General features: G+C 41.6%; 1 protein-coding gene and 1 long non-coding RNA gene across 2 annotated transcripts; both read right to left on the bottom strand.

Annotated features, from left to right (window-relative positions):
- Positions 1-32,662: 32,662 nt before the first annotated feature.
- Positions 32,663-137,843, bottom strand: ENTHD1 (ENTH domain containing 1). Its single transcript, XM_057486346.1, has 6 exons — positions 137,495-137,843; positions 121,788-122,030; positions 91,407-91,525; positions 78,363-78,483; positions 42,012-42,407; positions 32,663-33,368 (listed from the first exon to the last, which is right to left on the bottom strand). Exons 1-6 carry the CDS (start codon positions 137,841-137,843, stop codon positions 32,764-32,766), a joined length of 1,833 nt encoding a protein of 610 aa, XP_057342329.1. The 3' UTR covers positions 32,663-32,763.
- On the bottom strand, positions 60,772-63,758 carry LOC130678932 (uncharacterized). Its single transcript, XR_008991887.1, has 3 exons — positions 63,637-63,758; positions 62,380-62,580; positions 60,772-60,977 (listed from the first exon to the last, which is right to left on the bottom strand). It is a non-coding gene; the product is annotated as an uncharacterized LOC130678932 (long non-coding RNA).
- Positions 137,844-144,179: the final 6,336 nt, after the last annotated feature.

Genomic DNA, 144,179 nt, shown 5'->3' with positions numbered 1-144,179 from the left:
GCTCAGTTTCAGAGCCCGTGAGTGCCAGGAAGGCAGTGGAGTGCCAGGAAGGAAGGGATGACTGGGTGGGGGTGGGTCCTTCCACCGGGGTGGTCAGGGAAGGCCTCACAGGGGAGGAGTCATGTGAGCAAAGCCCTGGAGGAGAGGAGACAGCCATGCAAAGGCGTCATCACCCCTCAGGGAGTATGCACAGTTAAATTTGAATTTCAGATAACCTGCAAATAATATTTTAGTCTAAGGTGTCCCATGCAATATTTACACTAAAAGGTTATCTGTTGTTTATGTGAAATTCAAATTCTTATTTGCTACATCTGCAAGCCTATCAGAGAGCGGAGGCGACTTGCCCAGCGGCAGAGGTGGGCCCACCCCAGCCCATGTGCCCTGGCATGCCTGCCCTGGTCCTCCTGGAAGGCGGCTCATGGTCTCCCTGCAAGTGCTGCCCCTGCAGTTCATTCTCACTCTGTGTCGGGTCTGGGAGGGACCAACAGGAAACACCGCCCGATCCCCCTCTGCCCGCCTGCCCTGTTCCGGGCTCCCTGGGGCTTCCAGGCCCTGAGCGCTCAGGGCCCCACCCGCTGACCAGCAGGACCTCCCGGCTGGCAGCCCCCCTCCTCCTCCCTTCCCTGGGCTCCTTGTTCTGCACCCCTCGAGGCCCAGCTTGGGTGTCACCACATTGAGAAACCTCGCAACTCGAGGTTGTCTCCACACTCTGCGGACTCTCAGCTCCCTGCTTTAAAAAAAAAAAACAACTAGTCACATAACACATACTATAAAATTACCATTTTTAAGTGAACACGTCAGTGGCATTGACATCCATAGTGCTGTGCGACCATCACCACCATCCATCTCCAGAACTTTTCATCTTTCCAAACTGAAACTCTGTCCCCATTAGGCACTAATGCCCCCTCTTGCCTCCCCCAACCCTTGGCATCTCCCACTCTACTTTATGTCTCTGTGAACTTGACTACCCTGGGTACTACATGTAAGTAGAATCATATGGCATTTGTCCTTCTATGACTGGTTTACTTCACTTACATGATGTCCTCAGGTTCATCCATGTTGTAGCACATGTCAGAACTTCCTCCCTTTTTAAGGCCGAATGATGTTTTGTTGTATGGATTGGCCACACTTTATTGACCTGTTGGTGGACACCTGGGTCATTTCCGCCTTTGGCTATTATGAGTAATGCTGCTATGAACATGGTGTGCGAGTATCTGTTCAAGCCCCTGCTCACAGTTTTTCAGGTATATACCTAGGAGTAGAATTGCTGGATTGCATGATAATTCCACATTACATTTTTTGAGGAACATCTGCACTGTTTTGCACAGCGGCTGCACCATTGTAAGTTCCCACGCAGCTCCCCACATGTGTGTGAGGCTCGGTTAAGACCTGGATACATTGTTTCTATGTGTTCCAGCCTCCTGTTCTTGACCTCCTCTCTTCTTAGCACACGCTTGCCTCCTTGCCCGGGGACTGGTGTATGGCTTTCCCTGAGTGGTGCTGCAGACATACTGACTTCTATTTCCAAAAGCCCAAAGGGGAACTTGGAGAGTTTGCGGGGAGGGAGGAGAGAGCTCACAGCAAGGACAGAGGGGCAGGTGAGGCAAGCCTGGCCCTTCACCAGAGCAGGCACTCAGTAGGTGCAGTGGCCCTGGGGCAGGGAGGCTGTGCACTCTTGGCCTGTCCTCCCTTAGAGGCTGGCCTCTTCTCTTCTGGGTCTGTGGATCATATGCCCAACCTATGGTTTCTGGATGTCTCAGTCCCACGTGGTGGGGCCCCACACGGGAAGTGACTCGGCGTAGAGGTGGCCAAGCCCCATGGCCCCCAGCTGTGCAGGGCCGCACCTCTATCTTCTTCACAAGGAAGGAGGCTGCTCAGTTGTCTACATCCCTGGCCTGAGAGGAAAGCCTCCCAGCCCCTGCTTCCGAAGGAATCAGGTGGGCACAGGAACACTTCCCGGAGTGCACCAGGCCCCGTAAACATGCACTCAAAGCCCATTAGGAGCAGGAAGAGGGGGCTGCAGAGAGCACAGTCCATGACACTAGTGCCTCCGGGCCCGGTGCCTGTGCTGTGGCCCCACCCGAAGTCCCCACCACTTGGGTCACCTCTGACCACTCCCCTCACAGCCCCGGGGGGAGCGGGGTAATGTTAGCTGTTACAAGTCCCATGATCCCACAAGCTTCTCTTGGGGGAACCGAGAGAGGCATAAGGGGCTTAGGAGTGAGGGCTGGGCACGGAGGGGTTGGATGCTGGCTGAGCACTTTCAAGGCGCCCAGGCTTCTTGGCCCTCACCCTCATGTCAGCCTGGGGAAGTGGCGGGGGAACCCAGAGGCTCAGAGAGGGCGGGTGGCCTGCCCAGGGCCAGGGCTTGGCAACATCAGGACGGCAGCCCTGACAGCCAACTCCAGGGTCTGGGTTCTTCCTCTTTGGCTCCAGATGCAGCCACGGATGCGGCCATGACCCTCAGCCCCGGGCTGGGGCTTCCTCTTCCCTCTGGGGTTTATGTCCTACATAATGTGGGGCAGGAGATGATGGGAGTTTAAGTGACACTTTGTTTCCCAGGAACCTGGCCTTCTGGGTAGCTGTGGAGCGAATGCTAAGCAGGCTTAACCCAATATCTATCCCTTTCCCCAGGCAGGTTTGCAGTTGTGCAGAGCTCTGCTCTGCCCCCTTCCCACAGAGCCCTTCCTGGAAAGAGGCCAGGCTGGGCTGCCCCTGGCCTCCACACCAACCATTCCCGAAATTCCCTCGGGCATGGGGACTGTTCAGACATTTTACTTTGGGTGGGTGGTGGTCAGGCCCAGGGTGGGTGTGGGGGGCACAACATTCCAGAATGAACTGCAGAATTCTCAGCCTTTGTTCAAGGCTTCTCCCAAACTGGGTGGAACCCTTCTCTTCAGCATCATCGCTCCCTCCCCCGACAGCTGCCGGGGGCTCTGACTGCTCCCCAGGCCTGCTGTGGACTGCCACACTTCTGTGCCTTTGCCCACGGTGTCATCCCTATGTGAACGGTGGCCCCGCCACCACCTTTCTGTCCACAGGTGTTGAAACCCCAAAGACCCAGCTCACGAGACCCCTTCCCTGCCCCTCTGGGAGGAATCAGCCGTGCCTTCCCGGCTCCCTCCCATGTCCCTCTGTCTCTCTGCTCCAGGGGAAGTCAGGGCTGGCTTGTGTATGACTCCAATCCCCCAGGAGACAGACCCCGAGCCGAAAGGCAGGAGTTGCCCCTCAGAGTTCGGTTCCCAGGAAGCTCTCAAGACTGGTTTAGTCCGGGAGGCCGGGTAGCTGCTGGGAGCAGTGACTACTGGAGGCAGGCTGGGAAAGCAGGCAGGATTTGATTTCTGTGTAAGTCTTGAGGCAGAATTCCTTATTCCCTGGAAAACCTTACTTTTGCTCTTAAAGGCGTCCAACTGATGGGATGAGGCCCACCCACATTATGGAGGGTAATCTCCTTTACTCTAAGTCATCTGATTGTAAGTTAATCACATCCACAAAGTACCTCCCAGCAACATCTAGACCAGAGTTTTACCACTGGGACCCCCACAACCCAGCCAAGCTGACACATTCAGTGACGCCGTACCTGAGTCCCAATCCAGTAGCAGCCCGTTCACTGCACTGGTGTTCCTGTCTGCCCGAAGGCTACGGCCTCGTCTCAGCAGCTCTGAGGAGCTCAGGAGGCTGTGCAGCGGGGGGCCCCTCCTCGTCCCTGCAGGCTCTGACGCACTGAAGGTGCCTGTCCTTTGTCCTGCTGTGTCACTGTGTACCCTGTCCTGGGAATGTCACCAGCTGCCAGATGGTGGCCCTTGTTCCTGGGAGATTCTCTTTAGTGGTTTGAGGTTTGCACAGTGGGAGGCCCAGGGACTCCAGTAACCAGGCAGTGTGTCATCAGTGGAGGCGAGGTTTTCCAGCACCTGGCAGGCTGCAAAGTTCTGCCAACTCTGGGCCACATGCTGGGGCCCCTCCCTGCGGGGCGGGCTGGGCTGTGCCCAGGGTCCCACTTGCTTGAACCCAGGGGGAGGCCTTCCTGGTTCTGTTTCCAGTGCACTGGACTGCGTGGTCCTGAACCAGGCCCTGGGGCTGCAGTCAGAATGGGCTGTTGCCTGAGTCAGCGCAGACCCCGTCCTTGGCCGCACTACAGCCATCACTTTCCTGCTCCTGGGGTCACCCGTGTCTGTGTCCTCAATACTGAGGAGCCCGAGAGCAGGGCCATGGCTGAGTGGCCTGGGGACTTGGTGGCCAGTGCAGGGTCTGGCTCAGGATGCTGACAAGGCAAGGATGGGAAAGGGGGATCTTCCCAGACCATCATCCCATTTGCAAAGCCAGGGGGCCTCTCAGGCTTTGTGACTGAGATCCTGCTGCCCGGAAGCCAGGTCAGGTAATCCCTGAAGTCCCTGAGCCCTGTGAAGATTCTGTGTGTAATACTAAACTGTGCAGTAATTAAAAGAGGGACTTTAGTTCTGGCAACATGGTGGACCGGTGGACCAGTTAAGTAACTCCAGCTGCTACGGCCCATAAACCCCTGTCTCAGTGGCTTTTAACCTGCTCATGTAATGGCTGAAATAGTAGGCAGTTCGGCGAGCAGTGATCAGGGATGCAGGGGCTTCCACCTTCCCCCTGCAGATCGTGTGGGACGGTTTCATGGGCCTGACCTGGAAAAGGTCCCACTGGACAGAACACAGTCGCCTGACAATGTTTAGCTGCAGGGGGCAGGGGCAGGGCTGGGGATGTGGTCTATCTAGCTGAGCCCCAAAGGAGGAGGGCACTTCGTGAGAAGTGAGCACTGCTGTGCCACAGTCAGATCTTCCGCATGGATGTATGGACTTGTACATAAGGTGGGGAGGCAGGGGCTATGGGGGGCACTCTCCTGCTACAAAGCACCTAAAAATGCAGCATTAGCTACCACAAACTTCTTTATTCAGTGCATAGTTAAGTTTGCGAGGAAGTAAGGGAAATTCCTGGGAGTCAGGGATGATGAGAGAGCTGACACCAGAATTAGAAGCAGATACTGACCTCCAGATGTCCTGAGCCATTTGCCTAGAATCTTAGGCTTAACTGCAGTGCAGGGAACAAGACATTATTATATCTTGAGCTCATAAACCATTGGGAGTAGGAGTGGGACCTTCAAAGATGCACCCTCAGCATAAGGGTGTCCCATCAAGAACAACCTTCTGGCAAAGAAACATGACAAGGTCGCTCATTCGTCCTGGCCTCTGCAGTCGGTGAGGATAAAAAGCTTCCTTTTGAGAGTTTTAGGCTGAGCTTCACTCAGGATTGGGGTCCAAATTTGTAAGCTGAGTGGTCCAGAAAACCCTAAGCCAAGAGAGTGACCTTAAGAGGTATCGGGTTGGTAGACCCGGGCACACTGAGGGGCGCGCTTTCCTCTTGGGGCTCCTTCTGGATCCCCACAGCAAACAGGAGGCTCACAATCTCAAACTGCAGGACACTGGAGAGAATGATCCATGGTGAGTCAGCCAGCAGAAGCTGCACATGCAAAGCTAGGTCAAAAGATTTCAGGCGTGCGATCAGAACTAGAATAAAAATAAGTCACTTAGAAACATTTAAAGAAAGAAGAATTGAAAACAGGGACAAGGAGAAACAGATTACAAACGTGTTCAGAGAGAGATGAGAAAGAGCCAAGTAGAACTTCTGGAAATGAAAATGTAATAATTGAAACACGAAACTCAACGGATGAGTTGAACAGCAAATAGACCCAGTTCAGGAGGAATCAGTGAACTAGAGGAGACGGGGCGACTGCCAGAATTCTCAATGCAGGGCAGCGGAAAAAGGTACCGAAAATACGGAACAGAGGCTAAGAGACAAGAAGGTCAGGGCACGAAGAAATGACTCATATCTCCTTGTGTTCCAAAAGGAGACTAGAGAACAGGAGAAAGTCATCATTCAGAAAGGTAATGGCTAAGAGTTTTCCAGAACTGATAAAAGATGTGAATTTCAGTTCAGAGAGCACAATAAGTCCCAAGCAATGGATTTTTAAAAAAAACCCCAAATCCTCCTTTATTGGGCCATCACAGTGATGCAGGATAGCAAAGAGCAGGTTTTACATGAAGCTGGGGAGAAGAGACAAAAATGAGTGACCCGTGAATGGCAGTCTGATGGAGGCAACCTCCTCGACAGCAACCTTCGAGCTGGGAGCCTGGAAAGCACCGTCATCAAATCCTAACCCAGGCAGTGACGTGACTGTCCACCTAGGTCTGTATCAAGTGAAAAGCCTCCCGGAGCAAGATGAAGACGAAGCCAAGAGAGAAGCTCGCACGGCCCCTCATGAGACCACTTCTAAAGGCAAGTGATTCCTTGGGGGGTGAAGGTCCCAAAGGCAAGGACAGAGAACAAAGACATGGCATTGACTCTATAGAGCAATTCTAATAATGTCTAATTTGGGGGGATAAAGCAAATAAAAGACCAGCAGGATTCTGGGACTTCCCACGATGATTATTTTGATGTTTTTTTGAGAAATGCTCAATAGCGAATTCTTTTAGAAATGTGTTCTGCCTCGCCTATACCCCAAGTGCACACTGCCAACCTGCACCGGGACAGGAGCCTCGGAAGTGCTTTCAGGCCCCAAATTCCTGGCCAAAGGAGAGAGTTGCCAGGATATTGGTTCCCTCCATGGGGACCTTCTGACGCCCCAGCCCAGTGGTTCTTGCCGGAATTACTTGGAGCGCTTGCTACAATCCAGGGGCTGGGCCCACCCATGAGTGGCTGATGCATCGAGAAGCTGCATTTCTAACAGGTTCGCAGGTGCTGCCAGTCCCAGATCACAGTTTAAGGACCACTGCTTGAGCCTAACGGACCCCAAGTCTCTCCAGGCTGTTGCAGGATTAATATCCCACCTCCAGGAAGCCTTCCAGCATGCAGTCTCATTGGGCACTCACGGATGGTGCTTTCATCACTACCTGCTCAGAGCAGAGCAGATGCTGACTCAAGCTGAGTGACCGACTTTATGAACAGGGTACACGCTGGCCGTGGGGCTGTGGGTGGGGGTGAAAGTCAAAGATACCTATGGGCCCTCTCCCTAGCAAGAAATCACTGACACACACACACCTTACACACATACCACACACACACACACACACACACTTCTTCTCTTCACCAGAGTTACCACATCTCCTCTACCTCTTAGCAAGCCTTCTTGAGTACCCACTGTGTGCTGGGCCTGGTGCTCGACTCTGGTGGGTTCTACTGCCCCTTGCTTGGGACAAGTACAGCTCCCCAGGGGCTGTAGCCTAGGGGTTTTTCCTAAATTCAGGGCCATTGGTCTTGGGATGTGTCTAACTCCCCCCCCTTCTCCAGACCCCAGTGCACTTTCTCCATCCACTGTCAGCACTGAAGGCCATGTTCCCTGGGGACCGGCTTAGGATCCTGAAAAAGTCCTCCTGTTCCTCCTCTCCACTAAAGCTGTCAGTTGCCTGGCAGGGGGATTAAGTGGAACGCCACAGGCAATTGATCCCAACAAGCTTAAGACGTCCACGTTCCAGGAGAAGGCCCTGCTGACAGGAGAGGCAGCTGCCAGGCTGCTGGCAGGACTCCTGCGGGAGCAGCTGCAGCCTGCACCCCACCAAGGGGCAGAGGGATGGTGCCGGGCATGTGAAGGAGGATGAGCTCCCTCCCGGAGGGGCTGGAGCTCAGGTGCTGCCCGCAGAGGTGGCCAGAGGATTCAGAGGCCAGGGGTGGGTCAGTGGGGGCAGCTGGGGCTACCCAGGTGGCTGATTTATGAGGCCAGATTAAGAAGACTGATGGCCTGTCCCTTAGCCAAGAAATGAGTTCTGCCGCAAACCTCTGAAGGACACGACTGTGGGGGAGGAGAAGCTCTGTACAGAGGTTCAGGAGAACAACGAGGGGTAATGGGTTGAAACAGCCGAATATGGGGAGAGCTCTCCTGCCTGTGGAATCTGTTGGGGCTGGAAGCCAGCTCTGGCAGGAAGAGATGGGCCTGCTTTCTTGAATCATGGGGAATTGACTGGACTGGGCATGGGAGGCACCTGTGGGAGCACCAGCCCTGGGGAGGTAATCGCGTTCAGCCCTGGACCCTTCCCCGAAGCCACAGTTGGCTGTGCTCTCCTGTCTCTGGGCTGGAGCCGACTCGCATCTGTCCCTGAGCAGCTCAGGCACCAGGGGGCTGCCTGGGGCTGCCACAGCTACGAGGGGTGGGGTCCCAGAGAGTGACAATCGTCTGATGGCAATGCTGCAGTGTATCTTGGCCCTCTGCTGTCCTCAGAGGGCAGGCGTTTGTTCCCGGTGACTGTCCCTTGACTGCGGGGGCTGGGCGGGTACCAGCACCCACTGAGGGGGCACCTCACACAGCCGGTCATACAGGACAGGTGTTCAAACAGCAAGCAGGTTAATTCCAGAGCCCAGCTGTTTGGGGTCCCTGAAGTAAACTGTGATGAGAGGTTGACTGATAGGGGTAGCACCAGAATGCGAGCCTTGCCACACTGCCATGTCCTTGAAAGCATTTCCCGGTATCTCTGGGACAGTTCCAGAGCCTGGGGAAGCGTGCTGCACCTGGGAACTCACAGCTCTCCTGAGTGAGCAGTTCAGATTTTCCTAAACTAAGGACCAGGCTTCACAGTTACTCAGGTCCCCATGCGGCAGATGCTGCCCCCACGCAGGGTCACACGCAGAGTAATGGTGGCATGCTAAGGTGACTCAGTCTCTGACTCAGTGCCCAGCCCTGTGGCACCAGCCTTGCTGGTCAGGGAGCCTTCTGAGGAGGTGCAGGAGCCGGGGAGCGTGGCTGCAGGGCCGTGCGGGGCCTCCTCCCACCTGCCAGCTTCCAGCTCCACTTTACCAGGCCTCTTGGGCCTTTGCCAGCTTTGCTTGGTCCTCATGAAGCCCCAGGAAGCAGGAATGTTCTCCTCATTTTGCAAATGAGAAGGCCCAGAGCAGAGGTGAGGCGGCTGCTAAGGGCAGGTACAAACCCTGATTTCCACCTGGCCCGAGGTCGCGCGTCCTGCTCTGTCCTTAGCTGTGAGATGTTGAGCCAGTTGCTTCACTGCTCCCAGCCTCCCCCAGAAAAGGGCAGGACCGGCTCTCACTTCTATGAGTGCCCCGGAAGCTACAGCTCAGTGGAAGGCTCCATCCAGTCTGGCCCTTTGGAGGCGCTCACGTATGCCCCCTGCCTTGTGGGGCCCGCACGGGCGGATTCTCTGAGTCCTGCTGAGGCCACAGGGCTGTCAAACAAGGATGTCCTCTCCATGCAAAATGAATGTCTGGGTTGGTCCTTATGGGCCCCATGCCCTGTCACAACTTGCTTTGATCTCTGTCTCCTTGGGCTGTCTGATATTTGTTTGGGGGATTTCTATTCACCCATGAAACTTGGTGCTCAACAGACAGGGAGCAAGAAAGCAGTGCAGGCGTCATCTCCAGCCCCGAGCGGCCCCCACAGGACACCGCCTCACCGCAGCCCTGCGTCCCTGGCGCAGCTCTGGCTCCCCAGGTTTCTGAGCGCATCTGGGGCTCGGCCGATGAGCTCGCTAAGGCCCCTGCCCTGCCCCCATAGATTTATACCCAGACTAGGCTTTGGGGAAAGTAATAAAAAATGGGGAAGAAGAGCCCAACCTGTCCAAACAAGAATTCTCATTAGTGTGAAAGATGGACCAGGACCTAGGTCCGTAATGAAGAGGATGGATTTGTCCTGATTAAGTTGTCTGGGACTTGGCAACAGCACTGCAGCCTCCGTTCTGACCTTCACAGAGGTCCTCAAATTCACTAGGCTCACACCTGAAGTGGGTCTGCCCGACTTGGGGAGGTTGCAAGACCCCTGCTAGTCTCAGCCATCCAAGTGCAGCCTCCAGGACAGGAGGGGAGAGTGCTGGGTGGAGGGGCTGTGGCTGCTGCAGGGCCTGCAGCTGGCATTGGACTTGACTTTTCTCCAGAACTCAGCATCCTGGCAAGTGAAGGGCCATCATCACCCTCCCTAATGAGTAACCCTGAGAATTCTCAGTAAGGTGGGGCCCACTATGTGCCCTTTCCCTCAGCCTGATCATCCAGAGAGACCCACTATGCGCCCCACCCAACAGCCTGATCATCCAGTGGGAGAAGCCGACTGCCCCGCTGAGCAGCTGATGCATCCAGGATGCGCTTCCTGCCTGCGGGGGCACTGAGGCAATTGTTCCAGCCGCCCAGGGGCTGGTGGTGGGCGGTCCTGGCGTCCAGACGTGCCCTGTGGTTTTAATTGGAGGTGTGAGCATCTCTACCTGGGTCCTCTGGAGTTAGACCATGTTAAACAAAGAGTCATTTCTCAGCTCAGATGTGTCTTCTTCCTGAAGAAAGGTCTTGAATTGCCTAATAAACAAGGTACAAAAGCAGCTCAGGTGGTTCCAAGTGCAGCTTCGGCGGTGACACCAGCTACATAAAAATGATAAGGGCCATTTATCTTCTGTCTCTGGAACATGAAAGCACATTCTTCAGACTGTGACTATAATATGTTAATGGAATTTCTGTTACCTGGAGCTGACAAGCCTCACCCAGCCTTCTAGAAGCAAGGCCTCTGGGGACACCCTGTAGCCATCATTAGAGAAGGGTCGATGTGCTCTTAAATTAATGACCTGGTTTAATAGCCTTGGGGGCCTCTCCCTCCCCGAGCTCTGCTCTGCTAGGTTGGCAGCCTGCCTCCCCCAAGCCTCCTGCCCTGACTCATTGCTGCTCCATTGCCACCTGCAGGCGGGAGCCCACCTCGGTGCTGGGACCTGCCCAGGCCTCCAGTTCTCTGTGCTCAGGCCCTGACCCAGAGGCAACTGAGCATCAGGCTCTGGGAACTTCGCCTCCTCAGGGTCTCCGGCATCCTTGTTCTGCCGTCAGGACCACTGTCCTGAGTCCCCTGGTCGTCTCCTCCTGGGACCCCTAGGGTCTCCCCCTTGCTCACCCTCCACACTGACACCACAGCCTCCTCATTTAGCACAAATGGATCTGTCCCCACCAATTTCTCACCTTCGGTGCCTCCCAGGGCTTTCAGAATAAGGCTCTGGCTGCCTAACGTCAGCTGCCCTCTGCCCACTCTTCCAGCCTTCTCTCCATTCCCCATCCCCACGCTAGCCTGCCTCATCCCCCATGTCTCAGGTTGTGTCCCTTAGCTTATGTGGGTCCCTTAGTCTGAATTCCCTCCCCTTCCCAGCTCCCTGGGCTTTGCCGGATGAGTGCCTACTGGTTTTCTAAGTGTTGGGGTATTTCCTCCTCCACGAGGCCCTCCTGGAGCTGTGAAACCTCAGCCCTCTCAGCACACACTGTCATTGCATTTTGGATCTGTCTGTCCCCAGTGTCCCATCTCCCCAGGAACACTGGCTCTGCCTAAACCCCAGCCCACAGGGCTCCCTGACCCTGTCACACCCAGGGCCCCCGCTGTGGGATGGAAGTTGACTTCCACCTAGATGGAGCTCCCAGACCAGGGTGGGGTGTCTGCCTGGCACTAGCTGAGGCCCTGAAGGGCTCCCAGGGACCTGTCGGCTGCCTCCCTCTGGAGACCAGTAGCCCCGAGGGAATGAAGGCGCAGGGCTCTCTGCTCCAGGGGTAAGAGGTCTGAGCCTCTCCTCCCAGATCCCACTGTTATTGCTGTTCCCTATCACTGGAGAGGGCCACCCAGCTCTCAGAGACCCTGTCCCCTCTGCTTGACCACCCGAGTCACATCATTTTGGTTTTCATGGTGTGCTCTCATCGGGAGGCCTGGAGGCCTCTGGGGAGAGCCCGAGGGGCGCCGGAACACAGAGCCATTTGGAAACCCCTCAAGCCCTCGGGCAAGTGGGTCTCAGATTCTGGGAGCCCGTGAGGGGGTGACGACAAGGCCCAGAGGTGCCCGTGAGCACAGGAGCCACGTGAGTGCCTTGAATGCTCCCGTCTTCCCGGAAGTGTCCCTGCACTTGTCATGGTGAGGGGCAGGAGCAGGGCTGTGAAATGTCACATTGGGAGAAAACGTTTTTGTTTTCTAACTTAGTAAGTCTTAGCTGTAGTGTGCCCCTCCAAGACGCAGCTGCCCTTCTCAAGACGCGGTTCCCTGTTCCACAAACAACCACATGGCTTGCAAAGCGAGGCTGCCCTCCTGTCTTGTCTCCTCACCCCCCATGGCCTCAGTAGGGACTGCAGGGCAGCGGTGGAGGCACCCACAGCCCCGGGGCCTCTTGGGTCTGGCGCTGCCGGGCTCCACCGGCCCAGGGACTCTCGGGCCTTCCCAGGGCAACACCTTGCTGCACAGCCCGGGCCTCTCAGGAGAGCGCCTCTGTCCTGCTACACGCGGTCTGTGTTCCTGGGCTTCTCAGAAACGCCATGCGTGCAATTCCAACCTTTGCACTGATAAGACACAGAGGGATGTGGGCTGCACCTAAGTCCGGGGTTGTACCTGGGCTTCCAGGACACTTAATACCAGTGGGCGGGGACACAGGCTGCCTGTCAATAACATCAGTGTCAGAAGCAGCTGCAGCACCATGGTTATCAAAGAGTTGCAGCCAAGACCCGAGTTGAAAGCCTGATTGTCATTTCTTGGCAAATGACGGACCCTCTTGGCCGCAGCATCCTGATTTCAAAGGGGCAAGGGTCGTAGTGTTTCTCATAGCCTCTGGATGATGCTTTGGCACAGTGCCCAGCACAGTGAGGGCTCTTAAAGGTGACGGTCAGCACTCACTGTGTGCTGAGGATACAGACAGGGACAGCCTGGCTTCTGTCTGTCAGAAGCCAGGGGCATCTTCCAGGATTTAATTGCAGGGCAGGAGAGCACCTCTCCTGGCATCTCTTTGGGGGCATTTGCACTCTGCGCCTGCCCCTCTCTGCATGCCAGCTCCACGCTCCATGTGGCAGGCCATGCTGCTTCAGCTTTCCTATGACTCCACCTCATGAGGGACTTTAGACTGTCTCCCAGCCATCCCAGAGACCAGCGCCATCTGCCTGTCATCTCAGCATCTCCAGATTCCCAGGATGGGAATCACATTAGCCCTGGTCCAGTCAGGGGTGGACAGGGCTGGTCTCCTAGGAAGGAAAGAGCACTCCCTCTGCCACCAGGGGTAGAAGGACACCCCTTTAGAAGGTGTGTACGTGCATCTTGATTTAGACAAAAAAAAATGTGAAGACTGTTCATCAGCTGCCTGGGGCCCAGAGGAGGGACAGAGGCCCTGCAGAGGTGTGTGTGTGTGTGTGTGTGTGTGTGTGTGTGTGCATGCGCTCATGTGTAGCCCCAGGAAATGTCACAGAAGAGGAGGGTTTAATCCAAGACCACAAGCTTCAGAAGGCTGCTGACTCCCCAGCACCAACCCAAGGCCTGGCTGGAGAAGATAATGAATGAATGAAATAATGAGTGGATGATTGCCTGTCCAAACATCTGTGGGCTTGGCTGTGAGGCCTGCATTGGTGTTTATGGGAAGGGGGAAGTGGACCCAGCAGGACCTGAATGGGGCACCCAGCAGGCTGCAGGCTGACCCTGAAGGGAGCAGAGAGCCAGCAGGTGATATCCACGGAGGCCCAGCAATTCCACCTCCAGGAATTTATTCCATAGAATAACTTTTACAAATACACTAAAATATTTACTACAGCATGGAAGCAACCCAAATTTCCATCCAAATGGGATTGAAACACTACACCACAGAACATTTATACAGTGGAATTCCAGGACCATCAGACAGAATAAGGTCAGTGCATGTGCCTAAAGGAACTGCAGGGTGTATTGTGAAATGAGAAACAGCACGTTGCAGGGCTGGGGCATGGTGGGTGTGACCCCCAGGGGTGTAGGTATGTTGTGGCAAAGAGGTTAGGAAGCTGGGGAGTCTTCCTTATTGTAAACCCTTTTGATTTTACTCTTTTTATTTGTTTCAGTTTAAAAATGGAAATAACAACAACTAAAACTTTGCACTTCTGGAAGGAAGGAGCAGGTTGCTTGCTAATAATGTGATAAACCTTAAAAAAATTGTCTTCAAATATAAAGGCAGGTGAGCTAGGTCTAGGTCAGGGTCCAGGCTGACTCTGGGGCAGGTGGGGGTGGCCCCCACAGGTGGGTCCAGGAGGGGTCGGCAGCAGGCATCAAGCAACACGAGCACCAGGCTCAGTGCAGGGGCTGGGGGAGGGCAGGAGGCAGGCCGGCTGTGTGGAAGACCAGCGGGCACTGAGCCACCGTGGTCTAGCTGGGCCCGGGGAGCACAGACCAGCGCTGCAGCAGGAATAACGGCATGAAGGCGAGCAGTCAGAACAGAATCACATAAAGACAGTGGCGGCGGCCCATTGGGTGCCTTATGCCGTGCAAGGCCTTTCTCCTCCTTCTTGGCTGCCCAAGTGGCCATGGTGTGACTACAGGGCCCCAGGATCACTGAAGCAAGCTGTGTGTGGGCCAGGCCAGTGGCACAGGGTGGGGTAGCTCAGGGCAGTACTTCTGGAAGCTCCGGCCCAATAACCATGCCCTCTTTTTTTTTTTGAGAGGGCATCTCTCATATTTATTGATCAAATGGTTGTTAACAACAATAAAATTCTGTATAGGGGACTCAATGCACAATCATTAATCAACCCCAAGCCTAATTCTCAACATTCTCCAATCTTCTGAAGCATAACGAACAAGTTCTTACATGGTGAACAAGTTCTTACATAGTGAATAAGTTCTTACATGGTGAACAGTGCAAGGGCAGTCATATCACAGAAACTTTCTAACCATGCCCTTTCAACAAGTCCTTTTCTGCCTACTCATGTGGGAGTCAGTTCCTATGTCCACTGCCAAGCGCTGCACCTAGTACTGTGACTGTTACTGGCTTGTCCCTGGGTATTGTCCTAACCTCCCTTGTCCCAGCCTGGCACGGAGATTTGCACCTTTTAGTCCTTGACAAATGCCTGGGCTTGGTTGGTTGGTTGTTGGTTTTCTACAAACATTACTAAGGATCACAGAGCCCTTCCACACACAGGTCCCATTTACACTCATGTTTTGTTGCACAGCCACTGTCCCTACTAACAGTCTTTACTGTACATTTTGTGTACAAGGACAGTGGAATCTTACCGAGGTTTGTGGGAGAAAGTTATCCCCTCTGGTCAGAGGGCAAAGGAGAGCCCGTCTCCCCTGAATGAAAAGGATGTTTCTAAAGGCAAATGATCTGTGTGTCCCAGAAAAGTAGGACTCAGGAGGTGGTCTTTCTTGAGTCTGCACTTTAGGTAAGTGCATGCTTCTAAGAGGTGTGCAGGGTGCTAGGAAGGGGGCGGGAGTCTCCTAGGAGACACACACACACACCAGAGCTGTTCCTTTTTCACTGAGTATATAGGATTACACTAAGTAGGCCTGTGTGACTCTTTGAGATGGGACAAATACTCCTCTCTTGTGGAGACTGGATGGGAAAGGCCTGGCAGGGACCCTGGCCCACCACAGGTGCTCAGCCAACTATGGCCACTGTCCCTGCACTGGCCTGGGCCTGGTGTGGCTCTGCTCCAGCCTTGACACCTTCTCATGTGGGGGCTTTAAATGCAAATCAGAGATGTTTTCCCCATGATCATTATGATCTTCTCCTTTAAAGTGACTGAGGGATCGGACTCAGTGGTTCACAGCAGGGAGAATGGGATGGGCGTGGGGTTTTTTTCTTCCTCTTTCTCAAAGCATTTTTTGAAATGAGCCTGTTACTACCCTGACTTTGTGTGAGCCCCTGCTGGAATCCTCTGATTAATGGATATAGGTGGGGAGCAAAATAAAATGGAAAAGTAAACAGCCTGAGCAAAAAGTAAGTTCTGTTTCAACATTTGGACCAGCGCATCATAGGATGGAGGTCAAAGGAGGCCAGGGCTCTGGGAGGCCCTGGGTCTGAGTCCTGCTCCTCCTTTGGGGAGAAGTGTTTAGCTTCTCAGAGATTTGGTTCCTCACACATGAGGTGGGATATTCATATTTATCTACAAACCTTGTTAGGGGATCAAAATAATGTGTGAGCTATCCGTACAATGGAATAGTATTCAGCCTTTAAAAAGGAAATTCTGACACAGGCTACAATGTGGATGCACCTTGAGGACATTAAGCTCAGTGAAATTAGCCAGTTACCAAAGGACAAGCACTTCGTGATTCCATTTACAGGAGGTCCCTGGAGTCACCAAAATTGTAATAGCAGAAAGCAGAAGGGTGGGTGTCTGGACCTGGGTCGGGGGAAGGGGAGTTAGTGGGCACAGATTCACTCTGGGGAGATGAAAAAGTTCTGGATTCAGATGGTGGTGGTGACTACACTGAAATATGAATGTATGTAATGCCGCTGAGCTGTACACTTAAAAATGGCTAAAGTGGTACATTTTATGTTATGTATATTTACCACCCATACAAAAAATGTATGACAGCCACTCAGGAATGGAAATAAAGGGATGGAAGCATACAACTAATTTCCAAGGGGAGAAAAGGGATGCATATTTAGCTTTCCTTTATACAAATGATAAGTAATAAAGGGAAATGATTACAAGGAATGTTGCCAGTCCACAAGGCTGTTTTTTATAGCCTTGGTCAGTGTCCTTCACTTTGCAGAAAAGCTTATATTGCTTGTAACATTTTTAAAGGTCAGAATCATGTGGAATGTCAGGCCACTGCCAAAATACATGATAATAGCAAATTTAAAAATTAATTGCAGGGCCTTTCCTGCTGACACCTGGTGCCACCTTAGCGGGTGTGGAGCTGAGAGGGGCCGCTCAGAGGTGCCACTGTTCCCAGGAAGCCTTTGACTGCTTCTATTCTCAGGAGCAGCTCAGCTCTGCTTTATGCCATTGTCCCCGGACAACAATGCGTTTTGAAATGGAAAATGTTCTAATTGGACACAAAGGAGACACCTTCCGGATTCTGAGCCCAGATGGGAAACCAAACTCCATTTAGCTGAGGGCAGAAGGAAGAGCAATTCTGCGAGTGTGTCTGGGGAAGCTGAATCATCTTCAGAGTTTCAAAGCTACACGAGCACCTTAGGGATCCAGCATAAAGGCAGGGAGAGTGCAGGGCCGAGGGGCCAGAATGCTCTGGAGCGCCGATTACGGCCAACTGCTTTCCACGTCACCTAACCTAAGTTCTCCCAACCACCCTGTGGGTCGTTATCATTGTCTGTTTTCCAGATGAGCAGAGCGATACTTACAGAGGCTACGATAGCTTGCCCAAGGTCATCAGCTCTAACAGGCAAGCCTGGCTGGAGTTAATCCTTGTGCTGCTTGCTGGTAAGGGACAGAAGACCTAGGTTCCATTCCAAGCTTATATTTGGGAGGCCTTAGGTAAATGTGTCTTTATTTGCTCATTTTGAAAATGGGGATCATTTCTGTATCAGTGATTAGGGCTAGATTCTGCTGCAGTGCCATCGGCGCATACCAACCGACACAGACTCAGGCTGCGTGTCCCTTGCCAGCTAGCTGGGGACTCCGCTCCATGTCTCCTCCCTCTGAGGCCCAGGGCATTTCATGGCAGGGAACATGTGACATGCAACATAAAGGCTCCAGCCACATTTTAAGTGACATGCCACACCAACCTCCAGAGGGTGGGAAGCACAGCTCTGCCTTGTGCTGGGGAGGTGGGGCACAAGCATATTTGGTGACCACGGTATTTCCCCTGCTTGCTTCACTAGGTTGTTGTCAGGACAGAGAGAGGGAATTGTATAGGATGCACTTTGTAAAACATCAAGTCCTTTAGAGATGTTAAGTTACCCATGTAAAATATAAACATAAATCACAAATGTAAAATACTAATGTATTATCATTGTTGTCGCTGATATTAATAATCCTTCTTGTCTTTCACACCATCCAAGAATCAGCCATGAACATCAACTGACAGTTGTGGGAGGCGTTCTCTTCTCGTCAGGACAGAAGACACAGAGCAGACCCTGGCACTGTGACCGCGTTCGCTACATCTGACTTGAAGTGTGCTGTCATTAGATTTTTTTTCCTCCTCTGCTGAAGTTTCTATCATTATCCAATCCCAAAGCCACAGAAGCATCAGAATTTTAATAGACTTGGGCCTCGGAGCTTGACAGCAAAACATTGTGATGCACAGCTACTGATGGAAAGTGCTGGGTCTTTACATTGGGACATGAATACTGGGTTTTAAACCATTCTGTGGGGCCTCAGGGCCCTTCAGGGGCAACTGAGAAGGTCCTGGGAAACATACGGTGGTGGGGTGCCCATTTAATTGGCTCTATTTTGCTGTCTCTGGCCCTGTCCCAAAGTTACCCATAGGTTGGATATCAAGGCTTTAGAAAAAACTCATCTCGAAAATTTCTCACAAACTCTGTAAGTTTCCAAATGTCTGTCCTTGAGGTTTACATTTGCAGGTGTGTTCACTCCCTCTCTGCACATTCCCATTCCTGCAGCAACTCAGCAACTCTTTCTTTTCCCTCCTCCTTTCTAGCTGATGACACCTTACATTTCTCATTGTTCTCCTCTAAGCCCTCTGCCTACCACCCCCCACACCCCCCACATGCCCAGGCTCACACCAACACACTCATGCACACACACACATGCATGCACACACACACACACAGCCCCCTAGGTTCTTTTTTTTATACTTCTCCATAACACGTGTAGTGCAATGTAGTTGCAAGAACCCACCTTTGGCATCAGGCCACATTTCATTCCCATCTCTGCCTCTTACTGGCTGTGTGTTCTTGGACAATTCCTTATACCTCTCTGAGTCTAATTTCCTCACCACAGCCTGCAGGAGGCAAGGCCTAGCTGCCAGAGCCTTTTGTGTGATGACGATGGATTTCAACCTTTCTGCCCTCCCTCTCCCTGTGCTGGCCCCTGGCTTAAGGCCTCCTCCCCACTCCCCACTTTCCTGTGTGCTCTCTGCCCTAGCAACTCACCACGCAGGCCTGGCTTGGTCCAGCACTGGGAGGGCCTCCCTCCCCAGAGTCTCAAACCTTCAGCAGCCAGGCATCACCCTTCTCCACCCAGCCCCGAGAGGGGGCAGAGGCAATGAGCTGGAGCTTGGGGTTGGGTGGAGCCGGGGTGGTGGTAGGGGAGCTGGGGGTGCAGGAGCTTCGACCGATGAGCAGCCTGGGAGCAATGTGGGGTAAGAGGGGAAAAAGGGGCCCCAAGTCCAGCTGAGGATACAGGCCACATCAGTTTGCAGGGATGCAAAGGTAAAATTGGGGGTTCCTTTTTCTTACTTTGGCTGTTTTGGCTGCCCACCTGTGACTCCATTCAGAGGCTGGGTGGTGTGGGCCCACGTCTCAGAGTTACTCCCCGGTTGGTGTTGGTCTGCTGTGCGCAGCTCCTCCCTGCAGAGGCCCGTCCACGGCTGCATGTGGCACTCGGCCAGCCCTAGTTCTCTCCCAGGATCGTCTGCTGGACGTGGTCACTTTCATAGCTGGGACACAGCTCTGTGTGGCCATTGCTCAGGAATGTGCCAGGCTCACCTTCGCTGTCTCTGACATACCCCTCCAGGTCCACGCTGCTCAGTCACCCTGAACACTCCCAGCCTCTTTGTGTCATTGGGAATCTGGACTTGGGGCATTTGGCCGACTGTGCAGGCTCTGCAGGGTGCCATTTCTGCCTTGTGGGCCTGTGTCTCCCTCATCTGCCCCAGCCTAGCCCCCAATAGCCCCCCACTTTGAGACCTCTGGCAGGAGGGGCTATGCCCTTTCCCCACCCAAGATTCAGGCTCTTTCTAATGAGACCTACTGGGCCCTGGCCCCCCCCACCTGAACTCCTACATCTCAGCTCATCCTTTCACCGTCTCTAGGAGAGCAGATGCTGAAGAGGCCCCCGGCCGGGGGGACACCCTGGGACCAGGAGGTGGGCTGGCACCCTCACCAGCCTGGTTCCTGAGCAGATGACTCCTTCCTGGGTGGTACAAATCCCTTCAGTCTGGCTCAGAAGGGCCCAGGGGGCATCTTCTCCGTGGGCCCTTTGACCCAGAGGTGGCTGAGGGGTGTGCTCTGAAGTGAGCCCAGACAGGGAATCGCCCACAGTGGCAACCCCACCCCTGCCCCCTGCCCAGGAATCCCCGGGTCAGGCCTCCCACTGAGTTTGCCATCCTAGCTTACAGGAGGCTGGCCTGGCCCCAGCGTCCTCCACACCGGCACTGAGCGCTGTCTCTTTACAGAATCCAGGTGTCCTCAGACTTCCTGGGTCTTTAAACACTAGGATCTTACAGACCATGGCAGGAAAGATTCTCACACTGTGAGTGGCATCAGGGTGTGGAAGGAACCATCGAGTCTCATCTCCTATTTCTGACTATTCTGAGGTATGAGTTTACTGTGTTACTTAAATCACTCTCTCCCTTCTGCAAGCAGGTATAGTTGAAGGATGCACATGGAGACAGATGTGCAGGCTACGTGACCCAGGCCCCCACAGTGGACTCCCCCTGAAACCCAAGCTCGGAGGCAGAGCTGACAGCAATCAGTGTACAATGGATGGATTCATTTCAGCTCATTCCTGATTTGGGGAGAGCTTATTTATAATAATGAAGTACATTTCTAGGTCGTCAGAAAGCAGCCACCATGAAATGTAATATAAAATCAGCTGTAATTTTGGGAATTATAACATGCTGTGGAGCAATGCTGTGAGGTGAGAAGTTTTAGGGCCAGTGAGGAATCGAGGAGGATCAGGAAGAATGGGAGCTTCTGCAGCCTCCTCAGGATGGAAGCTCCGTCTCTGGTGTGGCTACAGTCCCAACCTGATGGTGACTCTTTCTTTCTTGACTGACGTTTCCTAGACTCCTGTTATGCCCCAGGCACTGTACCAGGTTCTGTTGACCCTGAAAGCAAGAGACTAGAAACGAGGTGGGGGTCTCTGCCTCCTCTCCAGATTCCTTGTATGTGGGTGTGCCCTGTGCTCAGGACACTGTGTCCTGGTTGACCTTCTTTCTGTTCCTTAAACAGTCAACCTGTCTCTGCCTCAGGGCCTTTGTACATGCTAGCCTTTTTCTGCCCAGAAGACTGGTTCCTTGTGTCTTTTCATGACCAGCTCCTCTTTTTCCTGTGAGTCTCAGCTCAAAGTTACCTCTTAGCAGGGATCTTTCCTGATTAGTCTCACTCACTCTCCACACTGTTTTATTTTCTTTACAGTTCTTACCACTCTTGGAAATTTTTATTTAGTTGTTTATTGTCTGGGCTGCACTAACTGGAACGTAAGGTCCCTGAGAACAGGAATCTTGCTTGCCTTATTCAACACTAGTTCCTAAAAGCCATCCTAGAATGGTCCTGGCACATAGTAGGTGCTCAGTAAATAGTCATCAATCAATAAAGCTCCACAAATATCTCTTGAGCACCTACTGTATGCCAGGCACCATGCTGGGCATTACAAAATTGTAAGTAAATTGGCAGTTTACTGAGCTGCCTACACACCACGTTTCATTTAACCTCTACAAGCACCTCATTAAGAAGAAATTGCTGCTATTTCCATATTGTAAACCAGAAAATGGAGACCATAAATGCAGATAAGCTGCTGTGGTAGATTATATTATCATTGCCAGTTACTTGCTGCCTCGACAGGAAAGGGCTCCTACTTCCCGCCCCTGTGAAGGAGGCTTGGCCATGTCGCTCACAAGGGAAGTAACCTTTGCCAGAAGTTAAAAAAGCCACCATGTGGTTCCACCATTGTTCTTCCCCCTCTGCCCTGACACGTGTCCCAGGGGGAATGTTTAACCTGAGAATTGACCGTGGTGCCCCCAAGCCACTGAGAATCGGGGTTGCCACCACAGCATAACTTAGTGGGAGCTGATCAACCACATGGGCCATAAGGATTCTGTGAAGGGAAAGCTTCTGGGGGAGGACACACCCATGGTACTTGAGATACCCTGGAGAAGAGATGGGGTGATGCCAGGCAACAGTGATTTACTCATGTTACAAGTGTTGTGGCCACACGGGTTCCCCTTTCTGGGTCAGAATCCCAGGGCTGCTGGTGTGTGCTATTTGGCACCCCCATCCCCCCAGGTATACAGTCGAGCCCCAACCTGCCTCTCCAGCCTCGTCTCCCCACTGCTTTTCTCTCTGGGTTCCCATTCTTTCCTGTCCCATTCCCTGCGCACCACAGGGTCTGCATCCAGGAAAATCAGCTCATCTTCCCAAGCCTCAGTTTCCCTGTCTGTGAGAGTGTGGATAATATTAGAGACCACTGGAGTTATTTTAAGGATGAAATGAGTTACCATGGGAATGTGCCTAGCCCTCCACAGATGCTTGCTGACTAGTGAGGGAATAAACAAAGGAACAGAGAAAGACTTGAGGTCCTGGGCCAAAGAACCAGACTGACTTATAAAAGTCTGTTTTGGTTTGGGTTATTACAAATCAGACTCCTCAGGCTTGGGCATCTCTGCAAAAGCTGATAAAGCAAGCACTTCTGAACAAAAACCGAGGTGGTGGTGACCCGGGTGAGGGGGAGCCCTCCCACAGATGTCCTTTAGCTGCAGGCTTCAGCCTCACCTGCCTGCAGCGACGACGGAGCAGCCTGGAACAGCAAGGTGCATGCTCTGGTGCCCCTTGCTCTGCTGAACGCTGCTCCTCAGGATACAGGGCAATTGATTTCTGTGCGGCAGACACAAAGGCCCACGCAACGTGGGACCTGGAGAGACACTGTGATAGTCAGTCCATGCCAGGAATGGCGTTTGGCCTGTGTCCTTTTCAAAGAAGGCAACCCACCAGTTGGCTTGGTATCCCTCGGTGGATTCTGAAAACCCAGGCACTGAAAAATGCTTCTCCTTGTCAACTAATTGAGCCACAAATTCAGCTCAGGGAGCACACATTTGTTGCAGAATTGCCTATAGAACAATGTCAGGGCCTTTGTACATGCTATCCTCTTTCTGCCCAGGAGACCCAGGAGACCAGGTCCACCAAAAATCTCAGGACTGTGTGAGATAAATGAGAAAATAGAGATGGGAAAGGGAGCTAATATTTATTGAACATCTCATATGTGTAAAACACCTTGTAGACATGTTTTCACTTAACCAGGCCAAGTGGGTGCTATTAATTTATGACATAGGGGAAAGAGAAGAGGCTCGGGAAGGCGTGGTAGCAGGCCTGGGGCTGCGGGGCCCAGAAGGCAGAGGCTGGGCTCACGTCAGCACTGCCTGATCCCTAAAGCTTGTCTGCCGTGCTGTGCCTCCCGCGCCCCACGCAGATGGCCTGTTAATCTGAGTGGCTGACAGCTCACTCGCGGAGGGCTGCCCTGGGGTTACCTGCTGCCTTCTCTTGGGATTCAGGCCTGGATGGAGCCAGGTGAGTGCCTCAGGCACGGCCTATTTTTATTGAAATACGTGTTCACATGTGAGGGGAGGACAGACTGCCTTCTTGTGGGAAAATGAAACTGCATGGGCTGCATTGTGTCCCTAAAAAATATACGTGGAGTCCTCACCCCTTAGTACCACAATGTGACCTAGTTTGGAAATAGGGCCTTTACACAGGTAATCAAGTTAAAATGAGGTCATTAGCATGGGCCCTAATCCAAGATGACGGGTGTCCTTATAAAACAGGGAGCAGTGAGGGCACGGGCACAGACACGCACAGTGTGAAGACCAGCAGGGAGCGGCCCTGGGAGGGGGGCTGGAGCGAGGCGCCCTGGGACCGAGTCTCCCTCACGCCCTCGAAGGAACCAACGGGGCTGCCACTTGGGCTTCTGGCTTCCCAAACCGTGAGACAATACATTTCTATTTTAAGCGACGAGGTCGCGGCTCTTGGTTCTGGCTGCCTCAGGAGGCTGATCTAGGGGCCGGGGTGGTGGCGGCAGCGTCCCCTCCCGGGCGGGAGCATTCGGCCCCAGCCGCGGCTTGGACAGGCCACTTCTCGGCGAGACCAAAGCCCTGCCGGGATCGCTCTGTCGGGGGGCTCTGGGGACCTCGTCGGCTCCAGCAGGGTGCCCCCCGGAAGCCGCCCCCTCGCGAAGGGGCTGCGGTGAAGACGCTGCCCACATCTCATCTGTTCCCAGGGCTGCGCTGCCGCCCCAGGCGAGCTGGCAACGCGGGAGGAGCCGCAGGAAGCACATGCTTGCTCCTAACTCCAACCTACCACCAGGATTATTTTTAAATTCTTTAAAATTTTGGAATTTTAGTGAATTAATCAATTGGTTATTAATATTCAAGCATCTCTAGTTTTTTTATTTTTCCACATGGTAAAGATGATGGGCTAAGAAGCTGGCAAATACTGCTTAGTTCTAATGCTAAATAGCAGAGTTTTGCTGCAAACCCCAGCTGATAGTCACTGAAATTCACCCTTTTAACGATCGTCATTTAGGTGTCTAGACAAAAGCAGAGAGAAAACCACTCTCTCCTCCACTATGTTCATATCAAGAATATGAGGTGTGCTGGCCTTTGGGTAATATTGTTTCCAATAACTTTGGCTTTTTCGGGGGAGAAGCAGAGACTTATGAGCCAGATGAAAACACTAGTGTCCACATATTAGAGATGATGAAATATGTTAATGGCTTACACAAAGCTAATCTAGAAGATTAAGACTATAGAAGACAATTTTAAGGGCAGACACTCAATATTGAGTATTTGCCAGCTCATTAGAATTCCAGCACTTCCCTGTGTTAGGAGAGGGGCTGAAGGTGGCCAGGCTAGTGGGAGAGGATGCTTGTAGCATCAGAAGGCTGGGCAGACACCGCTGCTCTGCTGCTCAGAACTGTGTGACCTTGAGCCAGTGACTCAGCCTCTCTGAGGCCCCCACTCCTCATCAGCCTTGCTCTCTGAAGAGCCATGAGACTAAACAGGGGTGTGTTCAAGCTCTTGCCAACTGTAAAGTGCCACACATGTTAGGAAGCACGAGGCCAAGGGAATTTGAACAGACTGAGCAGCAGAAACCCTCTGGGACAAATAACCAGAAAGCACAGCAAATGCTTGTGTTGAGTTTTCCTCCTGTAGCTTCTGAAAGTATTTAGAAGAGGAAAACTACAGGTCTCAGGTGAGGCTTTGTCAGTCTACCCTGCCCACACAGCAGATGAAGGAACCTTTGGACCTTCTGATCCTAAGCCGCATGCCACTGCTGTCCCTAAGGGGACCCGTGGCTGCTCACCGTGGTTAACGCAGCCCTCCCCTGAGACTGAGCAGCAGCAGCGAGGAGGCGGAGTCAGCAGGGCCACACCCGCAGCGGTTCCCAGCAAACAAGCAAGGGGCTCAGCAAAGGAGTGGGCGCACAGAAGGCCACCTCCAGGCCTGTCCCCTCTGCAGCTTTTGTGGGTCTCTGGGCCTCAGAGGCTTCTGTTTATTTGGGGGCACCAACACGGATCTCCATGGATGGGCTGGAAGGTGCTGCTTGGGTGTCTTCTGTAAGGGCCTCTTGCCTCAGAAACATTGTTTTGGGTTCAGGTTTTCTGACAGCCCCTGGGACAGGGTCTCTTCCCACCTCCAATAAGTGCACCTGCTGGGCCTTCCTGCAGGCCACTCTGTGCTGCCCCCTCCGCCGCTTTCAGCCTTAGATCAGCTTCTCAGCTATGTCCCATCCTGTCCCTTCTCCAGAGGCTTTCAAATTGCCAGCCAACGCTGCCCACTGTGGGTCTGATACTGATTCACCGCTCTGCCCTTGTGAAGTGACAGCCCTGGGCCTGACTGTCCCCAACTTTCAGCAGTGCTGGCCTCCTGCGTTAGCTGCATACCCGTGTTCCTCCCTTTCACTAGTTCTCCATCTCTGGAATTTGGGCTTTTCAAGCTGTGTATATATTCTCACATTTGGCTTAATCTAGCGTGTTATTGTTTCTGGTTCAGGCCTTTCTCTATTGTTTTTGGGGACTGGCAGGATATAGGTGGGACAGGTTGAGGGCTAATAAAAACCAGCTCTTCTTGGGGTGGGTGGCTGTTCCCTCCGTCCTGTTACCCAGGGTTGTGGAAGTCAAGCAAATATCCCAGCATTAGCACCTGAGACAATGAAACTAACTCTGAGAACCACGACAGTAAGTGCCCCCCACCATGTTTTTTAAAGAGGAATATGGATATACTGCTGTTACGTGTAACTAGATTCAAAGCTAATTTTTTTCCTCAGTGCCTGCCAGCTGTTTCTGGGTTGCTCTGCATGGTTTTCAAGTGCATATTATATACTCCAGAGCAGAGATCCTTTGTAGTAGAATTAAGTTCCCCACTGTTAGGGTGAACCAGTGAAAACAGTCCCCTGTCAAAAGCATGTGTGTGTGGCTACATTTCCCAGGTTTAATTAGGTGGGAAAAGAGAAATTGGGACAGTCTCTTAATCTCCAAACCAGCTCTTAATATGTTCTAGCAATGCCCCAGCCTCTGCTAATTTGGGTCTAGACATGAAAGGGGGCAAGGAAGGGCTGTGGCGTGTGGGTGTGGCAGACAGCTCTTCAAAAAACGGGGGAACCAACAGAAGAACTCCAGAGGGTCTGGGGTGGCAGCTTCAGCAGCGAGGTCCTCGAAGGGAGGCGACCGGCTGGAGAGTGGGATGTGGATGGGGAGCACAGCTCTAGCTCCCCCTGGGGTCAGGGGCCAAACAGGCTGGACCTGCCCAGCCAATGGCATACATCACCTTGATGTGTGAGGCAGTGCAGTTACAAGCCAAGCTCTATGCTAAGACAGACCAGAGTTCAAGGTCTGGCCTTGACCCTTGCTATTATCTGTGTGACCCTGGACAAGTTCCTTGCCTTTCTTAGCCTCTGTTTCTTCACGTGCAATGTAACAATACTAGGAGCTTCCTAGCAGGGTTGTTGAGATAATTAAAAAGTGCTTAGGACATTGTCAGGATTCAATAGATGTCAACTGTTATTATTGTTATTATATTGCTATTAATAATAGTAATAATATAGATCAGAATTCCAGAGCTCATCCTTGATGCATTCCTAGCTCCCCTTACCCCCTTTAATTAATCACCAAATCCCAGAACTTCCTACTTTTTGCTTATGCTCTCTCTGTCCTGTGTATGATTAAGAATGATGCGGTATACACAATGTGGGACAAGTTCTCAAGTGCAGCGCAAATGAACACATAGATCACGCTATTTTATGATGGAATTTTACTGTTTGAATAGCTATGAAGGCCTGAAGCCATAATTCTGCAATAATTACCATATTTTTGAGAACTTCCTGCACCATCAGTGAGAAAACAGAATTTCAAAATACCAAACAAAATCATCTTGAAAACCTATTTCTTCTCAGCCAACTTACTCTCTTCTATGCCTGCCTGCTGATAAAAGGTGGCACATATATTCTGGTATAACAATAATATGCTTGGCCTCCTCAAATTACTTAGTGTTCTGCAAGAAATAAAAATCTCTCAATTCCACATTTCTAAATCCCTTTATAACATCTCTGAATTCACTCTATTAAAATTAACTGAAACCTAGAAAAACCGTCCCCAGTGTGCTGGGTATGTCACTGATTCACCAGGCTGCTCTCAGTATTCCTTTTCTCCATAAACGAAGGCATACAAAGAAGGGGCTCCTTGCACATCCAGAGCAAACCAGCATCACAACCAACTCATGTGATGGGGGGACAAGTCACCAAGGTCTCCACAAACCCCTCTTTAAATAAAGCCTATTTCTCTCAGCCTGTGAATGGGTTTTGGAAACCACGTAACACCCACATTTCTATACTTTCTTTTCAGTGTGATCTATTTACTTGTCGTTCTGTTACTTAGCTGGTAAATGCTACGTGCCATCACCTGCTGTGTCACTGCATAAAGGGAAAGACAGCGCTCAGATTTCCGACCCACCCATTTTCTACATCCTGTCCTCAAACTCACCTCGTTCTCTCTTGCTCCCAGCTCTTATATGTGCTGTTCTCTGTGCCTAGAAAATTCTCTCTCTCCCAACTCCCTTGCTTAAGCAGGATCCAGTTTGAACTTCATTTCCTCTGGGATGCATCTGATCCCCAAATCAGAGCTGGTTGTCATTCTTTTCCAGGCCTTCCCAAACCATCCTGTGCTTCCCACATCCACCAGACTTAAAGATTATGCTTTAATCACCCATTTCTTGATCTGTGTTTCCACTGAACTGTAATTCGGAAGACAGGACTGAATCCATCTTGTTCACCATCATGTCCCCAATGTCTAGCAAATTGCCTATGCATAATGGGTGCTTCATAAATATTTAAAGAAAGAACACATGAGTAATTTGACAGTCAGTAAACTGTAAAATATTGTTGTGACTGCCTTATAATAAGATCCTCAGGTTCCAAGTAAAATACTTAAGAGAATAGCATTTAATGAAGTATTCTTAATCTGAGATAATTACAAAGTCAATCAGAATATACTCTTAATTTAAGCTAAGTTTATTCTATTCATTTAATGGAGTTGGCTAAATAGAAACTCAAGTAAGTGCTTGTTAATTATACTAATTAACAAGTGGTTGAATTAAAATATATGAGCTATGTAAAATCTACTTAAAATCTGAAGTTACTATGAGCATGTAAGGGGGTTCCTCAAAGGGATGGTTTTTGTTGCCTCAGTCATTTGTGGGGTTTCTCTGAGTAAATTTCAGGATATTGATGCAGCACCTCTTGGTGATGGGGGTGGGAAGTGAGGAGTGCTATGTCTCTGGAGGTTTTTTCTCCTCTTAGCCAAGCCATGTATAGCACAAAAAGGAGATACTGTATCCTACTATCCCTTAAGAATCCACTGGGGTGGAGGGGTGGGGGTTTCCCAGAGGCATGAGCAAAGCTAACAGAAGATGTCTTAAATTCATCCTGACTTTATGCTCTACTTCATAACGCAGTTTATTTGCCCAACATGGCGCAGGGGCATTGACATTAATAATCCTGGAATTTTAATTTCAGTTCAAGTTAAATGAACCTCCCCTGAACTCCTCTGCCAGGTCAAATCCTACATTTCATTTCCCAGAACCATTAGACTTTTATATTTTTAAAAAATATATTTGATTAATCTATCAAATTTCTCCAGAAGTCTAGAAATCGAGCTCTGTAAGGATAGGAGCCATGTCTGACTTTGCTCACCACTGTATCCCCAGGTCCTGGCACAGAGTCTCATGAATAACAGATACTCAGAGAGACAGAGACCTGATACGGAAATGATCACAGAAGCCACTCTTCCCTTAGGGAATTTACTGAGTTCAACAAATTCCAACTTTCATTTTGATGGCTTTGAAAGATGATAGGGATAGAAATCACCCCACATAGGGTGGGAAGGCTAAGAAATACTCCTTAACTAACAAAGTGGAACCCAATGATTATGCAATGAGAATGAATTGGAAATGAACCATTCTTTATGAGGAATTTTTGTGTGGGATTAACTTGGGTATTCTAGAAAACTTCAAGCTATGACCTTGATTTACTTAACCAGTATAATGGTGTAATAGCACCAGGCACTTGGCAAAAGCAAAAAATAAATTCTTGTGTTATTCATATAAATAAATCTTTGAGTGTCATGTCCATATATAGTCAAAGAAAATCAGGTACCAGGAAACATAAAATTGAGAACACAAATCAGCAAGACAACAGACAACAAAAATAGACTCATGAAAAATTTAAATGTTAGAGTTATCAGAGAGTACAATATGCTAGCAAATTAAGAAATAACCTCTATGCTTCTTCATGATAGGAATTAGAACATATTTTAAGCCAAAGGACAGTAAAAATGTCACATACTAAAACTTGCAGTAAAATGGTGCAGCCACTTCAGAAAATAGTTTTGCAACTCCTCAAAAAATTAAATATGATTAAAAAATTCCACTCTTAGATACATATCCTCAAAAACATGCTCACACAAATATTTACAGCAGGATTATTTATAATAGCCAAAAAGTACAAACAACCCAAATGTCCATCAACTGATGAATGGATAAATAAAATGTGTTATATCCACACAAAGCATTATTCAGCCATAAAAACAAATGAAATACCAGTACATGCTACAGCATTGATAAACCTCAAAAGCATTATACTAAATGAAAGAAGCCAGACACAAAAAGCCATGTATTATATTATTCCATCCAGAACAGGCAAATTCATGGAGTCAGAAAATAGATTAGTGGTTGCCAGGGGCTTGGAAGAGGGGGGAATGGCTGCTAACAGGCATGGGATGTCTTTTTGTAGTGATAAAATGTTCTAGAATTACTAGATAGTGGTGATGGCTGTATAATCTTGCAAATATATGAAATCACTGAATTATATACCTTAAAAAGAATAAATTTTATGGTTTGTGAATTATATCTCAATTTTTTTAAAATTGTAGGTTGTTGCTATTACAGGAAAATTTATAATCTTAAATGCACATGTTAAACATTAAAAGTTTGCTAGTAAGAATACTCTATAGTTGATTTATTATTCATACTAGTAAGAATTCTATATTAGTTTGCTTACTATTCTTACTAGCAAAGATATACTTGAAATATCTGCAAGAAACATGAACTGATGAAAATATAGATTTTAAAAGAACAAAGTAGATTCTAGAAATGAAAAATACAATAACTGAATGAAAACTTGATGAGAAGATTAGACACAGCTGAAGAGAGAATTGGTTACCTGGAAAGCAGGTTGGAAAAGAATTACCCTGATTCATGTAATAAATATGGTGAAATATTCTGTGGCGAAGTGTAATGATATCTAAACTTATTTTTAAATGTTTTAGCAAAATGTTGTATGTATGTGTTTATCGAGCTATAAAAAGTGAACATAGACATAAACATGTGTAGCCAGAGAGGGAGATAAAGCAAACACAGCAACATGTTAACAACTGGTGAATCTAGATGAAGGACAGATGCATATTCAATGTTCATGTGAACATTTCTATCAACTGTTTGGTTCTAAAATTTTAAAACTGGCAAAAGGTAGCATTTATAATAGTATAAAAATATCAAGAATAAAGTACTAAGTCTTTCAAAAAGAAATAGAAGCCTTCCTTGGGGAAATGGTGAGCTTATTGAAAAACATAACGAAAAGACATATATGAACATAGATAAAGATGTACTATGCTCATGGATTAGAAGATTAAATTTGTAAAAATTTCCCCAAATAGAGTTAATGAAATTTTAATCAAAATCTAATAGGGCTTTGGAAAGAACTTGACAAAGTGCTTCTGAAGTGCATATGGAAAAGAAAAGAACAAAAAACACTCTTGGCATCCAAACACTATACACTACATTGTTTTGTTCTTACCTCAGTGGTAGTTCCTTCTCAGAGTCCTTCATTGGTTCCTCCACGTCTTCCTGATCTTCTGTTAGAATGCCTCAGGGCTCAGGCCTTCAACTGATCTCCACTATCACACTATTCTTTTGGTGATTTCACACAGTCTCATAGCTTTAAATACCACCAGTTACTAACTCCATTCCAATCTAGACCTCTCTCAAACTTAACTCTCATATCATACTGCTTATTTGATATCTCTACTTGGTTATCCAACAGATATCTGAAATTTAACCTATCCAAAAATGAATGCCTTAAAATTTTCTTTATGTGCAACCTTCCTCATCTCAGTTGGTGGCAACTTCACCTTGCATTTCAGTTGCTCAGTCCAATAACTTGGATACATCTTTTGACTCCTCTCCTTCTCTCATATATGTTATCCAACCCATCAGCAAATCCTTACTAATCAGGTCTCATTTATCTTCATGTTGCCACCTGATTTGAGCTACCATCAGCTCTTACCTGGATAACTGCAACAGCCTTCTACTTGGCTTACCTGCCTCACCCCATGTCCCCAAACCCCTCTCTTCCTCAAAGCCAAAGTGACCATTTAGAACATAAGTCACATCATGTCATCTTTCACCCTAAACCCCTGCCATAACTTTTACTTCATAGAGTAAAAGCCAAAATCTCTAACAATTGTCTTCAAGAACCTGTATCATCTGTCAAAACTCCCTGTTCTTTCCTCCATTACTGCAAAGCTACTATTCTTTCCTTTCCTCACTTCACACTGGCCTCAAACATGTCAAATATCCTCCTGTGTTAGTCTTTGTACTAACAGTTCCTTCTAGATCTTAACCCAGTTTGCACGATGAAAACTGGTTTTGGTTTGGGAATGCACACACGCATTAAGAGTATTTTTTTAAATGTCCTACATTTCTTCAAAGGAATCAGGGATTATATTAGCCTTTAATTAATAATTGTTGAAGCTGAGTGATGGGTACATGGAGCCCCTTACACTGTTCTCTTAAATAAATATAAAACAAAATAAAAGCTTCTCTGGTGATTCTAATGTGCAGTGGGGTTAAGAATCACTGGTCTATAATGCCTGAACTAAGTTATTTAGCCCATAAATATAATAACTGAGACATTTCTATATGAAAATCTGTCTCAATGAATCATAAACATACATATAAGATGAAAAATATCAAATTTATTTTACAAAGTACAAGAAAAAGTACACATTTGAATTCACTTTGCAGTATACATTAACAATAAAAACACCTGCTCCATGTCCTACCTGTCTCAGCTTAACTCCCAACCAACTGTGACATTCATGAGAAGGGAAAGATTTCTGGCCCTTGGTTTGCAGAACCTGAAACCTGGCATGAGAACATGTGAAATGTATACCCCAGACTCAATCCCCTTGGTCAAGGCAAAGGTTTGTTAACAGTGAAGCTCCATACAGATGGAAATTAAAGGGCTTCCTATTGTCCACTTAATGTTCTAGAATAGTTGTCTGCTGTTTGAGGTCTCACCACGACTTCCACTAATGCTCTATTTTGAGGTAAAGTACAGAGCATGGAAGAATGAAACTCTCTTCAGTTTCAAATGAGCTAATAACCAAACCTGAAAATATTGTCAAAGGTGATACCTTTTCTCTTTAAAAAATAAACCACCCAAATGAAGTTATTAGTTTGAAAGATACTTGTTAATAAACCTGATGAGGAAAAATCAAACCATCACCCTATTTTTGCCATTGTAATGAAAGTTTATAAAAGGTTAACTTCTCTGTCTTTAGAAAGTAGAACCACATGAGTTCTACCAAAAATGGCTACCAAGATCATTAGATGTGCTCTGAGCTCTCCTCAGAAGCCTGGGGAACCTGCACAGAGGTGCTGCTTTGTGGACTCTGCCCACTCATGCTTACCAGATGGCCACTGATGACATTAAGTTCTTGTATTACCATGCTCAGGTCTTCATGTAATTTGACTATCGCATTTTTTACCTCCCCTAGAAGGACTTCAATGGAATTGTTTGCTTCAGTCTCCCTAGGCGGGCCTCTGGTTGTCTGAAAACTAGGACAGGACACAGAGGTGAAGTGGTTTATATTTTCGGTGCAATATGTGACCCAATTACTTCTCAAAACATCACTTATCTTATTCTTAGCAGAATCAGAGTTATCTGGAAGAATTTCCAGTAGGTTAAGGTTGTCATTTTCCTCTTCAACAGAAGACACTGGGCCCTCAGGAGTGAAGGGGTGAGTAACCCTGGCTGTCTTATCTTTCTCTTTAAAGGAGGTAGAGAAAGACTGCTGATGGGACAAAGTCCGGAAAGAAGGTCCAGCCAAAACTGGAGATAAGAGAGGAACAGACTTCTCTGGAGAGGCCGAATCAGAAGATGACACGGATAAAGTAGAAAAGGAGGATGTTCCCCCAGAGGCATTTGAAACTAAAATGTATAAATGAGAAAAAAAGATTATGCATATAAACACATAAATGATAGTAACAGTTAAAATAATTTTATGATGTAAAATCCTATTCAGAAGGTAGCAATATACTACCTAGAATTTTGTATGTTAAATATTCACAATAAGCCTAAACAAACCCAAAGCAGGGAATAGAGAAAGCCTAAAGATGTATTAACTATCAGTGAAACTAGAATAGGATTATTAATATTCACTTTGACTTTCAAACCTTGCCCAAAACATTTTACACTATACATCACTAGTATGAGCAGAAAAGTAAAGTATTTCACTCTGTTCTACTGACTGCAAGCATCTTAAGTTAGTGTTTAAAGTAGAAAATCTAAGAAACCTGTAACTTCATTCATCTTTTTTTGTTTCTCTACAGAGAACATTATGGCAAAATGAACAACCCACTACAAATAACAAAAAGTTGTGAAACTTATCTTTTTCTCTCAATGGTCTCCAGCCTATCTGAGATCCAGAACACTTTTTAGCACATGTATATAATTATTTTTCTTTTTCAGCAAGAAACTATACGTAAAATAATAAGCATTCTAAAAACCTATTTTCCAACAAAGATTTGGTAACATTTTAAATTCTTTTCAAGCAAAATCATACTAAATATCCTCTTTCATACTTCATTCTAAATCATTATTTCCCAAACTGTGTTCTGAGGAACATTGTTTCTCAGATGTAAAAATATGCTTTGTGAAAACAGGGTTTCAAGCCAAATAAGACTGGGCAATTGCATATGCTGTCTCCCATTAAGAGATAAACATGTCTATAGCACATTTAAAGTTCTGAGGAAAACAACAGTAATTTATTGTGGATAAAATGAAAGTTCCTGTGGCCAGGATTCTCACCTGGCCCTGGTTGGCTAGCTTACTACACGTGTGTGGGAAACACATGGCTGCTGACTCTCTATAAAGAGCTCCGCCCCGTGCTATGGGCAACATGGTGGCACGGCTGCAAGTCTGCAGGAGAGCAGAGCAGAGGCTGGAGTGGTGGCAGCGCCAAGGACAGAGGCCCAGAGGACGACTGTGTGGACAGAAGGGCCCAGAGGCAGAGGCCGGTTTGCTGTGTACAGACTCGCTCTGAGTGAACGGGATTTTAGTGACTGACCTGCCACCGTGGAAATGAAGTTGGGTATAACCCTTTCACCCCAGGAACGTTCTACTGTCATTTCTTGGTCACACGGAATCCATAGTGAACTTGCCTGGGGCAAGACATTTATTCAAGTGTTTCCCAAACTTTCCTGGATGTAGAAGTTTATCTTGTCTCCCTGGAATGTCTCTACATTCATTTATGTAGTAGGTGGTAGAAACTGGCAAAGTCTGGACTTCATACTTAAAAAAAAACACCTTATTCTCTGTAAGTTATAGAACAGGGAAATTAATGCTTACCACTTAGCACACATGGCTTTATCTTTCTATACGATTTTATTTGTTTTATATATTTATGTCCCTCTAAACTGAATTGTGCCTTCTGTAAAAAATATGTAGCCAGGGCAGGAGGCTTCTGTTTTCTGCTTCAAAGCTCTTGGAGGCCTATCTGCAGTTCTGAGGAAAAAATTCCAATCACAAAGCTTTTTTAGGGTGAAACGAGTACTCCAGCCGCAGCAGGACACCAAAAGGAAAGTAGGAACTTCATCAGCACAAGGTCAAGATAAGCACACTTATGAGTCTAGGTCAGGCTTAACCAGACGACCTATCCCTGGATTAAAAAGAAGGCAGGGTGATGCAGGGCACGCTGATGGGAAAAGCCGGAGCCTCTCTGCACCCCCGGTCAGGCGGCTGCCCTCTGGGCGAGGTGCGCTCTGAGCACAGCTGCCTCCTGACATGCTCCATCACTGTCCTTCCGGGGTGGCTCTCCTGTTTTCTCTGTACCATGTCTTTCTCTTTCTTAATTTACTCTCCTTTTGGAGCAGTCCATTCTCCAGCAGTTCGTTGAAGAAGGCTAACATAGTTAGGTTAGTCACATGTGCGTAGAATGATTGAAAAACCTGGTATTTAACTTGAGGTTAGTGCTTCTCAAAGTGTGGTCCCTGAACTAGCAGCAGCAGCATCTGGGAACCTGTTAGAAATGCAGTTCTTGGGCCCCACCCTTCTAACTCAGATCAGAACCTGGAAGAGGTGCTCCCCCTAAACTGAGTTTTGACAAGCCTCCAGGTGTCCCTGATGCATGCTAGTTTGAGAATCGCTGCTTTCTACTGTATGTCCACCTTTTTTTTGCTTTGTGGTTGTAACTGCTGACTAAATAGCTTCTCATTGTTTACAGTTTTGCTTCCCAGGCACCATGATGCTTTTGCTCATAAAGAGCCACTTCATCTCTAATTGCCGCGCACCAATTTACTTTTGTTTCCAAACATGCCACAGCTGCACCCGCCACTTCAGGCTGCACTTCAGAGCTCAACTCCCTGCCCATCAAGTTTCTCCTCTCGGGCTCGCTACAGAGGTTATCTGGGTATCCTGTTAACATTCTTTCTCTGCACCATCTATTCACTGGAGCAGAAATGCAGCAAATGTTGCAAATGAGCTGCGATAAATAACTGTATTTAAAAATTTTAGGTGATATATGCACGCCAATGAGTGCTGCACTTGGCTTGAAGACAGCTGATAAAATCATTCCAAATGCTGTGATATCTCTGACTTTTTTTATACTCACGAATAACGTGGACCAGTGAATTATTATATTACAACTTTAAAAAGCATTTAGAAGAACTATGTTGCAAAAATAAAATGACAAATATATTCCTATAAATATTTTAAAGCTGTAGCAATAAATGTAAACTGTTTTGTTAGCTTCAAGTTCTTGGTCTAAACAGTTCAGTGTAAAACAGTTTTTTTTTTCATTCTCCAATTCATCTCTTTCAGTCTTCCTAGATGACATATATGGCTATCCAGTTAACTATATATATGAATTAAAATATTCTGATTTTGTCCTGTGGCTTAAAAACGTAACATTTTATACACATGTTCATAGAAGAATTATTCATAATAGCCAAAAAGGGGAAACAACTCGAATGCCCATTAACTGATGAATGGATAAATAAAATGCGTCCATCCATGCTGTGGAATAGGGTCCAGCCATAAAAAGGAAAGAAGAGCTGACACAGGCTACAACAGGGCAGCACCTCGAAAAGATTTTGATACATGAGAGGAACGAGACATGAAAGTCCAAATGTAGTATGATTCCATCACGTGAACTATCCAGAATAGGCAAATTCATAGAGACAGAAAGCAAGTGGTTGCAAGAGTCAGGGGGAAGGAGGAATGGGGCGTGCCTACTGGTGGGTACAGGCCTTTTGGGGTGAGGAAAACTAACGGTAATGGCCGCACAATTCTGAGACTATATAAGACATCAATGACTTGTACACTTTAAAGGGGTGGATTTTATGGTACCTGAATTAGATCTCAATTTTTTTAAATGTAAGTTTTGAAAATTTATTTTTAATATCACTATTGTAAATAAGTTACATCAAGAAAATGGATTTAGGAATAACATAGGGTTAGAGAGAAATGCTCATGAGCCTGCCTCTAAATCACCTATGCTAAATTTTTAGTGGGAGAATTGGATTGGATGAAAGCTGGGTTTTCTCACTGACCTATGCAGTATTCCTTTGGCTCACTGAATTAAAAAACTTGCATCAGTGTGCCTTTTTGTCTGCACAAAAGCGGGCAGGAGCTGTACAGCTGGCGGGGTTGCTGCCCCCGGGGCTGGGGCAGCCAGCCAGCTGGGGCCACCCTGACCTCGGGCGGGGCGTGGGAAGGCTCCGCACTGCTCTGCCCTGCAGGGAGCTTCTGAACCAGGCAGTCATGGCTCAGGGTTAGCTGAGGCGGGTTGCAGAAATGTTTTCTATCATTTTCCTCATTTCTCGTAGGAAAATTATTAATTGTTCTGCCTCTGAAGCTTTTTATAGACAAAAAGTTAAATGACTTGGTTAATGAGTCTTTTGTGCATGTGTCACATTTGGTCTCTTTGCCCAGCAAAGGTGAAGAGAGGAACAGCTACACAGAACTACTACCACAAGAAAATGGAGCCAGTGAGACAGAAACAAAGGAAGGAGCCAGTGAATATGCTCATCACGGTCCCAGCATGAGCGAGTACAGAATAGATTTTTTTCTTCCAAAAAATTAGAAAGTCAAGTCCAGTGCAGCCCAACACACTTACTCTAAACTGTGGCTTCTGAGAATGTAATAACAGCTGCCTATCACCGGATCTGGCTTCTAAGCATCTACTAGCCCTGTTTTCTTTTTAGTGTGCATGATAAGCTACCTAACGACCTAAAAGTAGTTGGAGCTACAGATAAATAACTTAATATTTAAATAGAGAGCAGAAGGAATGGGCTGTTTTAGAAAAGTTATTTAGTATCAAAACGTTGAAGGAGGTTGCTGCAGCAAATGGGTCCCTCTCAGTCAGTAAAATCATTAATGTGTATTAGGTGGCCTTCCTCATATTTGAGATCTGCTGAACTAGAGTTTGCATGTATTTTTTTATTTGCCCAGTTTATTATCTCCAATGAGTTTATAACACTAGACCTGGACCCTTCATGTAAACAAATACTTCTTTTTAAAACAAAACCAAAAATTAGATGCTGTCTTCTGTGTCCTCCATCATCCAGCATCCATGGAGACTAGCCATCCATCCTAGCCTTATTGTTTCTTGAATTCCTCAACCACAATAACCTTCAGCCATTCCTCTGGGTGCTCCCTAGAACAGGTCTTCTCTCAGAACTGCCCTACCTCTGAAATCTTGTTTTCCAAGATAACTTTCTTTCTCTAGGACTTCTTGCCATCCCATTCCTTTTAATGCATCTACATTTTGACCTCACTGAGACAAAAGACCCAATGATCCTGTTATTTTCTCTCATTCTATCAATGCTCATCTGGCTCTGGCTCTTTTCTTGTCCAGTCTAGAATCCCATAATCCATCACTGAAACATTTTCTTGCTACCCCCTTGCTGCCAGGTTTTCTGCTTTCCCTGCTACTAATTCCTAAAGCAGGGGTCAGCAAACATTTTCTGAAAGCAGTCAGATAGTAAATATTTTAGGCTTTGTGGGACATACAGTCTGTTGCAGCTACTCAGCTCTGCTGTTGTGGCACAAAAGCAGCCAAAGACAGTATGTAAACCAATTACTGGTTGTGTTCCAATAAAACTTTGTTTACAGACAGGCAGTGGGCCAGATTTGGCCAGAAGCTGTGGTTTGCCAATTTCTGTCCTAACCCTATTTCAATTTAAATATCTGCCTTTTTCATTCCTATCCCCTGCCTGCTCAGCACTATTGAAGAAGCGCATAGGACCCCCCGAATCAGGACCCCTACAAATTACTGCTGCTTTACCACAACACTGTCTTAGCAGCCCCTTCTTCATTCTTTAGAGTGGCTATTCCAAATCTTTACCAGTCTCTTGACAATCCTTAGGCCACTCCCCACCGCGCAGTCTGAGCAGGAGACCTCAGGCAATAAGGTACTGAGGCCATGACAGTGTGCGTCACGTGAAGGCTCAACGCCTCTTCATTATTAAAAACTACAAAAAGCTTCCCTCACGTGTGACATATCCTGTCTGCTCCTTCCTTACAGGCCCTCAGGATGAGGCGGCCTTCTGTCCTGGATTCTAGTCCATCTCCCCTGGTTGTGCTGGTGGCTGGGCTGGGATGATGAGCCCAGGCAGTCAGACTCCAGAACCCGTGCTACCGGTGACTATGGATTTCAGCCATTCTTTGTGCTGTGCTGTAAAATATGTTACATTTACATATGTTCTAAAGCCCAAAATACAGTATTAAAATTTTTGCTTTAAACAGTCACATGTATTTTTAAATTAGAATAAAAATGAAATATATAGTATTTTATATTTACCCACATATTTATAATTTCCAGTGTTCATCTGCCCCCCACCGCCCAGACTCCTGGGGCCTTCCCCTCCATGTATAGTCAGGTGAGGATTTGGGCAGAGTTTATAAACAGAATGTGGGGTCTCCCCTTCTGAGTCCCTCCCTTTCAGGGCTTCCCTCATGACTTTCTAGGGCCATGACTGAGCTCTCTCTTTTGATACCTCAGGCCAGGTGGGCTGAACAGCATCCTCAGGGCCTTACTTTCAGGTACTATATTTTTCAGCTCTGGAATTTTCATTTGGTACTTTTAAAAATAGATACTAGTATTCTATGAAATTCTCCATCTCCCTGTTTTCTTGATTGTATTAATCATAATCATTTTAAAGTACCTGTCTTTTAACTTCAGTATGTAGATTATCTGGGGTCTATTTCTATTGTGTTTTTCTCCAGTGTTTCTGGCCATTTGTTCGTTTTCTGTACGCCTGGTCATTTTTGCTTGAGTGCCAAAAATTTTGCTTGAAAAATGACAGCAGCTCTTAAGAAAGGATTTCATTGACTTCTAGAAGACACATGGACTACACGGCCATCATGTACTCTAGCTGAAGCAGGCTCTCAGCAGTTGGGAGGGTTCCTCTGTTGCTGGTTTGTGCTTACCCCTAGAGTGTGGTTCTGATGCTCAGGGTGCAGCCTGTCAGAGGTCCCAGCTGAAGCCTGGGGTAGTTACCAGAGCCCCTACGGTATGCATATTCTGAACTCCATCTGTCTCCTAGCACCATAAGCTTATCAGAATCTGTGCTTAGCTCACTGGCCCGTTAGAAGCTGCTTCCTGTTTCCTTTCTTGGCTTCTCACCCAGAACAGGGGCAGCTTTGCAGTGGGCAGATGTTTCAGGAACAAATTACACAAAGATTTTTGGATTTTCATCTCTGTGATGCCCTCCCCTCTGGAATATGGACCCCTTGAGGCCCTGCCACCTTGGAAGCCCCAAACTCTCCTGAGCTCCCCGTCTCCCAAGCTCAATGAGACTGTAGAAAGCCCAGGCCTTTGCTTCTATGATCCAGTGAATGACCCAAGTGGGCAACTGAGGTGAATATGGGGCCAACTTAAAGTAAAATAGTTTCCTGCTCTACTCATAGCACTTCTGACCCCAGATGTGCAGGTTGTCCACACCAAGGATTTCTCCAGTTCTCTGTGGACACCAATCATGTGTCCTACAATTTAACTCAATTCTGACACTAACTACTGGACTCAGTGCAGACCCCAGAGATCAAGGGCTCAATCCCTCAAGACTGCCCCAACTTTGGATGCCAATCACAAGTCCAGGCCTCCTGTATTTCTGATCTGCCAGTTATAAGTCGAGGGATCCCATGTTTCTTCCATGGGTTCAATAGTTCGAAAGAATGGCTCACAGAACCCAAGGAAGTGCTTTGCTTACTATTACCAGTTACTATATAGGATACAACTGAGGAAGAGCCAAAGGGAAGAGATGCACAGGGCAAGGTATGGGAAATGGGCACAGAGCGTCCTGCCTTCTCTAGGCGTGCCATCCTTCCAGAACCTTCATGTGTTCACCAGTGCGGAAGCTCTCTAAACTTTATTGTTTAGGGTTTTTATGGAGGTTCCATTTTGTAGGCATGATCGACCAAGTTTGAGAATTAACTCAACCTCCAGCCCCTCTCCCCTCCCCAGAGGTCAGGGGTGGGGCTGGAAACTCAGAGGCTCTCATCACCTGTTTGATGGTTCCGGCAACAAGCCCCACCCTCCAAGAGTCACCTCATCATCACGTCTGGCAGGTCTGGTCAGAGGGTTTACCATGAATGACAATAGCAAGGGTTTGAGGAGCTTGGTGCCAGGAACAAGGGAGGAAGATCAAATCATGTATTTCTTATTACATCACAATACCACAGTCCTTTTCCCTAGGACCTTGACCCAGCATGAGTTTTCTACTTTCGTTGTTTTTCATTGACTTCAAATTAGCTTCTAATAGCTTTATTTTTAGGTCATTCAGTTCCAAAAAGTTCAGGTAAGGGCAGCAAGGAGGATCTTCTATTACTGACCTTACTAGCACCAAGGTAAATTTCTTTACCATCAACACTTTGGCTTCCATTGTTTGTATTTATATGGTACTTTCGACCTGAGTGTGAGGCAACTGGTAAGCATTATTATATAGAAGAACTGATAAAACTACTTAGTCTTTGAAAAAATGCATGAGCAAACATATTATTCTTTTACTAACTTACAGAAGAAAGCATAATTATGAAATGCAAGACATCCAACAACCTGGCATCTCAACTGGCTTTATCCTTTATCATCAAGTCTAAGCAATCCTGTGAGCCCCTTGGTGTTGCACAGGACAGGAAAGGAAGAGCTGGTCCATGCCTTTCTTTGCAATCAGTACACAGCCCTTTTAAAAAAGGACACACACACACACACACACACACACACATCAGTATACATAATAACCAGTTCTTTTTTATAGTCTCTTAATAAGTAATCTAATGTCTAGCAGGAAGCTCTTGTTTCATGCTCGGTCTAATTTGTTCTGCATCAGGTTTGCTCAGAACTTGTGCTTCAATCAAGTACTCGTAACCACAATGATGAGCTGCCTAGTAGCCATTTAATAAAAGGGGCACTTTGCCACCTGAGAAGCACCTCTAATGGCACATACATTTTAATACCACCTGATGGGGGAGGGAAAGGAGGGAACCAAAAAGAGAAAGAAAGCGGAGAAAAGTGAAAGAAGGTGGCTTCAAAAGAGGCTTTGTGTTTGTGTGGTTTTGTTTGTTTTATTCACTCACCCCATGTGGTTGAGGCCTTGAGGTTTTTGTCCTCCATCTGGAAGATGCTGGATTGTGTTGGCTTCTGAGGGTCCTGACTGATGGTGAGCTTCTCCACTGAGTCAAATGTTTTGAATGAGGGAGAGACATAGAGTGTCTCTACAGAGGGCAGGTTACAGAAAGTAGAATCTGACTTTGATAGGCTCAAATCAGGGCTGATAAACTCTTTTTCACTCGATGGCCAAAGAGCCATTAAAGTTGTCAGTGTTTCAAAGCTGCTTGCAGCTGACTGCTCTTCTAGAGGCACCTGCAAGGGCTTTTCTGTGGCAGTGTTTGTAATGCTTCTGTCTCCTTCCTCAGCCAAGCTCAAGTTTGTCTGCAGAGATGAGCTTTTTTCTGAGGGAACAGGCACAGCATCTGTAAGATGACAAATAAGAACTGCAATTAGCCAGCATCACACTAATACCAAAACCAGGCAAAGACACCACAAAAAAGAAAACTACAGACCAATATCCCTGATGAACATAGATGCAAAAATACTCAACAAAATATCAGCAAATCGAATTAAAAAATACATCAAGCGGATCATACACCATGATCAAGTGGGATGCATCTCACGGATGCAAGGATGGTACAACATTTGAAAATCCATCAACATCATCCACCACATCAACAAAAAGAAGGACAAAAACCACATGATCATCTCCATAGATGCTGAAAAAGCATCTGACAAAATTCAACATCCATTCATGATAAAAACTCTCAACAAAATGGTTATAGAGGGCAAGTACCTCAACATAATAAAGGCCATATACGACAAACCCACAGCCAACATTTTACTTAACAGTAAGAAGCAGAAAGCTTTTCCCCTAAGATCGGGAACAAGACAGGGATGCCCACTCTCCCTGCTTTTATTCAACATAGTACTGGAGGTCCTAGCCCTGGCAATCAGACAACACAAAGATATAAAAGGCATCCAGATTGGTAAAGAAGAAGTCAAACTGTCACTCTTTGCAGATGACGTGATATTGTACATAACAAACCCTAAAGAATCCACTCCCAAACTACTAGAACTAATATCTGAATTCAGCAAAGTTGCAGGATACAAAATTAATACACAGAAATCTGTTGTATTCCTATACACTAACGATGAACTAGCAGAAAGAGAAATCAGGAAAACAATTCCATCAAAAAGAAAAAAATACCTAGGAATAAACCTAACCAAGGAAGTGAAAGATGTATACCCTGAAAACTACAAGACGCTCTTAAGAGAAATTAAAGAGGACACTAATAAATGTAAATTCATCCCATGCTCGTGGCTAGGAAGAATTAATATTGTTAAAATGGCCATCCTGCCTAAAGCAATCTACAGATTCAATCTAATTCCTATTAAAATACCAACAGCATTCTTCTATGAACTGGAACAAATAGTTAAAAAATTCATATGGAACCACAAAAGACCCCGAATAGCCAAAGCAATCCTGACAAGGAAGAATAAAGTGGAGGGGATCTCACTCCCTAACTTCAAACTCTACTACAAAGCCACAGTAATCAAGACAATTTGGTACTGGCACAAGAACAGACCCATAGACCAGTGGAACAGAACAGAGAGTCCAGATATTAACCCAAGCATATATGGTCAATTAATATATGATAAAGGAGCCATGGATATACAATGGGGAAATGACAGCCTCTTCAACATCTGGTGTTGGCAAAACTGGACAGTTACATGTAAGAGAATGAAACTGGATCATTGTCTAACCCATATTCAAAAGTAAACTCAAAATGGATCAAAGGCCTGAATGCAAGTCATGAAACCATAAAACTCTGAGAAGAAAACATAGGCAAAACTCTCTTGGACATAAACATGAGCAACGTCTCCATGAACATATCTCCCCAGGCAAGGGAAACAAAAGCAAAAATGAACAAGTGGGACTATATCAAACTAAAAAGCTTCTGTACAGCAAAGGACACCATCAGTAGAACAAAAAGACATCCTACAGTATAGGTGAATATATGCATAAGTGACATATCTGATAAGGGGTTGACATCCAAAATATATAAAGAGCTCATGCACCTCAGCAAACAAAATGCAAATAAGCCAATTAAAAAATGGGTGGAGGATTTGAACAGACACTTCTCCAAAGAAGAAATTCAGATGGCCTACAGGCACATGAAAAGATGCTCCACATCACTAGTCATCAGAGAAATGTAAATTAAAACCACAATGAGATATCACCTCACACCAGTAAGGATAGCCACCATCCAAAAGACAAACAACAAGTGTTGGTGAGGATGTGGAGAAAGGGGAACCCTCCAATGCTGCTGGTGGGAATGTAAATTAGTTCAACCATTGTGGAAAGCAGTATGGAAGTTCCTCAAAAAACTTAAAATAGAAATACCATTTGACCCAGGAATTCCACTTCTAGGAATTTACCCTAAGAATGCAGGAGCCCAGTTTGAAAAAGACATATGCACCCCTATGTTCATCACAGTACTATTTACAATAGCCAAGAAATGGAAGCCACTTAAGTGTCCATCAGTAGATGAAGGGATAAAGAAGATGTGGTACATATACACAATGGAATATTATTCAGCTATAAGAAGAAAACAAATCCACCATTTGCAACAACATGGATGGAACCAGAGGGTATTATGCTCAGTGAAATAAGCCAGGCGGAGAAAGGTAAGTACCAAATGATTTCACTCATATGTGGAGTATAAGAACAAAAGAAAACTGAAGGAACAAAACAGCAGCAGAAGCACAGAACTCAAGAATGGACTAACAGTTACCAAAGGGAAAGGGACTGGGGAGGACGGGTGGGAAGGGTGGGATAAGGGCGGGGAAAAAGAAAGGGGGCCTTACGATTAGCACGTATAGTGGGGGGACACGGGGAGGGATGTGCAACACAGAGAAGACAGGTAGTGATTTTACAGCATCTTACTATGTTGATGGACAGTGACTGTGAACGGGTATGTGGGGGGGACTTGGTGAAGGGGGGAACCTAGTAAACATAATGTCTTTCATGTAATTGTAGATTAATGATACCAAAATAAAATTAATAAAAAAAAAAAGGAACTGAGGATAAGAAATACGGTTGGAAGTTGGGCACTGTAGGGTATTTGTCTTGCAGCTGACTTGTCTAGTAAACACATGGGTAATGCATGGGAACTGGTCCTCCTCTGTAATAAACCAATGTGTTCAGACCTAATTTGTTATTAAACATTTGGTTCTCAGAAAAAAAAAAAAAAAGACGAGTATTAAATGATTTCAGTCATATGTGGAGTATAAGCACAAAGAAAAAACTGAAGGAACAAAACAGCAGCAGACACACACAACCCAAGAATGGACTAACAGTTACCAAAGGGAAAGGGACTGGGGAGGATGGGTGGGAAGCAAGGGATAAGGGTGAAAACGGGGCCTTATGATTAGCACATATAATGTAGGGGGTGGGCATGGGGAAGGCAGTACAACACAGAGAAGACAAGTAGTGACTCTATAGCATCTCACTACGCTGATGGACAGTGACTGTAATGGGGTATGTGGTGGGGATTGATGATGGGGGGAGTCTAGTAACCATAATGTTGCTCAGGTAATTGTACATTAATGATACCAAAATAAAAAAAAGAACTACAATCAAAAAATAAAACAGACAATACCCTTTCAAATGCATTGCAATTTTAATAACTTGGGTTTTTTAAAATGCCATAACAGACTTCTCTGCTAAGTCATTTCTCCTTTCTCACTGTGCTCCTGTTCTGCCCTGTACAGCAAGCCTGAGCTAACTGATGCTAGTCTTTCAGTGGCTGCCTTCTCTCTCCTCACTGAGGCTCCAGACAAGGAAAGCACCAAATAACCTGTCTTTAAATATTTCTTCCTTCACCCACTTATTGGTCTCTGAAACCATAGTATTTTTAATACTTCAAACTTTCATCTTGTACAAGATAAACCAGAGAAAATATGCCACATCATACTCATCTATCTTTACAGAACCCCAGGGGCAAGTTTTCCCTGAAGTAAGAAATATCTTCTTTCCCCAGTACCTATGTAAAGGACATGAAAGAAAATTGCCACTTTAGGTAGCAGGCTAATTTTAATAAGTCCTTTGTCTGCGTGGGAGAAAAGCAGCAGCCTTTCAGAGCTGCTGTGGCGATTACTAAAATGGAAGCTCCATCATATTGGGATCTTTGTCCATTTTATTCATAAATATCACCTCAGATTTGACCCAGGAATTCCACTCCTAGGAATTTACCCCAAGAATGTAGCAACCCAGTTTGAAAAAGGCATATGCACCCCTATGTTTATCGCAGCATTGTTTACAATAGCCAAGAAATGGAAGCAACCTAAGTGTCCATCAGTAGATGAATGGATAAAGAAGGTGTGGTACATATACACTATGGAATATTATTCAGCCATAAGAAGAAAACAAATCCTACCATTTGCAACAACATGGATGGAGCTAGAGGGTATTATGCTCAGTGAAATAAGCCAGGTGGAGAAAGACAAGTATCAAATGATTTCACTCATCTGCAGAGTATAAGAATAAAGAAAAAAACTGAAGGAAAAAAACAGCAGCAGACTCACAGAACTCAAGAATGGACTAACAGTTACCAAAGGGAAAGGGACTGGGGAGGATGGGTGGAAAGGGAGGGATAAGGGGGAAAAAGGGGCATTACGATTAGCACACATAATGTGGGGGGGATGGACACAGGAAAGGCAGTATATACAGAGAAGACAAGTAATGATTCTATAGTATCTTACTATGCTGATGGACAGTGACTGTAATGGGGTATGTGGGGGGGACTTGATATTAGGGGGAGTCTAGCAACCATAATGTTGTTCAAGTAATTTTACATTAACGATATCAGAAAAAAAAACAATTAAAAAAAAACAATTTTCAAAAAAAAATATCACCACAGAACCTAGGAAATAGCAGAAAAAGTACTTGGAATATAAGAGGCAAATAATATTTATTACAAATGGAAGGAATTGAAACTTAAGGTGGTTCTGATATAGGAGTATCTATGAGTCTATGAATTCTGAGCCTGGGCCACATTTCTAGATGAAAATAGTCTTCAACACTCAGTGCTAAAGCTTGCTCTCAAATAGTTTTATCTGAAGTTGGATATGGAGAGAAAGAAAAATTTCAAGAGATGGGGTTCGTGAAATTAGAAACATAACTCGGTAAAATAACTAGGTGAGGGAGGGCAAATGGATTATATTACCTGAAGCTCCCAAGGAGAAGGGGATACAGGAATTGTGTAATTCATTGCCATGTGTTTATATTATCACAATGCGCATCATTACATAGCTCACAAAGCACATTTACATGCCCTCATCATCAGTTTCAGGCTCTACCTCATTAAAGAAAAGAAAATTTTATTTGACTCTAAAAACCTTTCTCTCCATTTTCATTCCACAGTTGGAGGCTGGCCTGGGCTAAAAAGCTGTTGTGATACCACAGAGTCAGACACTTTCAGAAACTTACTTCACTGTCTCTTCCAGGAATTCCATTTTTTCCCAACCCTCTCATCTCCAAACTTTATCAATCTTTTAAAACTCAATTATCACTTTTCCTGTAAAGCTTGGCTTGGTCCTCTTCTTCCTCATCCTCTCCTATGATTGTGCCCCTTTCCGCGCCTTGTTAGGCCCTGTAATTAGAACACTTCATCTCCTTTATTACCAGTCCGGCCCCTCTCTGCAAGCAGCCTCCTTGCGGAAACTGGTGAGGAGTCACGTTCTCATCCTAGCACTCATTGTGCCATTCCCACAGGATGTGTTCAATAAATGTGTGTTGTGTGACAGGACAAATCGAAGCACAAGGAGAAGAAAAAGTAATGCCTTTGTTTTTGAAAAAAAATTGGATATAGTTTACTTAATGATGCTGAAAAGGAATAGAAGATTGGTAGGTGAAAATAACTTCAAGAACATTCCCAATTTACATATAATCAAGTTATACTAAAAGTTCTATTAAATACTCATATAGTCTTAGTAGAATACTGGACTTTTGGCATTCCAAAGTGCATGTGTACATCATCATATTTACATAACAGCATTCCTTAAAAGCCAATTTTATTTAGTCAAATATTTTTCCATCCACTTTCATTTCACATCTGAGAAAAATGGGTGGTTGGGGGGAATCTTTTTCTATAGTAATAGAATCATCTGAAGATTTAGCAATATGTAAACTAAGATAATTCAGAATGACAATGAGTTTCTGATGAAAATATTCATAACACTCGATATGTAAATCTCAGAATTGGGATGTCTAAGGTCCTCTGTATAGCCATCATTTTAATTTGTAGTACAAAAGCTTAAAATTATAAAAGAACAAAAGAAATCCTAAAGTGCAATGAAGCCTACCAGACGGAAGTCATTCTGTTTCTATCAATCCCCCTTTCTCAAAAGTCCAGGAAGAACAGAATGCAATCTTTTCGTTGCTTAGACTTTTTTTTAAACTGGTAACGTTTTTAATGGATAAAATACTATGCTCAAAAAGAAGAAAGCGTGGTGACAAATCAAAAGTAATGATTTTAAATGCACAGTCGATTAAAACAAAAAATGTTTGCTTAAACAGAATGCTAAAGAGGCCTGAAGATTCTGGGAAGCCAGTTGGACTGGGCCTCCCAGCCGCCAGCCTTGCTCCACTTCTTTTCCTGTGCAACATGCCAAAGTAATCCTCTTCAATTCAATTACTCCTTTAGTTATTTATAGCTCATATTCAACAATCCTTCAAAACACCTCGCTTGTTTCGGTGACAAAGTCTGAATTCCTCGAGTCTTCAAGGACCTCCGCGGCTTGTTTTCTCCCCTTCCTCCCTCCCCCTCTCTCTTTCTCCCTCTTCTTTCTTCCACTACAGCTGCGTTGTAAAAGCGCTTACTGAGTTAAGAAAGTCTGACTCACTTGCACCTGGCTCTGTGTGGTCCGAACTATCTCATGCTGGGTGGGGGGTGCTCAGGGGCTGCGGGGGCGTCTCTGTGTGTGTGCGGGAGGCGGTTGAGTAATGCCACACAGCTTGGTTAGCTGCTGGCTGTACAGTGGAGGACAGCAGGGTCATCCTTTCGGAAATGCTTCCCCCTTCCCAGCCCGCCAGTCCTTCCAAATTCAAGAGGTTGTGACCCCTACTAACATTTAATACTTTATCAAGGGATACACTTAACACCTTAACTTAATCAGCACTGACTTGGGTCACAAAATGCTAGATCTTTTTCCATTTATTTACACATTATCTAGAAACCTCTACCTCCTTCCAGTTTTTAATAACTTAATTTTTTTGGTTGTTTTTTAAAAATTGAGTTATAAATTGACATACATTATATGAGTTTCAGGTATACAATATAATGATTCAGTATACGTATATATTGCAAAATGATCACCACAATAAGTCTAGTTAACCTCCATCACCACATGTCTTTACAGTTTTTTTCTGGTGATGAGACTTAAGATCTACTCTTAGCAACTTTCAAATGTACAATACAGTGTCATTAACCAGAGTCACCGTGCTGTACAATACATTCAGGACCTGTTTATAGCTGGAAGTCTGTACTTTTGATCACTGTCACCCACTTATTTTCCCATTATTATTCCATTGCTCATTTCTACCACTACCCAAGGGAAACTAACCCGAGTCAGGCCATTCTTTCGACCACTCACACACCCCAGGCCCTTGGGCGTCCCTTTATCTTCGCTCTCCATGTTAATTCAGGTTCTTTGTTTCCATTGCACTGCAACACTGGAACACCCTCCTCTTCTCTATTTAAAGTCTACCAAGTCCTCAAGACCCATCTCCAGGAGGTACTACTTCCGGAAGCTACTTCTGAACATGACTATCGCTCCATCCTAATTCTTCCTTTCTTGGAAATTGGAAATGGAAAATAATATTTATTTCCATAAACTCATTTTTTTCACCCAATTATATGCTGTATAGAGCCTATCACACATCATATTAAGTTCCTGTATTCTGACTTTATATCTTCCACCATGCTTTTGCATATAGGAGGCATACAAATATTTGTTAAATTTAATAGTTTCTTAATTTATAAATTATCTAATATAAATTTTATATGTTGACTTTGTGTATAACAATGTATGCTGTATGTGAAGCCTGAAAATAAGAATGGCCAATCAAGAAACACTCGTTGAGCACCTACTGTTTGCACTGGACTGTGTTAGACACTGGAGACATATGCAAGTGGAAGTCATAGTCCCTACTGTCAATAAACCTGAGATCAAGTATAGATTTTATGTATATAGATAGGCAACAAGGAAGACTGAATATATATATATACTTGCATATACATATACACAAAAGTATATGTATGATAAACACATAAAAATAATAATACAAGTTACTAGCTCAATTCCATAATGTCTAGGAGATCGCACTTTCTCAATAAGTGAGTAAACATTAAGAATATATTTGTATAGCACAGTGAATTGAGCATGTTTCTGTTTGGGTTCACCCAAAAGTAGCCTCTGAGAAAAGGCTGGGGTGCAGGTAGTTGATCTGGCCAGTGACTCCAAGAGCCCCAGTCAGGGAGTGAGAAAGTGAAGCAAAAAGGGACACAAGCCAAAGGGCCATATTAGTGCCAGAGCACCACTGTGGACAGGTGAGGTCCAGTCTTGCTGGGTGCCTCATAACTGTCCCTTTAAGTCAGGAAGGCAGTGTATGTATTCCACGACTCCTGCCTTCACTGGCTGCGGGCTGCCGCTGGGAGTGCTGAATCTTTGACACTTGTAGGCTGCTCTGCTCAGGCTGAACGAGTCTCAGGGCTCCCGGAGAAACTCTCAGGTGGAGAAGGAGAGACACAGGCCTCTTGGGGTATCTGGGACCTGGTCACCAAGACCGCAGTTACTCAGACCGAGGCCAGGGGAATAGCAGGCAGGGCACTAATCGCATTTGCTCTAAGGTGCAGTCATTTATCTCCTCTTCTTCCCCAAGCCCACTGAAATGACAAGTGGAATAAAATGGTATAATTCTAGAAGGGAAAACAGAGCAGGAGAGAAGAGAGGACAAGAGAGGAGAGATGTCATGAAAACAGTAGATAGAAGCAAACTCCTAAATACTTCTAGAGGGGAAAGCCAATGTGAAAGAAATAGATTCTTACCACAGAACTCCAGAAAGTTTCAGCAGTAGGAGGATGAGGCACCTTGGAAGGCTGGGGACTTCATGGCTCATAATTTTGGGGAGACGACCTTCTTTTGTACAAAAGATACTTAGAGCTGTTCTTCTTGCTTGGACATTCAACTATGTGCATTAGAATGTGTATGGACGCTGAACAGCCAGGTGTGGCTGTGTCCCTAGGTTCTATGATGCTGGGGCTGGGATCCCACTGGGATCCCACCCACCGCAGCCACCACACTTTTGCTTTGCTGGCTAACTTCCTGTTAGGTTCTGCCAACAGGAGGTGTTAGAAGGAGACCAGAAACCAGGAGGAGGCAGCAAGGAGTCGGTGCTCTGCTCAGCGTTCCCAGGAGCATCAGCCTTGCAGTGCTTTTCCCTCCACTGGCAGCTTTCTTTCCAGTCTGCCCTGCCCTCCAGCGCTTGGCGAAGCAGCCTGATCATGCCCCCTTAGAACATTAGCCCCAGCCAGCCGGAACCGCCTCCGAGAGGCCTGGGTCCCCACCCACTGCCTGGGTCTCCTCCCAGCTGCTGGCTGAGCCCACACTGTTCAAGGGTCAACTATAACTCAGTCATTTTACCCTCAGCTCTGACCTCTACGGAGTTCTAACCCCAGACACATGCCTCTCCCTCTGCACAGGGAGGTCTTCCCACCCTCCAGCCTCATCACCTCGGATCTTTACCTCTGTGAACATGACCATCAGCTTCCCAGTCACTCAGGTTATTTTGGAGATTTAGTTGCTACCACAGCCTCTAAGAGGTCTCCCTGCCCTGTCCCCTCGGTTCACTCTACACATCACAGCCAGAGAGACCTTTCTAAAATGAAAAGCAGATCATGTTACTTCTCTCCAATACTTTTTCAAACTACCTCACGTGGTTTGCAAGGCTCTGCGTAGTCTAAATCAGTCTTGATACCTATCTTGCATCATTTTGTACTGCCGGTTTTCCTGAAACTGTATGTCTCTACTATTCTTTCAGTTCTTCAAATTTACCTTGCGCCCTCTATGCACCACACTTTGACCCATACTGTTCCTTCCCCCTCTTCACATCTGACTGACTTCCAATTTATAGGGTGATGTGCATTAGATGGACATTTTTAAAATTTTGCTATCATTAATATACAATTACATGAGCACCACTGTGGTTACTAGATTCCCCCCATTATCAAGTCCCCATCACACACCCCACTGCAGTCACTGTCCATCAGCGTAGTAAGATGCTATAGAGTCACTACCTTAGACGGACATTTTCATGTCTGGGTCTTTGTCCAAGCTGTTCCCTCAGACTAGACTATCCTCCATCCCTACCTTTCTTCTCTGTCAAAAATGGCTTCATTCCTCCAAACTCAATTCAAATGCTGTCTTCTTTGTGAAATCTTTTCTTTATCCTACAAGTTCAAACAAATTTCTCTTCTCTTTGTTTTTGCATAGTACAATGTGAATATTCACTGATTTCAAATATTCAAAAAAAAATCAAACATTTATTAAGTACAGGGATGTGCCAGGTACTTAACTGTTCTAAGTTCTGTAACCTCCGTAACATAGTAGACAAGTTTGTTGTTGATAACTATAATTTCTGTGTACAGATCTGCCATGTCCAGGAAACTGCGAATTCCTTCAGGGCATACTTCTTGTTCAACTTGTTCAACCCATAGGTGACCAGCAGAGTGCCTGACAGTTGTTTGACAAACGTTTGCTCAGTGAGTCATTATCTGGATGGTTTGTCATTAAAATAAACTCAACTGTAGGGACAGAAGTCTTAGAGAACATTCCAATCCAGTCCCCTGACACACAGGAAAACCCGAGACGAGCAGGTTGCACCGTGATCAAAGGGCAGAAGTAGGACTCGAACCCCAGATTCTGAAAGTCTAGCTCAATGCTCTTTACTAGGGGAGTAAAAGAAGGACTAGGAAGTGTGGCGGAACCAGTTGGGCCAAGTACTCCTTCATAACAATTCCTCTAACAGCCTCACAACGGTGGGGTGACCTTGGGATCACTCCATTTGTCCCTGGTGCTGCTTTTAGAGATGCAGGGCCACGTGGTGCGGGACTGAGTTAAGTACACAACCGGCCTCTGTTTATCTTCTACCAGGAAGGGCTTTGGGTTAGATGTTCTCTTGGATCCATAAAAAGAATGGACAGCATTTACAGAGAATTTTCGGAAGCCCTTGTGGGGCTCTGTGAGGATTTGATGGGGAACAACAACGAATGCTGTCTTTACATATCTGAACACAAAGCACATAAACGTATACTCTGTCAATGCTAAAGTGATTGTTTCATGAGGGTTTCCCACCGTTCAGAGAATGTCTCTGAATTCCACTGAGAAAGCAGAGAGGAGTACAGAGTGCATTAATTTGGTCGGCTTGTTATATCTGGTTTCTCATTTTCCTTCAATTTAAACCTGAATGTCAGAGAGCTTTGTTCTCAAGTATCTCTCCAGCAGACTCCTGGATGGGAAGCCCAGTATTAAATTATGACACGGCATCCAGTTTTCTTTATTATGCACGGCTTTATACTTGCTAATATATTTGATAAATCCGAAACAGGACCTTGGAAAGTCGTCATATTAAAGCTGGTTTGATCGCTCTTGGTAGTTATCTTTGGAAAGGAGCTCTCACTCCCTGTGTCAGACATCAGACTGCGAATTTAAATACAGACCATCACTCAAACGCCTGAAGTAAGGAAAAAAAAAAAAAACCCCACTTCCCTGCTTTGAGACTAAGAACAAAAGAGAATAGCTCTGCTGTTGAAGGTAGTGAAAATGTTTTTGCTAGTTTGGAGATGATGATGAAATCATTTTTGAAAGAGAACTTTGGATTTAATTCTGAGTTGAGATTTTGCCTACAGATAGGAACATTCTATGCTCGTAACTTTTTTACATTTTTTAATAATTCCACTGGCTTGTTTCAGGTACTGTAATCATTGTGTATTATTTTACATCCCATTATATGGGGAATCTAATAATGGGTGTTATACTTCAACAGAGCTATTGCTGTGATTAATTCTCCTGTTGGTCTGATACATAATATCCAATTACAGCTACAAAGCAGAGAGCTGGCAAGCATGACATAAGATGGATGCCAAAATATGTCTTTCTGTAGTTTAAAAATGTGTAACTGAAGGAGCTCCCACTTTAGTCATTATATTAATCAAAGGAAATAGGATCTGATGATAATAAGGTCATTGTGATAAGAAGCCACAGTTATAAATTGTTAATATAAAGGGGTGATTTGAATTGCTCATTAATATATTGGTTTAAAGTAGACAAGCCACTAATTTAAAATGGAGATTGAATGCGAAAACTTAACATATTTGACATGAAAATCTTAATTTTTCTTCTTGCAGTATATGCATGAAAACCCAAATAATCAAATAAGTTAGAATAGCTATAATCTCCTTATGATCTGTGTTAAGTGTGTGTGTATATACACAGTTGTAGGTTCTGAGAATTTCACCTTATATCATTACATTTATCTGTAGCATATATTATAACCAAGTATGAAAATAAGAAAATACATTTGGAAAATGTGGCTATGAAACACGGCAAGTATATTTAGTCATTTTTTTCAATATAAATTTAAGATAAGATTTAACTTCTCACAGAAAAATAGAGAAATGGACATATTTATAAGTGCTTTCTTTAAAAATCTCTTTAAGGGGACAGCTGAAGACGTTTAGCCCATGAAAATGGGTAGCAAGGGATGGTTTATAAAATAGATGCAAAATGTTCATTGTTCTATCACCAATAATAAAGATCACAATCTCCTTCAGCAGATTGTTATAAAAACTGAAGCTGAGAATATCTTTGAGAAATTGGCGATCATTACCTATCTCAATGTTTTCTGTATTTTAGGCTAGAGTTTAAATGGAATTTGGTCTCTGACAGGCGAAGGTCTCCTGCAGTACAGAGCATACCCCAGGCTGCCGAAGAGGAGCAGGTGTCTGAAAGCGCAGGTGTTTGTGACCGTCAGACCAATCCTTACAATGACAATAAAACCCTACAGGGGGACAGTGGGAGAGTTAAAAAGTAAGATAAATTGAGTCAGAGGTTTAATTCTGACTTGAATTAAATATATGAAGTGCTTGAAATGGTACCTGGGTACAGTAATGCTGTAAAATTACTGGGTATTTTGGGTATAGAAAGTCTGAAGAAGGGGAGTTGGGAGGGACTTCATGCATGGCCCTGACAGGAAGCCAATGGGAATCTGAGTGCACCAGGCGCTCTCCCTTCCCTCAGAGATTCCTGGACTTATAGACCACAGGCACGATGCACGGCCTTCGTGCCCACCAGCTCTCGGAGAACTAGTGTTCGGTGGAAAGATGAAAATGTGACGAAGAACTATAATTCTCAAACATTTTCCCCATTAGTTGTGTAGCCCAATGATACGCTTCACTTCAACATAGAGTAAAAATCATGTCTAAGTCTAAAACACCACAGGAAACCTTTAAATATCATTTAAATTGTGAATTCAGGAAGTGTTATTCCTCATGAAGCATGAATGCTCTATTTTCAAAATAAGCCCTAAACCCCTGCCACCTATTAAAATTTCATATACTATGTAAGCTCTGTCCCTTGGGAAAACACCTTGCTGGATACCTAAGATGACACGTGCCATTTCCCTTCCCCCAGGCAGAGGCAGGTGTATGGTCCTTGTTCTTGTAGCTCTTTGCTTGTGCTTTTATAACATGACTTACAACACTACACTGTTAATTAACTACCAATATTTCATTTGCTCTTTTATTCTGGCACCTTCCACATATTTTCATTCATTCATTTATGCAACAAATATATTGAAGATGAATCATGTACTATGTACTGTGCCTGAAAATACAAAAGCCAACAGAATTAGACCAGCAAGGCCTTTCAACGTTGCAATTCACTGGAATTAAGAAACACAGAAGATAAAATAACCACAGACATATTTAATATGTTTAAAGACATTATAAAAACTTGAAAATATGAGTGTGGAATAAGAAATTATAAAAATAAAAACAAGTAGATTTGACAAAGATCCAAGTAGAACTTCTAAAGATGAAAAATAAAATGACTGAAATTTAAAGAAGTCATTGGTGGATTTAAACAGCAAATTAGCCCCAGTTGAAGAGAAAACTGGGAATTGGAAAATAGTACAAATTATTCAAACATCCAGCAGAAAGCAAAGAGAAAGAAAATATGGATGTGAGCTTAAGGGATAAGGAGGATGGAGTGAGAAGGTCCGCCACCGTCTCTCGTCAGAGTCTAGCCCTGCTCTGGTCTCTGACCGTCATTATGTGTCAACCATTCTGAATTACTCGGAAGATCCCCCAACACACCAGGCGCTACCATGCCTCTGTGCTCCGGCTCTGGCTGTGCTCTCTTCCTGGCCTGCTCCTACTTTTCCTTCCCTTCTCTCTCACCTGGAAGGTGATTCTGACCTACTTAAGGTACAATTAGCTTGTGGGACAAATCCTCCTTCTCAAGCTCAACTCTTCTCAGGTGTTAGAACTGAGGAGGGGAGTAAGAAACAAGTGTCTGTCCTCACCTGGCCACTGTTGTGGTCACATCTCTGTTGACTGGTGCTGATTCTCTGCCTAAAATGGCCACCTGTGCCCTCTGTATGGCAGGTACCCGATGCTGGCTCTCTTGTGGGATGAAGATGAGTTTTTCAGTGCACCCGGGGAGCCCCCTCCCCTCCCCATTCCCTAATGCGGGACAGCAAGGTCTGATTCGGCATATTCCAACCCCTCCCTGCTGTCCCCACCCACACCCCCATGACTTTCCATCTTTCCTCTAGCACCTTGGGCCTGGCACACATTTGAACCCCCTCCTTCTCTCCTCTCCCGGCGTTGATCACTGTTGGAGAAAATCCACAACTGCAAGCTCATGGTGCGCGGTCTCCGAGTCACCTGGGCCCTCAGGAGGGCCCACAAATCCTTTTTGCTTGTCTTTAGCTCTCCTGTTTCTCTTTTTAAAGAACATTCCACACCTTCACTGCTCTCCTCAAGGACCCTTGTCAACTTGACCTTTTTTTCTTTCATTTCAGATGATCATTTACCTTATTCTTAAAGAAAAGAGGCTTTTAAACTGAGCTGCATCAGCTCCTCATCCTATTTACCAGCTATTCCTCAAATCCTTTCCTTCAGTCTTGAGGTTCAGAAGCCTTCTGACCCCCATGCAGACCTGCCCCACCACCTGTGTCACCGAAACACCCGCCCAGGTCACTCCCTCTTCTTCCTGTCTTCAGCTCCTGTGGCAGTAGGCTTCCCCTCTCAGCGCACAGAGGAGCCTAGCCTCTTCTATTTCAAACATTTCTTTTCCGGGCCTCTCCGGCTGTTGTTCCTTTCTCTTGCTCTCCTCACCCAAGCGCACTGAGAAACCATTTTTTCCCCACTGACTTCATTTCCTTCTTTCCTGTTGAACTCCTCAAAACTCTATAATCTGGATTCCTACTTTCTTGCCTGCTGAACTGTCCTCTGTGAAGCCTTCACTGACCTTTTAATTGCCAGACCCAATGGACTTCAGCAACGGAATCTAATTTAGCAACAGAACTTCTTCAGTCCTTTGTCACGGGACATCTTTGTGTCATCTCAGTGGATTAGTCGGTCCCCCCTCTGCACCCTTCTCGTTATACATTCATTCACTCAGATGGTATTTATTAGGCAGTGTGTCACACACTATTCTAGGCACAGAGTGAACAAAATGCAACAGTGAACAAAAACACAATTGCTCTTTTGGAGCTCGCAATACAGTGGGGGAAGAAGAAATGAACAACTGAGCAAGTAACTGTACAAGTCAGTCAGATGGTGATCAGTTCTGTGGAGGCGGATGGAGTTAGGGGGCAGGGAGTGTCAGGGAGTGAGCAGGCTGGTGGGGCAGGGGTGGCCAGACCTCACTGTTAGGGTGACACTGGAGCATGAACCTGAAGGACGTGAGGGAGAAAAGCGTGTGCACTAGCAGAGGGCAGAAAGTTCTGGTTGGAGGGAAGAGTCACTGTCGAGGCCCAGAGGTGGGGGGTGCTTGGCAGATGCCAGGAACATTGTGGGCTCTCTGATGACTGTGCAGATGAGCAAGAGGAGAAGGGGCAGGAGAGGAAGGCAGGGAGGAAGTTGGGAGTCAGGGAGAAGCTATCTTGTGGGAGATGAGAAGTCTCTAGAGGGTTTTAAAGCAAAGGAATGATATGATATGACTTCTTTGTTATAAAAATCACTTTGGTTTTTATGTGAGGAAAGGCTATGAGGAGCAAGGGGAGAAGCAGGGCCCCGTCAGGAGGCTACTGCAGTAACCCACGCAAGCAATCATGGTAGCAGGACCAGGACAGGTGCTGGAGGTGATCGGCCTCTAGGTATAGTTTGCAGGTAGAGCTGATATGAGAGAAGTACTCAGCTGGTGATGACTCTAAGGCTGGGTTGGACCATCTCTATTCTGCCTGGGTGTTTATGACACTGTCCTCATAGACATCTAGCCCATTTCTGCTGGTCTTTCTGCCCTCTCAACAGCCCTGCTGGATAAGACCCAAGACGACCACGAAGGCTCTCCCTCCTGTAGAACCCACCCCTGCACCGCCCTTGCTCCGGGCAACCTGGGGCACAGCCCCATCCTAACTCCCCAGGCCTCTGTGTCTTCCCCACCAAAGCTGTTCGTCAGCTTCTCTCTCTCCCAGGCTAGAGTTAGATCCTGACTACAATCTCAGGCACCTGGCCTCCAACTGCAGGGGACGTTTTTCAGAGCCTTGCTCACTGGGGCGGGGCTTAGTGAGAAGCAGTCTTCCCCCACCGCATTCCCCCAAAGGGGGTGTGGATGGAGACTCACAGCATCCCAAGAAGTCGCCTCCGCAGATTCCTCCTCCTCCGCACTGCCCCCTGGTGATATTCCAAACTCTCTCATTGCGTGTGGGGATGTGGGGATGGTCACAGAGCAGGCTGTTGGGCCGTGAGCCTGTGGGTGAGGGTGGGGCTCAAGAGGCACAGAGCAGGTTTCCATCCATTTCCTTTAAAAGTCTCTACATATGGATTTGATATCTGATATCTATTTTACAATTAGCAGCTAAAGCAACAAAAAAAGATTCAGAAAGAGTCCCATTTTAACATTCTAATACACACACGTAGCTTGGCAGAATCTAAAGTTCATAGGCTAACTCACGTCCTGAACTGTTGTTATTCAGAGACTTTAGAACCCTGTAAGTCTAACTTACACCTCCTCAGTTATACACTATTGTTGCCTAGCATTTAGTTCTATTTTGTATTTAGTATATACCACCACAAATTAGACGTCATAATTAATTTAAAAGACTACGTTTGTGTATATCAAACTATATGTCACCAATTTCTTTGCTCACCATTCCTTCTTGCTCCTCAGACAACCCTTCTGGAATCATTTCCTTCTTTCTGAAATATTGTCTACAGGTTCCTTTACTGAGCATCGGTGGTGGTAAATTCAGTCTTTGTTTACTTAAGAGTTTTTTTTGGAAAATGTATTTCACTCTTGTTCTTAGCTGATTACATGCTTTATGTTGACAGATGTCTTCTCTGAGAACATGTAGGTGTTCCTTGTCTTCTGGCTTCTAAGGTTGCTGTTGACAAGTCTGCTCTGTTATTCTTTTATAGATTTAGATAACCTGCCTCTCTCTGTGTCTGGTGTTTTACAGGTTCACTATGATATATGTGAGTTTGTAAAGTTTTTTAGTTATTTATCCCATTTGCTATATATTGTGCTTCCTATATCTTTTATTTTTATTGAAGTATATACAATAAAATGCACAAAATCTTAGGGTACATTTTGACATGTGTATACACTCATGTAAACATTATCCAGATCAAGATATGGAACATTCTCACTAATTTTCCCCCCTTCAACTATTTCACTTACTCCCCCCACCCATGTCCTGCCTTATGGCCACCACCAGTCTGTTCTCTGTGTTTATGAGTCTATTTCTGTTTCATTTGTTTTGTTTTTCAGATTTCACATATAAATAAAATTACACAATATTTGTCTTTCTCTTTCTGACTTGTTTCACTTAACAAAATGCCCTTTAGGTCCATCCATGTTGTCCTATATCTTTGTATTCATGTCTTTCATCAGTTCAGCAAAAATGCTCTCCTGTCATCCCATCAAACATTGCCTCTCTCTCTCTCTCTCTACCTATACATTCTCTTCTTCTGGGACTCCGATTGGCTATATTCAACTTCACTTATCATTTGTGTCTCAACTTAAACAAAATATTTCCCATCTTTCTGGCCTCTTTGCTGCATTCTAGGGAATTTCTTCTGATTCACATTCTAATTCACTAATTCTCACTTGAGTTTTATCTAATCTGTTGTTTAATCCATCCACATCCACTGAGGTTTTACTTTTAAACAATTTTATTTTTCCTTTCTGAAAGTTTTATTTGGTGATTTTTCATATCTGTCATCTCTCCCTTATTGATTCCATCTTTTTTTCTTTAAATATTTCATGCTGAGCTTTTTAACATTCTGTAGCTAATTCATATGTGAGACCCTTGGAGGCTAGCTCCACAGTTCATTCTCTGTAGACTATCAGTTACACAGGCTTATTCCTTTGTGCTTTTGGGATCACTGATTGTGACCCCGTGTTTGGTGGAGTTAACCCATATGGCTCCTAGGGATCTAGACTGGGTTTGCTTTCTTCCAGAAAGGATGTGTGCTTTTGTCAAGAGCCAGGACAACACACCTAGAGCCAGTTTGGCCCCCGGAGGGCTCTGCCTGATGCAGACATCAGAGGCTCCGCTTCCTCCCATGCTGCTGGCTCAGCGCTTAGTTCTCTGCCTGTGATGCTGGCTTTCGCCTTTGCCTTGACAGAAGCCAGCCCCTAGATTGCTCCACACTCCCTTCTCCCTGCTCCAATCAGGTTTCAGCTCTCGGGTTTAGCCTCTGTGTGCTTTTCTTTTTTGTTCTGCTTTGCCCTTAGCTTTCACTAGCCCAACAATGCATTAAAAGGTATCTTTTACCCAGAATCTAGTTTTTCTTTTGATAGCAGGAGGACCTTCTGTGTCTAGTCCACCACACTACTGAAAATGTAAGAAGTCAGGAGTATATAGCTTTTATCCCGTAGGAATTGAAAGGCCATTAAAAGCTGTTTGAAGATGTGTGTGTTATACAGATCACTGTGGAGATAGACAGGAGTGAGGCAGGCAAAGAGATCACTGACAGAGGGATTCTAACAGCACAACACAGGCAACAGATGACAAGGGCCCACATGGCATGGCCAGATGACAGTTAAGATATAATCAAAGAACACTCCCAGTTTAGTGCTTGAATATTTCTGGGTAGTTAAGCTTTTTCCAAGTTTATAGGTAGGAAAGGACTGCAAACTATCAAGTGCTCCTTGCTGGGTTCTTTCTAAGTTAAATAAATCAAATGCCTCCAAGGAAGCAAAACACCTTTTAATCTGTATTTATTCAAAGCATTTGGCCTTGGCAGGGGCCACAGCTGAGCTATAAAGATTTTCAACTGCTGTAGCCTTTTGCTTACCTTGTCTCAGGGAACACCTGCTGAAAACCCTAAGGCGCTTCCGGAGTAACATGGTTGTACAATAGTGTTATCATCTCTCTCTCTCTCTCTCTCTCTCTCTCTCTCTCTCACACACACACACACACACACACACACAGGAAGACACACACGTGCAAAAAGGACATTTGCAGGAGTCTGGTCAACCTTTCAGAAACTAGATCGTTCACTGGGTACTCTGCCCAGTCCTTTATAGCATCATAATCTGTTGTATGGAAGATAGTAATATGAAGAGGAAATACCAAGTACCACTGTTTACATTTGTGTAAAAACTGCTAACATGAGGGAAAATGAAGCTGTCATTTAGACATGCTGGATTGTAGTCACCAACAAGGACAAAAAGATGAACTACTAGATTTCTCTCTGAATTTTAATTAAAGGATTGGCCATGTCTGGTGATGACCTACATTCAAGGTGTCTTGCGCTTTTTTCTTTGAAACAGTAATGGAATGTTCAGATCTCTGAAATGCACAACAGACACACAACCACCATCCAGAAAGCACAGTTAGACTTCTTAAAAAATTAAGTGTCTCAAGGAAAGAGAGACTGATTAAAGAAATAGGGAAAACAATCATTTAAGTTCCAATTTAGTATGTTAGTATACTGATATCCAAGACTTCCAGAATACAGGAACTGAAATGGACGTCTCAGAGTCTTACAGGCACCTCAAACGTATGGTATCAAAAATGCAGCTCTTAATATTTCCCTCAAATCTGTTCTCTCCTCCACCTTCCCCATCTCAGTAAATGGCACGTCTCACACTCACTTCTCAAACGCAGAACATTAGGAATCATCATCGTTTCATCCTTCTCCTCACTCTGACAGCCAATCGTTAGGAAATCCTGAGGGCTGAACTCCAAAATATATGTCAGATCTGCACTCTTCTCCACAGCCACGCTTCGGCCCTTAGTCGTGGTCACGTGGTCAGCCTGCATTGCCTCTGCGCTGCTCTTTCTGCTTCTTCCTCCTCCCATAATTCACGTCCCCGGTTTCATAGTTAAGCAAATATAAATTAGATCACATCACTCCTGTGCTTCCAATGTTCCCCCTGCACTCGGAATTCAGTGTGAATCTCCTCCCCGTGACTTACAGGGCCCTGCGTGACACGGCTCGTGCCCACCTTTCCCTGGTCTCCTCTCATCCCACCCTCCCCTCAAGTGCCTCACTAGCACCCCTGCAGTTCCAGGAGCAAGCTGACCTTTACCCCGCCCCTGAGCCCTTGAACGGCCATGCCTCTGCCTGGGATGTCCCTTTCCGGCCTTCTTCATCCTTCCGTCTCACATCAATCATCTCTGTATACAGGCTTTCCCGGACCACCCTAACTAACGTTACCTTCCATCACCACTTTCTTGAAGTTCCCTGTTTATCTCCTCTGTCACGGGGTTACGATCTATCATTGTTGCATCTGTTTATTACTGGTCACCTTCACTAGAAAAGAAGCTCCTTGAGGGCAGACAGGGCCTGCCATGCTCACTGCCGTATCTCACCAGAGCCTGACACATGGTAGAAACTCGATAAGTATCTGCTGAGTTACAACCGAACTTCTGAATCTTCCCTTCTAGAATTTTACTATTATTTAGCAATTAATGTCTAGCTGTTGATAGCATTTTTCAGTTTATGCTTATAAAAGTTGAACAATCTCGTTTTGACCCTACAGAATTAATTTACAAAGTTGAGGTCTAGAGAGCACCTATAATTACAATCAATACAAATAATAGCAACTCTATTTATTAGCTTCAAGATCAACAAATCACGTGGCTTTGTGGAACAGAATTGTTTCACCGAAGAATCAACGATACCGAGCCTTCCTCCCACAGCGCATTCCCCTCTCCCCGGGGCACACCCCCAAGCTTCTATTCCTCTCTCTTCAGTGTCTTACCAGTCTCTGCCTCATCCAATATTCCATCAGTAAGGCTTAACTGGGAGCCTACTACGTGCTGGGAACCGTGCTAGGAGCTGGGGACGTAGGGGAGAGGAAGAGGAAGTGTTCACATAGCTCCTTCCCCGCACCTCCCACACGTACTGTATTGGCAGGCCTTTCCCGGCACGGCAGCCTACACGCGCGGCTGACTCGGCAGAAGGCAGTGTGCCGAGGTGTGTCCCCCACGCCCTTGCCCCCTTGCCGGGACGTCAGGCAGGTTCCTCAAACTTTAACGCCATCCTCAAGAGGAGGGGGAAGAAAGGGAAATCCTGAATTGACTTGTTACGGAAAAACCTGAAAAACCTGGACTGGATCGCTGACGGAAGAACCAAGCGGCACTCGGAGGTCTTGGAGTGTTGAGGTTTTATTTTTACGCCAGCCGGCTCAGAGGGGAGTAATCTCCCAAGGTCTGAGCCTGGAACAAAGGCAAGGGGAGCAATATATATCTTTCTGCTTCCATATCTGCAAATTTTTACATGCACAGCACGCAAGCGAGGGGGAGTAAGTTTAGGGAGTGAGTGCCTGGCAGAGTGGGAAATGAAGGGAGTGTTCTGTTGTTTTTGCTAAGAAGAGAAACAGAAGGGAGCCACCTGGACTAGATTGCTTTCCTTGTAAATTTTTCCTTATCAGATTGAGTTTAAACTGGAAATGACTGAGAAAACAGATTAACCGAAGTATATTTTCTGCCATCAGGAAATTTAAAATTATCTTGAATTACAGAAAAATTTAGCTACTCCTTTTGGCCCACTTGAGGTCCTGACTTGAAAATATCATGCTGATAACTCAGGCCTGGGTAAGACCCACCTCTGTCTTTGAGGGCGTCTTCATTTCCCGGATGGCCCTTTGTCTCTCTTTACCTATTTCTAATTCAACACTGAGACAGCCCCTCGGGACTTTGCCCTTCCGGCTTTCCTCCCTCCGAAACCCACTAACTTGAGTACCAACATCTAGAAATTGGGGAGAAATCATCCATGCTGTGTCTCGGGGCTCCTGCCATACCAAAGACAGATCCCAGTTTCAGACCAGACTTGAACTGAAACAAAAGGAAAAGCTATGTAAATAATATCTGGGCCAACACCAATGTCCACATGCATTTCCTCTCTATACCCTTGAACATTATTGCAAATTGTATGTGTTTTGAGCATACTTCCTCTTTTTAACAGACTCTCTTTAGCTACTATAAAAATCAAGTGTCAACTAGGGATGAGGACAATTCTACAAAATTTCAAAAGATGACTGCAGGTAGTGGACCTCATCAGTGAACTTAGAGTACACCCATTGTGCTGCGCATGCTGCTCTTTTGTAAAAATCTATGATGGATATTCTCTGAAGGCTCTTTTAAAGTATATGCAAAAAATACAGAAAGAACACTGCGACTATATTCAATTCAGGGGCATCTCAAGTGATACCTATTCAGTCAACATGTTTAGTGGAGTACTTACTATGTGCTAAGCACTGGATTAGAGGCAGAGAATACAATGATGATCAAGACATGGACCTTCTCTCAAAAAGATCATAGTAATCAATGGAGCAGAGTTAGGGAGCCCAGAAATAAACTCATGCGTATATGGTCAATTAATTTACTACAAAGCAACCAAGAATATACATGGGGAAAGGACAGTCTCTTCGATAACTGGTGTTGGGCTGGACAGACACATGCAAAAGAATGAAACTGTCTTATACTATACACTATCTTACACCATACACAAAAATTAACTCAGAATGGATCAAAGATTTGAATGTAAAACCTGAAACCATAAAATTCCTAGAAGAAAACACAGGTCTCAAGCTCTAACATGGGTTTTGGAGATGATTTTTTGGATTTGGCAACAAAAGCAAAGACAACAGAAGCAAAAATAAGTGAGGCTACATACAACTAATGCACAGCAAAGGAAACTATCAACAAAATGAAAAGGCAACCTAGTGAATGGGAAAAATATTTGCAAACCATGTATGTTAAGGGGTTAGTATCCAAAATACATAAAGAACTCATACAGTCCAATAGCAAAAAAATCAAACAATCCAATTTAAAAATGGGCAGAGGATCTGAATAGACACGTTTTCAAAGAAGACATGCAGATGGCCAATAGATACATGAAAAGATATTCAACATTATTAACGTCAGAGAAATACAAATCAAAACCACAATGAGATATCATCTCATACCTGTTAGAATAGCTATTATCAAAAAGATAAGAAGTAATAAGGGTTAGTGAGGATGTGAAGAAAAGGGAGCCCTCTTCCACTGTTGGTGGGAATTTAAAATGGTGCAGCCACTATGGAAAACAATGTGGAAGTTTCTCAATAAATTAAAAACAGAACTACCATATAATCCAGCAAATCCACCTCTTGGTTTTTATCAAAGAAAATGAAAACACTAACTTGAAAAGATACCTGCAGCAGTCTTACAACAGCCAAGACATGGAAGGAACCTAAGTGTCCATCAACAGGTAAGTGGCTAAAGACAATGGAATGTTACTGAGCCATGAAAAAGGAGGGAGATCTTGCCATTTGTCACAACATGGATGGACCTTGAGGGCATAATGCTAAGTGAAATAAGGCAGAGAAAGACAAATACTGTCTGATCTCACTTTTATGTGGAATCTAAAACAAAAAATAAAGAAACCAACACAAACAAACTGGACCTCATAGACACAAAGAATAGACTGGTGGTTATCAGACACAGGAGATGGGTTGGGGGGAGAATGGGTGAAAGAGTTTGAAAAATACAAACTTCCAGGTAGAAAATAAATAAGTCCTGGGGATATGATGTACAGCATGGTGACTATAGGTAATAATATTGCCATTGCATATTTGAAGTTGCTAAGAGTAAATCTTAAAAGTTTTCTCCACAAGAAAATTTGTAACTATGTGCAGTAATGGATTATTTTACAATGTACACAAATATCAAATCATTATGTTGTACACCTGAAACTAATGTAACATTTTATGTCAATTATATTTAAATTTTTTAAAAGCCATAGTGTAGTTGGTCTGACACTGGGGAGGAATACCGGGCAGTAGCAATACAGCAGGCTTGGCGCTGCATGTGGGCCGCGGAGTGCCGTGGGAGCCCAGGGGATGAGCCGCACCCCTGCCTCTGGCACGTCAGGAAAGGCTTCCTAGGAGAAGGACATCTCCGCTGAATCCTGAGGACTCAGACAAACGAATAGGCCCTGCTAAGCTTCTTCAAATGTACCATGTTTCCTCTTACCCTACCCCCTGCTCTTTCCCACAGTGTTTACTCTGCCTAAGATATTTTCTTCTCTCCTTACTTGGTCTGGTTCATTCCGAGCAGTAGGCAAAACAGTGTAATGAACTGTTTTTCAAACTGTGGGTTGTGATCCATTAGTGAGTTGTGAAATCAGTTTTGTAGGTCACACCTAATATCTTTTTAAAAATAAGATTGTCGAGAATAAAATAGATCAGAGTACATTGCACAATTGTTTCAAGCATGTGTGAACATGTCTATATAAACAGGTCATGACTAAAAGGCATTTCTGATTGAATCACAGGCAAAAGGTCTGAATCACATTGGCATAGGCTCTGGGATCAGAGAAATTTGGTCTAAATCCTGACTCTGCCACTTCCTAGCCCTGTGATCTTGGGCAAGTTATTTAAGCTCTCTGTGTGGATTTTTCTCATCTGTCTCACAAGATTGTTATGAAGATTAAGTGAATGAAAATGCTTAAAAGTATCCCCAGCACATACAATATATGTGTTGGCCAATTTATCATCAGGTGTCAGTTTTGACATCACTTTGTCCAGAAAGTGTCCCCTAACATCCAAGTCGGGCTTGTTGGGTGGCCTCCGGTGTGTTTCTGTGTCATCTTCCTTTCCTCACTTCTCTTACTTCATTTGTCTGATTAGACCAGATAAGCCTGGAAGCTGCATAAAGGCAGGGATCTTTCATCACTGGATATCTAGCAGTTAGCACAGTACTGGGCACATAGCAGGTATTCAGTGAATTTCTGTGGGATGAATAATTTATTCCCTCTTGGAAATAGACACACAGTCATTTATTTCACTCACATGAAGTCAGCTTGGGACTTGTGCACCTCAGAAGTCACAATCACTTTGATGAAGAACCTGCCACTGTAGTTTAGATTAAGTTTGATTCAAATTTGAAATGTCAGAAGATTTATTCATACACACTTGTTAGTAACGTAGAAAAGAATTTAAGTTGGATGGCTTCTTGACCTAAAATTCATAAGTAATTCAGATGTCAGCATCTCCTAGTATTTCTTTTAATCTTTACAATGATGAAAAAAGTTAGCTACTTTAAATAAAGGTGACACTTTTAAATGTAGTTACCAGCCTTCTAGTCTTTTAATTATTTAACTGACTTCTACTGCAAATTATTGTGGCTTTGCTCTGTTCATCCATTTCAATCAAAGCCTTTAATAGTTTCATTTATGCCTGCTTTTCATGCATGAATCATGTTACCCCATATTTTTTATACAAAAGGAGGGAGCAATGAAGTCAAAAAAGGTTTTAATTGGATTTCTTAATACCAACCATATAACACACAGCTGCTATGTTGATAACCCCTCACATTTCTAGTCAATCCTCTAATTTGAAAAATGGTTAGCAAAGTTCTGATGATTGATATAAAGACTCTTAGGGAAATGTGAAAGCAAACGGCAACTTCCCTCAAAACAGAAGACATTGGTGCAATGCACCCACCCACCTCACTTGCACCTTAGGCAAACTGTATGCAACTACTTAAAAAACATCATAGATACCGAGAAGTGGCAAAGAGCAGAGGCCAAAGTCAGTGCTATGCTGATGGTAGATTCAGGGGGTCCCTGGGGGTGGTCCAGGAACTCCCGGATCAGACCACCCTCTTACAAATCAGAGATACCTGTGTCAGATGAGGATAAGTGCAACAGAGAAAAGAAAGCAGGGAGGGACAGGGTGGGCCAGTGGTGGTGATGGGCTGTCAGTGCTTAAGAAAATGTTCAGGAGAGCCTCCCTAGACTGTAACATTTCAGCAGGATCTGAAAAGAGGGGGAGAGAGAGCGAGAGGGGGAGAGAGTGAGATCACCGTGTGTACAGGACTTAGGGGAGGCTTTTTGGGGGAAAAAAGGCACTTCTCTTGCACACTGTAAAGGAAGCTTAAAGTCATGGGATGGGACTGCTGGGATGGATTTATCACGTAGAACAAGCTCAAGCACCTTCCAATTGCTCTGGAGGACACTCCGTTCACCAAGTGTGGATAAAGTAGAAGTTCCTGTGGCCAGGATTCTCACCTGGCCCTGGCTGGCTGGCTCACTACACATGTGTGGGCACTACATTGTTACTGACTCTTTATAAAGAGCCCTGCCCAGTGCTCTGGGTGACACGGTGGCATGGCTGCAAGGCTGCAGGAGAGCAGAGCAGAGGCTGGAGTGATGGCAGCGCCGAGAACAGAGACTGAGACGGCTGTGCAGGGGTGGAGAGGCCCAGAGGCAGAGACCAGCTTGCTGCATGCAGACTCGCTCTGAGTGGATAGGTTCTAGTGACTGACCTGCCACCGTGGAAATAAAGTTGGGTATAAACCCTTTCACCCCAAGAATGTTTTACTGTCACTTTTTTGGTCACATTGAATCCATGGTGAACTTGCCTGGGGCTGAAACCCATTGGCAAGACACCAAGGCATTAAAAATATATTGTGACGGCACCAGCATGGCTGAAGAGCTCTGCAGTGGCTGTCATCTGTGGGCTGAGATGACCACAGGGACAGATGGTGCAGATGAACTGGTGGGAATGACGGCGTCCTGGAATGGTAAAGCAGGTGCCAATTCTGAGCTCTGGAGACAAGCTGGGCACAATAACCACAGGGAGCCACAGGGACCCCACAATGCCAGTTTTTGTGGGTTTTTTGACTTCCATGGTGTCTTGTCAATGGGTTTCAGCCCTGGCCAGGTTCACTGCAGATTCAATGAGACCAAAAAATGACAATGGAACGTTCTTGGGGTAAAAAGGTTTATACCCAACTTTATTCCTATGGTGGCAAGTCAATCACTAGAATCCCATCCACTCAGAGCGAGTCTTCGTGCAGCAAGCCAGTCTCTGCCTCTGGGCCTCTCTGTCCTCAGCACTGCCACCACTCCAGCCTCTGCTCTCCTGCAGCCTTGCAGCCCTGCCACCACGTCACCCAGAGCACTGGGGGGAGTTCTTTATATAGAGTCAATAACAACATAGTGTCCACACGTGTGCAGTGAGCAAGCCGACCAGGGCCAGGTGAGAACCCTGGCCACGGGAACCTTCACTTTCTCCACACATGGGTATGGCATAACGAATCACAAGAGCTACAGGAAATAGATGGACAGCCTACTAACGTGCTGTTTGAGAGGCACGGGTGGGAAACTCAACTAGTGTCATCACGGGGGATTCATGGCCTCTTGCCCAATTCCGAAAGCTAAGCCAGTTCACAGAGCCAGAACCTTGTGACTGACTGGAAGGTCAGAGCCCTTTGAGGAAGACTCCAGAAATGCTGCTGCAGGTGTATATAGTAAACCTTCCCCTAAGCCTTCTCTGGAGGCACCTGACACCATTTACAATGACTGTGCTTGCAAAGGGAAACACACAGACCTTCTGGATCTTGCCAGATACTGGCTCCTCACTGACACTGATCTCTGGACATCCAACAGAGCCACTACGGTCTACTGAAGAGGGATTTATGGAAATCAGGGGACACACGGAGTCTTGCAAGGCTCACCTCACAATGGGTCCAGTAAAACCAGAGACCTGCCTCTAGTTATTTCCAGTGGTCTCAGAATGTGTAATGGGAATATTAGGAACTGGAAGAATCCTTTGCTTCCGTGACCCATGGAGTTTTGGCTATATGGTTAGAAGGACCAGGTAGAAACCCCTAGAATTATACCTCCCACCCCAAAAAATGTCCTTTTGGGGAAACTGCACAGATTAATGGCACCACTAAAGACTTGAAAGCTGTAGGGATGGTGGGTCTTAGCTACATTCCAGTATAACTCACCTGTTTTACTGAAAAGCCAGATGGATTGTGAAGAATGACTGTAGATTATTGCGAATAAAATCAGGTGGTAACGCCAATCAGAGATCTAGTTCCAGCTGTGGTATCTTTACTAGAGCAAGTCAACACAGCCTCTGGCATCTAGTGACACCTGTTGGCCTAGAAATGCTTTTTCTTCTCTGTTAGTAAAGATACTAGAATCAGGTAGCCTTCACAGTGCAGGGACAACAGCAGACCTTTACTGTCTTGCCTCACAGGTATGTCAACTCTGCTACTGTCTCTTTTAATAGAGACCAGAGGGACCTGGATTTCCTTGACAACCCACAGGACATCACACTGCTCTATTACATTAGTGATACAATGCAAACTAGTCTTATCCAGAAGGAAGTAGCAAGCCCTCTTTGTGCTGCATGCATATGGAAGGTGAGAAATAGTCCTGCCACATCTGTGCCATTTCTAGACTATTCAGTGGTCTGAATCATGCCAGGATGGCCCCTCTAAAGTGAGAGACAAGTTGTTTTACCCTGCGCTGACCTTGAATTTGTGCTATTAGACAAAGGAAAAAGCACAGTAATCATGGGGCTCGGAGTTTTGAAGGCAATATATATCACATTTGGGTGTGCTGCCCTGACCATGTACTGCCAGTTTTGAGTGGGTCACAAAACAAGAAAAGGTTCTTCAGCAGGCATAGGTTACTGTATAAGCTGCCCTGACAGCTGGACTGTGTGTCCTACAACAACTGTAAGTGCGTCAGGCAGAAAAAGATGCTAAGTGGAGTCTCTACTGAGCAGCAACAGGAAAACCACTAGGCTGACCTGTAGGGCTTTTGAGAGGGCCATGCCTTCTTTCGCCCATACCACAAGACACCACAGGACTATGTGCCCATCACGAAATGGCTGTTATCTGATCACAGAACATGAAGTTGGACATGCATGGTGACATTTTCCAATTTACAATTCACATTGTAAAATTAAATGGCATATGGGAGACCAAACAAGCCAGTTCAGCAGGCCCATCTAAACTGCACAAGCATGGGGCTCAGACTCTGTGGAGCCTGCTCCCACTCTTTCTCTGGCTTCCCCTCAGCCTACACCTTACTTCGTGGAGAACTCCCAGCGAAGAGGGAAAGGTACAGGCTTGGTTTACAGCCGAATCTCTAATGCCAGCACTGGCCAGAAGTGGACGACTGCTAACTTACAGCCCCACTCAGAAGTGCCCCCTAAAGACAGAAGGAAAATCCTCCTAATGGACAAAACTGCAGATGGTACATCTGGATGCACACTTCATATAGAAGGCAAGATGCAATTCATGGACAGTGACTGATGGGTGCTGTCAGGGACTCGGAAAAAAATAAGATTTGGAAGATGGGTGACAAAGAAATATGTGGATGGACCTCTTAGGATGTATGTGCACATTATGTGAAGATCTTCATGTCCTATATAAATGCCTGCCAGGGAGCATTCACTGTGGAAGAGGCTCTAAAATATCAGGTGAGCAAGATGCTCTGCTTAATTGCCATCAATTGTCCTCTCTCCTTAGTCACTCCAGTATTTGTTCAATGGGCTCTGGCCACGTGGCAGAGATGAAAGCTATGTACAGGCTCGACAATGTGAACTTCCCCTCACCAAGGTAACCTGGCTACCACAACTGTCGAACACCCAATCTATCAACAGTAGAGGTTAATGCTGTATCCCTAGCATGGCACCATTTTCCAGAGAAAATGGCCAGTTACCTGGTGTCAGGTTGATTCTATTGGACCTCTCCATTATACAGGGAGCAGGCCTTTCCCTTCACAGGGAGACACACATATTCTGGTGCAGAGCTGCCTTCCCCAGCTGTAGCCCTTCTGCCAGCCCCCCACAGTGAACTTACAGAACACTGAAACTCTTCTTGCATCACCTCATAGGCATCGCTACACAAAGTATTTCAGAGTATTAAAAAAGAGCACTCTTCAATTCTTTTTATGAGTCTAGCAAAATTTCAATATCAAAACATGACAAAGGGAATATGAGAAGAGACCATCCTGGTTAATTTCACTCTTGGTAATAGATGCAAAACTCTTAAACAAAACATTAGCAAATCAAGCTAATGTTCTAATATTTGGAAAACAACTAATTTGCAAAATTAGCTCAAAGGAGAAAAACTTATAACTATTAATATAGATGCTAAAAATGGTGCAAATTTAACATATTCATGATAAAACTGAACAAATTAAGAAAGGAGATCTGCAAAAATATGTACAGTAGACCTGTCTTAATGGAAAAATGTTTAAATAATTCTCTTTAAGATACAGACCAAGCTTAGGAAGCTACAGTCACACTTTCATTTAGCACTGAGGTAAGGTAAGAAAATAAAATACAGAGTATATAGTTTACAAAGAAACAAATCTGCCATTATTCACAGATAATATGAAAATTTGAGCCTATAAAGAAGTATCTTTATGGTCTTGAGCAAAGAATTTTTAAAAATAACAAGATACAAAAAAGTACAAACCATAAAGAATAAAATTCTACCTCATTAAAATTGAGAACTGTTATTCAAAAGACTCCGTACAAAGTGACACAAATCACAAACTGGAAAAATGTATTTACAAAATGAAATGCTTAGCCTCCAGAATAGATAAAGAATTCCTACAAATCAATTAAGAAAAAGACAAACAACCAAGTAGAAAAATAGCAAAAAGACACGAACACCATTTCACAGATGAGGAAACAAGACTGAGCCATTCACATATGAAAATATGCTCAATTCCATTATTTAAAAAACCCCAAACACTCTAGAACAAATGAGATCCCAATTCTCATCCAATAGATCAGCTGTTTTGTTTCCTGAAAATGACAGTGTCAAGGGTTGGTGAGCACACAGAGCGATTAGAACTTTGGAAAACAACATGGCATTATCTAGTAAATTTGAAGATGCTCCTACTCTACTGAATCATCAGCAATTTCACTCCCAAATATATACTCTAGAGAAACTCTTGTCCATGAAAACCAGAAAGCTTGTACAGGTATGTTCATAAACAGCACTGTTTGCAATATACAAACTTGATACACAGTATTGATAATAGTATTCTAGAGTAGAATAAAGATTTTTGAATATATGCTTGCAATGAAATACTATACAACCAAGAAAACAAATGATAACCATATATACTTATGGATGCACCTTAAGAAAGTATTATTGAGTGATAAAAGTTAAGTCACAGAAAAATAAATTCTGAATGACTCCATTAAGGTAAGATTAAAAAGCCTGTTAAAATAAATATATTGTTTAGAATATAAACATATGTAGTAAAACTGTAGAGAAAAACAAGGCATGATGAGCACAAAATTCAAGAGGGTGGCCAGAGAGGGAAGGAAAGGGCTGGGATCAATAAGGCCAGATGGGGCACTGCGGTGGGTACAGGTGGGTACTATAAGCCTGGGCAGGGACAGTGGGACACCGGGTACCTACAGAAAGGGAGAGGAGACCCACTGAGGACACTACATCCGCAATGGCTTTCCTGCTTTATTTTTGCCTTGGACTAAAGTTGCCAAAATCATAACATGGAAATAATCATCTGTTGATAGGATAACTTAATGAACTGGACAGAATTTATCAACAGAACTTCAGAATAATGTATTTTAGTATCTGCATCAAATTATGAAAAATATAAATTAAAAGCCTACTTGAGAAAGGCAAAAGATATTTCATCATCATTTAAACAGCAAAAATATGGAAATAGCCCATTAATATTGCACTGGTTAAATAAAACAGGATACTCATACTATGTCCTGTTATAACGGTTAAACAAACCAAACAGACCAGGAATAGAACTGATCAGTGGAACAGAATAGAGTTGTTAAACAAACACTTTTTAGTGCAGGTTAAAGAGTCATTTGAAAACAGTACAGAGAAGTGAACCAGTCAATAAATGTTAAGACAACTGGCTACCCACTGACCCTATCTAAAACCATCCATGAATACTTTAAGTCCAGATTGATTAAAGAACTAAAACAATTAAAATAAAAAGTGGATGAATATGTACTATGAACTGGGTATAGGGAAAAACCTTAAAATCAAAAACAAAAGCTCTGAAGGAAAAGAGGAATACATTTGACTACACAAAACAAAAAACTCCTCTAAAGTTGGAAGACCATTCACAGCCTGGAAGATGATACTTCCAACATAAATAGTAGAAAGCATTTTGCACACATGCAAAAATGCTACAGAATCAACTTAGATGAACAACACAATCTAAAAGGAAACCAGAGTAAGGATATTAGCAGGCAGTCCACAGAAAAGGAAATAGAAATATCCAATTAATATAAGGAATTATGCATATCTTATCTACTATGCCATGCAAACTTTATGCACGTGGTAAAAAGATAAGACTTGAAAAATATCAAGTGCTGGTGAGGGTGTGAATGACTAGGTAGTCTTATATATTGCATTCAGTGTAAATTGGAATTGATATTTTGAGGGGCTATTTGGCTATATTAATTAAAATGAAAATGGGCAAACCCCATGACCCAGGGACTCCATTTCTAGGAATCCGCGCTAAAGAAACACTCACTTATGTGCAAAAAGCTATTCCATGAAGCATTATTTTTGAACAGTGAAAAGTATAAAATACCAAAATACCTATCAGCAGGGAAATAAACTATAATATCCAGGCAGTGTAGAGTTAAAAAAAAAAGGTAATCTCTAAATACTGACATCTGTGAAGGATTGCCAAGTGATATTGTTAAAAAAGAGGTTCAGAAAAATACAGAATAATGTTGTAAAAAAAAATAAAGTCAATTCTACATAATTCTAAAGGTATATACACATGAGTAAATGCACAGAGAAAGGTCTGGAGAGTAACCAACACATTGATAACAGTTACTTCCGGGGAGGGGACTGTGTGGGGGTAAAGGAAAGAGAAGGGGGCATTTAACTCTACCTATATTGTTTGAATTTTTAAAAATTAGAGCATATTTACTTATTACTTATATAATTAAAAAACAAATAAAACACAGTTATGATACAAAGCTATAAATTCTATACTAGGAGTGTGGGCAAAGTCCTGTGGGAACACAGTGAAAGGGGAAATGAGTGTGCAGAGTGATTAAATAGCAGTGGTGACATTTGAGCAGAGCCCCGCTGTTTGAAGAGGATTTTGTCAAGCATTTATAATTTGGTGGAGGACTGTGGCAGACTGTATTTTCCAAGGATGACTGTACTAACACCCATCCCATCCCATACGCTTTTCTTTCAATATAACATCGACACTTGTCCACAGAGAGGTGGGAGTCCACATCCTCTCCCCCTGGACTTGGGCAAGGCTGCTTGATTGCCTTGATGACTGACTGAATGGAGAGGAAGTATCACAGCATGGCTTTCCAGATTATTCCATTTCTTCCTGGTCCTTTCTTTCACAGGATGCCACCCTTGGAACCCAGCCACCATGCTCTGAGGAAGCCCAAACTAGCCCACCAAATGGAGAGACTCATGTGGAGAGAAACTGAGGCCCCCAGCTGATAGTGAGCATCAACTACCAGACACAGGAGTGGATGAGCCTTCAGATGATTCCTGTCCCAGCCTTTGCGTTCTCAGGCTGAGGGCCAAACATACGTCATGGAGCAGAGAGAAGTCATCCCACTGTGCTCTGTCCTAATTCCTGACCCAGAGAATCCATGTGCAGAATAAAGGGTCATTTTATGTCACAAAGTTTTAGAGCAATGTGTTACACAGTTGAAGTAACCTGAACAAAGACAATCTAAGGAGAAGAAACCAGACAAGTAAGAGAATGTCAGGGAGCATTGTGAATATTGCCAGTACTGGGTGGTGAGGACAAAAAGGTTGGCTGGAACCAGACCATGAAGTCTTATATGACAGTATAAAAAAAATTAGACATCCTTCTGGCAGTGGAAAACTGTTGAAAGTTTTTAAGCTGGGAAATGAAGTGCTAAGATCTGTATTTTAGCAAGATATCTCTGAGATTAAAAAGATATCACACATTCTGTGATTTATTTTTTTGTTAAGGGTTGCCTCTGATGCTCATTTATACTCAGTTTCACTTGTATTAAAATGTTGTCAGGGGGAAACTTATGTCCACACAAAAACAGCACACATATTTACAGCAGCTTTGTTTATAACTGCCAAAACTTGGACACAACCAAGATGTTTTTCAGTGGGTGAATGGATAAATACCTTTAGTATATCCTATGTAGCACTAAAAAGAAATGGGCTATCAAGCCATAAAAAGACATAGAGGAACCTTAAATGCACTTTACTAAATGAAAGAAGCCAGTCTGAAAAGACTACATACTGTATGATTCCGCCTGTACGACATTCTGGAAGAAGCGGAACTATGGAGACGGTTAAAATATCAGTGGTTGCCAGGGGTTGGGCAGAGGGAGGAATGAATGGGCACAGCACAGAAGATTTTTAGGGCAGTGAAATACTCTGTATGAGAGTATAATGATGGATACTTGTCTTTACACATTTGTCCCAACCCATAAAATATACAACACCAGGAGGGAGCCCTGATGTCAACTATGGTCTTTAAGCAATAATCACGTGTTAATGTAGGTTCACTGATTGCAATAAATGTACCACTCTGGTTGGGGGTGCTGATGGTGAGGGAAGTCGTACTCCTTTGGGGGAAGAGGGTGTATGGGAAATCTCTGTACCTTCCACTCAGTTTTGCTGTGAACCTAAAAGTGCTCTAAAAATAGCTGCTTAAAAAAATGTTGGGGAGGGAAGGTAGCCAATATTAGAATACAAAAATGTTTTCCTTCCTGTTCTTTCAAGCTTATGGATCTGGATCAACTGACATAAAGTGTTTTCTAAGAATACAAAGCAAGCTGTCTAAAAAATTGTAACCACTTAGAACTAACTATCCACATAAATAATGCCATCCTTACACTACAAATATCCATAACCCATGAATTCTTGTTTTGTGTCTATTAAAATTTCCTCATCATTCTCACAATTGGTTTTAAATGAAAACTACATAAATGTGCACTTGTAAAATAAATCTTTACCAACAAACTATAGTTTTTATATTTTGGATATTGGGGATCTATATAAGGGTGAAGTTGAGGTGCATGACTCAAAGATGAAGAAGATGTAACTCAGAATGTAAGGAGCTCCCTCTGTAATTAAGGGAAAGGATGCCTGGATGAATATAAAAGCAAAGATTTAAGGGGATGAAAGATACTAATGAGAACATTTCATTCTCATCTTGGCAAAAGATCTTTTATCCTATTTTTTGAGACAATCAAGAGGAAGAATGTATTGAAATTGAGAGTTCATGGAGAATAGGGACAGGATGAAGTGGCTCAACAGTGAATCAATCAGATCCTGAGTAGCAGTAGGGCCCAGCTGGAATTTGATAGTGTAATTTATTATTAACTGGAGGCCAGTTTTGTAGAATTTTATTGTGTGCCTTTCTCTAATGTTAATTATTCAAGAGGCGATGAGCCAGTTTTTGGGATACGATGCATCTTGCTTTTTCACATTTTCACCTAATGCTTGCTTCAGAAAAATGTCATAATTTAAACTCTGTCAAAAAGAAGTTAATACAAATAAGAGAAGAAACTTAAACTAATTTTTCTGATTTTTCAAACCATTTGTAAAAGATTTAATGTTTGTAGTTAATATTTTGGGGAAGCAAAATATGAGAAAAATCATTGAAAAATGGTAAAATAAGATGATAGGATCATGTGTGGGTTGAATTTATCCACACTAGTCTTGTCTCTCATTATCAAAGTTAAATTAGAATCATTGTTGCTATAGATCATAAAATAAAATCTGAGGAAAATATGTCCAGCCCAGTGTTCCATACTCTTATTTCTTGGTAAACTTTCTGTCTTAGCCAGTCTACCTGCATCACAGAGGTTACACACATCTGCCTGCCCTCCTGACAGCCACGTAGCTGAGGAGATGATGGGAGGAGGAGTTGTCGGCAGAAGCAGCTTTGGATCTTCATAAAATAACATCAGGTCCTTCAAAAAACAAGAGAACACACAGAAGTTGAAAAGTAAACCCCATGCCTCAATTTGTTACAATGGATCACCAATTTATATAATGTATCTTACATGCTAATATCCTCATAAACACATATGGTTGGAAAGAACTCACACATAAGTTGTCTATACACTTGGGTTCCACTAAGCATAGGGTAGTTTTCTACCCTTGGGAACCCCCATTCCCTGCTGAAGACACCGGTTGTAGACTAGCAATGATTCTTAGGGCATTCACTTTCCCTACCACTCCTTGAGCATCCTTAGAGCACTCTATCTCAGTGACCACTTTTTGTGTTTTATTTGTAATAATGTTACCTGTGTGCATCTTTTATTCATATTTACAAATTTTAACTTTTAACCGTGGAGTCAGAAGTAGATAGTAAGCCATCCAATCACAAAGGTTAAACAATCAACACATGACTAGTCTTGTTTCACTTTTATCTTACCACTCCTCATGTATTTTACGTGAAGCAAACCCCAGATAGATCACTTCTTTCAATGTCTCTCTCGCTAAATGATGAGAACTCTAACATAATAATAATTTTACACTTATAAACTTCACAATAACTCCTTAATGTCACCAATAATTATAAACTGTTCAGACTTTAAATTTCTCATGTCAAAATAGATTTTTCTACAATTTGTCTGAAGAAGGATCCAGATAAAATTTCTACAGTTGGTAGGGATTGGTTGATATGGAATTTTTTTTACAGTACTCAAATAATGTAAAATTAACATATAATAAAATGTATAAACCTTAAGTGTAGAGCTCCATAACTTTTAATATTATATGTATTCCTATGTAACCACATTTTCTTCACTCCAGAAAGTTCCCCAAGATCCTTTCCAGTTGATACCATCCTCTAATACCAGTGACAGTATTCTGCCTTTTATCACCATCAATGAGTGCCTGTTCTTGAATTTAATACAAATGTAATCACATACTATGTATTCTTTTGTATCTGATCCCCTTTACTTAACATTATGTTTTTGAGATTCATCCATATTTTGTGGGGGGCTTTTTTGGTAAGAATTATTACATTGTATGAATATACCAGAATTTGTTTAGTCATTCTCCTGTATATGGACATTGTTTCAAATTTCAGCTATTATAAATAAACCTACTATGAACATCCTTGTACAAATCTTTTTGTAGACAAATGCACTCACTACTCCTGGATATTTACACAGGAGTAGAATGGTTAGATCATAGGATAATAACTATTAGAAACTGCCTAACCATTTTCCAAGTGATTGCCACTTTTTATAGTTCAACATTAAGTTTGAAATCATTGTAGATTCACATTCAGTTGTAAGAACTAATACAGAGAACCCTTACCAGTTTCCCCTACAGCAACAAAAAACATTATCTACATTATCACATCCAGGATAGTGACAATGGTACAGGCAAGATGCAGAGCATTTCTATCACCATAAGAACCCTCTTGACTTTTTATTACCATAACCTGCCCCCCACAATCACTAATCTGTTCTCTATTTCTATAGTTTTGACATTTTAAGAATGTCATATAAATGGAGTCTTACAGGATATAACCTTTTAGAATAAGCTTTTTTTTTTTCACCTGGCATAAATCCTGGAGATTTATCCAAGTTGTTGCATGTAATAATTTGTTCCTTTTTATTGCTTGATATCATCCATAGTATAGATGTATCATAGTTTATTTACTCCTGTTAAAGGACATCTGGGTTGTTTCCAGATTTTGGCTATTTCAAAGAAAGCTGCTGTGAACACTGTGTATAGGCTTTTGTCTGAAAATACATTTTCCTATCTCTAGGATAAATGCCTAAGAATGCAATTGGTAGGTCATATGGTAGTTGCATGATTAGTTTTATAAGAAACCATCAAATGGGGAAATGACAGCCTCTTCAACAGCTGGTATTGGCAAAACTGGACAGCTACATGCAAGAGAATGAAACTGGATTATTGTCTAACCCCATACACAAAAGTAAACTTGAAATGGATCAAAGACCTGAATGTAAGTCAAGAAACCATAAAACTCTTAGAAGACAACATAGGCAAAAATCTCCTGCATATAAGCATGAGCAACTTCTTCCTGAACACATCTTCTTGAGCAAGGGAAACAAAAGCAAAAATGAACTCATGGGACTACATCAAACTAAAAAGTTTCTGTACAGCAAAGTACACCATCAACAGAACAAAAAGGCATCCTACGGTATGGGAGAATATATTTGTAAATGACAGATCCAACAAGGGGTTAACATCCAAAATATATAAAGAACTTACATGCCTCAACACCCAAAAAGCAAATAACCCGATTAACAAATGGGCAGAGGATATGAGGAGACAGTTCTCCAAAGAAGAAATTCAGATGGCCAACAGACACATGAAAAGATGCTCCACATCACTAATCATCAGGGAAATGCAAATTAAAAGCACAATGAGATATCATATCAACAGTAAGGATGGCCAGCATCGAAAAGACTGAGAACAACAAATGCTGACGAGGATGCAGAGAAAGGGGAACCCTCCTACACTGCTGGTGGGAATGTAAGCTAGTTCAACCATTGTGGAAAGCAATATGGAGGTTCCTCAAAAAACTAAAAATAGAAATACCATTTGACCCGGGAATCCCACTCCTTGGAATTTACCCAAAGAATACAACTTCTCAGATTCAAAAAGACATATGCACCCCTATGTTTATTGCAGCACTTTTTACAGTAGCCAAGATATGGAAGCAACCTAAGTGTCCATCAGTAGATGACTGGATAAAGAAGAGGTGGTACATATACACAATGGAATACTATTCGGCAGTAAGAAAGAAACAGATTCTACCATTTGCAACCACATGGATGGAGCTGGAGGACATTATGCTCAGTGAAATAAGCCAGGCAGAGAAAGACAAATGCCAAATGATTTCCCTCATTTGTGGAGTATAACAGTGAAGCAAAACTGAAGGAACAAAATAGCAGCAGACTCAGACTCCAAGAAGGGAGTAGTGGTTACCAAAGGGGAGGGGTGGGGGAAGGCAGGTGGGGAGGGAGGGAGAAGGGGATTGAGGGGTATTTGTTTAGTACACATGGTGTCGGGGATCACGGGGAAAACAGTGTAGCACAGAGAAGGCAAAGTGAATCTGTGGCATCGTGCTGCACTGATGGACAGTGACTGCATTGGGGTATGGCTGGGGACTTGATAGTATAGGCAAATGTAGTAACCACATTGTTTTTCTCATGTGAAACCTTCATAAGAGTGTATATCAATAATACCTTAATAAAAAAATAAAAATAAAAATAAAGAAACCATCAAATTGTTTTCCAAAGTAGCTGTACCATTTTACATTCCCAACAGTAATATATAAATGATCCAGTTTCTCCACATGCTCACCAGCACTTCATGTTGCCACCATATTTTTATTTTTTATATTTCATTGTGATATTTCATTGTGTGTTTAGATCACATGTTCCTAATGGCTCAGGATGCTGATGCTTTTCATGAGTTTATTTGCCATCTGTATTTGTTGAAGTGACTGCTCATATATCTGCCCATTTTCTAATTGGATTGTTTGGTTAACTGTTGAGTTTTGGGAGTTCTTTTTATGCTCTAGATATTAGTCTTGTTGGATATGTGGTTTGCAAATATTTTCTCCTAGTTTGTAGCCTGTCTTTTCATCCTCTTAACAGGATCTTTTGCAAACCAAAAAATTTTTAATTGTGTTGAAGATTTAAGTCTCTTGAGCCATTTGGAGTGAATTTCTGTATAAAGTTTAAGTTGAGGTTCATGGCTTTGCCTATGAATGTCCAGTTGCTCCAATATCATTTGTTGAAAGGTTATCCTTCCATTGGATTTCTTTTGCACCATTGTAGAAAATAATCAGTTGGCCATATTTGTGTGAGTTTATTTCTTGGTTCTCTATCCTGTTCCACTGACCTAAGTGTCTATCGCTCCATCAATACCACATTCTCTTGAGGACTTAATGTCAGAAAGAATGGCTTCTCCCATTTTATTTTTCCTTTTCAAGACGGATTTAGCTATTCTAGAGCCTATGCCTTTCCATGTAAATTTTGTAAGATTATCTGTTTCAAAAAATTTTGCTGGAATTTTGATAGGAATTGCATTATATCTATAATTAGTATTGTTACTATGACATCTTTACTATGATGTGTCTGCTAATCCATGAACATGGTATGCCTTTAATTAGTTAGTCCTTAATTTCTTTCATTAGTATTTTATAATTTTCAGCATACTGATATTATAAATAATTCGTTACAACTGTACCTAAGAATTTCCTTTTGGGGGAGTGATTGTAAATGGCATATGTCTTAATTTCAGTTTCCACATGTTCACTGTTAGTATATAGAAATGCAATTGATTTATGTATTTAATCTTGTATCCTACAATCTTGCTGAATTTATTTACTGGTTCTATAAGGTTTGTTTTTTGTCATTTCCTTGAAATTTTCTATGCAATCATGTCATCTGTAAAAAAGTATAGTTTTATTCCTTCATTTACAGTTTGCATGCCTGCTTCTTGACTTATTATAGTGGCTAGAACTTCCAGTTGTTATACTGAAGAAGAGTCCTTGCTTTGTTTCTGATCTTGAGGGAAGGCATTCACAATGAAGTATGATGCTAGTTGTAGATGAACTTTATCAATTTAAGGAAATTCCTTTCTGTTTCTAGTTTGCTAAGAGTTTTTATCACAATTGGATTTTGAATTCTGTCAGGTGATTTTCTGCATCAATTGACATAATTCTATAATTTTTCTTCTTTCATTTGTTGATATGATGAATTGATTGACTTTCAAATGTTGAACCAGCCTTCCATTCATGGATTAAATTCCACTAGGTTCTAGTGTATAATTCTTTTTGTACATTCCTGGATTCAACTGGCTAATATTTTTTGAGGATTTTTGCATCTAATTTCATGAAAGATAATTATCTGTGTTTTCTTTTTTTTATACTGTTTATAAAATGAATTTGGAAGTGTTCCCTCCTATTTTCTGGAAGGCACTGTATAACTGATGTTAATTCTTCTTTAAACATTTGGTAGAATTCTCCAGTAAAACCATCTATGCCTAGAGATTTCTTTTTTCAGGAGACTATACTACAAAATCAAAATTTTTAATGGTTATAGGACTATTCAGGTTCTATTTCAGTGAGTTTTGGTAGTTTATGCTTTCTGATAAATTGTTCTATTTCTTCTAACGTGTCAAATTTATGAACATAAAGTTATTGGTAATAATTCTTTATTGTCCTCTTAGGGCTACAGGAACTGCAGGGATATCTTATTTCGTCCTGGCATTGGTGATCTGGGTCTTCTCTATCAGTCTTGCTAGAGGGTCATCAAGATGGGGGCTGGTCACTGGAAAGATCTGGATTAGAAGCTCGGAACTTTCAGCCCCATGCCTCAGGAAGGGGACGGGGCTAAAGACTGAGTGACTCATCAGTCAGGTCTACATGATGAAGCTTCCATGAAAACCCCTGAAGCACAAGGTCTGAAGAGCTACTGGACTGCTAAATACATCTCCATGACAGGAGGGTGATGTATCCCAACTCCGTGGGGACAGAAACTCCTGCGCCCAGAACCTTATGAACCTTACCTGATGTATTTATTCATCTGGCTGTTCATTTGTATCTTTTATCATCTTTTATTATGCAATATATTAGTAAGTGTTTCCCTGAGTTCTGTGACTGTTCTAGCCAATGAACAAACCCAAGGAAAGGATCATGGGGACCCTGATTTATAGCAGTTGGTCAGGAGCAGAAGTGACAACCTGGGCTTGCAACCGGCATCTGAAGTGGGAGGTGGACGGACGTTTTGTGGATTAAGCCCTTAACCTCTGGGATCTGACGCTGTCTCCATGTAGACTGTGGCAGAAGTGAGGTAAATTGAGGGACACCCAGCTGGTGTCAGAGGAGTGCCTGGTGTGTGGAAAACCCCATATCTGGTGTCAGAAGTGAAGTGTGAAGTAGTGTGAGAGTAAAGAAGAAACACAGGAGGAGGAGTGTGTTTTTCCTTTACAAAGGCCAAAAAAGAACCCTGTAAAGTCAAAAGTCAAAAATCTGAAAGTGAATAAACAACCAGACAATGACAAATAACTCTTAGAACTGAGGAGAAAAAGATGAGAAACCAAGCAAAAAAGCAAAGGACATGAATGCAGTCAATGATGAGAAGAAACACAAATGCCCAATAAGCACATGAAAGGTTGTTCAAACTGACATATAATTACAATAAAACAAATTCAAACAAAACTGTTCTCCATCTCAGATTGACAAAAATGTAAAAATTTGATAATACTCAGTATTTGCAAAGATAAAGGGATAACTTTGGTGGATATGAATTGGTGCAACTTTCGGGCTGACAACTTGGCAGTATTTTCCAAAACTAAAAATAAATATAACCTTGCAGCAATTACACTTCATAAAAGGACAGCATCATAAAAATCTATGTGTAAGGGTCATTATTACAATATTGCTCTTAATAGACAAAAACATGAAAAATTCCTAACTGATTACCAATAGGGAATGACTAAATAAATTAAGATTCATTGATAATCAAGAATACAGCACAGCTTTATGTGCTGATACAGAAATATATCCATAATATATAGCTTAGTGAACAAAAGCATGTTTTGGAACAAGATACATTAAATGATTGCATTTATTATATAGAAGATACAAGGCTCAGTTCAAAGCAGGCTGCAGAGCTGCATGCATTAAATGAATTCATCTAGGTAAAAGAAATGTGTGGACACAGAAAATTTCCCTCCAAACTTTCTAAAGTACTGTTAGTAAGAGCTGTCTCCAAGGAAAGGAACTGTAGGAGTAGAGAGAAGAAGAAATTTCGTTTTTCACTCTTCACCCTTTCGTATTGTTAATACTTTTTTCAGTAAGCATTTTTTAATTTCAAAAGAGTAATAGTACAAACATGAAAATAAACGACTTTTAAGCATAAAGCAACGATGCAGAAAACAGGTAAAGGGATGATTAATTAACATACTTAGAATAAGGATAACTTCCATTTCTCTAACAGCTTTGCTGAGTTCACATTTTTGCAAATATAAGAAATGCTATGTTAATAAATCCAAGGATAAAGCTTGTTTACCCTTCATTTAGCAAAATAATAACTGGAGGCAGTAGGAAATAAACATTTATCTTCCACCACTAGCAATTTAGTAATTCACAACTAGACTGAAGGCTTTGGTCGGCTTTAATTTTGTGTTAACCAATACACAGCATCCCTATCTGCTGCTATGGAAACAGCTGTGTCCCCCAAAAACATAACCCTCATTGTTGAATCTCCTCAAAAAAGAAAAGAAGGTGGTCTTTTGAAGTGGTGAAAAGCTATAAATAGCCTTATTAATTAGCAAATTTAATAACAAAAATTCTGGACAATATGCAGAGAAGAAAACATATCCATGTCTCAGTGTCATAAATTTAAAGGCTTTCCTTAGTTTTGAAAGTATCACAGGCAACCACTGTTCTGCTTTTGAAAGTCCTATTCTGTTAAGAATTTTATTTATTGCTTTTAAATAATTCTTTCATTTGTAGAAAGAGAACAATTAAAGAGGTTTCTATTTAAAGTTTTTGAAAGATATTTTTAAGCATCCCTCATTCTGTCTAAGCAATCAACAATTTCTTTCTCTTTCTGTATTAAGAACACGAGAATTTTAATGTAGATGCAGTACATTTGGCAACAACAATTAGATTTACTATTCAACTTAGTAGGTTTTGTCTTCTGCTACAAAAGCAGATTGCCGACGAGAGCACGCTGGATTGCATCAAATGTTCCCGACAGTAATAAGAGGAGATGCTGTCAATAGGGATGATGGAATAGTGTTATAACAATGCTTTGAAAGAGGAAAATCCATGTTTAAACTTATTTTGAGAGAAGGGCATCATTTTTTGCTCATTGATATAAGATAGGGAATGTTGTAAATCAATTACAGTAGGTTCCTCTAAAGTAAGGAAAAACAACGAAGAGAATTCAAGTCTGATATAAAAAAACTAGGTAGCATTTTATGTCTTTGTTAGGCTCCAAAGCACATAAGATAATTCAAGTCTATTTTTGCTCTTAAAAGCCAGCAGAGGCAAATAAACTGATCTTAAATTTAAAAATCACTTTGACTTAATATCATATCTTTTAAAATAAGCTACGCATTTTCAATCTGTGGGCTACTATGCAATTAAGAAACAGTAAAAATTTGATTTTATGTACTTTTCTGAGCTGCTAGAAAATGAGGTAATCTCATACTAATTGGGTTGGGGAAAGAGGCTGAAAACAGAAGGTCAGTAAGTCCTCAGCTCCTCCCTCGTAAGAACCGAAGCAGGAACACCAAACAAAGCGCTCTGCGCAGAAGACCAAATAACCTTCTGTCATAGAAAAAAGACAGAAGAAAGTTAATATTGGGTGACTACTATTCATTAATTTCTTCATTAACAAAAATTTGGCAACTGAAGATTCAGTAATGAATAGGACTAAAAGTCTTTACTCTCAAGGAGCTTTCCTTCTAGTAGGAGGAACAAAAACATAAAACAGAAAAATAAATGAATCAGATAATTTCATATAGTCCTGAATAGAGCAGATTTCCAGTTAATATGGTTCTATAAGTTCATACTTTGGGGATATGTTCCTTCTCCAAACACATGGCAATGACAGAGATAAGACAAGTGAAAATTAAAGACACAGTCATGCTCAAAATCAAGATGGACGTCCTCATAGACAAGACCATGAGCAGAAACAATGGTGAGGAGGTTGAAACTGCGGACCTTTGGGGTTTTAGATCCAGAAAAAGTCAGAGAAAACCAGGAGCTCAACTCCTGAGAAGCAGATAAATACAGATTTAAGATGCCCGCCCACGAGAGGAGTACCGAACATGGGCTTACTGCTTGAAATCACGCACGGGCCTTGGCAGAGGAAGCTGGCGGGGCCAGGCATCGATCCCAGCCTGGGACCACGGCTTCCCACAGCGGGAAGCCACATGCCCAAGGAGGTGAGGGGCACCGAGTGAGCGTCACCAGCAGCTGACCCATGGCGTCACCACTTGGTCTGGGAACCGGGTCTGCAATGTCTCTGACGAGAGCAAAAGAAAGGAGCCCCAGCTGCCCACTAAGTCCTGACTGTGCATAGGTAGTCCAGGCGTCAGGAGGAGGCGGGGAAGACCTGGTAGGCAGGGAAGGGTAAGGACACTCAGAGAGACAGAGAGAAAGAAAACTTGAGCCACTCAAGAGCAGCTCCCAAAGCTGTATTCCAAAAACAGAAAGGAAAAAGATTCACTCCCGACAAAAGGAAACCATGAAGTCTAAAGAGTATTTAAAACTAAGTATGTTGAAGGTCCTCCAGAAGACACTAGAAAGGATAGCATTAATTTAAAGAGATACAAAAAGAAGAAACAAAAACAGGCAGAGATGGAATAACTACAAATGGATATGAACAAGCAGTGAGAAATCAAAATAAAACACTCGATGGACAGGAAATGTTCTAGAGCGGGCACAGATGAAAGGAGAAAAAATGAACTGGAAGACGGTTCTGATGAATTACCTAAAGAGCAACATGGAAATACAATGAGACACAGTAAAAATTTTTAAAGTAGTTGAAAGACATGAAAATGGAAGATTAAGTAGCCCAATATCTATCTAATTGACATCAAGCAGAAAAAAAATTACAAGGAAATAGAGAAAAAATATTTGGAGCACTATATATGCCAGAATTACAGATGTATGTTCTTATGTGAAAGTGCACACGAGAGTAAGCGGGTGTACGTGTGAGAAGGTCAGGGAGCACTGAAGAGCAGGGCACGTTCTGGTGCTGGCAGCCCCGGCCCTCAGGATCAACCCTGAAGATCCAATAAAGGGGTGACATCAAAGCGAGAAGAAGACCGTGAGCGGCTGCTGAGGAGACGGAGGGACTGAGCTGAAGGGCGAGTCTGGGAGTGGAGGAGGGCGCCGGGGTCGGCTTCAGCCTGGGAGGAAGGTTGGGAGAAGCTGGTGGAACCCTCGCCTTGGAACCTGCTGTGACTCAGATGGCAGGAGTGTCCCTGCTTAGTGCAGAGGCCCTGAGGGGTAAGCAGATGGGCAAGGTCAGTGGGGACTGGCCCGGAGACGAGAAGACATGTCTTCACCCTTCCTCTTCTAAACCCCAGGGCAGGTGGTTTACAATTTAAGAGTGTCTCCCTCTAAAGCTGCTTCTTCTTGGGGTGCTGAGGATAAAGGCGCAACTTGAGGCACTGATCCTTGAAGTGAGGAATGATTAACTCTGCTATTCTTGGAGAAAGAGGGGAGGAGAGAGATGTATTCTCCACACTAGAGGCCATTGCCCGCCACCTCCCACTGAAGCTGACAGGGCGGATACAGACTAAGGACCAGCCTTAAGCAGTCCCAGACGGAGCAGCCATAACCCCTAGGGGTAGCTAGTCATTTAAGGATCAAAGCTATTTCAAAAGAAAAATAAAAAAGTGAATTACAGGTTTCATCAGAAGCACAGATATTAGAAAAGACAGACCAAGAATTTAACATAACTTTAATAAACATACTAAAATAAATAAGATACAAGCAATATAAAACAGGAACAAACACAATAAAAAGAATGAAATAGAAATAGTAAATATCAACTATAAAAATAGAATAGTTGAAATAGAGAACACAGATGGAATAAATAGTGGAATAGATAGATAGCTGAGAACAAATTATTGAATTGGAAGATCAGATTTTGAAACACTCTAGAAAAAAGAAAAACAATGAAGAAATAAAAACTATAAAGTTAAAAGATATGAAGATAGAAAATTACTAATATCCAGACAAGAAGAGCCCAAGAAAGAGAGAAAAATGAAAATAAACAGTAGGAAGTATTTGAACCAGACAAAACTTTCTTGGAATTAAATGTAGATAAAAGACCTCCTCCTGGCGAGTCTTGCAGAGTAACAAAGAAGAGAGATAAGGAACACCCACATGAAAGCCTATTATGGTAAAATCTAAGTCTTTTCAACAAATGATATTGAAATAACTGGACATCTGTAGGCAAAAAAAAAAATTTTTTTTCTTAAGAACTGCAACCTTATACTTCACACCTTATACAAAAATTAATTCAAAATAGATCACAGACCTTAAAGTAAAACATAAAACCATAAAACTTTTAGAAGAAAAATAGGAGAAAACCTACATGATCTTGGGTTAGGCAAAGAGTTCTTACAAAATGACCCCAAAAACTTGATCCATAAAATAAAGTTGGATGAATCAGACTTCACCAAAATGTCAAACTTTTGCTCGGTTTAGAAAGACATGTTAAAAGAAAGAGAAAAAAAAAGACAAGCCACAGACTGGAATAAAATATATGCAGATCACATTCTGACAAAAGACTTGGATCCAGAATATACAAAGAACTCACAAAATTCAATGGTATAAAACAACCAACCCAATTAGAAAATGGACAAAAATATGAACATGTATTTGATCAAAGAGAAGTTATGATGGCACAAGAAAGCACAAGAAAAGATGTTCAGCCTCATGAGTAATTTGGGAAACACAATGAGATACTACTACAAACCTATTAGAGTTGCTGAAATAAAAATAGTGGTAATGCCAAAAGTTGGTAAGGATGCCAGAAAACTGAATCTCTCCTTGTACACTTCTGGTGGGAATGTAAAATGGTACAGCCACTCTGGAAAATAGTTTGACAGTTTCTTACAAAACTTAATATGCATTTATCATATAACTTCTAGACATTTATCCCAGAGATAATGAAAACTTCACATACAAAAACCTGTACACAAATGGTCACAGCAGCTTTAATCATAAATAGCCCCAAAGTAGAAACAGCTAGATATCCTTCAGTGTGTGAACGGTTGAATAAATTCTGGTATATCTATACAATGAGATGCTACTCAACAATAGAGAGGAATGAATTATTGATACATGTAACAACCTGAATGGATCCCAAGAGCATTATGCTGAGTGAAAAAAAAAATCTATCTCAAAAGGTTACAGAATTGTCTGAGTCCATTTACAGAACATTCTAGAAATAACAAAACCATAGTGATGGAGAAAAGATTAGTAGTCACCAGGGGAAAGAGTTGTTGGGGGTGAGAAGGGTGGGTAGCACAAGGGACTTCTTTTGTGGGGATACAATGGTTCTGTATCTTGATTTGGGGGCTGGTTACATGAATCTATACTTAAGATAAAACTGCATAGAACCTACATACACACAAATGCAGGTTAAAAAATTGAACACTGAGTTGAAAATCTGAAAACTGAATAAGGTCTGTGGTCTAGTTGGCAGTAACATACCAACATGCATTTCCTGGTTTCAGTATTGTGCTACAGCTACATAAGATGTCAACATTGAAGGGTATGTGGGACTCTACTATTTCTGCAACTGCCTGACAGTCTATAATTATATCACAATAAAGTGTTTTTAAAAATGAGTAGAGAAAGATGGGCTATTCATTAAATTAAATATTATTTATCCACAGGGGTACAAATAAAATAAGACCTCTATATTGCACCATATAGTAAAATTCTAGAGGGCATAGGATTTCAACATTTAGAAGAAAAAACAAAAGACCTTTACTATACTGGTATAAAAAAGAATTTCTTAAATAAGATTTTTTAAAAGCACAAACTATAAAAGAAAACTTTGATAATGTAACCTTATCTTATTTAAAACTGTATAAAAATAGGCACCAGAACCAAAGTTAAAAGACAAGAACGGTTTCACTTAGAACTCAGGAAGCTGGAAAAAGCCAAGAGAACAAACTAGAGGCTCCAGGAAGGAGCACAGCCCTGTAGACACCTTGATTTCAGCCAATGCAGCCTGTCAGACATCTAACCTATAGAACTTTAAGATAATATAATTCATGCTGATTTAAGGAATGCAGTTTGGGGTAATTTGTTACAGCGGCAGTATGGAACTACTACAATGCCTCCTACCTCTGTTGATTTCCAAGCATTAGCCTTGAGGGGTGGTGTTTCCTGGGATGACACATTTCCACTGGGCAACGGAATGTCTCCGCACTGCTCCTGTTTCAATCCTGCCTTGGAAGCGTTTTCTGTCAACAACACAAAGCTAAGATTTACTTTGGCAAAAAAACAGTAATGTTTTTATATAGCTCACAATTTTTAGTAAAGAGCCATTAGGTCTATAAAATATAAATCATCTGCCAATGGCTACCTATGAATAATAATCATTTTAAGATATTGCTTTATAATAACTGACAAGTTCAAGCAGATTTTAAAGAGGCAACTTGGATTCTAGCCCTTTCTCCATCAACAGTTCTAGTTCATAAGCTTTATTATTTGAAACATTACAAAATAAGATACAACATAATATGGAAATAGTCTGAAAATATGAAAAATATTCAGATGAAATTTAGTAAAGCAAGAATGACAACTATAATTATTCTAATAAGTATATAAAAGAACTTAGTACTGCAATGTGAATTTCATGTGTTCTAAGTGAAACAAATCAGAAATGTATAGACTATTTGGTAAGAAAGAACTTTTTAACAAAATTTTTTTAAATGTCAACATAAAAGACTATGCCAAGGAAAACAAACTGATAGTTCTTCTATTTCTGCTGAATTTAATGTTTTTGTAGTTGTACTTTCATTCCTACATTACTATTTAAATAAAGCATTAGTACGAATTATATCTCAGCATGTTATTGGGTACAATAAGAAGAATAAGAACGCTGTCTTCAAACTGGTGCAGGCACTGCAGGGGGGATAAAGCCTTCCCAAGGGCTAGGTGGGCACAGAGAGTTTTAAAGGAAGCGATGTCCAGATCCACAGCTCCTATATATACTCTTTCTGAAAACTGATCTGCCTGAGAATGCAACAGCACAGAGGCATCAGGCTGGTTCTTTCGTCCTTCCTTCTCATACCAATCTTCTCCCACATGACAAAGACATCTCCTTTATCCGTCTTATAATGGTGTATCTTCCCTTATAGTGTAAGCATAAGAGCTTCTAAGGCACCAAACAATAGTAAAGAAGACTGGTTTGGAGAAGCCTCCTTTAATTAAGGCAGGAAAAACCCAAAGTAGGGCTTCAAAGTTTGTTGTCTTATATACATTCCTTTTAATGACAACACACGGCATCGGTAACAGGGTATGCTGGTCCACACTGGGATGTCTGGTATTCGGACACATTATAGTATGGAGGGGCGGGACAGCTGGCAACTTTCATTTGATGTCTTTGTGCTTTTCGTCCCCCACATACTGTCAAATAACGCATCACTGCTGCGGAAGTGTCCCATTGGAGGAGAGCAAAGAAAGAACGAGAGGCAGGGGCACCTCACTGTACTGGTACAACAAACTTAGGACAAAGCTCCACTCCTGAGCTTTCTATCTGAGGAAAAGAATTCAGGAGCGTGGATACAGCCAGACTGATGTTTATTTACGTGTTTATTTGAAGAAATAAAGTAAGATGGTTTCTTAAAGAAAGTTTAAATCTGATCTGGCTGGTTGTTTTGACAATGAATGTTGGTTTTGTCAACTAGGTAAATATGGCAAATATTTTCCAAAAATGGAAGGAACCAAATCTGCAGTGAAGAGTTGATGAAGATAGGTTTACAGCATATGACACAAAAATGATTTTCTCCAAAAGATTATTGTACTGACAGGTATATTGTAATCAATGTTTTTACTTTATCCACAGTTTCTGAGTGTACTGGGCTATATTAAAGTGTAACCATTATAATTAATAGCCATTGATAAATTTTAGTAAAAGCTTTTTGGTATTATTCCCAGAAATTGAGAAAGTAAATTACTCCTAATGACTGTTTACCAGATCTCTAAGTTGGTCGTTTCGAATCTTTTGCTTTCAACACATTGAAGAAAGACCTAATCAAGTTAATGGTTGAAAAGACATGGAAAACATTTTTATAATAAATCACTATATACTTTTTGGCACATTACTTGGAAGGAATTCATAGAATTGATTGACATTACTGTAATAAAACAACTTCGATTCCCACCCACAATTTTATGTGAACAAGTCTTCTCAGCATTTATATCTATAATAATGTGAAACAGAAACAGAATTGATGCTGAGCCCTGCTTATTTCTAGCAATAACTAATATTCATATGTGGGTAAGTGAAGAGTTCTATGTATCTCATAAAAACAAGTATTCCAATAAAATTGTGTTCTTTATGTTCAATAAGTACTTATAAAAATTTATAATATATTTATATGGTTTTGGTTTTGATAGACTGTGTACAAAAATATCTGTAATGATAAGTCAATCTAGAAGGAATATTTTATCACTTAAAGCCCTGGTCACAGCAACTGTAGAGAAATAATTTCAATTTATTTACATATTTGATGTAGAGAAGACTTTCAGGCATAAAAATGCTTTCTATTATGATAAAATTCAGTGAGGGATGTGGAATGGAAATATGACTTCAAGGAGAAAAGGGAATGTTGTAAAATTTCTAAAGCTGAAGACTTCATGTGTCAATGACTACAGGTGTCAATTGCAATAGTTTTTATATTACTTTAGATAAATTTAAAAGTCTCATATAACAGTTTTGTTTTGATTTCTTTTGTCTTTAATGTCTTTGCCTTTATTGATGTCCTTTGCAATTACTTATAACATGATAAAATTTCACAAGTCAACTTAGAAATGTATAAGGACGTATATAATTTTTCAAAATAATTTTAGGGGTTACATAAGAAAAAAAGCTTGAAAAGCAATGGTATAAGATATGGTCCTTGACTTCAAAAACTTTATAGCCTGACAAGGGAAATTAAGTTTAGCACACAGGCTTATAGTGAACAATTAGAGAACAATTACATACCAAACTTTCTTATATTAAATAATTTAGAATGGAGACATTCTAAGCAGGAAAAAAAATCAATGTGCACCTGAGCAATCAAAAAGAGCCTCAAGTAGGAAGTAAAATTTGAACAAGGCTTTGGAGGATGGCTAGGATCCTGACAAATGCAGAGGGAGAAATTATTCCAGGCAAAAGGAACTACACGGCAATGGAGCAAGTACGGCATAGGCCAAAGATACCGAAGAGCTTAAAAACTTCATGGTACTAACTTGTCCTTTTCTTATAACTTCACATGAAAATGAATAATTAAAAGGACTTATTTTGGACTTGGGGATTTTATAATACTGACAAACAGTAATGATTTGAGGCTTAGATCATCTATGTACTTTTTGTGTGATTTCATTAGGAACCATTTTTATTATCATTCAGAATTCAGCAGCAAAATCATCCTTGTGGACGTAGGTTTTTGACATCAGAGAAATAGATAAATAACAATTCTGGGAAGTCAATTTTGAAGTAAAGTGTGAGGAAAACAGAAGAATACCTAGAATTGTGAAAGAAAAAATATCTTGCATATTTGGAGATGCATTCTAGCCTAGAATAGCTAAAATGTTAAAAAACCTATACTAAGTAATCTTACAGGGCAAGAAGGAAAGCAGTTAGAACCTAGTGAGTCTATGGAGATGCATTTAGAAAATTTTAAAGTATCAGACAGCACAACACTGGATGTGAGGTGGGCTTAATTAAATTAGGTGATTACATAACACTTATTTCTGGATTTCACAAGCAAGTGGAAGGGGAGAACACACATTCAGTTCCTTGGTGGAAATGAAGTCCCTTTGGTATCATAAGCTATTTATCAATTGCAACTGTGAAGTGACAAGCCAAGGAGGGCTAGTGTGTGAATGAGAAGCCTCAAAGGAAAGAGTGCAGATGCTGCAGGAAACGATGCTATTGAGTCACTGGGAGATGAGTGCTTAGATACCCAGGCAGTGGGTACCTTGTAGAAACTATCTACAGAGAAGCTGTAGATCTTGTTGAGCCTGTACCACTCAGATAATACCACAAAGCAGAACTGGTGAACCCTGTGATATTTCTTGGATGAGATGTAAAACTGATCTCCAAACTATCAGACATTAGCAATGCGACAGCACATTTTGCAATTGAAATGCTACATAAGTTAAACAAATGCCAGAACTGTTCCACTGATTATTCAGCATTTAATAAACATTGTTACAATTATTGACAAAATCTTTTCAGGTGTAATTTAAGTAAATTAAGTCACTTCCTTAACACAATTAATTTTTTAAAATAAATAAATCTATCACAGAAAATATATCAGTGAGATAATAGACTGGTAAGATAGAAAAATCTCATAGTGATTAAGTTGATATTTACCTTTTGCAGAATTATGGGTTTGGAACCTAAACAATTTCACTGCCTTGGCACATGATTACACTTAAGCATCTTCAGGTAATTGATATTTGTCCCAATTTTTTAAACTTTCATTTTATAATAATTTCACACTTACAGAAAAGTTGCAAGAGTAGTACAAAGAACTCCCATATACTCTACATTCAGATTCACCAGCTGTTAGCATTTTGTCCCACTTGCTTTATAATTCTCTTTCTTCATGTATGTACACATATGACAGTCCTGTATTTTAAATCTGGGGGAAAAGCTGTTGTCATAGGTTGGGTTCCCCAGGAAACAGACCCCAAGGTTCAGATCTGTATGAGGAAGAGTCATTAGGAATGCTCTCAGAAACAGGATCTGGGAGGAGTGTGGGAGGGAGGACTGGGGGCGACAGCACTGTCATGTGGTTGCCACAGTGGCCTCAGCCGATCCTACCAGGGGCTGGGGAGCGGGGAGAGCTCTTCACAGTTGTCCTGCCTTGAAGCAAGGGGGCTGGGCCACATCCACACGTCACTGCATGTAGGTTCCCTCAGGAAGGGGTGACCTTGGGCAAAGAGGCTCTCTTCAGTTATTGGGAATTCCCAGAGGACTCAGATGAGACCCCTCAGCTGCCAGCTCTTCCGGCAGCCGGGGGGATGTGCATGGTGTGAGCGCAGTGACCCGGGGGCACCACAACACCCAGGGCAGACACCACCTTCGTGCTCCTACTGACTTCTGAGAAACGCGTCAGAGCACAGGGAATCGAGTGTGAGGACTGGAAATCTTTTATGGGAGGTGAAATCTGAGATTAGTGGGGAAAAGACATTTAAAAAAATGAAAACAGAAAAAGGATAAAGAAGAAGAAAACAGAGACGTTTAAGCAGATTTTAAAAACAAATTTTAAGCAGATTTTTAAAAAGTGAGAAAGGACAAACATGTTGCAGATTTAAAAAGGGAGTTAGGCAATTTTATTTCAGTCTTTTGCTTACAAGAGCTTACAAAATTTGGGACACTGCCAGTAATTCTTACTAAAAAATAATAGAAAACGGGAAAACCCACAAACTCAGCTCAGCTACAGGGAGAAGGAAAAATACAATAACTACAAAAGCAGGTTTAAAAATTGAGTGGCTGACTCGTGGTTAAGACAGTGGAGTGAAACTGCAACACAGAATTTCCAACACCCAAGACTGAGGGAGATGCTTAAAGGAAGTCAAAACTAACAAAAAAAATTTTTAAACAACAGCCATCTAACATGGAAACAAGATACAACTGAAAGTAATTTTTCAAAGAAAAGAACTGGTGGCCAACAAAGGAAATGATCTAGGACATTCCCTCTACCCCAAAGATGACACTGATGAGTTGAAAGTTTCTGAGATTTCTTATCATATGTAAGAAATCTTCATTTCAGATTATCCACATGCCTGGGAAAAAGGGAACTGAGTGGACAATGCTTTTTTCCCTCCTTACAAGTGAGAAGACATAGAAATAGGTAAAGTGGTAGAAATAGGTAAAAAGGCCAGGTATAACGAAGTAAATAGACATGCCGGCACTTCAGTGGAAGTGAAAACCGCGGCTTCACACTGTATTGGGTAAATGATCTAAAGCTAGAGGGTATCTCTCCACCCTGTGGGAACAGGACACATGTCCCAAGCAGACAGAATGAGCAGGATCTTGCACAAAAGTCTCAGAATATAGAGGAGAGTCCAGGTACTCTAAACAAAATTGCATACAGCCTAATGAGGGTTCCCATTCCATCTTGCTGTAGAAAAGTGAATAAAATAAGAAATAGCCCACAAAGAGCAACTTAGTGGAGAAAACAAACTGGTCTCAGATATACTGGCAAGAGTCAAGAAAGCAATAAGAATATCTGAGCAAATAACTGTCAAAGTGTATTGTGCTATACTTGTATTAACCCATTTACTTCTTACAACAAATCTATATCTATTATCCCCATTTTACACAAAAGAAAATTGCAGCACAAAGTTTTAAGTAACATGTCCAAGGTCACACAATCTATTCCATTTGAATCAGGATTCAAATCCAGGCAGTAAGGCACCAGAACCTGAGCTTAACCATTACTCTTTACAGCCTTCAAAATAAGAGGCCTGCTCAGAGCTGCCTGAGCATCAGCAAGATGTAAAGAAATGGCCTGGCAGCTAAGCATACACATTCCAGTAGAAAAAAACGAAACGAGAAGAGAAAGAGGAAAGGAGGGAGAAGCAAGAAAAAGAGAGGAAGAACGGATGATGACACACACACACAAAGAAAAGGATTCCAAACGTAGAAGAAAATGTAGCTCTAGGAAAACAGGGAAATTCCTCACAGTATGGCATTTAGATGGTTTTTGAAGTTATGTATTTTCATATATTTCATACTTATTGCTACTACATAGCAGTACAAGGTTGAGCATGTTAAAAAAAATGTTTCTTGGCCTTATATAGCTCTTCCTCTTTTTGACGAAATGCTTTCCATATCTCCTTCCTGTTTTTCAGTTGGGCTGTCCTCTTCTTACTGACTTATAGGAATTCTTTACATATATGGGAGACTAATCCTTTGTCAGTTACATGTGTTGGAAATTTTTCTCCTAGTTTGTGACTGTCTTTGTCATTTTTTATATGTTTTTTTTTTTGATGAAGAGAAAGTTCTTAAATTTAATATTGTTTTATTCACTTTCTATTACTGCTGAAATTTACAACAAACAGTGGCTTAAAACAACACCCATTTATTATGTCACCGTTTTATAGGTCAGAAATCCAGGCAGGCTTGATTGTGTTCTCTGCTTCAGGTCTCACAAAGCTAAATCAAGGTATAAGCCAGACTGGAGACTTGGGGGAACAATCTCCTTCCACAATCACAATGTTGGCAGAAGTCAGTTCCTTGTGGTTCTAGGACTCAGGTCCCATTTCCCTACTTGCTGGTAACCAGAAGTCACACTCAGCTTCTAGAAGCCACCTGCATTCCTTATCATTCCATCTTCAAGCCAGTAATGGTGTGTCAAATCCTTTACACACTTGGAATCTCTCTGAAATTCTCTTCTTCCACCAGCTGGAGAAAACTTCTTTTAAAGGGCTCCTGTGCTTAGATTAAGTCCACCTGGATACTCCCTTTTTGATGTATAATGTAACACAATCATGGGAGTGTTAATTCATTATATTCACAGGTTATACCCATGCTCAAAGGGGAGTGGATGATATAAAGACGAGGGTCATTGGGGCTTATTCTCAAAACTCTGCCTACCATAATAGTCAATTTATAAATGCTTTATTTTTTTATTTTTTATTTTGCTATCATTAATGTACAATTACATGAACAATATTATGGTTACTAGACTCCCCCTATTATCAAGTCCCCCCCCACACCCCATTACAGTCACTGTCCATCAGTGTAGTAAGATGCTGTAGAATCAGCACTTGTCTTCTCTGTGTTGTACTGCCTTTCCCGTGCCCCACTCTCATTATACATGCTAATGGTGATCCCCCTTTTTCCCCTCCTATCCCTCCCTTCCCACCCACCCTCCCCAATCCCTTTCCCTTTGGTAACTGTTAGTCCCTTCTTGGGTTCTGTGAGTCTGCTGCTCTTTTGTTCCTTCAGTTTTTGCTTTGTTCTTATACTCCGCAGATGAGTGAAATCATTTGATACTTGTCTTTCTCCGCCTGGCTTATTTCACTGAGCATAATACCCTCTAGTTCCATCCATGTTGTTGCAAATGGTAGGATTTGTTTTCTTCTTATGGCTGAATAATATTCCATTGTGTATATGTACCACATCTTCTTTATCCATTCATCTACTGATGGACACTTAGGTTGCTTCCATATCTTGGCTATTGTAAATAGTGCTGCGATAAACATAGGGGTGTATCTGTCTTTTTCAAACTGGGCTGCTGCATTCTTAGGGTAAATTCCTAGAAGTGGAATTCCTGGCTCAAATGGTATATTCATTTTGAGTTTTTTGAGGAACTTCCATACTGCTTTCCACATGGGTGAACTAATTTACATTCCCACCAGCAGTGTAGGAGGGTTCCCCTTTCTCCACATCCTCACAAACATTTGTTGTTGTTTGTCTCTTGGATGTTGGCCATCCTTACTGGTGTGAGGTGATATCTCATTGTGGTTTTAATTTGCATTTCTCTGATGACTAGCGATGTGGAGCATCTTTTCATGTGTCTGTTGGCCATCTGAATTTCTTCTTTGGAGAAGTGTCTGTTCAGATCCTGTGTCCATTTTTAAATTGGATTATTTGCTTTCTGTTTGTTGAGGTGTGAGCTCTTTATATATTTTGGATTTCAATCCTGTATCAGATATGTCATTTATGAATATAGTCTCCCATGCTGTAGGATGTCTTTTTATTCTATTGATGATATCCTTTGCTGTACAGAAAGTTTTCAGCTTGATATAGTCCCACTTGTTCATTTTTGCTTTTGTTTCCCTTGCCCGGGGAGATATGTTCATGAAGAAGTTGCTCATGTTTATGTCCAAGAGAGTTTTGCCTATGTTTTTTTCTAAGAGTTTTATGGATTCATGACTTACATTCAGGTCTTTGATCCATTTTGAGTTTACTTTTGTGTATACAGGGTTAGACAATAATCCAGTTTCATTTTCTTACATGTAGCTGTCCAGTTTGCCAACACTAGCTGTTGAAGAGGCTGTCATTTCCCCATTGTATATCCACGGTTCCTTTATCATATATTAATTGACCATATATGTTTGGGTTAATATCTGGACTCTATTCTGTTCCACTGGTCTGTGGTTCTGTTCTTGTGCCAGTACCAAATTGTCTTGATTACTGTGGCTTTGTAGTAGAGCTTGAAGTCAGGGAGTGTAATTCCCCCCACTTTATTCTTCCTTCTCAGGATTGCTTTGGCTATTTGGGGTTTTTGTGGTTCCATATAAATTTTAAAACTATTTGCTCTAGTTCCTTGAAGGATGCTGTTGATATTTTGATAGGGATTGCACTGAATATTTAGATTGCTTTAGGCAAGATGGCCATTTTGACAATATTAATTCTTCCTATCCATGAGCACAGGATATGTTTCCATTTATTGGTATCTTCTTTCATTTCTCTCATGAGTGAGTGTCTTGTAGTTTTCAGAATATAGGTCTTTCACTTCCTTGGTTAGGTTTATTCCTATGTATTTTATTCTTTTTGATGCAATTGTGAATGGAATTGTTTTCCTGATTTCTCTTTCTGCTCATTCATCGTTAGTGTATAGGAATGCAACAGATTTCTGTGTATTAATTTTGTATCCTGCAACTTTTGTGAATTCAGATATTAGTTCTAGTAGTTTTGGAGTGGATTCTTTAGGGTTTCTTATGTACAATATCATGTCATCTGCAAACAGGGACGTTTGACTTCTTCCTTACCAATCTAGATGCCTTTTATTTCTTTGTGTTGTCTGATTGCAGTGGCTAGGATCTCCAGAACTATGTTGAATAAGAGTGGGGAGAGTGGACATCCTTGTCTTGTTCCCAATCTTAAAGGAAAAGCTTGTCAGCTTCTTGCTGTTAAGTATGATGTTGCCTGTGGGTTTGTCATGTGTGGCCTTTATTATGTTGAGGTACTTGCCCTCTATATCCATTTTGTTGAGAGTTTTTATCATGAATGGATGTTGAATTTTGTCGAATGCTTTTTCAGCATCTATGGAGATGATCATATGGTTTTTGTCCTTATTTTTGTTGATGTGATGGATGATGTTGATGGATTTTCAGAAGTCGTACCATCCTTGCATCCCTGGAATAAATCCTACTCGATCATGATGGATGATCTTTTTGGCATATTTTTGAATTCGGTTTGCTAATACTTTGTTGAGTATTTTTGCATCTATGTTCACAGGGATATTGGTCTGTAATTTTCTTTTTTTGTGGTGTCTTTGCCTGGTTTTGGTATTAGAGTAATGTTGGCCTTGTAGAATGAGTTTGGGAGTATTCCCTCCTCTTCTACTTTTTGGAAAACTTTAAGGAGGATGGGTATTAGGTCTTCACTAAATGTTTGATAAAATTCAGCAGTGAAACCATCTAGTCCAGGACTTTTGTTCTTAGGTAGTTTTTTGATTACCAATTCAATTTCCTCTCTGGTAATTGGTCTATTCAGATTTTCTGTTTCTTCCTGGGTCAGCCTTGGAAGGTTGTATTTTTCTAGAAAGTTTTTCATTTCTTCTAGGTTATCCAGTTTGTTAGCATATAATTTTTCATAGTATTCTCTAATAATTCTTTGTATTTCTGTGGTGTCCGTAGTGATTTTTCCTTTCTCATTTCTGATTCTGTTTATGTGTGTAGACTCTCTTTTTTTCTTGATAAGTCTGGCTAGGGGTTTATCTATTTTGCTTATTTTCTCAAAGAATCAACTCTTGCTTTCATTGATTCTTTCTATTGTTTTCTTCTTCTCAATTTTATTTATTTCTTCTCTAATCTTTATTATGTCCCTCCTTCTACTGACTTTGGGCCTCATTTCTTCTTCCTTTTCTAGTTTCATTAATTGTGAGTTTAGACTGCTTATATGGGATTGTTCTTCTTTCCTGAGGTGGGCTTGTATTGAAATATACTTCCCTCTTAGCACAGCCTTTGCTGCATCCCACAGATTTTGCAGTGCTGAATTATTGTTGTCATTTGTCTCCATATATTGCTTGATCTCTGTTTTTATTTGGTCATTGATCCATTGATTATTTAGGAGCATGTTATTAAACCTCCATGTGTGTGTGGGCTTTTTCATTTTCTTTGTGTAATTTATTTCTAGTTTCATACCTTTTTGATCTGAGAAGCTGGCTGGTATAATTTCAATCTTTTTGAATTTACTGGGGCTCCTTTTGTGGCCTAGTATATGATCTATTCTTGAAAATGTTCCATGTGCACTTGAGAAGAACGTGTATCCTGTTGCTTTTGGATGGAGTGTTCTGTAGATGTCTGTTAGGTCAATCTGTTCTGATACGTTGTTCAGTGCCTCTGTCTCTTTACTCATTTTCTGTCTGGTTGATCTGTCCTTTGGAGTGAGTGGAGTGTTGAAGTGTCCTAAAATGTATGCATTGCATTCTATTTCCCCCTTTAATTCTGTTAGTATTTGTTTCACATATGTAGGTGATCCTGTGTTGGGTGCATAGATACTTATAATAGTTGTATCCTCTTGTTGGACTGACCCCTTTATCATTATGTAATGTCCTTCTTTGTCTCTTGTGACTTTCTTTGTTTTGAAGTCTATTTTGTCTGATACAAGTACTGCAACTCCTTCTTTTTTCTCCCTATTGGTTGCATGAAATATCTTTTTCCATCCCTTCACTTTTAGTCTGTGTATGTCTTTGGGTTTGAAGTGAGTCTCTTATAGGCAGCATATAGATGGGTCTTGTTTCTTTATCCATTCATTGACTCTGTGTCTTTAAATTGGTGCATTCAGACCATTTACATTTAGGGTGATTATCGATAGGTATGTAATTATTACCATTGCAGCCTTTAGATTCGTGGTTACCAAAGGTTCAAGGATAATTCCCTTACTATCTAACAGTCTAATTTAACTTACTTTGTATGCTATTACAAACACAACCTAAAGGTTCTTTTTTTTCCCTCCTTTTTCTTCCTCCTCCATTCCTTATATGTTAGGTATCATATTCTGTACTCTTTGTCTATCCCTTGATTGACTTGGAGGGTAGTTAATTTGATTTTGCATCTGCTTAGTAATTAAGTGTTCTACTTTGCTGTGGTTTTATTTCCCCTGGAGACATCTATTTAGCTTTAGGAATACTTCCATCTATAGCAGTCCCTCCAAAATGCATTGTAGAGGTGGTTTGTGGGAGGTAAATTCTCTCAGCTTTTGCTTATCTGAAAAGTGTTTAATCCCTCCTTCAAATTTAAATGAATACCTTACCATGTAGAGTATTCTTGGTTCAAAGCCCTTCTGCTTCATTGCATTAACTCTATCTCTCCACTCCCTTCTGGCCTGTAAGGTTTGTTGAGAAATCTGATGATAGCCTGATGAGTTTTCCTTTGTATGTGATCTTTTTTCTCTCTCTAGCTGCTTTTAAAAGTCTGTTTTTATCCTTGATCTTTGCCATTTTAATTATTATGTGTCTTGATGTTGTCTCCCATGGGTCCCTTATGTTGGGAGATCTGTGCACCTCCATGGCTTGAGAGACTATCTCCTTCCCCAAATTGGGGAAGTTGTCAGCAATTACCTCCTCAATAACACTTTCTATCCCTTTCTCTCTCTCTTCTTCTTCTGGTACCCCTATAATGTGGATATTGTTCCATTTGGATTGGTCACACATTTCTCTCAATATTCTTTCATTCTTAGCGATCCTTTTTTCTCTCTGTGCCTCAGCTTCTTTGTATTACTCTTCTCTAATTTCTATCCTGTTTACTGTCTCTTCTATTACATCCTACCTGCTTTTAAATCCCTCCATTGTATGTTTCATTTTAGATATGGAATTTCTTAATGATTGAATCTCCATCTTTAATTCATCCCTGAGTTTTTTAATATTTTTCTGTACCTCTATGAGCATGTTTATGATTTTTATTTTAAACTCTCTTTCAGGAAGATTGGTGAGTTCAGTTTCATTTGGCCCTTTTTCTGGGGTTTGTGATATTTTGGTCTGAACCATGTTCTTTTGACATTTCATAATTCTATGGGGTGCCCTCTAGTGCCCAGAGGCTCTAGTTTCTGGAGCTGCTCAGCCCCTAGAGTGAGGTTGGTGGATGTAGGGGAGCGGCGCTGGTGCCTGTGGGCAGGAAAGAGCTGTTTCCTGATTCCCATCTGCAGTGCCTGTCTCCAGTATCAGAGCCAGAAGGCTGAGCACACGGGTGTAAGCCTCTGTGCTTGGCATCTCTAGCTGCTGTAGGCTGGGCCTCCCTCTGGCTGGCCTGACACCAGCACAGTGACTGCCGGTTTTCAAGCAGGTGCCAATAGGCCAGGGGGAAGGTGCAGCAGGTTCCATGTCACAGTGGGGGTCCTCGGAGCTGAGTAGCCAGCCAGGGGGATGGAGCACCTGAAGCTCCTCAAAGTTCCCAACCTGCTGTGCAGAGTGCCCCCAGACAACCTTGTCCACCTATCCCTTCTCCCACATAGCAAGCTCCGTGCAAACCCCACCCCTTCGGCAGCCCTCTCGCTGCTAGGAAGCCTCTCAGACCGGCTGCCTTTCCTTTGTCCCAGAGTGGCTGGATGTGGATCCGCATCCTCCACAAATGGCAGGAATCTCAGTCTTTCGAGCACTCCGCCTGTCCCAGCTCCCCAACCCCAGCAACCTCCAGAGCACCACACAATGTAGGCCTGTGGTCCAAAGCAGACTTCCAGGGCTGGGTGTTCAGCAGTTCTAGGCTTCCACTCCCCACCCCACCCCCACTCCGTTTCTCTTCCTCCTGCTGGTGAGCTGGGGTGGGGGAAGGGCTCAGGTCCCGCCATATCAAGGCTTTCATACCTTACCCTGTTTCGTGAGGTTGGCTCTATTCATGACGTCTGTATGAAGTCTGGTACAGCCTTCTTTCCTGTTGGTGTTTTCAGGCTAGTTGTATTAACTATATTTTCACACTCCATGTGGTTTTGAGAGGAATTCTCTGTCTCACCTCTCATGCTGCCATCTTGAATCCTTGTTCTATAAATGCTTTTTTAAAAAGTTTGCACTCTTTTGAATGTTTAAGAAATCCTTCCATATCCTAATGTAAAAAAAGATATTTTCTTATACTTTTTTCTAAACATTCTGAAGTTTTGTCTTTTCACCTTTGTCTTGCCTGAGGGTTTCAGCACTGGGCAAGTTCATTATGGATTTGGTGAGACCAAGAAGTGACAACAGAACATTCTTGGGGTAAAAGGGTTTATACCTTGGGGAAAAAGGGTTTTACTTGGGGTAAAAGCCTTTATTCTCATGTCAGTAGGGCAAGCACTAGAACCACATCTGCATCCAGCAGTCTGCAGGTCTATAATCCACCTCTGGCTCTGCCCTGACCCAGAGCACTGGTGGGCTCTTTTTATAGTGTCTGAATCAGTAATAGTTTATTGCCTATGGAATGTGGAAGCATTAGCCCAGCAGGCCAATTACAGCATCAAGTAGTTTAGGGTCAGGTGAGGATCCTGGTCAAAGGAACTTCCATTTCCCCCACAACCTTGAAGTTCTTAATTCCTCTAAAATTTGCTTTTGTGCATGAGATAGAAACCTAATTTCATTTTCTCCCAATATGGATAAATAATAATACTGGTATTATTTATTAAACAGTTCATTCTCTCCCCACCAATGTGAAATGCCACCCCTGTTATATGCTAAGATAACATATTGCATAGGTCTGTTTTCTGGGCTCTCTATTTTGTTCCATTGGCTCATGTTACCTATCCATGCATCAAGACCACACTGTCATGATTACTGCTGCTTTAGTCTTACTAAATAGAAAGGCAAACTCTCCACCTAATTCTTCTTCAGGAATGTTTTAAATATTCTTGACCTTTTAATCCTTTCACATAAATGTTAGAATCAGCCCATCAAATTCAATTAAAAAAATCCTTTTGTATATTGATGGTAATTGTACCCAATCAGTGGTTCTCAATTGGGGTCAATTTTCGTCCTCAAATTTGACAGTGTCTGCAGACCTTTTTGGTTCTCACAACAGGAGAGGATGTGTGCTAATAGCATCAAATGGGTATAGGCCAGGGATAATGCTAAACATTCTTATTGCTGAGGGCAGCCCCCAAAACAAAGAATATCAGGCTTGTCACTAGTACCAAGCCTGAGAAAATTTCCACTCAATCTATGCAATGTGTAGAGAATTGATATTTACATTTTTTAGTATTTCAATAAACAAATATGAAAATCTTTTGTATTTTTTTAAGATTTATCCTTAAGAAGATCATGATTTTCTGCTATGATTAAGGGTATTTTTAAAATTATGTTTACTGTTTGCAGTTGACATATAGAAATATAACTTGACTTATATATTTTGCTCTTACAGCCAGCCATTTTGCTAAATGTCTCTTATTATTTCTAATGTCTATAGATCTTTTCAAATTTTCTATATGAAAATCCTATCATCTGCAAATAAATTTGTTTCTTCCATCTCAATACTTATGCCTTTAATTTCTCTTGTTTTATTGTGATTGCTAGGACCTCCAGTACAGAGCTGAATAGAAGCAAGGAGAATGGGAACCTTTTTCCTACCTGATTCTAAAGGGAATACTACCACATTCAAATTTTTAATTTACATTTTTAAGATTCAACTTAATTGCATTTTTGCTAGAGAAAGTGGTCTGTGTAACACACTTTCTCTGAAATGTTGAGACTTTCTAATACATATAATCAATTACAAAATCCAGATTTTAAAAAATGTTTTATTTACTTGACCTATTAATAATTGCAAGAGATGTTTTGAAATCATCTGCTATAATGGCAGATGTTTTAACTTCTTCCTATAGTTCTACCAATTTTTGCTTTGTATATGTTGAAATTATTTTATTTAGAAATGTTATACCTTCCTAGGGAATTAAACATTTTTAGCATTGTCCTTAACATTGCTCTTGGCTTTAAATTCTTTGATATTAACATAGCTACACCAGTTTTCTTTAGTTAGTATATACCTGGTTTATCTTTTTCCATGCATTTGCTTTCATTCTATGTGAATTATGCTTGTAGCTTATATCTAGATTTTTCCCCCAATTTGATAATATAATCCTTTTAACAGATAAATTTAATCCATTGATATTTATTGTGATTATTAATATGTTTGGATTTATTTCTACCATTTTACTTTTTTATTTCCATTTGTCCAATTTTATCTACCCTTCTTGCCCTTCACAAAACTTTTAATTTTCTTTCTCATTGTATTTTTTCTCACTATTTTGAAATTTATGCATTCTACTTCTCTTCTTTTAGAAATTATCCTTGAAAGTATATTATGCACATTTACCTTTAGAAATTTAAATTCAAATAATAACCTTAACTTTCTCTCAAAAAATACAAGGGCCTTAGAACACTATAATTCTGCTGACCCACTCCCAAATTACATACCATGGCTACCTTGTCCTTTCTTAAACTTTTTCAAAAGTTAGACATTATTTCATACAGAATGAGTTTTATTTTATATACATATTTATTATTTGTTAATCACTCCCTCTTGCATCTCTAACCATTCTTCTAGAATAATTTTCCTTCTTTTTGAAGTATATCCTTCAATGTAGATTTCACAGTGATAAATTCTCAGCTTCTGTATTCATCTGTAAATGATATTTTACTCTCATCCTTGGATGACAGTTTTCCTAGGTACAGAATTACAAGCTGTTCTCTTCTCTTGGCACTTTGAAAATATTGTACCATTGTCATCTGGCTTCCGTTGTAGCTGATGAAGAGAGTTTACCGGCATGGTATTGTCATTCCTCTGTAGATATCTTAACATTACTTTCATATTTTCCATTTATTTTGGATGTATCTTCTACTTCATTAAATTAAGTTTTTTATTTCAATGGTATTTCTCATTTCTCTTCCTATTTTTAAAATTCATACATTAATTCTTAATAAATTTTTTTAAAGTAAAAGGGCTTTAACTTTTAAGAGTTTGGTTCAGCCCAAAGAGCCAGGCTGTGGCAGATACAACTGACATTTGAATAATTTAGAGAAAGAAAAATCCAGGTTTAATGGTTGGGTTGTACTTATATGCGTGTCTTCTTTTTTTTTAAGATTTTAGTTTTTAAAGCAATTAGGCTTACAACAAAATTGGGAAGAAGATACAGAGATTTCCATTATACTCCCTGCCCCACAAATGTGTAACCTCCCCCATTGGGTAACCCTGTGATTGCACCCTTTATTTACTTAAATATTTAAATACATAGCTGTTCTACATCATGTATCTGACCTTTCTAATATCTATCATCTTTAGGGAGACTAAATAAGTTCTTTTCTAATTATTTTCTCCCATGTTTGGTGATACGGATTGTGAGCTCATTGCCTGACTTTAAGTGGTGGGAATCTTATGGACCTTACTTTGGAGCAGGCTTTCTTCCAGCAGAGAAACTACCTGGAATCACCACAGCCCCCCTTGCTCATCTGGGTTCAGCACAGTAGTCCCAGGCTTTCCTTCCCAATGTTCAAGGCGGGCCCCAAATTCATTTTCTTTACTGACAACTTCCCTTAAGTGACTCAACCCCTACAGTCACCTGTAGTGTTCCACAGGCACCAGCTCCAAGCCACCCTGATCCCAGCTCACATGTCCTGTCCTTATTTTGCCTATTAAATTAAATTAAATAATTAATTTAATTTTTGGAAGGAGCAATCCTCAGAAACCTCCATACTTCTGGGGAGGCCAGAAATATCTCAAGTACTGTGTCGTTTCCAGTCTTTGGTTACTGTGCCATAAATAGGTTTCTTGGAGCTCTTAGTCTTATTGCGAGAACTAGACCTGAAATATTTTTTTAGCAAAAAATAGTATTTGGTACAATTCTATTTTTATAAAAATAATTTCTCTGTAGTTACCCATATTTCTATATGTATAGATGGATAGAAAGGTGCCTAGAATTTATGTTCATCTGATATTAACTATGGCTGTTTCCGAATGATGGGATTGGAAGTGATTGACTCTTTATAATGAGCCTGTATTGTTTTTACAAGAATGTGGTTTTTCTGAAGCAAAAATGAAAGAAGAAAAATAAGCAGACTGGAAGCAAATATTCTAAGATGTTAATAGTAATTAGTTTAGGGTGGTAAGGATATAAGATATTGTTATCTTCTTTTTTGTATGTTTATTTTTAAACTTAAAAAAAAATTCACCAGGAGGGGAGCCAAGATGGCGGGCAGCGTGAGTAGAGCAGCGGAAATCTCCTCCCAAAACCACATATATCTATGAAAATATAACAAAGACAACTCTTCCTAGAATAAAGACCAGAGGACACAGGACAATATCCAGACCACATCCGCACCTGAGAGAACCCAGCGCCTCGCGAAGGGGGTAAGATACAAGCCCCGGCCCCGCCGGAGCCGAGCGCCCCTCCCACCCAGCTCCCGGCGGGAGAAGAATAGGCAGAGCGGGAGGGAGACGGAGCCCAGGGCTGCCGAGCACCCAGCCCCCGCCATCCGGGCCAGAGTGCAGACACAGTGTGTGCGCGGGGGGGGGGCCCTGGATACTAGGGAAACAGGGCAGCAAGAACAGTGAGCGGGCACCGGAGGCCTGGCGCCTGAGGACACCAGAAAAGCGTGCGACCATTTTTTTTTTTGCTGTTTTGTTTTGGCGAGTGCTTTTTGGAAGTCTTAAAGGGATAGGGACCCCAATACTAGGGAAACAGGGCAGCAAGACCGGTGAGCAGATGCGTGAGGCTGGCGCCAGGGAATAAAGAAAAACGAGTGGCCACTTTTTTTTAATTAAAAAAATTTTTTTTTTTTGTGGTCGTTGTTTTGTTTTGGCGGGTGCTTTTTGGAAGTCTTAAAGGGGCAGGGCAGGACACTTAATCCAGAGGTAGGGAATCCGGGGATCTCTGGGCACCCTAACCCCTGGGCTGCAGGGAGCAGGGAGGCCCCTTACGGAGATAAATAGCCTCTCAGCCACTCCCCCTCCAACGCGACTCCACCATTTTGGAGCAGAGGCCCGAACCAGGCCACGCCCACAGCAACAGCGGAGATAAACTCCATAGCAGCCGGGCAGGAAGCAGAAACCCTGTCTGCGCGCAGCTGCGCAGCACAAGCCACTAGAGGCCGCTGTTCTCCCAGGAGAGGAGGGCCACAAACCAACAAGAAGGGACGTTCTTCCAGCTGTCACTCATTCCAGCTCTGCAGACTATTCCTATCACCATGAAAAGGCAAAGCTACAGGCAGACAAAGATCACAGAGACAACACCAGAGAAGGAGACAGTCTTCCTGACAAAGAATTCAAAATAAGAATCATAAACATGCTGACAGAGATGCAGAGAAATACGCAAGAGAAATGGGATGAAGTCCGGAGGGAGATCACAGATGCCAGAAAGGAGATTACAGAAATGAAACAAACTCTGGAAGGGTTTATAAGCAGAATGGATAGGATGCAAGAGGCCATTGATGGAATTGAAACCAGAGAACAGGAACGCATAGAAGCTGACATAGAGAGAGACAAAAGGATCTCCAGGAATGAAACAATATTAAGAGAACTGTGTGACCAATCCAAAAGGAACAATATCCGTATTATAGGGGTACCAGAAGAAGAAGAGAGAGGAAAAGGGATGGAAAGTATCTTGGAAGAAATCATTGCTGAAAACTTCCCCAAACTGAGGGAGGAAATCATCGAACAGACCACGGAAATACACAGAACCCCCAACAGAAAGGATCCAAGGAAGACAACACCAAGACACATAATAATTAAAATGGCAAAGATCAAGGACAAGGAAAGAGTTTTAAAGGCAGCTAGAGAGAAAAAGGTCACCTATAAAGGAAAACCCATCAGGCTAACATCAGACTTCTCGACAGAAACCCTACAGGCCAGAAGAGAATGGCATGATATATTTAATACAATGAAACAGAAGGGCCTTGAACCAAGGATACTGTATCCAGCACGACTATCATTCAAATATGATGGTGGGATTAAACAATTCCCAGACAAACAAAAGCTGAGGGAATTTGCTTCCCACAAACCACCTCTACAGAACATCTTACAGATACTGCTCTAGATGGGAGCACTCCTAGAAAGAGCACAGCACAAAACACCCAACATATGAAGAATCGAGGAGGAGGAATAAGAAGGGAGAGAAGAAAAGCATCTCCAGACAGTGTATATAACAGCTCAATAAGCGAGCTAAGTTAGGCAGTAAGATACTAAAGAGGCTAACCTTGAACCTTTGGTAACCACGAATTTAAAGCCTGCAATGGCAATAAGTACATATCTTTCAATAGTCACCCTAAATGTTAATGGGTTGAATGCACCAATCAAAAGACACAGAGTAACAGAATGGATAAAAAAGCAAGACCCATCTATATGCTGCTTACAAGAAACTCACCTCAAACCCAAAGACATGTACAGACTAAAAGTCAAGGGATGGAAAAACATATTTCAAGCAAACAACAGCGAGAAGAAAGCAGGGGTTGCAGTACTAATATCAGACAAAATAGACTTCAAAACAAAGAAAGTAACAAGAGATAAAGAAGGACACTACATAATGATAAAGGGCTCAGTCCAACAAGAGGATATAACCATTCTAAATATATATGCACCCAACACAGGAGCACCAACATATGTGAAACAAATACTAACAGAACTAAAGGGGGAAATAGACTGCAATGCATTCATTCTAGGAGACTTCAACACACCACTCACCCCAAAGGAGAGATCCACCAGGCAGAAAATAAGTAAGGACACGGAAGCACTGAACAACACAGTAGACCAGATGGACCTAATAGACATCTATAGAACTCTACATCCAAAGCAACAGGATATACATTCTTCTCAAGTGCACATGGAACATTCTCCACAATAGACCACATACTAGGCCACAAAAAGCCTCAGAAAATTCCAAAAGATTGAAATCCTACCAACCAACTTTTCAGACCACAAAGGCATAAAACTAGAAATAAACTGTACAAAGAAAGCAAAGAGGCTCACAAACACATGGAGGCTTAACAACATGCTCCTAAATAATCAATGGATCAATGACCAAATCAAAATGGAGATCCAGCAATATATGGAAACAAATGACAACAACAACACTAAGCCCCAACTTCTGTGGGATGCAGCAAAAGCAGTCTTAAGAGGAAAGTATATAGCAATCCAAGCATATTTAAAAAAGGAAGAACAATCCCAAATGAATGGTCTAATGTCACAATTATCGAAATTGGAAAAAGAAGAACAAATGAGGCCTAAGGTCAGCAGAAGGAGGGACATAATAAAGATCAGAGAAGAAATAAATAAAATTGAGAAGAATAAAACAATAGCAAAAATCAATGAAACCAAGAGCTGGTTCTTTGAGAAAATAAACAAAATAGATAAGCCTCTAGCCAGACTTATTAAGAAGAAAAGAGAGTCAACACAAATCAACAGTATCAGAAACGAGAAAGAAAAAATCACGACGGACCCCACAGAAATACAAAGAATTATTAGAGAATACTATGAAAACCTATATGCTAACAAGCTGGGAAACCTAGGAGAAATGGACAACTTCCTAGAAAAATACAACCTTCCAAGACTGACCCAGAAAGAAACAGAAAATCTAAACAGACCAATTACCAGCAATGAAATTGAAGCGGTAATCAAAAAACTACCAAAGAACAAAACCCCCGGGCCAGATGGATTTACCTCGGAATTTTATCAGACATACAGGGAAGACATAATACCCATTCTCCTTAAAGTATTCCAAAAAATAGAGGAGGAGGGGATACTCCCAAACTCATTCTATGAAGCTAACATCACTCTAATACCAAAACCAGGCAAAGACCCCACCAAAAAAGAAAACTACAGACCAATATCCCTGATGAACGTAGATGCAAAAATACTCAACAAAATATTAGCAAACCGAATTCAAAAATACATCAAAAGGATCATACACCATGACCAAGTGGGATTCATCCCAGGGATGCAAGGATGGTACAACATTCGAAAGTCCATCAACATCATCTACCACATCAACAAAAAGAAAGACAAAAACCACATGATCATCTCCATAGATGCTGAAAAAGCATTTGACAAAGTTCAACATCCATTCATGATAAAAACTCTCAGCAAAATGGGAATAGAGGGCAAGTACCTCAACATAATAAAGGCCATCTATGATAAACCCACAGCCAACATTATATTGAACAGCGAGAAGCTGAAAGCATTTCCTCTGAGATCGGGAACTAGACAGGGATGCCCGCTCTCTCCACTGTTATTTAACATAGTACTGGAGGTCCTAGCCACGGCAATCAGACAAAACAAAGAAATACAAGGAATCCAGATTGGTAAAGAAGAAGTTAAACTGTCACTATTTGCAGATGACATGATACTGTACATAAAAAACCCTAAAGACTCCACCCCAAAACTACTAGAACTGATATCGGAATACAGCAAAGTTGCAGGATGCAAAATCAACACACAGAAATCTGTGGCTTTCCTATATACTAACAATGAACCAACAGAAAGAGAAATCAGGAAAACAACTCCATTCACAATTGCATCAAAAAAGATAAAATACCTAGGAATAAACCTAACCAAAGAAGTGAAAGACTTATACTCTGAAAACTACAAGTCACTCTTAAGAGAAATTAAAGGGGACACTAACAGATGGAAACGCATCCCATGCTCGTGGCTAGGAAGAATTAATATCGTCAAAATGGCCATCCTGCCCAAAGCAATATACAGATTTGATGCAATCCCTATGAAACTACCAGCAACATTCTTCAATGAACTGGAACAAATAATTCAAAAATTCATATGGAAACACCAAAGACCCCGAATAGCCAAAGCAATCCTGAGAAAGAAGAATAAAGTAGGGGGGATCTCACTCCCCAACTTCAAGCTCTACTATAAAGCCATAGTAATCAAGACAATTTGGTACTGGCACAAGAGCAGAGCCACAGACCAATGGAACAGACTAGAGAATCCAGACATTAACCCAGACATATACGGTCAATTAATATTTGATAAAGGAGCCATGGACATACAATGGCGAAATGACAGTCTCTTCAACAGGTGGTGCTGGCAAAACTGGACAGCTACATGTAGGAGAATGAAACTGGACCATTGTCTAACCCCATATACAAAAGTAAACTCAAAATGGATCAAAGACCTGAATGTAAGCCATGAAACCATTAAACTCTTGGAAGAAAACATAGGCAAAAACCTCTTAGACATAAACATGAGTGACCTCTTCTTGAACATATCTCCCCGGGCAAGGAAAACAACAGCAAAAATGAGTAAGTGGGACTATATTAAGCTGAAAAGCTTCTGTACAGCAAAAGACACCATCAATAGAACAAAAAGGATCCCTACAGTATGGGAGAATATATTTGAAAATGACACATCTGATAAAGGCTTGACGTCCAGAATATATGAAGAGCTCGCACGCCTCAACAAACAAAAAACAAATAACCCAATTAAAAAATGGGCAGAGGAACTGAACAGACAGTTCTCCAAAAAAGAAATACAGGTGGCCAACAGACACATGAAAAGATGCTCCACATCGCTAATTATCAGAGAAATGCAAATTAAAACTACAATGAGGTATCACCTCACACCAGTAAGGATGGCTGCCATCCAAAAGACAAACAACAACAAATGTTGGCGAGGCTGTGGAGAAAGGGGAACCCTCCTACACTGCTGGTGGGAATGTAAGTTAGTTCAACCATTGTGGAAAGCAGTATGGAGGTACATCAAAATGCTCAAAACAGACTTACCATTTGACCCAGGAATTGCACTCCTAGGAATTTACCCTAAGAATGCAGCAATCGAGTATGAGAAAGATCAGTGCACCCCTATGTTTATCGCAGCACTATTTACAATAGCCAAGAATTGGAAGCAACCTAAATGTCTATCGATAGATGAATGGATAAAGAAGATGTGGTACATATACACAATGGAATACTACTCAGCCATAAGAAAAGGGCAAATCCTACCATTTGCAGCAACATGGATGGAGCTGGAGGGTATTATGCTCAGTGAAACAAGCCAAGCAGAGAAAGAGAAATACCAAATGATTTCACTCATCTGTGGAATATAAGAACAAACGAAAAACTGAAGGAACAAAACAGCAGCAGAATCACAGAACTCAAGAATGGACTAACAGGTACCAAAGGGAAAGGGACTGGGGAGGATGGGTGGGTAGGGAGGGATAAGGGGGGTGAGAAGTAGGGGGGTATTATGATTAGCATGCATGAGGGGGTGGGAGAAAGGGGAGGGCTGTACAACACAGAGAAGGCAAGTAGTGATTCTACAACATTTTGCTATGCTGATGGACAGTGACTGTAAAGGGGTTGATAGGGGGGACCTAGTATAGGGGAGAGCCTAGTAAACATAATATTCGTCATGTAAGTGTAGATTAGTGATAACAAAAAAAAAAGAAAAAAAAAGGCAGTTCCTGTGTGGTAACCTCCAATGAGTTCTACACAAGGGTATAAAGGGCATATAAAAGTGTAGGCAAAGGGTCTGTTTGTGTTTATACAGAGGATCAAAGCCTAATTGGGCTACCCCGAAAATGAACTAAGATATGATATGACAAAGAACTTCCAACATCAGCACTCTCTGGAAGTCTCATGGCAGAAGATGATCATCAAAAAACCCCAACAAAGATCCATGCACTGCTACAGCTGTAGATGCACTCATCCCACCAGTTCCTGGACTTGCCATGGGAATGAAGAAGGAGATATCTAAGCTGGCCTATGCATACAGTAAAACAACAAATTTGACTGGATCTATACTGTTGGAACTCAACCAAGAATTAGGAGAAGTGCAAATTGTAACACTCCAAAATCTTACAACTACAGACTATTTACTGTTAAAAGAACATATGGGATGTGAACAGTCCCCAGGAATGGGTTGTTTTAATTTGTCTGATTTCTCTCAGACTGTTCAAGTTCAGTTGGACAATATCCACCATATCATAGATAAGTTTTCACAAATGCCTAAGGTGCCTAACTGGTTTTCTTGGTTTCACTGGAGATGGATGGTAATTATAGGTATGCTTTGGTTATGTAACTATACTCCTATTATGTTAATGTGTGTGTGCAATTTAAGTAGTAGTTTAAAACCTATACATGCTGAAGTTACTCTACAAGAAGATATGTCAAAGAAATAATCAATCTTCCCATGTTTTCTTCCGCCTGCTACTTCTATAGCTTTTCTTCTTCCTTCCTAATTACAACCCTTAAATAGAATTCGTGCCTCATATCAAATTTACCAAGTATCATAATTCTTCCAAGTGGTAAAGATACCTCAAGACAAATGCTGGGCATAGAAGCTACAGGGCATAAATATGCAAAGAAGTAAAAAGCTAACCATTTTAAACAATAAGGCTTCTCTCTCACTTACCAACTTTACATCTCCCTGTATGGCCCCGGAAGATGACTGGTTAGCCAGAGACGGGTAAGATTCCTCAAGGGAGGAACAACCTAAGACAGGCACAGTCGCAGGGGGGTCATCAGGTGAGAAATTGGGGATCAACAGAGGTGAGGCTTAGAACCTCACCCCCCCCTGTTCTGAGAGAAATCTTCTGCATACGTGGATGTTTTATTGCCCTTGTCTAGCTTGGATTAACACATAGTCTACAGGCACACACCTGATCATCTACATTTGCTCTTTTATAACACTAAACTATGTTTTCTACCTTTATCTTGTATCTACCTACAACTTCAGCATTTTATTAAAAATAATAATAATAAAGGGAGAAATGTGGTATCCACATATAAATCAAGTATAAAAATCAAATGAGTATTCATATTTGAACTGACTGTTTATAGTTCATAATGCATGAGCAAAACCGAAAGTTTCTGTGATGACTACCCTTGTACTGTTCATCATGCAACTTATTCACTATGTAAGAATTTGTTCTCCATGTAAGAACTTGTTTGTTATGCTTCAGAAGATTGGAGACTGACGAAAATTAGGCTTGGGGTGGAGTAATGATTGTGCATTGAGCATTGACTCCCCTATACAGAATTTTATTGTTGTTAACAACCATTTGATCAATAAATATGAGAGATGCCCTCACAAAAAAAAAAAGTACACACTTCCAATTGTAAAATAAATAAGTAACCAGGATGTAATGTATAGCATAAGGAATATAGTCAAGATATTGTAACAACTTGGTATGGTGATAGCTGGTACCTAGAATTATCATGCATATAAATGTTGAATCACTGTGTTGTACACCTGAAACTAATGTAATGTAATACTGTGTGTCAACTACCCTTCAATAAAAAAAAAATATATATATATAAATAAACTGTCCATAGAAGAAAAAAAAAAATTCACCACTTGACATTCATCAGTGTAAATGTTTTCGCAGCAACTACCATTTGCACCACAAGCCCTACCATCTAGATTACATGTGATAAGGCAACGCAGTATGACTCCATATCTCTGCTAGTACAAAGTTCACTGTAGGAAATAACATCAACATTGGCATTTCTGCTTATACAAGCAGGATGACTACTTTGAAGTTTAACTTTTGGTCCAACAGGAATCACATACAGTTTTTAGGTAAATATTTCCATTATGCATTTAAGACAGACCAGAATAATCCTTTTCCAGCATAGGTCAAGTTCCACTGCAAAGAATAACACCACTAAAGAGCTCTTTATGGAATATTGGATAACCAACAGGTATAATTCACTGGTCTGGCTGTGAGCAGTGTCTCTGGTGATAGTTTTTATAATTATTGCTTCTAAGGAAAGGAACGAGCTCTGATGCGGTGGCTCAGAGCAGCTGAGTTATACCTGCTTGATACGCTTCCTGTCCTGCCATCAAGCGGCAATTATCCTTTAGCTCATCTCTTCTTCCCAACAACAAAATCATCTAAACAAGAACTACCCAAGCTAGCTACCAAAATTAAAATTGGGGGAAAGCATCCAAGAACAGAAAAAAAGGAATGGCAGTAGTGATGTGTGTATAACCCTTTCTCCCAGTACCTTTTTCCCTTATTAATTTACCCCCAAGAAGCTAGGGACAGCTGTTTTAGCTCTACATCCTCAAGCCTGGGAATCAAATTTCGAGCAGTGCATTCAATTTTACATTTCATTATAACTAAATAATTTAGAGACATCTTTAAATTTACCGGTATGATACCATCACTTCTTCCATCTTCTCTAACTCAAAACGTTAGTCATTTTCAATTCTCACTTTCTTCTCCACTACATCATTACTTACCCCATTACCTCTCTATATTCTATCTTTAACATTACCTTTCCCTCATTTAAATAACCTAGAATAGATCCTGGATGCCTGGATTGAAACAACTGTCTCTTAGAAAGCTTCCCTCCAATTCAGATCTCCTTCATTTCTACACAAAGAAGTAAGAATTATCTTCCATCAACAGCTGTTTCCAGTAATAAGAAAGCTAAGTTCTGTGACTAAGCTAAACATCCCTTCTGTTTGCCAAGGCCTACAATGGTTCCTAGTTGCTAGGCGTATCAAATTGAAATTTTCTAATATTGTTCATTATGTCCTTTATGAACTGTGCTGAGTACTCTCAACTGTCCGCCCACATTTTTCTATACATTCAAATGTATATTGTCTATTCATTTAGTCTGACAACCACGTATTCCCAGGATTAATTAATTTCTTGTTTGTATTCTTTACCACTATGGTAGCAAATATTGTCCCCTGTATTTATTCTCTCCTTTCACAATAGATTGTTTAACTTTCAAATGGGTGCACGGCTGTCCAGTATAACGACTACATTTCTCAGCCAGCTCTTGCAGCTGGAGTGTCCATGTGACTAAGTGCTAAATAGCAATATGTAAGCCAAAATGTTAGGAGGCAACTTCAGTAAATTTCTTTAAAGGGAAGGGGCACTCATATTTTCAAGCTCTCCTTCCTACTGGCTAGAATGCAGATGTGATGGCTGGAACTCAAGCAGACATCATGGATCATCATGTGGAAGTTACATGCTGAGTTTGGTGGAGCAACTAGACAGAGCCTTGGGTCTCTGACATCAAGGAGAGCCGTGTCAGTCCTAGAATATCTAGTTCTGGATTATTTTTAGAAGAGAGAAATTCCTATTATGATTAAACTATTACCATTTTTGTGGCCTCTATTATGACACTTGTGGGTGTGCCTAATTCTTAACTGATCCACCTATCTCCATGTGTTCACGTGCTATTTCTCCTGGCCCAGCAAGAATGCTCCCCCAATTTATTTTCCTATTGTTCCCTCCAAACCAAATTGTCAGTTTTCTTTCTTCCTTTAAAATACACCTTCAGATGCAAATGCCTACATGGAAATGGTTAGTATTGCTAAGCTTACATAATCCATTATTCTTTTTTGAACACAAACACACACGTCTATATATCTAGTATGCATGAGTACATATAGTGATGATAAATGAAACTTTAAAATAATATAACAGATTTTTAACAAACCTGCTCCAGTTTTTACTTCCAAATATTCACTATTCCCTTTAAATAGTACTCTTACTACAGATTCACTTCAGTGATGTCATTGTTCATCAAAACTTTTTGAACATCTTTTTCAAAGCAGACTGAAAGCCCATCACTAGATATAATCTCCATGAAAGCAGAAATACACCCAATTTGCTTACCAGGCCTAGGATAGTGTCTGGCATATACTGAGTGGGTGTTCAATGCATGTTTGTGGTATGAAAAAAAAATTTTGTAGCAAAATGTTTTCATTTGAAGGTAGATTGATTTTTTTAAAAACACCCCAAAGTCATTCAGAGCTCAGTCTAGTGAAGAAAATGTGTCATAGAGCTGGGAAAAATCATTTTGAGTTCTTTAAAAAAAGGAGTACTATAAAGCAATAAATCAGATTTCCTTGTACAAATCTAAAAAATTGCTCAAGTTGAGCTACTTTAGTAGCGATTTAGCAACTCATTTCCTAAATTTACAGTTTAGTATACCAAGCTTCCACCAGTTTCAGAATTTTTGCACCCCTGTTCCCTCTGCCTGTAACACCCCAGATACACACAGACTGCTCCTTGACTTCATTCAGGTCCCTGTTTAGGTACCCACCTCCTCCAGAAAGCCTTCCCTCGCTACCTAACTTAAAACAAAGCCATCCCTGTCCCTCTCTGTCCCCTGACCCTGCTTGCTTTTTCCTTTGGGACTTAACACTATCTGACATAATGTTTTATATCTATTTTGTTTTGTGTGTTTAATATTGGTCTCTGTCACTAGAATATCTGCACCGTGACAAAGGGATTTTGTTTTATTCACTGCTATAGCTCCAAATTACTGCAAGATATCTAAATTTCAAATAAATAATTCGATACATGTTTATAATGAAAGGGAAAAGAAGACAGAAAATAAATGGAAGAAGGAAGACCAAGAAAGGTAACAGAGGCAGCAAAAGGGGTGAAGAAACTCTGGATGAGTCATCATTGGTTACTCTGTTAATCTTTTTTAGTATAGGGTTGAATTTAAGGCTTCCGTGAGAAAAATACAGAATGGGTCTCTGTCTCTTTTGGAGAATTATTTCAAAAGAATGGGCACCCTAATGAGAGAAGCCCCACCTCCTTTGGAAGCATCGGGTGGTATTTACTATTATAATTACAATGGCCACCTCTTTTACTGTCTCACTATCTCCCCAGGCCACACAAGTACAAACTGAGTGAATTTTTGAGAACTCTTGACCGAGTCAGAGAAGTATTTTAATGATTTTTAGCAGGATTCATTTGTGTTGGTATGACTACTATTAACATTTTTAAATTTCCACCCTTAACTGACATTTGGAATATCTCCTCATATCAAATACCCACAGCTCTTTCAGCTATTGCGCCATAGAGTTACACGATAAAGCCAGGAGAAAGGCCTCTGAAAATGCTTCTCACTATATGTCACATCTACTATTTGCCTCATGGCACAAAGTTTAGTTCCTTTCAAGGGACAGTAGATATGTCACATTTCATTAATGCTTTCGCTTCCTCAAACTGTTCATTCCTTATACACAACTTACCAACAGGGTTTGTGCTGGAGAAGTTAGATCAAAATGACATTCCTTTATGTTTCAGGAAATTTAGTAGGAAAGATAATTGTATTTTCTTGCTGTTTTCTATTATAATATTATAAATAAATCCCTCTTTTAAAAAGTTCAACAGTCCAGGTTTAAAGTTTCAGGCAAAGGAAAGGATTGTATAATACAAAGTATTATCCTAGAAGAGTTTGAGAGCAGTATCAGAATTTTGAGGCACATTTTTTAATATGTCAGTTTCTTGATTTGTAGAATCAAACAGTACAAATGCACACATACCCAGACCCCTAGTCTCATAAAAGTTTCCTTCATATTCCAGTTATAATTAAAACCTTAAAACTGAATCATGATGCCAAATAGGGTAGTCACTAGTTTAATACCTTAGAAGTTCAAAAATATTTCATTTCAACCACAGACAACTGCATCCAAAAAATAGTCAGAAAATTTTCTACTGCATATTATTCTTCATCTTTACATTCTCTACAGTATGATGTCTAGTACAGTAATTGTAGTATTAATATAGCATTAATACTTAGTACTAAAACCTAATGTTTTGTATTTTTTAGTTGTTCTTAAATGATACCTATTGCATTTTAGGGCAATGTTCATTATACGCACTTTTATGATGGAGCCTTGCAACTTTAAGAAGCTCACAACTCCTCCCCGAGGCAGCGGTCCCTGGTGTGTGGGCAGAAGCACGTGCTGCGGGTGAGTGGCCCGCACCGGGTAACGCCTGAGGACGCGTCGCGGAGCAGGAGGTTCGCTGTCTGGTCCGATGCGCTGCTTCCCTCTCTTTATGCAGCAACTGTTCATCCATCAGCAATGTTATGACTTGCTTTGACTTTTGCCGGATATGATAACCTGAAAAATACATTGAATTTGCTTATGAAAGAAAATATTTATTAAGGCTACAATCACTTTTTATTCTAAAGAAAATTAGGAAAAAATGAAAACGTAAGCGAACTGGAAAAAGCTGTAGCAAATGCGAGGGAAGCCTAAGTTTCACTGTAATTGCCAGTATTCTCCTTTTCTTACACTTTAAGAAGTAAAAAATTCTATCATACATAGCATTACATTTTCCACTTTAAATATGTTATTGGGCTTTCCTTCTAAAAGCAATATATACTTTGCAATAAATCAAATATAGGCATACAAAGAGGAGGAATGAATTAGTCCTGGATGTATTGACCTAGACGTATGACCATGACACATGGCTAAAGATTTAAAGTAATATGCACACTATGATTCAAATCTGTAAAGCAGAGGGGAAAATAAACCATTATATATGACAGAGGAGAGAGACATACAGAGAAGGATAGATGCGTGGATGGCTGGATGATGGATGGGCAAGTAGGCAACCAGCTATGTACCCACAATGCTGTTCATGTCCGCTACCTGAGAGGGGCACAATTGGGGTAGGACAAGAGAAGGGATAGTAGTTGGATTTTCTTTGACACAGCACAACTTGAGGTCACTAGTAGAGTGCCACAGCCCAGTCTTAAGACCAAGATTCTAAGAATGATGCTGTCTTGCACCATCTGTGCAACTCCAAGCTGAATTAGGTGGTGTGTCTGGACCCAAGTTTCCTATCTGAAAACCAGCATAAGCACACCTATTCAGTTTAATTCACAGATAAAAAGTATAGTCATTCAAATATGTGGTATTATTATTACTCTCAACCCTCTCCCATGAGATATGATGAAGGAAACCACTTACACCTCCACATCTTGGGACCAACTCATATTAACATTTCATGTCTTCCCAAGCCTTCTTCCAGAAGTAAACTGGAAAGTCCCTAAAAATCCAATACTATGTCTATTTTGGGTTTCAAGTGTGACAAATTAAAGTGTTAATGTTTCCAAATGTAATTTTCCAGTAGTGGGAGTAATGAGAAATGGATCAAATTCAGGGTATATTTTAGATGACAGAGGCCAACAACATTATCTAACTTCCAGTCATTTCATTAAGGATTGACATGGACAGTGTCTGAAACCTTTGCTCAAGTTGCCATCTTTTTCAAGGTTGTTTTGTCTAATCTCACTTCTTTATCATTTCTCTCTTCCAAACTTTTTATAACTGCTCCAAACTGTATCATTACGGATTTCTTATGATCAGCTTGCAGTGCAAAACAAAAAAGTCCAGTGTTTTGGGTTACCACTCAGTGTCACATGATAGAAGCCTACTGATGGTCACATCAGCCTTTTGGAACAACAAGCTAGACACAACCTTCCCCTGGATAACTGACATAGCTTGGTTTGGGAGAGAGGGAAGGATGATTTGTCTCCCAATTCTTAACTTCATGGACTGGTGTCTTTCCAGTGGCCCCCTCACCCTCTTTACTCTAGCCACTGTGGCCACCTTATTCTGCAATCACACCAAGCTCTTATCTCCTTAGAGCCATGTGCTGGCTGTTGCTTCTGCCAGGGACTCTTCACATGCCTAGATTCCTGGTTCCTTCAGGTCTCTATGCAAATGTCACCTCCTCAGAGAAGTCTTCCTTCTGCCCACCTTCTATAAAATAGCCTCACCTCATCCCTGTCTGTTCCCTTACCCTGCTTTATTTTTCACCTCAGTATTTATGACTGCCTAATACTGGATTATACATTTGTTTGTTTTCTTGTTTACTGTTGGTTTCTTCACCTAGAATACAAGCTCCATGAGGTCAGAGAATCTCATTCACCTGGTACCTTCAGTGTCTGGAAGAATGACTGGCATATAAGAGATGCTCAATAAATATTAACTGAGTGAATGAACTGATGATAAAGAAGTAACTTTCCAAAAAGTCTCAATTTTCTCCTTGACCTAGGGCAAATGGAACTAGATGAGGAAGGATATTGAGTGCCAATTTATGGCTCAGCTGCCTTAGAAAGCTTCTTGGCCTGAAATAATTTCTTACAACACCCCTAATAAAAAGTTAGAACTAGGAATTATGGGACAGATGTGGAATATTCTATTTGGAGTCTGCATGGATTGGTGGGATTTGAGGGAAGCTGCAATAGTTCAAAGGACAAGCAGGTACATGAAGCAGAAAGCCAGCTGCAATGATGGATTTCTCCCAGAAACACTAGGACTCCTCCCCTAGGTAGCAATCTGCAGCACCAGAAAGGTCAGGCCACAGCACTTTGTAGAAAATAGGAAAGAAATCCAGAGAGGAATAAAGAAGGAAGAGTAGGAAGGCAAGCTGGAAACCTCCCACACACACACCAAGGAAGCAATTACAGCAAATACAACTAACCCTGAAAACAACCTGAAGTCACCAGACCACCTATACCTGGTGAAGACAGGACCATACAGAGAGGGGTAAAGTGGCAGAGCTACAATGGAGCAGAACCCAAGTCGTTCCCCCATCCCAGCCCACAGGTGGGAGGAAGAGGAATGGAACAGGGAAGAGACAGGTATTCAGGAACTCTGCACACCTGGCCCTGGAGATCTGCTCTGGACTCACGGGTCCATAAGGCGTTGGGTTCTGGTGATTGGCAGGGCTGGACACCAGGGACAACTGGAACACTCTGGGAGCCTGAGACTCCCAGCTGCTTATGGAGTACAGGCACGCTCCACCATCCTGCTGAAACCCAACACAGAGGTGGCAGTTTGAAAGATTTACCAGCAGTGGGAGGGGTGCCAGGCAGGCAAGGTTTGGATGGAGTTCTCTGCAGGAGAAAGGGCAGGTGGGCAATACCTCCCCAGCCCTTTCTTGGCCCAACAGGTCAGCCATTCTCAGGAGCCCCAGACACTCCATCCCCCTCACTGACTGCTCAGTCCTGAGGCGCTTCCCTGTGCACCACTGGTGTGACAGCCCACTTGGCCCTGCAGCATCAGACTTTGCTGCCTGGCAGGCAGAGGGAATTTCTTCCAGCTTTCTCAGCCCTGTCTTGGCCCAATTGGGGAGGTGCCTGCAGGAGCCAGCTCCCAGCATGCCTTCTCCCTCACAGGGAGGTGGTCAAACCTGGTGCCATTCATCCCACTGCCACCATGAGACTGCCCCAGAGCTGCATGACCGCCTGCCCATCTGTTAACCTAGCAGCTTTGCCATTGCTGCAGGGAAGGCAGAGGGTGGCCCTGCCCACAGCAATCCCAGCAGAAACCACTGCTCTGATCACAAAGGGCCAGCTGAGGCAAACTGCCAGCCTCAGTGGACTGAGATAGACCACTGCCAGAAGACAGACAGAAAGGCAGTCCCCCCATTGCCCACCAACAGCAACTGGGACTCCACAGCAAAGGAGAACCAGGCACTGGAGAGGAAATAGTCTTGAGTTTCTGGGCACCACAGGATGCCTTCTTCATAAAGTCATTACTCTCTAGACCAGGAAGCATAGCAAATCCATCTGATACAAAGGAAGAAATAAAGAAACCCAACAAAACGAAGAGGCAGAGGAATATGTTCCAGACAAAACTATAGGACAAGACACCAGAAAGAGGTCTAAATGAAATGCAATTCACCAACCTTCTTGATAATTTCAAAGTTACAGTCATAAATATGCTCACTGATCTGCAGAAAAGTACAGAAGATCTCAGGGAGGACTTCAACAAAGAGAGAGAACAGTTGAAAAAGAACTACTCAGAGCTAAAGAAAACAGTAACTGAAATGAAAAATACAATGGAGGGAATGAATAACATATTGCTGCAAGTAAAGGAAACAATCAATGAGATGGATATTAAAGAACAGGAACAAAACGAAGCAGAGGAACAGAGAGAAAAAAGAACCTCTAGGAATTGAAAGAATGTTAACAGAGCTGTGTGACTACTCCAAACAAAACAATATTCACATTAAAGAGGGGCACCAGAAGGAGAAGAGAGAGACAAAGGGCTAGAAGATTTCTTTGAGGAAATAATTGCTGAAAACTTCCCCAATCTGGGGAAAGCAATAGACACTCAGGGCATGGAAGCGCAGAAAGCCCCTAACAAAAAGAACCCCAGCAAGACAACACCAAGACATACAATAATTAAAATGGCAAAGATTAAGGATAAGGAGAGGGTACTGAAAGCAGCCAAAGAGAGAAAAAAAAAATTACTTATAAGGGAAACCCCATCAGGCTATCAGCAGACTTCTTAGCAGAAACTTTATAGGCCAGAGGGAGTGGCATGAATATTTAATGTATTGGAACAGAAGGGCCTTCAACCAAGAATCCTCTACCCAGCAAGGTTAGCATTCAAATCTGAAGGAGAGATTAACCATTTCACAGATAAACAAAGGCTGAAGGAATTTATAACCACTAAACTAGCATTAAAGGTATGTTAAAGGGACCTCAGTAAATAAAAATGTCCTTAAGCGTAAATACTTTCCACTAGTGAAAATAAACCCACAGTAAAGGGAGTAGATCAATTACTTACTCAGTAAGTATGAAATTAAAACAAAAATAGTAAAACCAACTATACACAAAATTTTTTGAGTGTATACACACACACAAAAAATGGGATACACAAAAAAATGTAGACTATGACACTGGATACATAAAGTGTGGAGGAGAAAGAAGAATAAAGTAGTACTTTTAGACTGTGTTTGAAATACTGTGATCGTCAACTTAATATAGACTGTTATGCAGTTAGGAAGCTATCCTTGAACCTATGGTAACCACAAATCTAAAGCCTATGATAGATACACAAAAAATTAAAAAAAAAGAAATCCAATCACAACACTAAAGAAAATCATCAAATAAGAGAAGAGTATAAGAGAGGAAGAAAGGAACAGAGAAGAGCTATAAAAATAACCAGAAAATAATAAAATGGCAATAAGTACATACCTATCAATCAAATTTACCTTAAATGTAAATGGACTGACTGCACCATTCAAAAGACAGAGTGGCAGAATGGATAAATAAACAAGACCATCTATCTATATGCTGCCTACAAGAGACTCATTTCAGACCCAAAGACATAAGCAGACTAAAAGTGGAGGGATGGAAAAAGATATTACATGCAAATAATAGGGAGAAAAAAGCAGGAGTAACAGTACCTTTATCAGAGAAAATAGACTTCAAAACAAAGAAAGTAAGAAGAGACAAAGAAGGACATTACATAACAAAAAAGGGGTCAGTCCAACAAGAGGATATAACCATTATAAATACCTATGCACCCAACATAGGAGAACCTAAATATGTAAAAAAAATACTAACAGAGTTAAAGGGGGAAATAGACTGCAACTCATTCATTTTAGGAGACTTTAATATTACCACTCACATCAATAGACGTATCAACCAGATAGAAAATAAATATGGAAACAGAGACACTGAAGAAAACATTAAATCAAATGACCTTAATAGATATTTACAGAATATTCCACCCAAAAGCAGCTAGATACACATTTTTCTCAAGTGTACATGGAATGTTCTCCAGAAGAGATCACATAAAATTAAATTATGCCCTCAATAAATTAAAAAAGATTGAAAATGTATCAAGCAGCTTCTCAGACCACAATGGTATGAAACTGGAAATAAATTACACAAAGAGCACAAAAAAGGCTACACATATATGGAGGCTAAACATGTTTCTAAATAATCACTGGATCAATGAACAAATTAAAACAGAAACCAAGCAATACATGAAGAGAGATTGTGTTTCAACTCACAGTAATAAAAGTTTTAACTACAACTTTTAACAATAACAGAATGGGCTTACCATGACCCAAGGCCTATAATATATATTTGTTCAAGGAAATTCATTTGTTCATCAAGACTATAAAAATGTTTGTTGCAAGAAATCACATTTACTCATGTGAGCTATAAATGAACTCAGCAGCCTTGTATGAATTAACCCATCTCTCTGTAAATGAACAAAATCCACTACCATATCTATCAGTTGGGTTCGGTGATTAGAGAATTTTGACTACTGCTGTCTGACGGCTGTAGAAAAGAAATTGAATCTCATATATTTCAAAACTAGATTCTTTTTCCCACAATCCTCAGCCACTATATCACATTACTCAGGAGCTGCCTCCTACCACCCCCCATTCAGTCCCTTCTGTAAAAGAATACCCCCAAATTTTAGTTATTCAGTGTTCAGAGCCTTAGCATGGCTAACCCACATCTAAACTAATTTTTTAAATATTTTTTTTCTCTTGTACTTATTCTTCCCAGATATCTTGGCTTATTTGATTCTTCAGTTGTCTTAAAATGTCCAATCATTCCTTTCTTTCCTACTTATCCAGGCTCCCTCCCTCTCAAAACCCTTTCATGGCCCAAATACCTGGTGTTTTCTCCCCTTCTAAGAACCTGAAATCAAAAAACAACCTCTCTCTCAAAAAACTGATTTTAGCCATTTATAAAATACGGTAAATATAAATAAATTTCTTACACCTTCCAGAGAACTTGCCTTTTACATTTTAATTTGTATCTCTTAACTATGGCTTAAAAGGCTTAGTTCTTATTCCAAGACATTCAAACTTTGGTGAGCAAATAGGTAGGTGATCCGTAAGGGTTCATCCTCCAGTTTTGGGGGACACACAGAGAGGCAGCCTTTACAAAATTAGCCATAGATATATATGTGAGGTATCTAATTTTCTAAATTGGATGACTGATAATGATAGCAGAAAATAAAATGGCAGTAATGTCACCAATGCCTCGTTCTTCCAGTAAGATAGCTTAACATAACTTTTTAACACTGAAAATTTGTCTTTTTAAAATGCACCTTTTAAAAGAAATCTCTCCTTAATTTAAATATGTGTATATGTATATACAAAATGGCCCATTTGAGTGAAATCAACTGCAATTTCAAGAACTTAATTGAGAATAAAATAATTTAAGTATGTGTATATATACAAAATGGCCCATTTAAGTGAAATTAACTGCAATTTCAAGACTTAATTGAGAATAAAATAGTACATAAACCTACAATGCATATGTTTCTGAGAACCTGAATTGGTTTTATAAAGAAAATACCACAATTTGTGTAAATAAATAATTTGATGGTATGAAACATTCAATTGGTATTTTTCAGACAATTTTAATTAAGTTCCTTCTAGTAGTGCAATAAAACTTTGTTAGGATATTTTTAAGAGCTTAATTAGGAGAGGCTGTGTAGTATAATAAAAAATAGAACTAAATAACAGGAGGATAGATGAGTTTTAATCATGTTTAGCCATTAATTAGCTGTGCAACGTTACTTAAGAAACTTAATCTGAGTGTTCACCCCTCATCCCTGTAAGAGAGATAATACATATCTTCATTCATCAGAAGATGTTGTAAGGATCAAGTGAGATACATGGAAATGCTCTATTATTAAAATCCAGTAATGCTCAAACAACTAGATCCATATAGAAAAGAATGAACTTTACCTCATTATATACACAGAAGCTAATTCCAGGTCAATCACAGGCCCGGCTAAAACTATAAAATGTCTAAAGAAAATAGACGACTTCCTTCATGGTCTTGCAGTCATCAAATTTCTTAGGCAAGGCACAAAAGAAATTAACCATAAAAACAAAAAACAAAATGGACTTCATCAAAAGATAACATTAAGAAAGTGAAAAGATAAGCAGAAACTTGGAGAAAATATTTGTAATACATATATCTAACTAAGGACTCATATTCAGGATCTATGAAGAACTCCTACAAATTAAATTTAAAATGAGGAAAAACAAATTTTTAATTACAATTTGGGCAGAAACTTCAATAGTTAAAAGCCCCTATGGCCAAAAATGCAGAAAAAGGCATTCAACAACTGTACAGGGAAATGCACAAATCAAGAAAACACTACACATCCAATCAGAATGGCTAACTTAAAAATAACAAGTACTGACAAGGATGTGGAACAACAGACTCAAATACTGACTGCAGGAGTATGAATGGTAAAAATTACTTTAGAAAACTTCAGTTAAATATATACCTGTCCTATAACCCAGAAGTTCCACCCCTAAGTATATGCCCAGGAGAACTTAATTCACATGGCCTCAAAAGGACTTAGACAAAAAAGTTCATAACAGCTTTATTCATAATAGCTAAGAACTATACACAGCCCAAATATCCATCAACAGAAGATGGGTTGGCAAACTGTGGTCTGTTCAATGTAATGGAATATGTATGACTCAGCAATAAATAGCAATGACACCACTGATACATGTAACAACGTGAATGAGTCTCAAAACATTATGCTGAGAGAAAGGAGCCAGAAACAAAAAACACATACAATATGCTTCCATTTACATGAATTTCAAGAACAAATGCAACTAATTTATATGGTAAAAGAAATCAAAATAGTAGCTGCCTCTAGAGAGGAGGGAGGATTGACCAGAAAGGAGGTGAAAGAACTTTCTAGGATGACGGAAATGTTCTTAATCTTGATATGGGTGATGGTCACATTTACCAATATGCACCAAACTGTATACTTAAGATCTATGCATTTTATATATATAAATTATACCTCAACAAAGCACTGTCAACATTAAAAATCTACTTTAAAAAATAATTTATAGTAAAGAAATGGAAATAATTATCAAAGGAGTCAACTATAACATTTATATTTTTTATACTCCTAAAAGAAAGTTAATTGGTATAAATTTGCTAAAAGTGTAAAAATATAAAGGTATTAATTATGCATTCATCAAATGTCTTTTGGGTGATTCTATTCCCAGGCAATGTACTAAGTGCAAGGGACACTGTTCTTGCTCTTAAGAAATTCACAATTTTGCAAGGGACACAGACATGTATATAAATGTGCTCTGACAGAGAGAATGGTACATTCTTCCTGAGAATGTCAGGAAGATTTAGAACTATCAGTTGGAGACCCCGAGTCATCTGCAGGAACATGACACCCTTTCTGATGAGTTTGAACCTAACCTGTAATGGGCCCTAAACTGAAAAGAAACTGGCCCAGCCATCCCAACTCTTATCTAGCTATTTGCCTAAGGCCATCATATTAGTTAGACTTGAGTAAGGATTTTTTTTTTAGCCATGAGAGCAACAAGTAAAAAGCATAAGGTATACAATTGTTGTACTATCTTTGTCCTAAATAACTCTGAAACAGATCCAAAAAAGGATAAACTTCTCATTTCCTGTCCCTGATTGGTGAACAGAGGAGCTCAGTTCTGCTCCATCCTGCTATCTGTAAGTAGTTAAATGCTTGGTCAAACCTGGACACATGACACATGTCAACAGGATGGAGGAGAGGCATGAACAACAGCATGATCAGGATGGGGAAAGCATCAGTCATTCATCATTCCATCATTCCACAACATATTGTAGAAGTTAAGGATTGTAGAAGTTAAGAACATGGATTCTGGAGCCAAATGCCTGGATTGTAATCTGGGCTCTGCCACTACTTGTGTGAACTGATTCCTCAACCTCTTTGTACCTTAGTTTCCTCATTGGAAAAGTGGGGCTGATCCCACAACCTATCTCAAAGGTTATTGTGAAGACTAAATGAGTTAATATATGCAAAGTGTTCAGCATTTAATGTGTTTGCTAATATAGGGGGTCCAAACAGTTGTACAGAACAGTTATTTTTAAACAGTATGTCAGCTAAATTTTCAAATGATATGTTTTTCTATAGATTCTAGGCACTGTTTAAAGTGAAGTACCTCTAAACTTAAAGAAAGTGTCTAATTGTTAACCTAAAAAACTTCACAATAAACACAATCCTGTGTCCCAAAAGTCTGGAAATACAGGGAAAATAATATATTCATTATGAATTAGTAAATAATAATAGTAAGTAATAAATAAATGTATTGAAGTTTATTAACAATTAGACTCATTGTTTTAAATTTACTTCACCTGAAAGGCTGTCATGAAAAACACACTGAGGTTGAAGAAAAGTGTATTAAAAAATTATTTGAAAATGTTAACATACTATTTGAAAATAAGTTTCTTCTGTGTTTCCCCATTTTTTTCTGACTTGTTTTCTCAACTTTTTCCCCCTACAGTATTGGTATTATTAATTACTGAGCAGGTACTCTGTGATAGGCACTATTGTAATGATAGAGACAGAATATGGACAAAACAGAAAGTGTCCCTGCCCTCATAAAACTTATGTTCTAACTGAAAGAGATAGACAAAACAAATAATAAAATATAGGCTATGTCAGATAAGAAAGGCTGTGAAGAAAATAAAACAGAGAAGGTGGCTAGGGCACAGCAGTGCAAACAGTGCAGCGGGCGGCTTTTCTGTAACTAGGGTACATCTAGAAGGCCTCATTAGGAAGGCTTTCCGGGCAGGGATCTGAAGGAGGTGAGAAAGCAGGTATCTGGGGACAAGCACACCAGGCAAAAGGAATGGCAAGTGTTAAGACCGATCAAGAAAGCAAAAATACACATTTTTTAGAAAAAGAATGTCTTCTACATTTACCCTTTTTCTTTGTCTCTTCCTGATAACCTGTATCTAGGCAGGATCCGGCTAGAGATCACTGGGACCACTACAGGCTCCTCTGTCGTGAACTTCTCAGTACAGTCCTGCTCTCTGCTTGCTTTCTTCTCTGATTCAACAGAATCGTTCTTATCAAGTAGTTTTTCAATGATCACATTTCTTTCCTCAAGTCTCTTGCTTTATGACTTCCATTTAATGAAAATTTACTCATTGTCTAGTATATGCCAAGGCCTCATGATAAAAAGTTGGTTAACAAATGGTATAAACTCTCAGAATCTAGTTAAGGAGATATGTGTATATATATAATAGATAAAATACACTGTAAAAAATGCAACACTGATATTATAAGTAAAGTGTTGCAGCAATTAATTCTGCCCAGTGAGGAAAAGAAGAGAGAGGGGGTACAGAGGAAAAGTCACTAGGATTTGAAAATAGCAAGGAATGAATATTACAGGGAAGAAGAAACATCTTAAGTACAAGCACAGAGCTATGTAAGCAAACAATATATTAGGAATGCATGGTGATGCAACGTGCTAGATTGAAAACTAAGAAAATAAGAGTAAAAAGGTAAGTCAGTAACATGCTAAGGGGCCTGACTATATCCTGAGACCCAGTGGTTTCCAAGCTATTTTGACTGCACACCCCATCGGTAACAAATTTTTGTGCTTGCATCCACCCCCAATCCCAATACATATACATTTATTAATGTATAAATTAAATTATTATGCTAAGAACTATTATTCTAATATGTTACATTCATTAGGGAATAAGTGCAAAAAGAGAAATGTATAAATGATAAAGATGAAATAAATATTTCCCCCAGTGGAATCAATTTTCATTAATTAGTATTTATTAAATAAATTACTATTGTGTGCCAATGCTATCAATCAGGAACTAATATAATATACCTTCCATAATAAATAAATTAATATACTATGCTTTTGTTGACAATTCAGTTCTAACTTGCATTTTTCTTGCTTTCTTGGTGCTAACAAAGGCACCAAGAGTATTTACAAAGTCCAACATAGTATACTTCTATTTACTTCTTTGATTCTAATCTCAACTGTTAGGAAATCTGAAAGACCTTTATGATAGTGGTTTTAAACATGTCCATCTACACCATGCCTTTTACATATAAAAGGTATAAATGAATGTTTGTATGCTTATAACTGTGTGCCTATCTATTTTATCTCTCAAAATATCTCATAAACACTTAAACCAGGGGCTGATCCTCTTTTCCCACTTAAAAAAAAATTACCATAGTGCTTAATACAGTGATAAAATAGCTGCTCTGTAAGGTACAAGTATGATTATATTTCATTCACTATTATCCAAAAAAATATGTCTTTTTTAACCCCTCAGGAATGAAAACTTTTAATTAGTATTTTAATCTTTGATAATAAATTTAATCCACACAGAAGATGATACCTTTACAATTTCTGGATTAAGAAGCACAGCATTATCAAAACCCAAGAATATTTTCTTCAATTTCAACCTTAAGCCTCAAACCTGACCTAAGATAAACACTTAAAAAGTAGAGAGGATAGCCATCATGACGAAGTGAGATTTATGCTAGGAATGCAAGGTTGGTTCACATATGGAAATTTATCAACGTAATACCCCATATTTGTAGAATAAAGGGGGAGAAAACACATAATTACCTCAATAGATGTAAAAGAAAAATTGACAAAAAATCGACACCTTTTCCTGATACTCTCAATGAACTAGGAATAGACTTTGTCAACCTGATAAACAGCATCTACGAAAAATCCACACCTAACATCATACTTGATGGTAACAGACTGAAAGCTTTCCTTTTAAGATCAGGAACAGACAAGAATATCTGCTCTCCCCACTTCTATTCACATTGTACAGGAAGTTTTAGCCAGAGCAATTAAGCAAGAAGAAGAAATGAGTCTCCAGATTAGAAAGGACTAAGTAAACTACCCCTATTTGCAGATGATATGATCTTGCATGCAGGAAATCCTAAGGAATCTACCAAAAAAAGGGGGGGAACTATTACAGCTAATGAACATGTTTAGCAAAGTAGCAAGATATAAGATCAGTATACAAAAATCAGCTGATCAGTTGTATTTGTATACCATAGCAATGAACAATCTGAAAATGAAATTAAGAAAACAATTCCACTTGTAATAGCATCAAAGAGAATAAAATACTTAAGAATAAATTTAACAAAAGTGAAAGACTTGTACACTGAAAACTACAAAACATTTATGAAAGAAATGAAAGATCTACACAAAAGGAAAGTCATTCTGTGTTCATGGATTGGAGAAATTGATACTGTCAAAATGGCAATATTCTCAAAATTGATCTACAGATTCAATGCAATCTCAATCAAAATTCTAGCTGCCTTTTTGGCAGAAATTGACAAACTGATCCTAAACTTGCTGTAGAAATGAAGGGACCTAGAATAGCCAAAACAATATTGAAAAAAGAACAAAGGACTTTATCACACATCTTTATTTCAAAACTTACTACAAAGCTACAATAATCAAAATAACATGGCACTGATATAAGAATAGACATAGATCAATGGAACAGAATTGGAAGTACAAAAATAAACCCACAAATCTATGGTCAGTCGATTTTTATAAGGATGCCAATATAATTCAAGGGTAAAAGAATAGTAGATAACTAGATATTCACATGCAAAAGATTGAGGTTGGGCCTCTACCTCACACCATATACAAAAATGAACTCAATTTAGATCCAATATCTCAATATAAGAGTTAAAACTATAAAACTCTTGGAAGAAAACACAGGTATAACTCTTTGTGACCTTAGATTATGCAATGATTTCTTACATATGAACTTAAAGCACAAGCAACCAAAGGAAAAACAGATTAATTGGACTTCATCAAAATTTAATCAAGAAAGTAAAACGACAACCTATAGAATGGGAGAAGATATTTGCAAATCATGTGATAAAAGTCTTGTATCCAGAATATATACTTTTAAAATTCAATGATACAAAAAAAATAACGCAGTTAATAATGGACAAAGGATTTGAACAGACATTTCTCCAAAGAAGATATAAAAATGGCCCAAAAGGACATGAAAAAATGCTCAACATCATCAGTCCTCAGGGAAATGTAAATCAAAACCACAATGAGATATAACTCCACATCCACTAGGATGAATATAATCAAAAGATGGACAATAACAAGTGTTGACAAGAATGTGGAGAAATAGGGCCCCTCTTACACTGCTAGTGGGAGTGTAAAATGCTGCAGCTGCTAAGGAAAACAGGTTAGTGGTTCCTCAGAAAGCTGAACATGAATTGCCGTATGATCCAGCCGTTCCTCTCCCAAGTATACACCCAGAAGAGTTGAAAGCAGGGACTCAACTGATACTTGTATTCTAATATTCACTGTAGCATTATTCACAATAACTCAAAGGTGGAGACAACCCAAGAATCCATCAATAGATGAATGAATACACAAAGTATAGTACATACTTACAATGGAATATTATTCAGCTTTAAAAGGAATAAAGTACTGATACATCCTATAACATGGATGAACCTGGAGGTATATGAAATAAGGCAGACAGAAAAGGGCAAATTCTATATGATTCCACTTATATGAGGTACCCAGAATAGGCACATTCATAGAGACAGAAAGTAGACTAGAGGTTTAGAAGAGAGTTATTGCTTAATGGTTACAGTGTTTCTCTCTGGGATGATGAAAAGTTTTGTAAATAGACAGTGGTGATGGCTGTGCAACACTGTGAATGAAATTAATGCCATGGAAAGTGGTACATTTTATGCTATATATATTTATCACAACTTAAAAAATTAGTAATATATCCCAAACCACAAGATTACATAATTTAAGTGGGTGAATTGTATGGTATGTGAATTATATCACAAAAAGCTGTTTTTAAAAAGTGAAGTGGGAAAAAATGAGCTCTCAGGCTATAAAACTACATGGAGGAATCTCAAGTGCATATTGTTAAGTTAAAAAAAGCAGTCTGGAAAAAATCATACATACTGTATGATTCCAACTATATGACCTTCTAATAACATGACATAAAGGCAAAACTAGAGAAACAATAAAAAGTTCAGCGGCTGCCAAGGGTTTGGGGCAGAAGGAGAAGGATGAATAGGTGGAACACAGGGCATTTTCAAGGCAGTGAAACTCTTCTCTATGATACTGGAACGGTAGATACAGACATTTTCAAAATCCAGGACTGTGGAACACAATGAGTGAACCCTAATGTAAACTCAGGACTTTAGTTAATAAGAACGCATCAAAGTTCGTACAATGTCCCGCACTAAGGCAAGATGGCAATAGGAGAAACCATGCGTGGGCGGGAAAGGGAATGCGGGAACTCTATTTTCTGCATAATTTTCCTGTAAGCCCAAAACTGCTCTAAAAAACCTTCTTTTTTTAAAAACGTATACTTAACACAGAGGACTGCACTGAATTTTATCTTCTTCTCATGATTCATAAGACTATTCACTTGAAACTCAAATTATAATTTTATATTAGATGGGGAGGAAGTGCTAATTCTTTTACCACTGGAGGATATCTGGTCCTACTGAATCATCTCAGCTCAGTATTCTATGTACCCTTTCCCCAATTACCTCCTCCTCCACCCTCCCAAAATTATTTTATGATCTGACTTTTTATATTTCTATAACTACTTCCATCTAGTCTTTGAAGATTCCATAGTCTTTGGAAACACTTCCTTACATTTATAACTAAATTCCAGTCTAATTATAATTATGAATTACAGTGACATTATTATACCAAATTTCCATGCCTGTTTTATTCACTTTGCTCATTTTCTATGAGGTATCACTTTATCAGGAACTTAAGTGCGTTAGTTTTACACATCCTTTTGAAAAAAGAAATTGTTCTGTAAAGCACTCAAGAGTCAACAGAAAGGAGTAACTGGAAACTGTCCCAGAAGAGAGGCAGCTAATACATTTAAGAGCGACTTTTCCCCAGCTCCAGGTTTAAAGTGATCTAATCACTACTGGCACACTGTGTAAACTTTCACTGTTACCTTGGTCTTTTCCAGCTTCATCTATGTGTTGAAAATCTTTTAGTGTTTGAAGATTACAGAACCCCTCTCTGCAATGCTGAATAACTTTCTTTGATCCATTCTTGATTAGATAATCCATCAGCATAAGAGATTTATACACATGGCGCCAGTTCTTCCCATGGTCATTGAGTCTCTGCCATAGTATACTCATAATCTCTGAGAGATATATCGTGTTGAAGGTCAGGTCACTGATACCTAACATCAGAGAACTAGAAGGGCCCCAAGGGTCATTAGAAGTTGCTTCCCTGACTTTTATTTCAGCATCTGAGTAATTTTTCACAAAGTTTTTCACTTGCCTCCTGAACGCCATAGGTAACACAAGTTTGGAGTGCAATGGGGATGAGAGCAAAGGAATAGTTTATGTGACTGGTTTATAAAGCCCTTGAGAGGTAATCTGTCCCCAGTTCTGCTGCTTGCAGATACAAATGATTAATCTCCATCTGACAAGGCATCGATTTCCTGCAGAAGAAAGCACAAAAAAACTATGTAAGTTAAATATTTAATGTCTATACAAGACCGAGTCAGTCTGAAAATCTAGGTTTAGTTTCTAAAGCAGCCCATCACTTACATCAGCCAGAATTGAGGGTACTATAAAAAAGTTCCTAGGATCAGTATGGGAAAATCTCTCATAAGGGACTGGCCTATATTATTTAAAGAAATATAGGTGGTCGTCTTCTAGTCCTAAAAGTTGCTGCTGAAAATATCATTCAACCTCTTTGGCTAGAAAGAAAATTACAATAAAGCATTACATGGACTATGGACAAGTTAGTGTAAGAAAATGGAACTTGATCTGACATCTCAAGCTTAAGATTTGTTGTCATGTATAAATATATTGTCCTGAAAGCAATTAAGATGGTGAAAATTAAGTCTTAGAATCACCAAGTGACCCTACAGCTATATTCGTTTTAGAATTACAAGTCATCAGAATCAGATCTAATTATGTTCTGCCTTCTTATTAATTTTGTTCATCTAAAAGGGGGTAAGGGGGTCATCAACTATTAAGACAAGCAGTTGCACCTCAGTGGACTCCTTATCTAACTCATGGTACCCTAAACCAATATTCTAATTCTGATAAGATGAGTAAACTTAAGCACAAGGTTAAATTACTTGGCTTTAGAAAAGGAAGCATGAATTTAGGACTAAACAATGTCAATAGGATGATTCATACCAGGTAACAATTTTCCTAAAACCTGGAGTGATCAGTATGTAGCTGTTAGATTTTAAAACAAGTACACACAGAGAGGCCCATTTAGGCTGATACAAAACACATGAAAACCTAAAAGGGATCATGCAGCCCCCAAACTTTAAATGGTATTTGTGAATGATCAGTTCACAGTATATACAAAACCTTTCCCTTTCTTCTTTTTCATTACTTTGCATTAAGGGGGTCACTTAGTCTGCAATTTCCCTGGTGACTCGCTGCTGATGGCCACCAGGAGAGTGCACTAAATTGATTTCAAGCCCTGACAAGCAGCCAGACCCAAGGAAGACTTGATGATCTATAATCAGACTTCACTAGAGAAACTGCACACGTACAAAAGGAAAAGGCTAAAATCCTTAACAAATGTGTTTTTTTGTTTTTATTTTTAGTTTTGTTTCTCTTCCTTGACCTTCTCAACTCCTACCTCAGGCTTGATTAATTTCTATGTATTTGCAGAAGATATAAATTTTCAGAAGCATCCTAAATGAGGTATCACTTCTTTTTTAAAAAATAAAAAAAGAAGATAATTAACTTTTTTTTTTTTGGTGAAAGTACAACACAACCGCAAATAAGCAAGATAGAAAATGTATCAGTTTAATTAAGATTCCTCAGAAATAGACTATCATCAATCCTAGGAAGAAGAGAAGTTTTGTGTTTTTACAATTTTCTTTCTCTCTTGTTCACATTTCAAATACAGGCATTTTTATCTGACTCATTCCTGCAGTGAAAACCAGATTTACAATGTGTTTCAATAAGCTATTAAAATGTTCAATCATGAGGGTTTTCTTTTTTTATTGTCCTTTTTCCCCTCTACCAAACTCACTCAATGCAGAGGTGCATTGTGAAACTGGCTTAGAGCAACAAATATTGATTTGTTTCCACACAAGCCTATTAAAAAAAAAAGGCCCTGTTAGAATCATCATCTGCTGGAATTGAACAGTAGTTTTTAAAACATCTTTTTTTCTTGTTTGGATAGCTAGCTATGTTTTGGAAGAACAAAATCCTAATTTGTAGGATTACTCTCTAGTCTGCACTTTTAATTTTAAAATACGTTTTCTTAAATGAATTTTTAGCCCCAGAAAAGTATCTAAGTAATAGCCTTCAATCCTAGAGTCATTTATAATGGATGTGCTTGACATACCAAAATTAAATACATTTCTAACTCTTAGAAAAACCACAAATAAGAAAATCTGGATAAATGTATTAATATAATTCACTAACGTAAAGTACTTTGTGACATGAACAAAGAATATGTAAGGCACCATTCTACCATTGATATATTTTCACAGTAACAAGGAATTTGATTAATTGGTATTAAATTACATGTTAGTTGATTATGTGTTTTAGACACCTAACTACATGCAAATGTTTAGTTTACTCATACTATCAAAAACTTGAGATTGTAATTACAGTGATGTGACATCTGAGGCACAAGTAGAGCCCATTAAAATTCACACCTGAATTTTGATTGTTTGGCTACCCAAATTCATAGAATACTTAGAAGCAGAGGGAAGTAAGATAGTCCTTGTCACAAATCCGGGTCACCCCCTCTGAGAGGCCTTCACCCACCACAGTAACTACTTATGTCTTCCATCATACCCTTCTCAGCAGTTGGTTTATATCCTCTATGACACTCACATGATCTGTACTTATGTATTTGTCATTTGCTCTTTGGCTTTCTCCACCACCAGCCTGCTTCTTGAGAGCAGGACCATGACCATCTTTTCTACCAGTATAATCCTGTTGCCTAACAGGTACCTAGAATGTAGTAGGAACTCAAGAAACAGGTGCTGAGTGAATGACCAAATGACTGGATGATTCTGCTTTGGGATGAACCTCATTGATTCTACAGCTTTGGATTAAAAACATGATATTTCAAAAATATAATCCAGCTCTTGTAATTATTAAGTAAAATTCTACCGTTTTAAACAAATATTTTCAAATCAACCAAAACAAATATTTCTTGAGTACCTGCCATTTATACGGCTTCATGGAGTATATAACAAAAAACATGATCCCTACATTCAAAAAAGCACTGTTTAGTTAAAAAGCTTTCCCCCTTAAATAATTCCAAAATAAACAAAAGATGAAACATAAAAAAATCTCTTAGTTTCCTTTTTAGATTTACCCACTTCCACAACACTGCTTCCTCTGCCAACTTTACCTGAATCCTAACAGGAAATCACTTAAGTTATAAAGTGACATCGTAGAATTCACACTCAAATTCTCTGGACTTTTGAAAGGCGGAGTGGTGTCTATACCATGTATTACATGATACCCACAGTAAGATGTTGGGACCACTCTGAGCCATCAAACACATTACCGTGACTGAGTGCCAAGAGGAATGTGGAAAGAGGCACTTAGGGCACTGCTGTAAGGACAGAGCAGATTTGTCTTTGCACAGTTTCAACCTATAGATGTTGACTGTGGAAGGAAATAAGTTCTGGTCAAGATTGTTAGGGGGAAATGATCATAGAAAACACCATGGCATTAGGAGGTATGACTGCTTTGATGGAAAGAACACTGGAGAAAACAACTTTTTTGAGCCTCTCCATGTGTTCACTAACCCAGAGTTTACCATGTGGCAGTCTCCATTCTAGGAGATTCTAGGTCCACAAGACCAGTCCCCACCCTCCAGAGTAAATGGCTACTCTTTATTGAATGTTCACAATACACTCATACCCAGGCATTTACATACCTCACCTAATTACTTTAATTAGGATTATAATGACATGGATTTGAGGTCCTGCTCTGCCATTTCTTAGTTAAAGCTTAACAACTTCTCTGGGCCTCAGTTCCCTCCTCTACAGCATAAGAAATAATCACCATATAGGGAAGACTGTTGAAAGGAAGAAATGAGATGCTTGGGGAAAATTTTTTAACATGAACGATGGAAGCTGAAAGGGAATCGACTTCCTGTAGGCAGGTTCTTTACTTGGCATCCATTTCTTCATTCACCCAGAACCACTTGAGGATGAAGTGCGTACAAGGCAGGCTCTGTCCCAGGAGCGTGTAACACGAATGAATCGGACCAGCCAGTGCCCTCCGAGAGCCTGCAATTCATCTGGAGTGGGCAGCTGGGCCGGAGAGAAGCTTCTGGAATGGGGCAGTGCCGTGATGGCGCCACACAGCAGGGACCTTCCCTCAAGCGCACTGTGCAGGCCACGTCCCCCTCCCGCCCTCACCCAGACAGCGGAGGCCCCGGTCTGGGGCAGGAGGCAGGGGAGCAGGACCTCCGGGCCTCCCTCCCTCCTCTCTCCACCCGCAAAGGAGAGTCTACTACCTGAGGGTCCAGCCGCCAGCGTCAGTCTTTTCCCGCTCAAATTCCTACCCGCGACTCCCAAACAGCCCCACCTCCTCCGGCCAGGGCAAGCCCCCGTGCCCTTCCCCACTTCCGCTTCCTCACTTCCGGCCTCTCTCGGGTGTGGTGACCGCAGCTCCTAGAACCTCAAGCCGGAGGGATGCGCAGGTTAAAATAACCCAGCTTGTGGAATGAAAGCAAATGTCTTCATTTCACAATCTGTTGTGCTGTGGTGCTGCCCTAATCCTCTTTCCAAAAAAGTTTAAGTTTTGCAATTTGTGTTACTAGTGTAATTTTAACTGACTGGAAACGCCACCCGCAGCTGATTTCCACCAAAAAGGACGAAGAATGTACCAGTAGTGGCTAGAGATGAAACGACCAGTGTGTGTGATGAGCAGCCATGGGGTGCCTCCAATAAGGGCCTCGGGTACCGCTGTCCAGTAGTCGTTGAAATAATTAGCTGATCTTCAGTGACCACCCACTATGTGCCAGGCTCCCCGCCACACAGTAAGGACCCGGAGATAAAACATCAGTCAAATGCTGGATGAGATTTTAGGCTAGTGGAGGTGACAGGCACCGTCACAGGAGATTGTGACAAGATATGTAACTGGTAATAAGATAGGAGAGAGCATCTAATTCTGCCAAGGAGTATTTAAGGGCAGGTTTCACAGAAGAGTTTACATCTGAATCGAATCTTAAAGGATGACAGGGAGTTCACTGGATAGACAAAGTAGAGGAGGCCCTTTAAGACAAAGGACACATCACTGTAAAGGCTTGAAAGCTGAGAGAGCCTATTATCTTGATAAAACTGCAAGTACTATAGTTAGTATGACAGTCGCAAAGGCTTTTAGCCAAACAGCAGAGGAGAGAAAGAGACAGAGGAAAGTCAGATCGCAAGGGACCTTGTCCATACAACTAGGTGATTTTATGCATTAGAAATTGAAAATACGATTAAATCCCTGCTTTAATATTTGCTGCATGAATATGTCAGTATTCCACTAGGATGGAAGGGAAAAGACTTAGGAGAAAAAAATGCTTAGCAGACAGAAATAACATGTTGTCGGTTCCTACTCCTTCAATCATTATTGTAACAGCCCACATTATTGATACTAACATGTAGGCAGGTAAGTACAATATAAAATGATAGGAGATATGAAAGAATTTGGTGTGTTTGAAATATTGCTTAGCCAGCTATAATGTAGAGCAGTGGGGGTAGTAGCCAGAGGGAAATTGAAAAGGTGGCTTGGAAACAAATTGTTCAGGGCCTTGAATGCCATGCTAAGGTGTTACTCTATAAAGTAGTGGGGGACAAGCAAGCATTTTATATATTGAATTATAGTTGATGAAGTTTTTTTTTCTATGCATATCATATAAATTTCAAAGGAATTCTGAGAAGTAGGCAATAATTACCCCATTTTACATATGAGGAAGCAGAGTTTGGGGAACATGCTTTCATTCTACATTATTGAGCACCTGCTATGTGCCAGGCACTACACTGAGCCATGGGAATACAAGGAAGTTATAATCTAATAATCGAATAAAGGAGATAGGAATAAATAAGCAATTATAGTAAGTTGCCATGATAAAGGCAAATATAGAAAGTTATAGGAGTGAAAGGGGGATTTGTCTAAATCTACATAGTTAGGGGAGCTTCCTAGAGGACATGAACTTGAGCTGTGTTTGAAGGAGCCAATAGGTTACATGAATTGCCCAGAAATATTCAGCTAGCAAGTGATTTAGCTAGAACCTGAACCCAAATCTGCTGTGTCCAATTCTATGTTGTTTTTCCTACCCTAAGGACCAATCTCTGGCCCTTGACGTTGAGCTCCATTGACCTTCAGTCGCAAGTGTACCTGCTGTATTTAGAATTCAGAAATCCCAGTTATTTCTTTTTAAACCCATTCATTTTTTTCCTTTTAGAATGAATCTCTTGGTGCTTTTGAAAGGGAGTTGATTAGGCTCCGCAAAGTGTAAAGTGTTACCTACCCAATGGTAACCCTGTCAGTGACCTTACGCAAGAGGTCCTTCTTACCTGCTTTCCTCCATTTGGGGGCACCATAATTTAGTTGCAATAACGTAGCATTCACCAAATACAGACATCATTTTACAGTAATAACTTGGTGTGGTTTTTATTTCCCTGAACT

The sequence above is a fragment of the Manis pentadactyla genome, chromosome 10, assembly GCF_030020395.1.
Source record: "Manis pentadactyla isolate mManPen7 chromosome 10, mManPen7.hap1, whole genome shotgun sequence".
Classification (NCBI taxonomy): domain Eukaryota; kingdom Metazoa; phylum Chordata; class Mammalia; order Pholidota; family Manidae; genus Manis; species Manis pentadactyla.
The sequence above is the reverse complement of the archived record's forward strand: the minus strand, read 5'-3'. Positions and strand labels throughout refer to the sequence as shown.

Excerpts from the sequence above, each read along its gene's own strand:
- ENTHD1 (XM_057486346.1), bottom strand. The coding sequence starts at position 137,843 with ATGGCGTTCAGGAGGCAAGTGAAAAACTTTGTGAAAAATTACTCAGAT. Across the intron at positions 122,031-137,494 it reads TGAAGCTGGAAAAGACCAAG|GTTATCATATCCGGCAAAAG; the intron begins GTAACAGTGAAA and ends TGTATTTTTCAG. Across the intron at positions 78,484-91,406 it reads ATGCTTGGAAATCAACAGAG|GACCTGATGTTATTTTATGA; the intron begins GTAGGAGGCATT and ends TGTTTTTTGAAG.